At 44.4% G+C, this 141220-nt stretch overlaps 6 protein-coding genes across 11 annotated transcripts; 3 read left to right on the forward strand and 3 right to left on the reverse strand.

Annotated features, from left to right (window-relative positions):
• Positions 1–1516: 1516 nt before the first annotated feature.
• Positions 1517–30897, reverse strand: USF3 (upstream transcription factor family member 3). Of its 3 annotated transcripts, none has more exons than XM_066341031.1 (7): positions 30723–30897; positions 18699–18771; positions 16655–16719; positions 14666–14694; positions 12567–12649; positions 11415–11511; positions 1517–10330 (listed from the first exon to the last, which is right to left on the reverse strand). In XM_066341031.1, the coding sequence occupies exons 2-7, from the start codon at positions 18711–18713 to the stop codon at positions 3870–3872; spliced, it is 6750 nt and encodes a 2249-aa protein (XP_066197128.1). In that variant the 5' UTR covers positions 18714–18771; positions 30723–30897; the 3' UTR covers positions 1517–3869. The 3 variants fall into 3 exon arrangements, with proteins under 3 accessions (XP_066197128.1, XP_066197130.1, XP_066197129.1); XM_066341033.1 differs by having other exon boundaries at positions 18695–18771; XM_066341032.1 differs by lacking the exon at positions 30723–30897 and having other exon boundaries at positions 18699–18878.
• A 3629-nt stretch (positions 30898–34526) lies between these two features.
• On the reverse strand, positions 34527–55234 carry NAA50 (N-alpha-acetyltransferase 50, NatE catalytic subunit). Of its 3 annotated transcripts, none has more exons than XM_066341036.1 (5): positions 55011–55234; positions 42563–42696; positions 41981–42100; positions 40996–41062; positions 34527–38531 (listed from the first exon to the last, which is right to left on the reverse strand). In XM_066341036.1, the coding sequence occupies exons 1-5, from the start codon at positions 55016–55018 to the stop codon at positions 38351–38353; spliced, it is 510 nt and encodes a 169-aa protein (XP_066197133.1). In that variant the 5' UTR covers positions 55019–55234; the 3' UTR covers positions 34527–38350. The 3 variants fall into 3 exon arrangements, with proteins under 3 accessions (XP_066197133.1, XP_066197132.1, XP_066197131.1); XM_066341035.1 differs by having other exon boundaries at positions 42563–42699; XM_066341034.1 differs by lacking the exon at positions 55011–55234 and having other exon boundaries at positions 42563–43064.
• A 273-nt stretch (positions 55235–55507) lies between these two features.
• Positions 55508–85224, forward strand: ATP6V1A (ATPase H+ transporting V1 subunit A). 2 transcript variants are annotated; one of them, XM_066341038.1, is made up of 16 exons: positions 55533–55617; positions 64380–64512; positions 67880–67974; positions 69617–69745; positions 71260–71474; positions 72172–72309; positions 72806–72957; positions 73765–73927; positions 74347–74455; positions 75261–75383; positions 75472–75586; positions 76714–76777; positions 77531–77734; positions 79622–79716; positions 80868–81039; positions 82951–85224. In XM_066341038.1, exons 3-16 carry the CDS (start codon positions 67893–67895, stop codon positions 83041–83043), a joined length of 1854 nt encoding a protein of 617 aa, XP_066197135.1. In that variant the 5' UTR covers positions 55533–55617; positions 64380–64512; positions 67880–67892; the 3' UTR covers positions 83044–85224. The 2 variants fall into 2 exon arrangements, with proteins under 2 accessions (XP_066197134.1, XP_066197135.1); XM_066341037.1 differs by lacking the exon at positions 64380–64512 and having other exon boundaries at positions 55508–55617.
• DUSP12 (dual specificity phosphatase 12) lies at positions 85210–89433 on the reverse strand. The gene is made up of 6 exons (XM_066341039.1): positions 89165–89433; positions 88975–89088; positions 88161–88279; positions 87148–87244; positions 86534–86720; positions 85210–86029 (listed from the first exon to the last, which is right to left on the reverse strand). The coding sequence occupies exons 1-6, from the start codon at positions 89431–89433 to the stop codon at positions 85868–85870; spliced, it is 948 nt and encodes a 315-aa protein (XP_066197136.1). The 3' UTR covers positions 85210–85867.
• Positions 89434–99664: 10231 nt separating this feature from the next.
• LOC136375498 (terminal nucleotidyltransferase 5C) lies at positions 99665–105826 on the forward strand. Its single transcript, XM_066341040.1, has one exon. It carries the CDS (start codon positions 99887–99889, stop codon positions 101060–101062), a length of 1176 nt encoding a protein of 391 aa, XP_066197137.1. The 5' UTR covers positions 99665–99886; the 3' UTR covers positions 101063–105826.
• A 26754-nt stretch (positions 105827–132580) lies between these two features.
• Positions 132581–136637, forward strand: LOC136373863 (C-type lectin domain family 4 member E-like). Its single transcript, XM_066338880.1, has 6 exons — positions 132581–132716; positions 133621–133716; positions 134165–134257; positions 135296–135447; positions 135671–135801; positions 136072–136637. Exons 1-6 carry the CDS (start codon positions 132677–132679, stop codon positions 136229–136231), a joined length of 672 nt encoding a protein of 223 aa, XP_066194977.1. The 5' UTR covers positions 132581–132676; the 3' UTR covers positions 136232–136637.
• Positions 136638–141220: the final 4583 nt, after the last annotated feature.

Raw genomic sequence — 141220 nt, forward strand, 5'->3', positions numbered from 1 at the left:
CCTTAGTGCTCCTTTGAGCCATTTCCATGTGTCCTGTCAGTGGATCCCAGGGAAAAGAGATCAGCACCTCCCTCTGCACTTCCCCTGTCAGGGAGCCGCAGAGAGCAAGGAGGCTGACTGTCTATATCCAGATCCCTCTCCAAAGCATCTGTCAACAGCATCTCCAAGTTTGGTATCATCAGCAAATTTGCCGTGATGTGTTCAGCTCCTGTATCCAGATCAGTGATAAATGCATCAGATAGAACTGGCCCTGGAACTGAGCCCCAAGCAACACTGCTGGTGACCAGGTGCCAGCCAGACATAGCCCCATTAACTCAGAGACCTCTGCCCCTCAGCCAGTTCTTCACCCAGCACACCATGAACTTGTTAATCCCACAGCTGAACAGCTTGTCCAGATGGATGCTGTAAGGGACAGTATCCAAAGCAATACTAAAATGCAGAAAAATTACATCCACTGCCTTCCCTTCACCCACTAGGTGGGTGACCTTATCACAGAGAAGTATCAAATTACAGGACTTTAACTTTGTGAACCCATGATGCCCGTGTCTGACGGCTGCATTATTCCTTAAACTCCTTTCAACAGTACCCAGTGTAATATCCACAAATTTTCCAAGAACCCAGACTCTCACAGTCTGTAGCTCCCTGTGTTCTTCCCTCATGCCTTTTCTGTAGATTTGGACAACATTGGCTACCTTCCTGTCAGCAGGAACCTGTCCAGACTCCCAGGTCTTTTGTAGATGATCAAGCAGTGTCCTGCTGTATGTCCTGCATGCTCCTTCAGTACTCTGGGATGAGTCTTATCTGGCCAAGTGGACCTGTAGACATTCAAGCATTGCAACAGCTTTAAGTTTGTAAGCTCTGGAGAGTTTTCATAGACATCATAAAGTAGTGCCATTTTCCCAGCAGAGGAAACTAATGGTTTTCTGTGAACGTCTGGAATGATGAGCAGGATTATCATCTTTTATATAAAGTCCTAGAAGCCAGGGCTTATTTTTTTCACTAGTTTGTCTTGAAAGCCAAGCCCATTGCCACACACACAATCCCATTCAAAGAGAGCAAGAATGGAGGCGTTTGCTTCCCCTCCTCAAAGACCAGAAAAGTGTGTAATGCAGAGTGGCTGCTGCTTCAATCCCCATCCTTTCCATCCAGAACCCATGGAACAGTCACTGTTACGGAACTCACCTCATCACCTGCAGCAGACCCTTTGAGACTTACTGCACTACAGACACCCTCAGGTCACACCCAGACCTGCAGTTGGCTTAGTTGGTTTGAGGCTGAGAACTGACTCATTCCTGACCCCAGCATGTGGTGACTGCACTGTGGCAGAGAGAAACTGCCTTGCTGTGAACTGAAATACACAATTACTTACAAGGAACAGAGAACTGATGCATCACTTAGATTCAGTGTCTTAAGATAAGCTCCACCTGAATTAAATCATGATGCCAGGCAGAAAGGGACCTGGGGGTACTAGTGACAGCTGACTGAACATGAGCCAGTAGTGTGCCCAGGTGGCCAAGAAGGCAAACAGCATCCTGGCCTGTATCAGGAATGGTGTGGCCATCAGGAGCAGGGAGGTCATTCTTCCCCTGTCCTGGGCACTGGTGAGGCCACACCTCAAGTGCTGTGTCCAGCTCTGGCCCCTCAGTTTAAGGAGGATGTTGAGACGTTTAAACAATTCCAGAGGAGGCAACGAGGCTGGTGAGGGGCTGGGAACACAAACCCTGTGAGGAATGACTGGAGGAGCTGGGGTTGTTTGGCCTGGAGAAAAGGAGACTCAGTGGTGACCTTATCACTCTCTACAAGTTCCTGAAAGGTGGGGGTCACTCTCTTCTCCCAAGCAACCACTGGCAAAATGAGAGGACAGAGTCTTAAGCTGCTCCAAGGGAAGTTCAGGTTAGATGTCAGAAAAAGTTATTCACTGAAAGACTGATGGGGCAATGGAATTGTCTGCCCAAGGAGGTGGTTTGAGTCACCATCCCTGGACGTGTTTAAAAAAAGAGTGGACGTGGCACTCAGTGCCATGGTTTAGTTGATGAGGTGTTGGGTTAGGTCATAGGCTGGACTTGATGATCTCCAAGGTTTTTTGAGAACTGTTTTACTTCCCTTGCAGGAAAACACCAGACCACAGGTTACAAGAGCAAAGACATCGTGATGACAGACTACAGACACAGTCCGATTATTTTTCATGTTAAAGCTGCCTTACTTTCCTGGATCAGTGTAAAAGGGCTTAGGAAAACCAAAGTCTGGGCCGTCATGCTGTGGAAAACTGTTCTAGGTCCCCCTAGGTCCTGTTCTTGGACATGGAGGAATACCTTCCTTCCCCCCTTTCAAAGAAAAAGAAACAAAATAAAATAAAAAAATCCCAGGGAGCCTGCTCCTGCCCATGCCCTCACCAGGAGCCTCTGACAGGTCCCAGGAGCAACATGCAAGCAGAGGAGAACTGAATCCATGGGAACCTAAAGTTATGTTGTTTTAAGAATCAAACTTGGAATGGTACTTCCAAACACATAAAAGACAAGTATTTCTGCTCTGTTAGAAAAAAAGCACACTGCAGAGACATTAAATAAATAAAATTTACCTAGTTCTTCCTTTTCCTTAAAAAATTAGGACCAAAATTTGTGAAAGTACTGGAGACTCAGCCAGCACACACACATTCACTCCATCTCTCATGCATCTATAAACACGTCATCCTTCCTCAAATCCCAATGTCTTCCTGTGTGTTTCACCTTCAACTCTTCCATGTTCACCCATGTTCCTCCTTCAGCCACAATCACACAGGTTTAGATAAAAGGTGCATTCAAGTGCAGAGTACTGATATTAACTCAGGCTCAATCCTATCAGCAATATCAAGTAAAAACTGTGCCCCCAGAAATCTCCATTCCTTTTGTGGGATGCAACAGGCTCAGTCCTCCTCCCATGAGCTGTCTGGTACAACAAAGGGCTATCACTCACAGAAAGCAGAAAGCTGGTGTTAGAGCATGGGCCAAAGAAAAGCAGAGAGGGGAAAAATAAAAAGACATTAAGAAGGTGCTAAACAAGGTACAAACCTCACCCTGAGGTAACTTGCAGCAATCAACAATGAAATGACAACAAACACGGCTGCTGTCTCCACTGACTGCACCAGGAGTCATGAGCTACACTGAAACACTGAGTTCAGCAATAACTGAAACCACTGTTGAAACAGATCCAAACAAGATTCTAAGAGACAGAAAGTCATGGGTTAAAGAAATCTAAATTTTCTGAAACCGTATTTTTAATTGCTGACCATGGGAGCACACAGTAATTTTCACCAGGTAAAGTCAGCCTTAAGTCAAGTGTATGAGACAAGCTTGAGACAGACAAAAACTGCACAACAAATGCCTTTTCCAATTAGCACAGGGTTAACACAGACTTGACTTGTGTTGAAGCTCCTGAAGATATTTTACAAAGGCAAAACAGAAACCCAAACCATTCCTATGCAGTTTCAGGTAAACAGATCAGGAACAAACCGACACCTGTAGCACTTGTTTCCTATCTCTCATATGGATGCTCTCATTCCATGGATTACTGAGGGCGGCCCTTACCTTGGGACAACTGGACATCAAACTTGATTGTTGGAAAATCAACAACCAATATTTGCACAGCTCTCAATGTTGCATCCTTACCATTTTCCTAGTAAGTAAGCATTGCTATAGGCACTGGTGCTTTAGAGTTAGTAAGGTGGGTGGAAATACGATGTATATTTAAAATATGGAAAATACCATATACATACATTTATGCAAATAAACAGTGATGCTGTGAATGGTCTCTCCAGGGGTGCCACTAAGATCCGCTTCCTTCTTCTTAAATATATAAACAACACATCACACCAGAAGTCAGTCTGCCAGTTTTCATACAGCTGAGCTGCAGTCATGACCTAAAATATGGCTTATATTGTGGGCAGGGCGGTTTGAGGGCTGCTTGGAAGAATCTGAGGCAGATGTGTTTGCAATGGAAAGCAAAGGCGACATCGCTGAGCCATCTGGAGGAAGAGCTGTGGCTATTTCTGGAAACAAAGAAGTTAAGTTAAAATTGGATAAGTGAGATGTGTTGGTCATGTGCATTGGTGGCATATCTGGAAGCAAAGGAAAACTTGGCTGAGCAAAACCAACAGGCCTGGGGGGAGACAAAATGGATCCAAATCGATTATTTAAACCTCCACCGCTCGGCTTCTCCGTGCTTGGGTTTGGAAACATCTGATTGGGAAAGTAAGGGATAGAAATGTCATTGGAGAGGGTAGGGTGGGCAGGAGAATAAGGTGGATAGAAGGATGGCAGGGTATTCTGAGGATCAACTGGGATTAGAGCTGGTGTCCGAGTGGCACTAGGCTGAGTGACTGGTGGGATGAAAGAAGCATTAGCATTTATTGGTGGATTCATGCCACCCTCCGGAATAAAAGGGAATCCAAAATTCTGGGAGAGAGTATGTTGGTCAGGGGCCGCATTATCATTGGACACTTGAGGGCCATCAGACATGAATCGGACAATGCTTCCTCTTTTTTCTATTGTGGACTGTTGGCGCCCAAGGATCATGCTGCCACTGGTGGACAGAGGAAGATGGGGAAGACTGGGGTCAAAGACATTTCCATGTCTCTGATTTCCCGATCGATTCCTTTCGGGCTGACGTATTTTAGAACCTCCATTGTCTTGCAGAGGATGCCTTGAGCGCTGAGTGACCGAAGAATTTGGCTGACGAACAGAAGGCTGCCCTTGCTCGCCGTTTCCATGGGAAACTGCAGGGTGAGGGTGAGTTGGCCTCACAACTCCATGCATATTGCTGGAAACAGGTGTATTCATATGGTTCTTAGTTCCATGACTGTCGGTCATCCTCATGGGGTTGGACTTCTGCACAGAGATGTTTGGGCTTGTATTGCGACCCTGAATGTCTCCTGAGGAAGAAGAACTCGAAAAAGGAATAGTCAATGAAGTGTTCCTTGTGTTAATTGCTCCAATGGACATGTCGCAGCTTTCCCTGCTCTGGCCGTCACCATCCCTTCGGATGTGGACGCTCTCCCGTGCCGGGGGACAGTTGTACTCAATTGTGGAAGAGGCACCACACTGTGCGTTCCTCTGATGTTCTGGGATTGATCTTTGGCTTCCACTGACTTGATCTCCAAGGTGAGGGGCGAGCAAACTCTGCATGAAACTTTGGTGGCAGGTGTTTTCATTTTCCCTTGATGGCAGGGTATTTCCTGTTGGAATACCCTGTAATGGCTGGTAGGGCAGTCTCTTCTGCCTCTCTATGGGTGGCGCAGCATTCTGACCGATTCGGAATGCTTGTGACTGCATGCCCCGGAGAGATGACACAGAATTGCCAATTTCACTGTTTCTTGAAGCCTGCACATCGAAATTGCCGGCTGGTTGTTGATTTGGCCCAGAGGGCTTAAATGTTTGGCAATCAGAAAGACGCTGCACATCTGAGCCAACTGTGTGGTCGACTGACAAGCGGCCCTGCATATTATGAATCGCCAACCCTTTACTTCTAGAAACATCAAGATAGCTTCTCATTTCAAGCTGGTCAGAAACCCTAGGGCCTTGAAGAGATATCCCTATTCTCTGCTCTGAATTAGATGGTGTCTTCCCAATGAGAGCCTCAGCAGAGTAGCTGGAAACTCTGTTTCTTTCCTGCCTGTGAGAGGTGCATGTCATATCTGATGGTCTGGTTACGATACTGGCCTGGGACACCATTTGCTGCTCTAAGCCCCTCGAGGTCATAAGTCTTTGCATCTGATTGTGCCCTGACACGTGCTCTGAAGAGGAACCTTGCTGTCTGCTGCCAACATCCTGTTGCTGTTGATGCAAAATATCCTGATTGATATGGCTCTGTGAGTGGTTATGGTGGTTTCTGCTTGTTGCAGGATTTTCACAGTTCTTTTCAGGCTGGGAGGCTCCAAAGTGCTGCTGCATCTGCTGCTGCATTTGTTGGTGGTGAGGATGGGGCTGACCACCTTTCTGCCGTGTTTGATCACTTCCGTGGTGTTTTTGCTGTAGAGAAAGCTGTGTGGCTTGAGTTCCCTGGATGAGATTTCGTTTCTTTTGCATCTGCACCTCCTGCTGTATCGTTCGCTGTTGGTGAACACTGTGGGGTTGAGAGTGGACTGAGTTTTCCCCGTGAGTGACGTGGTGCTGCAGCTGGTACAAGTGGTGCCTCTCTCTCAACTGCCCAGCCTGCTGCTGCTTTAAGTACGGGTGATTACTGTGAAGGTGAGAGATGCCTTGGGCAGGGACATGTTGAATTGGCTGCAAGTGCTGCCCTGCCTGCTCTGAGAGTGGTGGCTGAGAACCACACTGAACTTCAGTTTGCCTCAAAGCCGGCGTTACAAAATTGCTGTTGGGTGGGAATAACCTATTGAGGCCATCAGCATGCCCTTGATTGCTCACTGGAGCCACAGAATTGGATGAATTAGGAGGAATCTGATTAACCAACATCTGTGTTTGATCAGCAATACCCTCTGTAGTTCGGTTCATCAGCGCCATCCCCTCAAGCCTTATGGGTGCTGTCTGGCACTGCTTTTGCCTCTTTGCTGTGGAAAGCAGAAGGTCATCCTGAACAGCTCTCTTGGCAGAGTCTTTGCGACCTTCATGGTTTTGCTGCTTTAAGTGTGATTCCTGCAGCTGGGGAGCCTGCATGCTGCTTGCCCTGATAGCATTCAGCTGTTCCTGAGCATATTCACTCATCAGAGCAGGTCCTGGAGTCGGATTGATGTATGTGCTGGATGGAAGGGAGAGGCTCACAGTTGCAGGGACACTTGCAGGCTCTGAAGACTGGGATAAACCCGAGCAGCTCACCAGGGGATGGACAATGCGGCTCTGGTGTATCAGATTATTCACACTTAGACTGGTTATGCTGGGTGTCTGGGAAGTGGAAATCTGCAAAGGAGTGTTTGATGTTTCCACACCTCCTACAGAGCAGCTTGGCTTCTCAACCTGCCTGTCAACATTTGTCTGTACTGCTTCACGAGCACTGAATTTGTTCGGTGCTGCTTCCAGCGGCACTGCGTTGTTTTCTTTTACTGACTGAGGCTTAAAAGGCTGTTGCTCTCTCTCCAAAGGTGCAACCTCAGACTTAGAGATGACATCCCTCGTGTTAACCTGTATTCCCCCTCCACCTTTCTCAAGGCTTTCCTGGTCAAAAATAGCTCTCGCTGCAAGAGCTACAATGTCGGTCTGTTCTGAAAATGTGCAGCTGTTACAGGTGCTGGTTGAGGTGCTGCTTGTGATGTCTTCTCTGGTGGTATCTGGCAACATAGATGCAACTGAGAAGCCTCGACTGCTGCCAGAGCTGGTTGACATGGGAGAGTCTGCCTGCCTGCTAGTGATAAGGGAAGCACTGACTACTTCCTGATCAGAGATGCAGGAGTGAGGCTGGGAGAGAGTGTCACTTTCTGTGTTCATCAGTAAGAGTTCCTGCTTCTCAGGCAAATCAACATTTGATTCTGCTGATTTAGAATTTTCCATAGGAAAATTAGAATGCTCCCCCTGAACAGTAAATGAAGAGTTTTTTTCCACAGCTGTTCTTTCTTTTGTGAGATCAGACAGCATTTTGGTTAGGCCCTGTCCTTCTAACAAGTCCGCGTCTTGCATTACCACTGAGGAATCCTGCGCAACGTTGCAGGATTCCGAAATCATTGCTGCCTTGGAAGTATGACCTGCTGAGTTGCTCTGTACTGCTGAAGTCCCATTTACAACCTGCAAATGTGCCACCTGTGCTTCTTTACGAGAGGATGTTACGGTGTCAGGGGGTTCGCAGGGTTTGGGAGACTCTGACAAGACAGAGGCAGTTGGTGGGTGGCTCTGAGATCCCTGGGCCTGCTGGCGAGGGGCAGCGTCTTTGGCTGGTGGTGGAGCGAGCAGCAGCTGCTCTGACACTGCAGGCTCCAGGGGTGAGGAAGCAGGCACCTCTGCTGAGCTGGGCTCTGGAGCAGAGGGAGTTTTCACTGCCTGCTCAGAGCTCACAGTCTCTTTGGAAGGAGAGTCAGAAATGCTGACAGTGCTCGGTGCAGCTGTGCCGCCCTCCTGCGATGTGCTTACAGCCTGTGATGCTGCCGGGGTGTTTTCCAGCAGCCCTTCACCATTTGAAGGCTTTGCCACCGTTTCCACAGGAGCACAGTCCATCTTCCCTGCATCTTTGCAAGGAACTGCTGGGCAGGACACTTTATTATTGACTGCTTGGTGCTTCTTTGTGCTTGGCTTTTTGTTTGTCCGTTTTGATTTCGCACTGGATGGCAAGCTAGCAGCTGCTTTTTGCGGAGAAGCATTTATGGAACTAGACGCAGTGGTTAATACTGAAACCTCTGCAGGCACTGAAGATGCCACAGAAGTTGGCAATGACACACAGTTGACTGTGGCAATCTGGTTATTGACAGTTGCAGGATTGGTGGGGTGGCTGAGAGACAAGTGCAAGCAGCTCTGTCCAGCCATTTGCGATATGCTTTGATTGAGGTTAGCTAAAGCACCAAATGTATTGAGGGCAACGTTGGTATTTGGATCTTCGCTGGTGGTGGGCTGAATAATTTGCATAGGGGCTTGGTTTGAAGCTCCAGATGAAGACATCACAGGTTGCAATGCAAAAAGCTGCCCATTTAATGAGATAGTCTGAGGGTGCTGTTGATTGGACATTGTCACTGAAAATGTCTGTGTGGAGCTAGAAGATGGCAAAGAAGATGGCCTTGGTAATATATGGACAAGGTGTTTCCCTCCAAAAGTCTGTGGAAGAGAGGCATTTTGCATGGAGCCATTGGAGTTGGCGACTGCAGTTGGCCCATTCACAGGAACTCTTACGGAGGCAGAAGGCTGAGCAGAGAGGAGGGGAAGAGGATTCTGATTTGCAGCTTGTATAATTACAATTTGCTGACTAACATTTTGGCTGGGAACTTCCGCTCTCACAATGGGCGGGCATGGAGCAGGGTTTGGAGGCTGGAGAATGATGACATTCTGGTTAGCTGGTGCTCCTGTCACAGCTGAGGCAACTGGCTGAGCCATCTGAATCACCTGCATAGCTGAGTTTAATGGAAGGATATTTCCTGTAGCCTGAGCTTTAACCTGTGGCTGGCTGATTAAAGGCTGTATAGATACGGGTGGGCACGAGGGCAAGGTAACTACAATCTGTTCAGCTGCCTGGCCATCCGCAGGCAAAGAAGCATGCAAACTGATACTTGTAGTCAAAGGCCTGCTGTGGGCAGAAGACACAGTGCCAGCACCATTGACTGGCTCGTTGATGAGGGCAGTCATTATCCCAGATGGCGTCTGGCTCAGCGGCTGAACAGTGTTTCCTGCCAGCTGCAAAGTCGTCCACGTGGTCTGTGTGTTCCCAGCTGAAGGCATCCGGGTAAGGCTACTCATGTTTTTCAAGTCTGAAGTGCCAACACCTGAAGAGCCTGTAAAGGACCAGCAGTTCTCCAGGGGGCTGGCAGCCAGAGTGCTTATTGCTGTCACAGCCTTAACTCCTTCTGCTGCAGATGCTGCAGGTGTCCCAGCACTGCTGACCACATCTGTACTTTTGAGGACATTTGGAGAAGAGCAGCTCTCTGCAGTAGACAGTCTTACAGGTGGCACACAAGCTGTGGCCATGCTTGAAACAGGACAGCTCTCCTGGAGGTCACTCCTGGAATTTTGTGTGTTTGAGCAAGTTGCATTCACCTGTTGAACTTGGGAGGCTTCCACGGAGGCACTGGAAGGAAGGCTGGTTCCCTGCGGCAGTGTTTTCTTTGTTGATTTAGTGCCCTCCTCATCATTTTTACTTTGGGTGGGATTTTGCTCATTCTGTGGTGCATTACTTGAAGAACACTGTAGTTCCTGTTCTGCTGCAAGTCGAGGTGTGCTCTGTGAGCTGGCAGGAGCAGTGGTGGGCACACCTCGCTCGTTCTCTGGTGTGGGGAGCTCAAGAACATTCCCTGCTGGAGCTGTCTGAGCGGATGCCAGTGGAGAAACTGTAGGTTGTGACCATGGCTTATTTTCTGTGGGATAAATACCAGCAATTGTCACAGGAGTCACTAGGTTGCAAGTTCTCTGAACTGGCACAACATTGGCTGTTTGCTTTTGCAAATTATGACCAACATTAAACGTTATTCCCTGCACAGATGCTCCCTGGTTATTTCCATTGGGTTGAGTCCCATTTGAATAGACAATGATGTTCTTTTGAACCTGATCATTTGGAATAACAACTGAGACCTTGGCGTTTTTGAGGTTTCCTTTCCAGTGGATTGTAGGGTCATCATACAAGCAAATATCATTTGCTTTCAGTAGCTCGATGTATCTCCCGTTTTCCTTTTGCAGTTCGTCCAGCTGTTTCCGGAGCTTTTTTATCTCTTCAGCTACAAAAAGTGAGAGCCCTCCATTACATCAGCACCAGAACAAATAATGAAATAATGTTACCACCTGATTTAGAGAGTAAACACTGTGTAGCAATGAAATAATTTGTAGAAATTGAACAAATGAATGTATGTCCTTTTCAAATGGTTAGCACAACCTGTGTGCTCTTATCCTGGTAAGTCTCTCTACTGAATGGGAAATTGAATGAATTTTACAGACTATTCCATTACCAATAGCAGGATATATCAAATTACTTAGGAAAAAACATTAGGACTAACTCAGATGAAACTGAATTAATCAAAATTGTTTAATTCCTGAAGGAAAGAGAAGCACATTTATCTTTTTCTTTTCCCTGCTCTTTTGCAAACAAGGAAATTGTTTTAATTGATAATTTTACAGCTTTCCAGAAGAATTAAGTTTCATTACTTCTAAAAATTACAGGCAAAATGAAATACAAAGCACTCATGTAAAGCCACAAAAATTGGCAATGCACTTGGGAGATACCTCACCAAACTGGGAAAATCACAATAAAGCAGAAATAAAAATCACATACCACAACATTAGCTCTGAGATTATTTCTGTCCCACCTCCATCACTCTTCTTCTACACATCTATTCCAGTAAATTTTAGATTTTTTAATATGATACATTATAGTTTTATAAAATGAGCTGTTGTAACATTTACTGCTTTTCAAAGAAAAAAAAAAGGCTTTATGAATGAAGAAAACTTCATCTTTTTGATAAAAAAAAAATCTAACTGAAGTTTGTCAGAAATCATTCTGGTCACTACAGTAGAATAAACTAGGGAAGAATTTACCAGATGACGCCACATCACCTATAACCTCTGTAATTACTTTAAATCACAATGCAATTGCTTCATTATCTCATAGCTACCTGCCAGAACACTCACTTGGGCATTCTGTTGGCTTTTTGTTTCAAGATATTCTAAGCAGCTGTATTTTTCCCATATGTGCGTAATTTTTTGGGATTCCCATTTGTGGTTCCAGGCTTTGTGGTTAGTCAGTACAGAGCCACAGCAGAAGTGAGGGACAGAAACTCCAGAGCCCCCAGCAGCATCTGTACTTACCCTGCTCATTGTTCCCTCCATTTAACAGAAGTTCATCATTCTGTCTTTTCATTTCTGTTATATACTTAAAGGCCTGATCCAGGATCATGTTTTTGCTCTGTAAAAGAAAACACATATATAAAATTAGCAGAAAGGTCTAGAATTTATAAATCCATTAGTGATGAGGCTGCATTTACTCCAAGAGGTCTTTACTTTAAAAATATGCTCTGAATATCACTGGGTAGGATTTGTTTTCTTTTGGTTCGGGTTGGGTTTTTTGGAGGTCGTTTTTGGGTTTGGTTGCTTTTTTAAGATGAAATGACAGGTTTTGTGAGTGATACTGATCCTAAAATACTGTGAGATTTTACAGAATAACATTTTCAGTGCTGGAGGTGACACTTTCTGATGCTCGGGGTAGATACTAAGGCCACACATCCTGAACAGCCAGCATCCTTTCTTGCTGATCAGCTAAAATTCATGTTCACTAATAAACATACACATATACATCACATGAAATTTCCAGGATACTGCCTTGTAAATATTTTATTAGAAAGGAAATAAACATGGAACAACTATCCAGGGAGATACATGCATAATTCTAAAAGCAGTATACTAGGGAATATGGGAAAATAATCCATTCACAATCATCTTTTTATGAAACTATGCTTATTCTGCCTGCAAAACCTTTGTTCACTTCTTAGTGTTCTACTGTTCAGTAGGAACAGTCTCTGTTAGGAATCCCTAACAGAATCTGATAGTGATTCCTCTATCTTGGAAAAGGTGCTTCTGTGCATCAACCTCAGAGCATTTGTCTTGCTTCATCTTTTGCAAGGAGCATGTCTTAAATTACTATTATTATAATTTCAGTTTCTGAATTGCTTTCAAGCCACTATATGAAGGATGACAAAAATAAGCAGTCAGCTGAAACGCTTTCAGATAAAATGCTCAAAATCTATGTAACTACATTCATGTGACCCTGCACTTCCAAATAGGATTCTATTGCAAGTAGTTTTAAAAATACTAATAACTAGTGATATTTTCGAGTATATTAATTCAGACAGTTTTGCCTTCTTGCTAATACAAATAGTAAAACAAGCATTTACACTTCCACAGACAAAGGAACAATTGAACATTTGACAGAAAACTTGTATGCACCTCTGGATGGACACTCACCTGCTTAAGTGCTGGAGAGCAGGGAATAAGTTCTCCAATTCTGTTTATCCCAGCATTAATCTTCTTCTTTCGATGTCTCTCCACTAAGCAAAAGTAATATTTACTGTGTCATCTGGTTGGGCAAGTCAGCACAACAGCAGCACAACTAGGGCAGTGTAATGGTTCATAAATGCATTATTTCATTACACACTGGAACCTGGAGTAACTTGAGTGGGGAAAAAAATTCCTCTAAAGTAAACCTCAGTTATCAAATTAATACTCAGTGGAATCGAAGAGCCGTAATGCAAGTAGCTATACCTTTAAAAGGTGGGGTTATTTTGGACCCCTTCATGAAAAAGTAAAGTTCCTACAACTCAAAATTCAGGTTTTGAAACTGTTTTCTAACACAGTTTTATGACACTCTCTTCATAAGAGAGATTGATTAAATTTAGGCATACAGAAAGCAAATGAACAAAGACTACGGAAAGAATCAATTTCACATTTGGAAAGCAAACCCATGCCTCTTAAATTCCAATGTCAAATTTAGCACGAAAAGATAAATAATGTAGATTTTATCAGTCTTCAGGCTTAATTTTAAATTTATACTAACAGGGCAGGCAGCCAACAATGAACATAGCTGAAACTCTAGGTACATGGACTAACAATTACTCTTCCAAAGTTTAACTGTTCCATAAGGTCTAACCGGCTGGAAGTAAAGAATATATTGAATGGAGAGTAGTTCCAGTGCATTTACCTGTTTTAGAGAAGGTCAGAAAGTGTTTTATTTATACTCTTCTAGTGATAGCATCTACCTCTTAAGTAGGCCTGAATATTGGCAGAAAGGGTCTACCCTATAAGTCTAGGAGTGTAAATATCTCTGGGCATGTTTTTTACAGACAGTATCTCTGTTTTCCATCCACTACAATCAGCTTCTTTCAAATACAGTGAATTCTCATGTAGCTATTTTTTTTTACTGAATTATGTTCATGTTCTACGCAAACTTAAAACTATTAGACGTCTTATAAAAGAAATGGAACAAGTTCTGTCATGGCTTTGTCAGGATTCAAACCATTGTGTTGTTTGTTCATGGTGCTGAATGAAACCTTTGATTTGTGCAGTCGCTCTGCTTTTAGTGGCACACAGAAACAAACTGTGACCTGCAGGTGAGCTACTCTTTTGTTTTGGTAGTATCTGCACTCTCCTCAGCTTTCCCAGATATTAATGACTAAGAAAGTATAGACTTGGAAGGAGCTGGTTCCACATACTGCAAAGTTCAGCCCAGGTGATAAGGATTTTGGAAAGCTATCAACAAGTGAAACAGGAACTGGGAATTCAAATTAGGCCAGTAATCATAGAATTAAACTTGATAAGATTGTTTCCTGATTCTTCTCATTTCTTAAGAAATTGGGCACACCCTAAATGCACTCAACAAGCACAACACTGCACATGCTTCACATGGAAACTGCTCAGTGTTTTCCAGCTGAGTTTGTGAAGACCATGTGATAAACTGCTGTTCAGTAAAAGAAATGCAATCAGTTTCTTTGGATAAATCAGGCCAAAGCCTGCCAGACTCTTCCCCGGTCCCTCTTTCTGTTCCTACTTGTAGAAAGTGCCATTGGCACTAGACACTGACTGGGTGCTGCCCAAGGGATGTGACTCCTGCAACACAGAGCCAACATTTGCAGAGAAGTTCTGGGGTGTCAGCATCCAACTGGGCGCCCTAGGAATAGGCTAGAGGAACATTTCTAATCCAGGAAGCCTCTAAAGCTCTCAGGTAGGACACCTGTCCCTGTTTTGACAGAGGTGGATATTAGTTGCATGTGAATGCCTGTCCAGTTGTTTTCCTATGGAATTGAACACAGAAATTATTTACTTCTTAATTTACTAGTTTTGGAAAGGCAGGGGCACAGTGCCCTTTCATACTTGAACTTTGTACTGTGGAAAACTGCAAACTAGAAACAATCTGCACAGATACTTTTTGCAAGGACACAGAAAGCTGTTTGATAGAGTGAGGCTTTTTCAGTGAACTAAGAGGAGCCTTCTCCATGCAAAGTATGTTTTACTACTCCAAAGTATCTGTGCTTATTTCCAGACCAAACAGCAAAGCATGATGTTCCTACCTGCATTATGTGTCTCCCGGTTTTTCTTTCTGTGAAACATAAAGGGAAAAGACTCATGTGAAACTGAAGGCTAAAGATCTGCATACAAAAAAATATTTCTTTTATTATTTCTGTTACAGCTAAAAATACTAATTATAGTCCTCTCTGTGAACTAGAACAGAAGTCGCCATAATCAGGTGTTCTTAGACATTGGTATGAAACAGTTTCTAACAAAAATTTGTTCCTGTTCAGACTTAAATCAATTGCAATATAACAAGACACAGTGTAATATTCCACATGATTATTGGTACATATTTAAAGTGGAGAGATGGGGTTTGATGTTCCTGTTACACTACGCAGTGTTAATAAAGGCCAAAGATTAAAAAACTAGTTTTGTTTCTGAGGAACAAGACAGTTAAGTATTTGTCTGAAATGTTGCTTTGACATTCACTGGATCACTGAAACAGGAGAAAACTTTACCATGTAAGTTGATTTTCCAGCCACATTGCCTTCAAACATCATAGCTTCTGGTGTCAAAGAGGCTTCCTTTGTGAGAAAAACTAAAAATACTGATCCTCTGCAGCTGCTGTTCTTTAATGTCTCAAAATTCTGAATAGGTGTGATTTGGGCATGTGAGGGTTGTGTTTGGTTTCAGGTGTTCACCTGGGACTACTGGACTGATGGCAGCAGTCACTGTGCAATGCCCCAAACTGCTTTATTGGCAGTCAATAAATTTCAAATATATACTCTACATATGTAAATAAGATGCACTATACACATGCACTAAGACAAATACTTCCAAGAAGTACAGTAAAGCAAAGCAAAGCAAAACACATGTTTTCTGGAAAAGCAAAATTCCAGAAAAAAAACAATTTCAAAAAACTTTTGTCCAACAGCACACTCTCAGTCTAGATGTCTGCTAGGGTATGCAAAACGCAGAGTAGAATCTTCTGCTGTCCTTTTCATCTGTTACAGAACAGTCCAGATATAACAAGGAATCTGAGGTAAGAATGCAGGATACATGTGGAAGAGGTGTGATTACTATGAGGCACAGTACATCCTTTATGCTTTAAGTTATTCCTTATTTCTGGTAACTCACTAAAGACAGTGTGCACCCAGAGTAACGTAGACAAGGATTAAGAGACAGTAATGTAATGTTACAGGTTAGACCCAGAGACATCTGCTAAGAAATAATGCTTAAAGATGATCATTAATACTAAATATGCACAAGAATATAAAGACTGGAGACCTAAGGACCTAGCTGTCCTTAGGTTGACATTACCATTACAGAACACAAAATACTCTATTAGTCAGGTAAGAAAGAGTCGTGAAATCCATGAAGACTGAAAAACTTTCTGAGGACAATGTTCAATGTTCTCTCTGAGCTTCTCTTGATCATAAATCATATCCTACATGGTTACCTAGTGCAAGATGAATGCTGCATTTAACTAAGGACTGAAGAACTCCCCTACCAGACAGGTATTGGATCACCCATGTTAATACAGAGACACAAAACTCTGGAAAAATTCTAGTGAGTGCTGAGACACTTTGTTACAAATTTTGGTCATAGTGTTGCTGTACAACCTCAAGGTGTACTTTTGAGTTCCAGCAGAGATTTGAGATGTAAGATTCAGATTCCACTGGGAGGTGAGGAAGAGATCTAAACTACCCTGTGAAAATTACTATAGTTACCCCCCAATATCTACAAGGAGCCTGCACAAAAATAGAGGCTGTGCTCTCACCAAGGCAGCAATGCAGTTTTACACACATCAGAACAGTCAGTGAAGTAATTAAAGATTTTCTTTTGCCTAAGTGACCCTGGCAGATACATCTTTAACAAATAGTTTGGCATAGACAGGGCAAGAGAGAAACTTCTGGATCAACCCAGATGAGCACACATAACTTCTTGTCCATACCTTTATTGCCAAACTTTTAGTTAGAAACTTCATAACTGCAACATGACCGCAGACCACAGAACTATGAAATAGTCATTTTCTCACAGAAACTCACCGATGTTGCTTCTTAGTAGGTGTCTCATTCTCTGTCATCTCTGGCATGGTTTCGGAGAAGAGAGCCTGAGGAAAAATCATGGAAGGAATTAAAAACTCCTGCACTTTTCTGAATTCTTTGCCCACGACATATACATGGCTTTGTCTTGGACCACAAGGATGGGGCCCTGCTACAGTGTAGGCACAAGTCCATCCCCTTGACTCAGAGTAGTTGATTTTGTGACTTTAATTAAAAATTAAGCATGTTACCTATCAAGATGTTTTGCAAAACCTGTCTGTAATGAACAGGTTTCTATTTCCTCGATTACTTTAAATATAAAAACTATTACAATCCCAACCACTTTAAGCAAACAAGAAGAGAAGAGTATATGACTGCTTTTCAAATGGGAGGAGGAACAGCTGAATTCTCTCTTACCAGCCCTTCCTCACTGAATCTGCACTCAATTCCCTGTTTGAAATAAAGCATGAATGCAATGAGGACATTTCATAAACTACAAATTTAGAGTGCTCTTAATGCAGCAGATTATAAAATTTACTTGCTATTAAATCACTGTACTGATTAAAATGACACCTCTATGTTCTCAGATACGTAAAATTCAGTTAAAATTAAAGTTATGAAATGAAGTTATACATAACAGCCTAATAAATTGAATCTAACTTGTCCTCATCTTGAAGAGATTGGTAGCCTGCATTTAGACAAACAAAAAACATTATAAAATACACAAAAGATGAGATTAAGTCAATGATGATTGAGCATCTATCTACAAGAGAAATAAATTTTAGAGAGCAAATGATGTAAGTATACTGCAAATGACAATGGGAAAAGATAGATCTACTTTTTGATCTGTCTGAGCTCCTTATTTACTTTCACAGTTTCCTTCACTCTCTCACCAACCAGCCTGTTACTGCAACTCTTCCCATGGGCCCTCAAAACTCCTTGTGGCTTCACCTTTTCCTGGCTTCTCCTGGAAAGCTCCCTGGCTTCTTTTAACAGGCTTCATGTCCTAAGGGTATTTTTTTGTCTTTTTGGACTGGAACGAAGTGGGAGTGGTTTATAAGGTAACTTAAAACACAGAGCAGTTCTTAATGTAAACTGAGTCTACCACTACTGGCACTGACATCAAAAACAAAGCCCCAAAATAATATCCTTATAAACCAGAAAGGCAGGCACCTATGGAGCTCCCAAAGCACTGAATTACACACTTCACAAAGTGCTCTGTGCACTCTACACCTGTGTGTATGTGTGTGTGTCAAACTAACAGAAATAATCTGAATTGTACCAGAACGGAGTTCAGATACTGCTTTTTGGCATTTATACTCTAGAAGTTAATTGAATATCAGTAAAGATTAGAGGAGGAGAAAAGAAACATTAGGGCTCATGCTGTTTACCACTCTAATCTTGAAGTACTTTCTTTATTCCAGGGAAGACTAGGGAGATGTTGGCAAACCATAACATAAAACCAAAAAACAACCCAAGAATAGATCCAACTCAGGGAACTCCAAGTGTCTGAAGATTCCACCTACACGACAGTGTTCACACCATCACAGAACTGGACACAATCCTCTCTGGGTTACAGCATTCCATTGCCTCACAGGGTGATACACACAGCCTACCTAAACGCAGCCACCACAGCCCTCTCCAGCCCACCAAAGGGAGCACATCACTTTCTATTTATATCCCTCCACACACTTTACTTTCTCTGTGCTCACTGACCATCCCCTGCATAAATTATGAAAACACCTGACAGAGTTAAAGAGTTTTTTACTGTGGGAGAAAGCGTTGGTGCAACTTCAGTGCTTCCATACATGCTGCTACAAATTATCTCATCTTCAAACAGAATTTCTTCTCCTTTGAATCCAATTAGCTTACTTCACTAAGAAATTTATTTCAATTTATATGTAGTAAGATTAACCCAGTTGCTATCCCAGGTTATCCAAGTTTGTAAAAACTCACAACTCTGAAAGCCAGGAAAGCCAGTTTCCCACCCAAGGCATCTGTAACTTGTCCCTCCTGTGTACAGCTGGTGATGGTCAGTAGTACTTACTGATTTTAGCTGCATTCACTGTACCAGCTGATGTTGAAGGGGTTAGCTGGGAGACTTTAGCAGATGAGCGATTCTGATTATAAAAAAGAAATAAAACCTGGTTAGAGCCCAGCCATCTTGGACGCTGTTGGCAACCAGAGAGATGTCCACATGTACACAGAGTGACTGAGGCCAGCACACCCCCTTTCAGCAGAGTTTCCAGTGGGCCAAAGCAGCCCAGAAGAATCTGTATGTTAAGACTACCAGTAGAGACAGGAGAAGCAGAGCAGCTGCCTGGTGACACTACACTCATAGATCCATCACTGAGGCAGCACCTTGTGTAGCAGGTGAAATAACTCCTCAAGGGGGCAAGGAAGCCATTTAATTTAGTGTACAGTAATTTAGTACAGTACTGTTTCTGTTCAGTGAGGAAGGGGGCAAGGAAGCCATTTAATTTAGTGTACAGTAATTTAGTACAGTACTGTTTCTGTTCAGTGAGGATGTGAGCACATGGGTGTAGTTCTGGTAAAGCAAAGCTCTCAAACATGCTTAGTAGAAGGAAGATGCTGGACTGTTATCATGTGGCAGTCACACACCCTGTTTCTTGATTTCTGCACCACCTATAAAGACAGAGCTGCTGTGTCTGTTATTGGGCATTATGAGACCATAGCAAATATGCTGGATATCAGAGCAAAAAGACGGAAGAGGTCTTAGTTTTGGTGAACTTAACATTTTTTTTTTGAAAGACTAATGTATTCACCAAGCAACCATATTTTTTAACCTTGCAAATTCATACAGCCTGAGAACCAAAGGGCTATTTCTGTATTGCAGTGTATTTAAGATAGAAAGCATTAATGCAGATTTAGATGGCCAGCTACCATGCAGGGCTATAGATAAAGCACAACTGTGTGAAGGTAAGGGTGTAAAAAAGCACCCATCCACAAATCCCCTTCCCCAGAAGAGACACGGCTGTTCTGACTCCAGCTGCACAGTCCAGAACACACTCACAACCCCATCCTCACCCTGCCCTAAGTCAGAGCACCCACTTCTCCCTCCTGACATGTCTTCTCCATATTCCTATATTTTGGCTTCTTCTGTGTCCACTCAGCAAAGTTCTTTTTCTTAACAGCAGTCATCCCTATCTCCCAAAGTCATGCTATATACAATATTCCAATGGCCTTATTTCTTCATGCTGTGCAGATGCCGAAATGATTCAGCATTTCATTGTATATAGCATTCTGGAAGATAGATAAACAATGTCTTAGAGAAAATCTGTGCTGCAATTTATTAAAACAGTTTCTAACAATTTTTTGATCCTCAAAAAGAACAGAAAATCTTTATGTCAAAGACCCCACTCCTTTCTTCCTCCTCTGCCCTTTTTAAAAATTATGTCAGGAAGCTTCTTCCAAGTGATGCTGTTCCCTGCATATTTCAAGCCATTTGCTGCCCCACTGAGTGTATGAGCCTCACAAATGTAAACCTAAAGTTTGTACTTGATATGCTTCAGTTCCACTGGGATCTGCAGCCCATTTCATATCGGAGACTATATGAAATGGCACAGGAATGCTGTGACTGTTACCCCAATTTCCCTTTACTGTGGAATGATAAACTTCAGATGAAGTTTAGCAGTTTACCACGCAACCAATGCTCCCACTTTCATGCTCCCAATAAGAAAAAGCAAGGCTGTACACTATCTAACTAACCAACTAGCTCATTTTGAGCTCCACTGAAAAGAGGTGGTTAAATGTGTTAAACAACACTTGTATAAAACTCTAGGCTTTCTACTGATAGATTGTACCATTGAAATACAGTGAGCTGAAGTTGATTTTTCCTGTTCTTATCCTGTAAGGACAAAAACCTTTTCATTTTACTTGATACTCCATGAAACAGCTCAAGCTGGCAATACCAGGGAGGAGGTTTTCTTAAGGGCTACTGAAAATATGGGCTTTGTGGATTAAAAAAAGAAATAAAAATACTGCCTAGGTGGAGATTTCTGAGGGCTTATGAATACGTACACTGTCTCTATTTCTCCCCCTCAGCTGTTGTATGAACAGAGATTTGACAGTGGATTTCCCTTTACTTCTTCCACATCAAGTATTGCTTCTTCATGGCAAGACCCCTTTAACAGATTCTCTAAAGCAGAAGACATCTATTTGCCTCATAAGCTCAGAGACAAATGTATTTTAAGTTCACTCATAAAATATGCTCACTTAACTCCGCTGAATGTCATCTGCAGAGAAAATGTAGCAAAATCCAAATTCTTAAAACAGGTGAAGAAGCAGCAACTCATCATTTATGTTTATTTAGTACCAAGCTTCCCTCAAGCTTTATGTAGTTAACAGCTTTCACAATGTAACCTAAAACATTGCTATTAATTTAAATGCAATGTCATCCTCAGAAATTAAAGGATACTTTGTGTTCTGAAGATTTAACATCATTTAATTTCTTCTATAGTTCTGAAACAGAGAGTTTCTGAAACAGAGAAACTTAAAACCAATTTATTTAAATGTTTTCTTGTCTACCACCCATCTTTCCAGGTACTATTCAGCAAATTTTACGAAATCTCTTCTTCAAAACATGCACTCAGCAAATATAGGAAAAAGGTAATTTAGATTATTTTATTTGGTATTATATTTTTCACTCCTTATTTAGGAATTGTTTCCAAACCTAATATTAATTTTCAAAAAGAAAATAATTATTCCAATCTGTTATCTTTGGCTGTACAAGACAATCTTCCTCAAATCAGTAAAGCCATTCTATTCTTCTGCATCAGGTAAAAAGAATCATTTTTATATGCAATGACACATATTCAGCAAAGCTACATCAGTCCAAATCTTTCTTCCTCTTAATATCCTTCAGCAAGCTTATGCTGTTGCACTGGCTGCAATCTCACAGTTCTTACTGGTTTTGTATACCTCATGTAGTTAGCCTTAATGTAAAGCCAAGATCAACTCCAAGGCATAGATAAGAACTTCTCAAGTGCTTTTTTCCTGAGACAGAGTGTCCTCTTCATCCAAGCAACAGCTGGAGCTCACTTCTCCCATCTTCCATGCACGTTTTAGAACAAGGCTTAATCAGGGACTTAATCCAAGCTTTTAATGACAAGCAAGGTGCCCTTGAGATCAAGAGACACACTTTACTGCCCTTTCTTTATTCCCCCTTGGAATGGTTCTATTCTAATTTTGTATTTACCTAATAAAATGTCTGCAGGAAACGTAACTCAAAGCTTACCTTTGTGATTGTTACCTGTGTGTATTACCTGCTGTGGCCTATCAAAGCAACCTGGTAAGACTATCATACAGGAAAATGAAAAAGGCCATTTTTCCTGATAGGAGGGAAAAAAAAATCTATCAGTTAGGTTTCAGAAGAAATCAAGATTTCCCCGTTACTGCGTCCCTTAATCCACTCTCTCACAACAGCTGGGCCCACTGACTGATCTAACTGCACCCTCTCAAAGAGATGAAGTTCCAAGATGGTTACAAAAACCTGGGAGTGAGCAGAGGAGGAGTGAGGTCAGGTAAGGGACTGGACACAGCCGGGTCTGTGACCAGCTCTGCAGCACAGAGGTGCTGCCTGACCAGCTGGCTCAGAGTGGGCACTGCCACCTTGTGCTGATACTCCTGATGCAAACCACCTGAGAGTTTCCCAGGCCAACAAAACCAGAGCTTATGCAAAAGTTCAGGAAAGAAAACCAAAGCAAATTAGCTAAAACTTGTTACATCGGGCACTTTTTTTTATTTTTTTTTCTTAAAGGTGTTTGCAAATATCAGATAGAAAGAAAACTTCACTGCTTTTAGGAATTTTTACTCTGCCTCTTTTGTTTGCAGTACCTAAACTCAAATACATTAGCATTATTCCTCCTGCTGACTTAATGCAATAAAGTTTTAGTAAGGTTATATGAGAACATGCAAGACAACTAGAAAGATTTTTTTTTTTAATAGCATTGGAGGAAGAGAAAGGGTAATTAATCAAGTGATATTCCCTTATACATTAGTTTTGTTTTCATTTGTAATTTTCAAAATATCAGTGGCAAATGCACTGATCATTTTGTAACATGCAGTTTCAGGACAGCATAGGTATAGGGTCATTCTGAAAAATCCTGACCAGATCCACTTAAAAATACTTCATTAAAAAAAACCAACAAAAAAACCTCCAAAAAAAACTTTCCTGTTAATTACCTGAAGATCCATTGCTCATATTTATTCTTCTTTGTCTACTGTTGCTTTCTCCCAAGTCTACCTAAGTACAGCATCATTCCTTGTTACACCTCAGAGGAGGGGCAGAGAGAGAGCTCACATCTACAGAACCAAGTCTCTTACTCCCGGCAAAATATTTAAGGAGAGCTACCTCTGGACTTTTTGCACCCAGATGAGACTGCCACCCTCACACATTGTGCAGATGAGCTTGGTACTGCAAACAAACCGAAGTGAACACAGTGCAACTAAAGGAAGATGCCTGTGGGAGCTATCTCCTGTGGTCTGGAGCAAATGCTACAGGGAAGCAGGCATTTGGGAGCTAAAGAGCTGTAATTATGGAACCCGTGCACAAGCCAGGATCACAAAGACCAGAGCTCTCACCTTAAAGCATATCTTCAGCTACTTTAGAACAAAATAAGGGGAGCATCACTCTTTTCTTTAGGAAATCAAAAAGAAATTACCAGAGAAATCCTCCTGATCCCCTGTTCTCCATGTATTGTGCTGAGATTCACAAGTTACCACACACCAATTTCAGTAAGCGAAGAAGTGTGAGAAACGTCTCCATGCTGCAAGACAGTGCTCCTTTCCCTGGCTTACAATGCCCAATGATCCGTGGTACACTTCAAAACAGAAAATTATATTTAAAGAGAAGACAGACATTTAATTATGCCGTGCTGGATAAAGCAGCCACAAGTGTGTTTTGATGGTGAAAGCTAAGTGGCTACAAAGTGAACTGCAGGCAAGTTCCTCCTCCCACAGGTCATCACCTCTGTGTGGGTTAGGGTCAGGTTACCTGTATCAGATGTCAAAGATTGCCTGCACCAGGCAGAGGCTGAGAGTGCTCTCCCACTCACTCCCGTGCAAGAGCAGCTCTTGGTGAGCCTAAACTTGCAGCAGCATGTTGCCTAAAGAATAAGTAATTATTTTTTTGATCACTTTTCAAGGAGTCATCATAGTCTCCAAATACTGTGACCAAGACAGTTATTTATAACTCAGGAATCCATCTGTATACGAAACCTGTATTTGAAATACTGAAGACTGACTGGACAAACATAGAAGCTGTAAGTCATAGAATCACAAAATGGTTTGGGTTGGAAGAAACCTTAAAAACCGTCTCATTCCACACCCCTGCCGTGGGCAGGACACCTCCCACTAGACCAGGTTGCTGAGAACCTCATCCAGCCTGGCCTTGAACACTTCCAGGGATGGAGTATGTGCAGCTTCCCTGGGCAACCTGTGCCAGCGGGAGTCAATTCTGCTTTCTCATGTGACCTTATCTACAAATGAAATCTCTATCCAAAGAGCAGTACCTTGTCACAGAGCCTGATAACCAATTTAGAATTACAACATTAAAACATTCAGTTTGGCTACAGTGATTTAGCCAGAGCAGTATTCTTTGCTTCACTGCTTTGGTTTTAAGCTGTGTTCTTTTTGTTCTGCAGCTACAAAGGATCCTCACATACTCTGTTTATAAAACCACATACAGTCTCGAGGAGGTATCAAGGCATTTTCTGACACTTGCCAAACTGCTTTGCTGCTCTCTCTCGAGGACCCTAACTAGCAGTGCAAAATATCCTAGAACCGAAATGTTCAGGCTATCCAGAGAGTTTAAGTGTCAAATTTTTTAATTCATCTTTGCAGATATGAGTCATTCAGTACAAAGGATTACACAGACAAGTTCTTAAATATTTTATAGGCTTGGGGGGCTGAGAAATCTGACACAAACTAAAAACTCATCAAGGGTTCATAATATAGGAAGCAATATTCTATGGGCCTGCACTACAAAGTTCCACTACAACATGCACAAGAGATCAATCCTGAGATTCTGTTACAAACACTTCCCTTCCAGAGCTAAGGGATTTCCCTATGAATCTTAATGGGGCCACAGGCAAAAACAGCTGAGGTACAAGGTACCATAAAACAGAATTTCAGTTTTAATGTATAAGCTCATCAAACAAACTCACTAATTACACTTCAATGAGCTTTCAAAAACAAGCACACGCACACCCTGCCTCCAAACCCAAGAAAACCAAACAAAACCTCCACAGCTTTGCAATGTACATTTTATAGGCAGACCACTCACAAAAGGTTTTACTGGACAGAAGGCAACTCATTCTCCTTCACAATCTCAATGCAACTACACCTTTGCTTTTCAGAGGTTTTTTTCTTGGACCCATGAAGTGGGTTCACTGGGCAATTACTTCAGTTCCAGGAATAAAGGACTTATCTTGCAATCTGCATGTTTGACAGTTTTGAATAATACTGGCAGGGATAAAGCTGCATATTATTTTAATTATATTTAGCAGAGAGATCCAAACTAAAGTTATCTGAGCCCAGATGACCAGAGAAAGCAAGCACACTTTGTTAACACTTTCAAAGAGGAAATTTAAAATCAAGATCAACACATGTTAGACACAAGAAAATGCAACTACTAGGTGCAAATCCATAGAAAACCTGAATCCAATGATTCCACCATTTTAGGAACTACTTATTTAGCTTAGGAGAATTACTATACATGAGCTATCTGGGGTGAATAAGTAGTTCTGAAAGCATTAGGAAAAGCAAATAAGACAACAGTAGAAATTTAATGCTGGCAGTGGAGAAGAAACTAAAACCAGACTCCCAAGTTACTACTTTGCACAGGTCTGAAAGGAATGGATAATAAAAGGGACAAACTGATACCATGATCCTGCAAGTTTTACTTCATAAAAGAATTATTCCATAAAGTGAAGATGCCTTACCTCTAGCTTCTTCTGCAAAGAACTGTGTGAAATCACCTCCCTATTGCCACCTAAGACTGACATGGCAAAAAGACCTTTAAGTGAAACTAGGAGTGGGAGCACTCTATTGAATTCCTTAGCAAGGGATAGCTCACACACTTACTATTTCCAAGCTAGGAAACACAGGCTCTTCCCATTCATGCCCAGAGTGAAAGAGAAAAATCACTAACTAAAGCCTCTTGAGACAATTTACAAGTGGGATTCTCCCTGAGCCTTCTATTCTCCAGGTTGAACAATCACAGCTCCCTTGGCCTCTCAAGACAAGAGATGCTCCTGTACCTTAACTATCTTTGTGGCCTTTCAATGGACTCTGTGTGGAACATCCATGTCTTTCTTGAACTGGGGAACCTAAAACACAACACAAGATGCCAGCAGTGGCCTCCCCAGTGCCAAGGGCAGCGGAAGGATCCCCTCCCTCAGCTCGCTGGCACTCCTGTATCAAATGGAACCCATTTGCTACCTTTGCCACAAGGACTCTTTGTTGGTTCATGTTCAACTGGGTGTCCACCACGCCCTTTCCTGCCAAGGTGCTTTCCAGCTGCGTGGCCCCCACTATATATTGGTGGATTGAACTGTTCTTCCCCAAGCACAGGATTTTGCCCTTGTTGAATGAACTGCAGGAAATTCCTGCCAGCCCGTTTCTCCTAGCAATAATGGGAAAATCCTTGAGATGATTATCTTCCCCTACTGTCCCAACTCCTTCAAAATAACACTGAGAAATATAGCCTCTCCCCTGGTTCACTGGCACTCCTCGCCCAAGAGGCCAGATGAGAACACTACTTGAGCTTAAAATTTACTTTGCAAAAGGATCACAGAGACACCCCACATTCCCAAATAAGTACACTGAAACAACAAGATTGCTTCTCATGGTGGCAGTGCTGGCTTAATACTTGTGAAACTATGACCCAAGATGATGCCAAAACTAGTTAAGCTTCTCCAATTACACAAGAAGTCCCAGAATTTCCAGCAGGTGAGAGACTTATGGGAAAGAAGGAGGGATTTAGGCTATAGATGCATAATATTTCACGTTTCTGAATTAAAGCATCTCTGAATATTGGGGATGTTCCAATAGTGAAAAAATTATGTTCCTTGTTGCTGATTTAGAGCACCATTTTACTACTGGAGTAAATAAGCAAGAAGAGGTGTAGCATGAAGCTTTGTACAAGAACTGTATTCAATTTCCAGCCAACAGCTTCACTGATGCATGAAAGCAAAGCAGAGTTCAGCTTCAAAGGTTGAAGGCTGGCATGAATTAAGTGTCCCTGAAGCCAACCACATCACAGACTACAGATGCAGGCAGACACCCCAAATGGACAATATTATTTTCACTTGAACTTCAGTTACTTGAAGAATAAACAAATCTTTAAGCTTTCCTCCCCCCATAAAAGCCTTACACTGCTACTGAGTGTGTTAGCAGGCTAATGGACAATGTTTTCTATCATCTTTTCATGGCACTGCCCACCATACCAAAAGCTGGAAAAATGGATCACAGGTTCTGAGGAACCTAGATTTAGACCAGAAGTTAACAGCTCCATACTTGGATCATTCCAGCCCCACTAGAGATGGACCACAAAGAACCCATTCAGCTATCAGAATACTGGCATGACTGAGATGTGTTTTTAGATGGAGCTGATTTCAATTCATGGTTTTCACGTTGGTCAGTTAATCCAACAGAAAATCAGGTAACCAAGTGAGAAAAGCACTTGTTACCAGGAAGCATGGAACATTTTTAGCAGCCTAGTAGTTTCTTCTTATCTGAATCACAATGGCACCCAGCGTGGCTGATGTAAGAGATTGTTATCATAAGTTGTGGTTGCAAAAGTAACTCATTCACCTTAGAGGACTAAAGCCATAGCTTTTCATACAGGAAACAAACCCAGTTTACACACAATTTGTCAATCTTGTGCATACAGCAGAACCACTTACTCTCAGTGGTTCGTTTTGTCTTTGTACTTTGCTTTGCTACCTTACCAGTGTAGGGCTTACACTAAGCATGACAACAGCCCTACACTGGTAAGGTAGCAAAGCAAAGTACACTTTGAACACAATATATCCACACATAAAAGCTGGAATTGTATTTTAAACAGCAAGTTAGGTCAGCATTACATAAACCGGGCACTCACAACATTTCCTAATGAAGGAGTTGAGACCTTTACATGTTTTACTGTAATCTGAAATAATTTGAACACTGCTTGAACATTCCCCCCGCTTAAAACTGAATACATATCACAGCCCAGAGTTTCAGATGACACAGTTTTCAATAAAATAACACTGCTGAGCCATGTCCCTGATGAAAATGCCAGTGAAGCTGTGCATACAACCCAGGTTTTTAAATGAAAATGGATGTGTAAATGTGTGCATGCACACCATCTAACAGCTTTAACATTCCTGATCTTTTCATAACAACTCCAGTTATAAATCTCAGGGCTCTGAAGAAGTTGTCCATCCACAGTATTGCCAGTCATTTTATAACTCCTCATCTCAGATGTGTTTGTGATTCCTTTAATCAAATTAAATCCCCTAGGAACATGTTTTCCTATTTTGAAAGGTATCACTGTCCTTCAAAGTGGCACAGACTTTGTGGTATTTTTTATAAGTTCTCATGACACAGCCAACCCTGACTCATTGGGAAACCCTTCATACCAAATGCTATGCTTCTTATACCTCCCCCAGCCAGATGTCACACACAAAGTTATTTTTAAGACCTTAAAATGCACTATTACAAAAAGTTAAACTACAGAATGGCTCTGGTCAAATCCAGCACGTCCCAGCCCCTGACTTCCTCGCATATCTATTCCTTTCTACAGCATCCAGCTTCAACTCATACACTGTATTAATTCACATCAAAGTGGGACATGCTTGGTTAAAATGTCACACTTTGTATCAAGGCATTTTGCAAATTAAAAGCATGCTTAAATATTTGGAATGCACCATCCCCAATCTCTCCGTAGCCTACTTTATTATACTTCAATATGTGGAAGCCAAAGGTGTTCTTACAACGTGGGGAGAAACCATCAACAACCAAACAATGCTCAAAAAAGTACATACTGCCTAAAGAGTCAGGAGCATTCCCTACATTCACCTAAGAGCTGAGATGAAAAACAGCTGGAGCAGCTCAGCCAGCAGAACACATTCACAGTCTCTTTGCCTTTTTGTTCTCAAGATGTCTTTGACATTTCAGAATACAGCTAAACTTCAGCTGCAAACGGAGTCCGCAATGCACACAGCAGGCGTGGGCCAGGCATATGTCACAGAGCCACTCGAGTGACAGTCACTTCAGTCTGTCCCCGGCCAGCTCCTCAGAACACTACTGGAAACACCAGGCACCAAAGCAGCAAAGCCACTATCAAAAACTTACATCCTAATTATCTTTTTGCAGCTGTCAGACTCCTCCAGGATCCACCACCACTTTTCATCTACTCCGTTAAAATCTTCCCGTGTATCCATAACCTAAGGGAATAAGTAAGTCTCTAAGGGAATAAGTAATTTCCAAACACTTCAAAATTTGCAATGTTCTTGTACTGTTTCACATACCTGACACGGTATTTTGAATACAAGCACCTTAAAAATCATGCTTATTACACGATCCTTTTTCTAAGCTTATTTCCCATTAAGTGGCAAACAAATTTTCAGTTGTCAAATGTATTTAACCCCAAAATGTACCTATGATTTATTGCTACGGCACTAATTGAAAATCAAAAATTGAAAGTTCTAAATCTTTATAACAATAAGTATTTACTCATAGGAAGTTTCTTTCTTTCCATTTGTCTGATTACTGCACAGAATTCACGAGCAACAAACTAAGCTCTGCAGTTGGATAAAGTGCTATGTAACACCATATCAGTAAGATGGTCCCAATGACTTGTATATTAAAAGTAAAGCTAAAATCATGCCTCTAAAACAAGCTGTTACATTACCTGACTTCTGGATGCTTAACTGTGCCATCATTATCTCTGCTACAAGTACTTAATAATTGCATGTCTAAATGAAGTCTAATAGAAGTCCAAGCTATTTATGTGAAAAGCAAAAATACAGTTTTGTGATTTTTGTACTTATGGGCAGAAATTCAACACATCGCTATTCCCTTTTCCTTCGCCTTACTTCCAATTTTCCCCTACAGACTTCCCTGGACAATGGGCATCATGTGCCACAGCTATGTCTAACTATAACTATGTCAATGGACTCAGTTCATTTGTGCTGTCACAGGGAGCTGCACTTTGGGTGCCCTGCCCTCAGTGTGAGCAGAAACTGCGAGTTACAAACCCTTCTGTGTTTGTCAATGTTGATTTCCAGGAAGCTGAAGCCTTCCGACTCTTTAAAGCCTCTGCTGCTGGCAAATTCGACTGAAATTGGCCAGAGAGCTAAAATTAGCAGGAATAGAAGGAACAGACCCACACATCCATCAGACTTAGGAGACCAAGGTTATAAACACGCCCAACGAGAAACGTTAGCTGCGAGAGACCGAGCCCTAATTTAAGAAGCCGTCCCCGCCGCACATCACCCTCTGAAGCGGACCGAACACACCCGCCGGGGTGTCACTCGGCACGGGCACGCCGCCGCCACGCACGGAGGACCGCGGGCCGCGCCGCCGAGACGCCAGGCTGAGGCGCAGTGCCCACCTCTCGCTGCCTCCGCAGCAAACTCCCCGAACGGCGCCTCACGCTCAATTGTCTCCCAGCACCACGTCCACGAAGCGGTCCAAACACGCCGCTCTCCGAGCCTTCACCGCTGCTGCCCCGACTTTCCCTCAGCCCGGCCCTGGCACGGGCAGCCCCGCAGCCGCACAGCTCCTGCGGAGCAGAGCCCGGGCACCGCCAGCCAGACACGACCGCCCGAGGGGCGCACCGCCAAGGGCCGCCCGCGCTCCGCAGCTGCGCCCCGGCCCCGGAACCCCTGCCCGGGCCGGGCCGGGCACACCTGGGCCGGACAAAGGGGCACCGGCCCCGCCGGCATCCCGGGGTGAACGCGGCCCCGGCCCAGCGCGACGCCCCGGCCCCGGCGCCGCAGCCGCGGCGGGTCCCTCTCCTCCCGCTGCCGCCCCCGTCCCCGGTCCCGCCGCCGGCACTCACGGTCTGGCCGGGCGCGCTGCGCGGCGGCCCCAGCGCCGGGACCATCCTCCGCCGGGCGGACACCCCGCGCCTGCCCCGCCGCCGCCTCCGCGCCAATGCCCGCCCGCGCAGCCCACCCTGCTGTTCGCGCCGCAGCCAATCGCCGCGCGCGGGGCGAACCCTCGCCACCAATCAGCAAGGGCCAGGCCGGAGAGGGAGTCGCTCGCCCTCAACTGGGCGGGGCGGAACGGGCGCGGGCCAATCGCCGCCACAAACATTGGCGGTACGGGCCAATCAGAGGGCAGGAAGGCAGAGACTGGCGTCAACAAGGTAAGGTGGCCGAAACAGGAACTGGCGGGGAGTGGCGTCCCGGGCGGCCAATGAGCGCAGCGGGAAGAGGCGCGCGGAGGGGCGGGCGGCGACTCTTAAAGGGGCAGCGGCCGCCCTGGGACGGGGAGGAATGTGGTTTTGAGTCGGTTCTGCGCGGCATCATCCTAAAGGTGATGGGGAAAGGAGCGTGTGTTATTTTGTGTGTGTTGCTGTCAGATGAAACAATCCCGTCCTGCCAGGGCGAGAATCACCCGGGCGCTGCCCTTCGCCGACCTGACCCGCGGGGCACAGCAGAGACCTCACCAGTACAGAACAGCGTTCATGCGCTGAACCGCTGCTCTGCGTCCTCGGCGGTCAGCGTTCTGGAACGGAATGGAGAGCAAACAGAAAGGCTGGCTAAAGATTGGCCACATGGAGCTGTTCACGGAGCCCAGCCAGGTCCTGTGACTCTTCTGTGCTGTGACTGATCTTTAATAGACATTTTTCCTTAACTTTGTCACACGCTGCGCCCAGGCTTAGTTCTGGGGAAGAAGGCACTCCATCCATCTTCCTCATGAGTTAAACAGTTTAGGAAAAGTGTTGTTTTATCCACGAAGTGAGGGGCTGTGGATCATTAAGAACTCCCCACTACCTTACTTTTTACCTCCTGCTAATGCCTAATTCAGTTATCCTCCATAATAAGCCAGTTCCCGGTTCCAGCCTCGACTGCTTCCCCGGGAAAGCATCTTGTATCCATATGCCTTCTTACAATATAATAGAGCAGGGACAAGCTTCTGAAGCAGTGTCCAAGAACGCTTCTGCTGCTCAAATGAGTCAGAGCAGCAATCAGATGTTAAATAACCCAGACTTTTTTATTTTGAGTAGCTGCCAATTGCAAAATAACCTTGCAGCTGACATTAAGTGAAAAGCCCATTTGCGAGCTGTGAAGAAAATTGAGGCCCTAGCTGGTTTTGCAGAGGAATTCTAACGTTACTATAAATACCAGCTTGAAAGTGTAAAGTAGGAATGTAAATGCACTTTTTCGCTTTTCATCATCTTTTGTTCTGATATGACACAACCAAACTGGAAGACAAGCGAAATCCGAAATCCCACTGCTCCATCATTTTATTCCAGTATAAACCGAGGAAGGTTTCTCTTCTAAAGGGTAGTGTGCTTTTTTTGCTGAAGATTTTCACTAAACAGGCACACCCCCATCCAAAGCAGCAAAACCAAGTTTACCTTCTGACACTCTTGTGCTCTATACTGTGTTTGAGTTCATAAATGGTCAATACCAGTGCTGGGTGAAATATCTGAAATACTGTGGCAAAAAATCCGGCAGCAGGCAAAAAGCCACAGCTGCTATCACATACAACAGGAACCTGCTATGTAGCAGTAGCCTCTTTCTCTTGGAGAATACAAATTTACAATTATATGGCAAGATGGTGAAAAGAAAACAAATACAAAGTACAAAGTATTTTGTACAAATACTTTGAAGAAAAGAAAGCCTTACATTGAATAACTTGCTGTTCTTGTGACAAGTGGAGAAGTTTTGCAGCTTTATTGCATATAGTCTTAACCGAGAACTTGAGTGCAATTTTTTGAACTTTTTTTTTTTTTTTTAAATTCTTGGCTGTAGCGCAGATTTGGGTTCAATAATTCCGTGAACGGGACTGGCCTAGGTCTGTATGATGTGACAGAGCAGCCGACAAGAAATCAGAACACAGGTCAGTGCATCTTTCCCAGTGCAGGAGATTCTTGGACTACGGGTCACATACATTCAAGGGAGTGAAAGAAAGCTGGCAAGTCAGCAGTTTAGAGAGCTTCAGCTGGTGGTGCCACAATGCCTTCAGGCAGAATGGTAGCAAAGCTGAATGCTTTTACAGTGTCAAAGCACTGGGAAGGAGGAAAGAAGGCAGAATTAAGAGAGGGATAGAGTAACCTTTCCATTATCTGTTTGAATTGATGCCTCTTTAGGGGCAAGAGAAAAGAACATAAGGCAAGTAATTTGTCCCTTACAAAGCATCTGGATTAGATGGGCTGAATAGATTTTGAGAACCCCTATGGAAAGGAAAGTAATATTGCCAGAAACAGATCACAATGCTCACCGGACAAGATTGGTTTGGTAGATTCTCAAAGGCACTTCACGTAAGAGCTTTTGGACAGGGATTTTTTTAAAGTAATCTAAGATACTGCAGGATCAGAGGATAATGTCCTCATGGGCAGAGCGCTGATTAAATGACAGAGCAATCCCAGTGTTCCATATGAAGTAAATGACTGACCATTCGCTCACTAGATGCTGGTGTGGTAACTGTCTTTAAGCATTAACAAGTAAGAGGTAACAGCACACCTTGATTGATTACAGAGGCGCCATAAATACCCAAGTTTTGAATGCAGTGAGGAGAATGGGCATGCCTGTAAAACCAGCACAGCTTTGCGAAAGGGCAACATAAATGCTCAGGAGTAGTTTCCATGTAAAGGACAACTCAGTTATCTAATATTGGACAGGTTGTTCTAAGAGGCAATTGGAATGGGGAAGGAGAAGGAAAGAAACACAAAACAATAAAAGCCGAATGGTTTGGAGAACAGCCACAACAATTTAAGCACAGCCAAGGTTTTCCAGCCTCTGCAGCTGCTGGTGAGGCTGGAGTGATGAAGGCTGCACGTCTGGTAGCAGTTCACTTCCAGCTGTGCCTTCCAGGCCCTCTAGCAGAGGTCAGGGAAGATGGCTGGAAGCAGCCACTCAAGACTACAGACAAGCTTCAGAGCCTGAGCTTTGCTTTTGCATGTTATTCTAATGAATGCAGCAACTCCATCTGTTGATAAAGCACTTTCCAGAGGAACTTACTTTAGTGAATAGAATACACTAAAGAAAATTTAGGGAAGCATCTCTTTTCCTCCAGAACCTGGGCCAGAGTGCAACTTCATCACTTCATAAATGGAACTTCAAAGCAAGAGAGCAGCACAGTAAAATTACAGACAAAAATGGCTTTAATGAAAGAGACTGGAATTAAGAGAGTTGAGTTTTACTTAAATACCTTCCTGAGAAGTCAGTATGGAAGAGTATATGCTGCATGTTAAGAGCAGTCACTTTTACAAGTATGGACACAGTTTTTCAAAGACTGTGGTCAAGATTTGCAATAACTAGCAGCTAATTTGAATACTTTAAACTTTTTAACCTATAAAGCCCAAACCAGAGTTCTTGACACCTGGTCTGCTTTCCAGACATGCTCACTAATCAGTGCAAAAATGTTACAGAACAGTTCCTTTTCCTCTCCTTCCTCCTACACCAGGCGACAGAGGATTTCTGAGGAAAGACTCACAACTTTAGGGAAAACAAACGGACCTCACTCTGCATGGCTGTCAGACACCCTTGGCATTCATCACAGCAGTCCAACACACAGTTCATGTTAGAAATCTTCTGAGTTACAGATTATGAAACATCTGAGGAATAGTCTATATCTGATTTCAGAAGGAAACAGCTGGACAGCAAAAAAAAAGCACAGGACAAGTTGTAAATGACGTAACTCAAATAGTGCACGTTTATTCTGAACGGTATTTCTAAAGAGTTTGAGAAAAACAAAAACATGCTCCTGATGTACAACAAGGGCAATGATATAGATTAAAAATGGACCATCTTATTGTAAAGAATTTGCTCCCCCTGCAACTTAACTTGTAACATTGAGAATGCATCTGTAAACTGCATACAGCATACCTTTCACTAAATCTTAACTCAAGAGACCAGGGGTGGTCTTAGCCAAATTAATCAGGAAGCAGTTGCAGATTCAAAAGAAACATCCAAGTCAGCAAACACTTTACAAAACACAGACATTGTGCATAGCAGCTGACCCTGGATTACAACATGGGGGAGAATAAAACAATTTGGGGGATCAAATTTTTACTAGACACAGGGCACCATCAAGATTTAACAGAATATCGCGTAAGTTTGTTTCAATTATAAAAGTATGTCATATTTAGTTGGCAGGTTTAACCATTAGCTGCATCATGTAAACTCAGCCTGTGTACACTAAATACATTCTCTCCGTTCCCCCTCCCAAAAATGAGGGATCTCTCTTCTGGATGACTTTTTTTTCTCCTGTACCAGGGTTTCCTCAAGCAGGAGTCTTTTTGTATGTACTATCTTCATACTTAAACCAATGTATGACAAAGCCAGTTGGAGAGATTCAGGAATAACTTGTATATACACAATTTACACTCTAAAGCTGTTAGTCACATACATTTTTCTTGCTAGATCTTCATCCAGAACAGGAGGTGCTGGTGGTTTTTTTTTTCCCCCCACTGAAACTCCCAACTTTGGAAAAATTTAGTTGTTCCCAAGCTGTTATTTTCAAGCTAGAAGGATGTCCTCCTGCAGCAACCATCAAAGTAACTGAAGTTCTCTGCAGTAAGCCCATACTTCATACAGTGTCAGTGTCTCTGGGGAACAGCACTAAGATACAGCACTCTCCTCCCTCACTCAACACAACTGATAGACTAAGAAAATACAACTGTTTGTCATCCAGAACTACTGAGCTTCACTTGCCCGTACCCATGTACTGGGAAGTTTTCTTAAGATTCAGATTAAACCTTGTATTCAAGATTCAACAACTGTTTTCCAGGATTAATAGCCTGGGAAAAGGAGTCTTAGATTTATTCTCTCTTCCACCTCCTATGAAACATTTTATCAGAAGTTACAATGAGGCAGGTCTGCTGTGGAATAGGAGCTTTAAGAATTGTTCTCATGGATACATTCATAGAATGATGGCAGCCCAAAGCAAAAGGAGACAGAAACAAAGGTTAATCCAAGTAAGTTCAGACATCAGACTTGTACTTTTAAACCTGAAGAGAAACTGTCTGTGAAACACACTGATTTGTGGAAGCCTACGACAACAGCAAATCCTAAGAGTTCATATCCCCACACCCATCTACCGAACCCGAACACTTACCACTTAGTTCTAGAAGAATGAAGAGCACTTTGCTTGGCACCAGAGGCAGCTATGGTCTGAGTTACAGCTGTGCTGCACGAACATCCTCAAATAGAATACTATCTGTCTCTCTCCCTCCACATACTTCTCTTGGTTTGGTCTACAGATGGCCAGGGAAACTATGTTGGCATATGACAAGCTAATTGTGCTTCGATACATCCTCTTCTGGAAAGATGCTGAACTGCCAACATAACCACCACGAGCAGCTCCTAGCTGTACTGAAAATAAGCTTTTGTCAAAATAAGGCTGCCTCTGGCCAAGGGAACCGTTTGCATCTTTCTAGCCAGAGTCTGCCACCGAGTGTTGCAAACACAGGTGCTCGGCCCATGCAGACGGGCTGGTGGTGGCCACCTGCCCATCTCCAAGACTCCATTAGTGCAAACTCAGCAAATTAAGTAGCCGTTTTCCAGCGGAGGTCTGTCGAGATGCACTCCAACAAATGCTACACACCTCTGTCAAAGCAGGAGTAATTGTGTAGCAGCTCCTATAGTCACCCCTGGAGTATCAAAGACCACTTAACATGCAGCGAGGGGTGCCATTCCTTGCCTCACCACAATTCCCGGTTTGGAATCCGTGGTTCCCAAGTCACCCTCTAATGACTGGACAGCACCTACTAACCAGATGTATGCTGCAATGCACACTACAGGTTGGAGGCTTTCAGAGAGGAAGAATTCAAGATGCAGATCTAAACTTTAAAAAACAAACAGGAAAGGAATACAGTTCAGCATCTACATGGGCAATGGGGCAGGTTGGTGTTGTCTCAGCTCAGTGCACTTTCCCAGATGCTTGGAGAAGAGTCCAAGCTCAAGTTGGTATTTATATTGGCATACATAAAATTGCTGGCAACAGTGCCTAGAAAGGAGCACTGGTATTCACGCAAACAAAGCATGAAAGGATGCAAAGCAGAGCTTAGTACAGCTTACTGTAGCCTCAAAGTTACAGTACTAGGAAGAAGCCAGCCAGCCTATTTTCCGAACCCATAAAATGCTCTAATATACGCTGCTTTCTCCGGTGCTCCACCAACACCCTCTCACCAGAGGAGAACTGCATTATTACTACTGAACGGGGGAAGGGGAAAAGAATCTTCAAAGGAGCAAAACCGCGCAGTTCTTCACCACCTCCTTCCAAAGGAGCTCATAAACACAGCAAGTCAAGCCAATCCCAAGCAAATCCAGGAGACCCTGCAAAGCTATGTGATTAGGGTCAGATTCATGTCTGCCTTCTTACCCTTGCTGCCTGGTTTCCTCAACCCTTACGTCTGTCACCACAGATTCAGTAGCTGTAACAAAGTTATCTGGAGACAGGTGCTTGCCTTATGTCGTCAAAGCTGGTCAGGTGGTCACAGTCACTTTTTCCATCCCAACAACACAGATAAAACTAACTCTCAATGAGCCCTGCAGAATTTCACCCATTTTTAAAGCAAGAGTGTTGCCTCAGGATTTGTATGTTTACAAGGTTATTCTTACCAACACCACATCTAGCTCTTACTCTGGCAAAACTCTGCTGGGAGTTGGGTAAATGAAAATAAAGAGAAAACTAAGACCACTCTAAATCCTCCTCTCAGTCAGTTAAGTGTAGCACCAGCTTGGGTGAGGAGTATTTAAAAAAAGCATTCAAAAAGATCAGCTCAGGCAGAACGAAAAGGTATGGTAAAGTAGCCCAACCTTCTCAGCAAAAGATGGAGGAAAAAGCCATACTCAAAAATATTGGGAAGAACTAAATATACTTTTTTGAGGTGGGGGGATTAAAAGGAAGAGTGGGAAGTACTGAAGTAACATTCAAAGGTTGGGGGAGAGTAAAGTACCCTGTAGGTTATAAAAAACACAATAATGTAGGAGTCAAAGGACAAGATATTGCTATGCCTTTTCCCCCCCCATTGGGTTTACATTCTGCTTACTGAAAGAATAATTCTGAAGGAAACTTGTCATCAGGATAACCTGCTCAAGCCCTCCACATCTCAAAAGAGATCTGCACACCTTTTCCCACCTCAACACAAAAAAAAAAAAAAAAAAAAAAAAAGCCCCCCCCACCCTGAAAAAAACCCAAAAAACAAAAATAAAAACAACCAAACCAAAAAACAAACCCACCAGAAATGAGAGCTCAAAAAAAAAAAAAATCCAAAACCAACCCCAAATGTGATTGGACAATCCTTGGAAGAAGCATTAGATTTTGTTGGAGAGAGGTCAAGAAAAAAAAAATTAAGATGAAGGGGTGTAGTAAAACAAAACAAAAAATCAGCCAACCAAAAAAAAAAAAAAAAAAACCCAAAACAAAACCAAAACAAACAAACAAAAGAGAGGCCTCTCTTTCCTTATTTGGCGACAAGCAAGTGCAAGAAAGTGTCCGCTGGGGTTTTGTTCAGTTGTCGGTCTTTTGCACGTCTGCGTTCTGGCCAAGACAAGGGGCTTTGAGGTTTTTCTGCAGCACGTGAGCATCTGCGGGCTCTATCCTCTTGTAGTAGTTCTTCTTCGTCTCGATGATCTCAAAGCCAAACTTTCTATAGAAGTCAATTGCAGATTCGTTGCTGATCTGCACATGCCTGGGACAGAGAAGGGCATAGAGAGACAGGGGTCAGTATTCTGCCTCCATACTCAGCATGGTCAAAGACAAAAAAACCAGCTGTCTATATAAAGACAGGAACAGCAGTGAAAATCCAATGCTGGAAGAGCTGGTCTCCCCAATTCAGTTCTGGGCTAACACTCAGCTCCTGGATGGCCCATGGTTTTCAGTAGTAGTAGTACATGTTTTCCCCCAGTAAAACTCTTTCAAGGAACACAAAATAGCAGAGAGATTCTGAAGCATTACTACCTCAGTAATTTCAATTTTTCTTCATCTCAGTAAAGCAATATGGCAGATATTTAGTGGAAAAATATTTAACAGAGTTTCATTGTAAAGCCAACTTTAATTTCCTGTAGTAATACCTTGCAGGTGACCAGAGGGGTTGTCTCAGCAATGATCCCAACACACTGTAACACACAACTGGCAATGGTGTTTGATATGATTTTAACACCTTGCTCTACTCTAACTACTCCTCTCTCCTCACAAAAAGCTGTAATACAAAAAAGTCCCATGGATTTATGATGTCCTTTTCCCTTGTATATACTTCCCCTAGAGTTTTACAGACTTTGCTAGTGTGCTTCAAGGTCTCCAAAACAAATAGCCATCAGTTCTTTATCCTAAGTGACTAGGACACTTATTTGCACAAGTTTCATTAAAAAAAAAAAAAAAAAAAAAAAAAAAGGAAAGAAAGAAAAAATGTTTAGCTCAACAAAAGACATTCATTAGACATCCCCAAAATTCAGTGGACACTGCACAAGTTCATGAACCACTTTGTCATGACAACACACTGCATAACCATAGAACCAAAGTGACTGTGGAAGCAACAGCAGAACCAAAAGATCTTAGTGTTAAGCTAAATAAGCACCAAAAAGCTAAAAGGGAACTTTATAATAATGACAAATTTAGGCACTGATATCAAATTTGGCCCTAAACTGCATAATACATTCAGAGAGAAGATGGACAAGCAATAGACAATGTAATAAAATCAATGGGCCACTAAAAGAACTTGAGCCCAGTTTTGGGGGCTATTTATGGTCAAGCCAGAATCCTTAGTCTGGGAAATGTAAAGAAGGATTATGAAGGATTTGGGGTTTTTTTGCGTTAGAACCAGGAAACAGTTCCTTCACTGTGCACAAAGTAACATGCAAAAGGAAAAAAGAAAGCCCCTGTCCCATTAGCAGGCATCTCAGAGTCCATTACTACTTCTTCTGAGGCAGGAGAGCAGGAATAATGAGCTAAAAGCAGTTTTACTCAGACACCTCTTTAAACACGTTCCTCTTACAGAGATGGCACAAAGCCACAACAGTAGAGGACGTGGAAGAGTCTGCACCTCCATGCCAGAAGTGGACTAAGTTTGAGGAGAAAGTCACTCCATTTACAGTAATATCAGGGTATGAAACACTCCTCACAAAGCATCTTCCACACAGTCCTTGCAAGTACTCAGGGTGTAGTTCTGTGGCAGTGTACGTTCATCCAAGCTGTACCTGCTGTGGGCCTGTCTCTGGCAGTGCATCGTGCTGCCCTGGTGTGATGGCCAAGGCAGTGAGGGACAAAAAGGAATTGGCTCAGAGAAGCAGTCAGGCCAAAAACTTCATCAGCCCACTTGCTAACCACACAGACTCCAAAGCACAGGAAAAAGCACAAGTGTGAAACCAGCAGCAAAGGAAAAACATAGTTTTGGCATTTATGGATTTCAGACTCTGATTCCAAAGGGACTATTGGGGTGACTGTCCTCTACCCCAGTGCTTGTTCTCTTGTCGCATCACGCCAAGTGCTTATGCAGATATGCAGCTGATTTTTAAAAAAAAATCCAACAAAATAAAGCACAAGAAAACCACTCCCAAAACCCAGAAACACACTAAAACAAAAAAACAACACCCAGAAACAAAACTGAAAACAGCTTCCCCAGCTGGGTCAGGGCACTGATCTAGTTTATTGTGTTGCTGCACAAATAGCTGACCTGGCAGTGTGCAAGAATGGGAACAGCAGTTGGGTCTTATTACTGAATGTAAACTTCGAGTGTTTGTAAACATCTCTGATATTCTAACCCACAGAGTGCTGTCATAAAAGACAGAAACCAAATGCATCAAAACTTGCAGTATTTTCCATTCTGAAGATGACCTTGTATGATAAAAATAAAATCCTTTCTAAAATTTTTTTGTCTTAAAGTGGAATTTTGCTCTTGAACATCATTTTGTCCCTAAACTATTTTCAAGTTCAGCAAATTTGCAGAACTCTTCCTAAAGCAAGGACACTTTTAGTTTTCTCAGCATTACAACAACAAACCCAGAAAATTACTCCTGGCTTTCCTGCTAGTACTTACAAGATGTTCCATGATCCCACTCAAATATACACTAAATCCACACTTAGATCTCCATCCCTTTGCTCCCATATCTACCTCTATCATCCATCAGAAAATGCACGAATGTAACTCATTTACTTACAGATAGATGTTGTCAAAAGTGCCATCTTTTTCACAGATGTTTAAGACATGATTCAACATTTTAGTTCCTGCCAAAAGATAAAGAGATAGTTAAGAAAACTAGAAGGGCACAATTAAATCTGTACATAGCCAAATGCTTCCCCGAGGAGAGGCAGGTTAACTGTAGTAGACTAAAATGACAGAGTGTGAAAACTAGGAAAGGCAAATAAATTCATTGTTCCTTTGAAGAAGAAATAAAAATCACAACAGCCCAGAAACATATGTATAAATCAGCTTATTTTAATACTAGTTTCAAGGTCTCAAACTCAGCTCAAAGTACAGTCAAAATATTGCATAAAGCAGCGAAAGCACTGGTAAGCTTTTCTACTAAAGACCTAGTGAAATAATTTAAGATAAAGTTATCTTTTCAAACCAGTTTGTCAAAGCAAACAGATTACTTACTATAGTTCTTGATTAATCTGTCCTGTGGGTTTGCAATGTGGAACAGACAACTAAATGCAGTATAGACAAAAAGCAGGTACTACACCTGAGCAGCAATATTCAGTAGTGATAAAGACAAAATAAATAGAAACCCCCTATATTTAGAAGAGTGAAGGGAGGAACCAATGAAGGATTGAAGAATTGTTGTGTTCTACTTACATATGACTTGCATACCAGCTACATATCTCTGACAAATTATTTCATCTTTCTCTGCAACAATTTTCACATCCATAGAAGCAGAGTATTTACATCACAGTATGATACTATGATTAAGATTAGAGTGATCTGAAATTCTAAATTAAAAATTTCTACAAAAGGTTCTCTTCTGAAAGGCAAAAAAGAATGAGCACATGATAAATCATACTCTTTCTCCCAGAAGAGGAAAGAAGAAGAAATCTTTAGGGTCAAGTGCACTAACTTGGTTAAAAATCTGAAAGAGCATTTAGAAAGCTGGGCAGCAATCTGGTTTCTTTGATGCCTCAGAAACAAAGGAAAACCCTCCTTACCTATTCCTAGCCTTCTGTAGGGTGCCAGGCATCCAAGTGTCATGATGTACAGTCTCTTCTGGTTCTGGGAGTGATCCACCCTACAGCACACTGCTCCCACTGCAATATCATTGAAATAGGCTGCCAGGGAGAGAAACAAAGGCTCATCAGTAACAAGTCTCAAACTACACATACAGCTCTTCCATTACACCCTGTATCTTCCTTCTTCCCTCCTTCCCCTCTTGCTTATTCTCCTGTCCAGACAAAATGACATATATGGGGGACCCACACTTGGAATGAAGTCACCAGTGCTGCTTTGACACAGTGGTTGCTTATCACTGTTCACACCAACCAGCAATGACATCAATGAGGTAAACTGGCAATGCACAGCTGTTTTCTTCTGGAACAGAAAACATGCCTATTCCCAGTGGGATGTCATCTACTTAGGACACAGACCCTCTGTGGCTTTGAGGTTCTTAAACAGTTACTTTTCATGATGTAAAACAACTAAATAGAAGGAGCTGCTATTCAAAACCATTATGGATAGCAATGATGACCACTTCTGCCACCACAGCCCACAATTACTGGCAAGAACATCTGTACCTAGTTTGGCAAGCTCGCCAACCTCCAGTACATCCTTGTAGAACTTGTCATTGTAGCTGACAGGAAAAATGACCTGGTTTAGCCTCTTCAGCTGCTTAATGTTGTGTGGCGTCACATCTCCCAGCTCGATCCGGCTACTGGAACAAATCAAAACATGCTTAACATCTGACATACTGCAACAGTGTAAAGGACACCCAAGATTAGTTATTTTGCTTATGCTTTTATGGTTTTACTGCGTGGGAGACAGAAGGACATGGATCTCTGTAGAAGTATTAGCTTTAACATTATCCCAACCATTTCTCTTCTAATCATCAAGATCACAAGAAAAAAAAATTAAAAACCCTGAAGAAAATATGGGAGAAACAGGAAGCTAGAACAGAGACCAAGGAAATTGAAGCCCTTATCCATGCTTCAAAGCCAGCCTTGATTTTACCACCTATCAATATAAAGCTTTTGCTTAGACAAAGTCATTACTAGACATCTGTCTCTAAAAACCAACAGTACTGCCTTCAACAAAAATATTAAGCCTGTTAATATGCAAGTGTGCCCTTCTCAAGGTGGTATCTGCATCTACTCTGATCATCACTGAAATCTTTCTTCCTGCTGAGAGCAGAACCACAACCTTAAAGTACACTGAATTATACCGAGAAGAAACAGAACAAGCTTCTCTCTTTTCTAAGACTAACTTCCTGACAGAAACACTATACACACAGAATTAAAAAAAAAACACCAAACCAAAAAAACCCCAAAACAAAACAAACAAAAAAACCCCAACCAACCAAACAAAAAACCCCAACAAACAAACAAAAAACCACAAACAAAAAAAACCCCACCACCTTAAAAAATTGAAAAAGAAAAGTTAAGTTACCCTTGGATGAGTGCAAGCAGTTTTAACAAGGATTACAAGAATGAAAAATAAAAAGACCAAGATAATCAAAGTCTTTTCCCAAATGGTCACCAGAATATGTAGCCAGGTACAAAGTCAATGCACACGGAATTAGAAAAGCACACAATTCTAGGTTCATATCAGCCCTGTTTTACTGAATAGATATGGGCAGCCAGATTTCTTTCTGCCCAAACAGCAGTAAAGACACTGTTTGCTCTCAAGATTCCTTTCTTCATGTATGGCCATTTGCACAAGTCTCTTTGAGAATTATATTCCAACACAAATTAAGTCCTGAGCTAAGAAGGATGATGTTCTCCCATTACAGAAGTAGTCGCAGTGTAAACAAGCATGCAATCACAGTTATTAGATGGTGGAGAAACCGTAGTACTTGTTTTATGATCAGCTTGGCACAACTGCTCAGCCTAGCACAGCAGAGCTTCTTCAGGCTCACAGAAGGCAAGTTCTGATTCCAGCCAGCAGTGCTGCTGCCTTTTCCTCACAAAGGGCAGGAATAAAACTCTGAGTTCCTGGGTGTATCTGTATCTGTAAAAGAGTTTTGCTAGAGTAGGGCACCTCAGTATCTTGTACTAGGAGGGAAAAGAAGACTGAAGAGCCCCTTTTGCTGCAGTCTGCATGAGAATAGAAACCAAAGGGAGCAGGTCTCAACTGCCCAGCTAGGTCAGATGAGCTGCAGTGCAGGAGGTCAGTAAGGGAAGAAACCTCACATTCATACTCAGTTACTGAAAGTCCAGACCTCTTGTCCAAATAACACTATACTTATTAACCTTGTGATACAAAAAAGTATCAGTAGTTCCAAGCTTCAGTATTGCTGAAGTCACAACAAACTTGCTATACATCACCTCTTCTTTAGAGCAAAAATTCCTGACACAGACTATTACCAGGTAGTGTTTTCTAATATTATTTTAAGATTGATTAGTTACTAATCAAACAAACCAGGCATTAGAAGACATTAACTATGAAATATTTATGGTGACAGTGAAACAGAACAAAGATACACTACCACAGGCAGCCAAGACAAGATGGCTAAGAAAGGGACCATGGCCAGAAAATGGATCTTCACCAAGGTTTCAGAGAATAAATAAATAAATGCAGAAGCAGAGTCTAAGGCTGGGAGCTGCTGAGCCAAGACATCACCTCTGAGGCTGGCATCAGGCCAGAGAAATGAGCTCTGTCAGTACATGGCTAAAAGGCACTTGCTGACACATTTCCTCAAGCCCCTGGACTTCCCCCCCCTCTATCTCTCACCACTTGCCACATTCACTGCTGCCTCCTGCCATCTCCTGCTGCTTGTCTCCTGTGCTCTGTCACTATCTGCTTTGTCCTCCCAAGAACTGCACCAGGGACAGTATCTTATCCTGGAGAATAATATGAAAGAGGTGTGAGAAACACTGCAGGAAGCATAAATCAATGCACTAAATAGATCTATTTAAATAGCGTGTACTCAAGCCATAAGTTACTTTAATGTACAGCACTGGCTGATTCAATCAGCACCACATCTATTATGCACAAAACCATTTAATACATAAATTAAATAAAAACATGGAAAGGAAGAGCCACAGAATGAGAATTCATCATTTTTCCTGAGGACAGTGTGGCAAAAGAGCCTTGAGTAAAAGCATGGGAAAGCTTTCAACAGCAGTCTTGCTGTCCCCAAGCCACTCATTTCCATCCTCTTGCTGGCACAAACGTTTGTGCAACAATGTGGTGAACCAGCACCCATTAAATCTAATCTGGACAAAAAAAGGAAAGTTTAGTTTTAACCCACATCAGTCCCCTGACTGGGTTCACCACACAAGTCCTCTGCCAGCATAGAGAAGAGAAAAAAGGTTGTCATAGGTAGAACTAATTTGGCTCTTGAGCAGAAGTGCCAGCTCACCTCAGTTTAAACTGGAAGCACTGTTCAAGAGGAGGACAGGGATGCAGATTATCCAGTACATCTGTGAACACAGTCCAGAGATATTCCGCTACACTTTATCATTCATGGAACAACGTGCACTTTGATCCTAAGGACTTTAAAAAACTACTCCAAATAACCAAGAAAAAGCACCTGTAACAAAGGACTTAAAATTATCACTCCCTTTTCACCAGAGTAAAGCAAGCAGCTTTGTGGAGTCCTTGTCGTTGTTAGCTTGTTTGTTTTTATCAGCTATTTACAACTAGACCTGCTTTTTCAAGTGAAGTCTCAGCCAATTCAGTAACTTAAGTAAGTTTACTTTGTCAGCTAAGATCTGACTAGGCCAGTCCTGTGCATTCCAGCTTAGTAGAAGATGTACCAGAAACACTTATCTTCTGCTGTTGTGAAGAAAAAAAATAAATTACAAGCTCAAATAAGCATATGGGAGAACATAAAGATGTGTAAAGAACCTGAAGTGCCCAGAAGGGACAGGCCCTTCCATAACAAATTATTTGACTCTGTGATGCCGCTAATATTCCCAAGAAGATCCACACTTACTGTTGGCACCCTACAGCTCAAATGGCACTCCATGGAGGATGCAATAGTCAGCTGTACTCCATTGTAGATGTCAAAGCTTCTGAGACAAGCCAATCACCCCGTCCCAAGCAATTGTTTTTAGCATAGAGGAATGAGAGACTCCCAGCTTATCAGGTCAGCTCTTACTACTACAGTGTTCTACAGACCCATACACTTTCTTCAGTGAAATACCAACCATTTAAACACCTTCCATTGTAAGGCTGTTCCCAAGCTACTGTTATTCTCAGTTAATTATTCCAGTGTACTCAAATGTACCTCTATGCTGTCTGGAGATGATGGGTACCACTGCACAGGCCTTTTCAGAGAGTTAATCATGATCTTTCCATACCTTTCTTCTAACTAAAGCCAACTCCTGGTCTCTTCCTGTAAGACTGGCTCTTAATTCCTACTATTGTCATACTAGCTCTTCCTTACATTTCTTCTGATTAAAGGTGACTTTCCTTAAACATGGCTAACCAAAACTGCTTACAGCAGCCCAAACACTGTCTTGTCCAATGGCAGTAAGTTTTCCCTGTCAGTACTGGAAGCATTTTCCTGACACGTTCTAGGACTACATGTGCGTTTTTCACAATTGCTACATTCCATGACTTGGTGACTGGGGAAAAAAACACTTGGAGAATTCACTAGTAAAGGGAATTGGTTCCTGGAACATAGGCTGCTATCTGTTCAAAGGGCACAGCAACACTGCCCAGCAATGTAAGAGCGGAAGTGAAGAGTGAGCCACCAAATCTGAACAGAAGTGTGACTTCAGTGAGGTGACAGGCACCACTTCCTGGAACTGGATGTGTGCCCAGAACATTGGCATTAACACTCCTGCTCTTGCATGCCAGTGTCCTAAGACCCTCCAGGCATTGGCTAGAAAAAGCCTCACACGTTTTGTAGGACTAAATGCAATCTCACTAGTCCTGCTGCAGTTGCATTGCTCCACCTGCAGCTTACAGGGCTGTGACTGGAAGAGTCTGTTTTTCCTACAATGTCTTACACTGATACTGGTAGAAGTAACACAGGCTACACAGACATTAGTGTTACTTATGATAGGACCGCCTTTCACTGCTCAACATATATCAAAGGAGACCTGCTGTCCAGAATGACTGCTCAAGAGGCAGCCAAATTCCAGCTACAGTTTAAGAGGAAACACAAATTCACTCCCTGGGAATGCCAAGTGCTAAACACTAGTTTAGAGCCAACATCAGGGAGAAAAAGGGTGAATTTCGAGTTTCTTAATGCTGTAAGAATCTCAGTCTCATTCAACTTTAAACAGTGCAAGTCTCTCTCCAGGGGGATGTGCCTGACTGGAACAGTTCTCCACGTAACCGATAGCTGGGCTCAGGCTTATTGAAGGCATCTGGCGGGCTAAATTTAGCAGAGCTGTATCTGACACTTGCAAAACTTACTGAGGAGTAAATCAGGAGAGGCAGCACAGAGAAATGGGCCCTAACAAATTAAGAGGACTTCAGAGAAGGTTTGTCACCTGCTAAGTGGCCAGCTAGCTTTATTGCTTCTATTTTGGCTTCCAAGTCAAAGCAGGAGTCTAGACAGGATAATCCACTCATAAAATAAAACCAAACCAGAACTAGGAAGGCCTTGGACCTGAAGGGTGTGGCTCTGCTTAGATACTACTCTAAGGCCAAAAGAGCCTCTCTAGTGTTTGGGGGTCTGGAGTTGTTGGGATTTTTGTGGGGTTTTTTGATTGGGTTTGTTTGGGGTTTTTTGTTTGTTTGTTTGTTTGTTTTTTTAATAGATGAGCTGCCTTGCTACACACATAAGTTAGTCTAGTTCTTGTGGGCAGACCAGAATGTTTTCAATTATCTCAAAGATGTGGGCTGCATATCTACTCTGCTTCACTTGTCAGAAAACAGAAGGATAAGTACAAACCTAGCATGCAAAAAGTCTTACCAATTTGCTCTGAGACCCCTGATCTTCTTTAGTCCTGCTTACTGCTGAAAACATGTATTGCATGACACTCGATACCCTGCTGGAGGTACGAAGCAATTTTAGAATCAGATTTTAGAATCAGATTTAACAAAAGACTTCATTCAAGACCTGCAAGTCTGCTGGATCTCACTGTGAATAGGTTTCGTGCATCACAATTCCCCAAGACACACATCAGACCCTAGCTGCCTCTCCTTTCATCACAAAAAAAAGGGGGGAAAAAAAAATCACAGCACATTACAGCCACGTTTTTTTCATTATATCTGGATATCATATAATTTGTTCTGCTTCAATTTAGAAAACCTGACCACATACAAAAGACTGGCCAGAAGAAGCAAACTTATGCTACAACAGCCTCATAGTTTTTCCAGCTGAAACATGTCTAGGTCTCAAATCTTCAAGTGAAAAATAAACTTTCCCAAGAAAATTGTAAGCTATCCCATTCTGCAGATGGATACAAAGAGCGGGAATCACTATGCCCAGCTGACAGAATTTTCAAACTCTAAAACAGCAAAAATAAATGTAGCTGATCTAGAACAGAAAAGCAGACATCACTTAGCTGTCCAGAAAATTCTGCTGCTCCAGAGCACCTCACAAGGTTAAGGCCTAAATATTTCATCAGCCTATCCCAGGTACATCAATATCAGATGAAACAACTTGTCTGCAATCATACAGCAGATAAAGAGCTGCCAGAAATCCCAACTCTTTGTTGTTGCTCTAACCACTTTTCCTTACTAGTCAAGTAAGCTTACAAGAACATTGATTTTGATCCACGATTGCTAGGCAGATGTACTTCACTATTTTGAAACAGGTTCCCTCAAAATTAGTTTTGTGCCTCCACTAATTATATCCTGAGACACCTTATAGATAACTGCTCCTTTCCACACCCTCAGTGTCCCCAGATCTCACAATCACTTGCCTCCCAGAAGATCATAACCCTTTGCTAATTAGTGCTCATGAAGTACCTGATGATCATCAGGTAAGAACAGAGGCTTGCCTTCAAATTCAAAACAGAAGTTATGCTTACAAAGTACCTGATTTACCTAAACACAGCTTGAGGGCACTCCTTGTATGTACACAGGTAAGAAACTACAGAATTGATATATCAGGAGAAAATAAATTTTCTGCTTCACACAAACTATTTCTATAGGTCACTGAAAATTTCTTTACAAATGTCTTTGTCCATTAGAAAAGCGGAAAAAAAATGTCAGTTTATTGTGGGTTTCCTACCTATACTTTGGATTTCAGTCCCAGAATTGGGTTTTGCCAGGTGTTCAAATCACACACTGTATTAATAACATACTGTGCAAAATTAACTGAATGTGCTATCAGTTTTATGTGCCTACCTTAAAAACACTTCTAAGGCAACAATCATTTTCCTCCCTGTCCCTTTCCTAATTTTCACTAAAAATGAATTGTTCTCAAATAAAAATTTGTGCCAAAGATCTAAAACCAAATAAATCTCCTTTAACTGCAATTTTTAACCTAATTTGTGATTTTTCCTGGAAATTCCAAGTGCCATGTAGAGAAAACTTTCACAAGCCCTCAGCTGCTGCCTGGGGCTCATCACATACTCTCAAGAGAACATAAATACAGTGCTCAGATGGTGGAAATCAGAATTTTTTTTCAGGGTTATTGATTCTAGTCTGCTAAGGGCCAAAAATCACATGGAGCCTGGAAAACAACAGGGAGAGGGAGAAGAAAGGCCAAGTGAGCTCAGGAAGTACTTCATGCATGAAGCTCTTACTATCAAGCACAGTATTATCAATTAATTAAAGAAAGAAATACTCTGTCCCCAGGAGAAGCCAAATATCTTAATCTTAGTCACCTAGTGACAGTGGAAATGGTTCTGGCTCTATTTTCAATAAACCCTAACGTATAATTTCATTCTTATAATGAATTAATTCAAGACACTTTGACACAAATACATAGTTACCCCATTTCAGTGCTGTGCCTCTCTGCTCCAGGTCTTCAAGGCCAAGAGTCTCCTTGGGATTCTTCTGTACACAGACCCTCTCTTACCCCTCCCTGGCTTCCCTGCCTCAAACTCCCTCCTGACAAACTTCTGCTGCTTTACAACTAACTCCCGCATGGGTCACTTCTTCCCTTTCCCTTTTCCAGCCAGGAGTAGAAAGTAATCCTGACATTGCTTGCCTCACAGCAAGAGGGATGCAAGGAAGTAGTGCACTTCTCTCTTATCAATTCCCAAACAAACATAAAGATCCAACTTCTTATGTTCTTTCTGCTTCTGGATAAAAATATTTAGCACCTTCTCATATTATTGGTCTGGATACTTCTAATGCTTGCCAAGTGGGCAGGCTCTTCAAGTTCTGAAAGATTTCCACTTCGATTAAAGTGCTTTTCTGGCTGAACCATCACCCATTATTCCCCATTTTAAAAGAGATTTAGTGTGGCAAAGGAAGATGCATCATTTCTTGTCCTCAGGAGATGGCAGCAGAGTCTGTGGCATTTGGTGATTAACTAATGCTACAACATTTTTCACAGAAATGTCCTAAACTACCAAGCCACATCTACATGCAGAAAGAACCAAATGGTCAAACAGTACTCAAAACACAAGACTGGGTTCCAAAGTGCTTCAGTAAAATGGCTACAACCCCTCTGCTACCTTCCTACCCTCCCAATCCTTCCTACTTCGTGGAATGTCTTAATCTGGTTATGGAATTAAACTCAGAGTGGTCAGAGTTATAAATCAGGTTGAAGTACCTATAATAAACTGCACTGAGTTTTTTATAAACTCATTTAGAAGCTGTTAAGCCATTTGCAAGCTTGCATATAGGCAAGGTCTGAATTTACCATCCATGAAAATAAATGTGGACTACAGTTCACACTTGGACATCTCTAGGTTCAGAAAAGGTCTAAAAATAGTGATTTTCAAGCTCAATTACCTTTTTTGTCCTGCCTCCACTGCATATGACCATTCAGCAGTTTTCTCATAAACTTGGAACTTCCTCCCATGTATGTTAAGCTTAGCACTGTGCCGAGCAAACGGAAACGATTCAGCAGCTCGGCACAAACTCTGTCGCACTAACTCAGGACAGAACAATCCCTCCCTGCTCTCCTCAGAAACATGACCATCTTCAGGACCTGGAAAGGTTTACTCCTTGAATCTGCGCAAAAACAAGCAGAGGTATCAGAGCTTACCCATCATGACTCCCCACGCTTCAGAAACAATATAGTTATTTTTCTGCTATGTTCAGTACCCCCCAGTTTTGATGTCTCTCCTACAGAGGCAGCCAGAGCAGCACAAGCCTGCAAAGTCTCAGGGTTGGAAGTTCTCTGGGGCACCTGTTGTGGAGGATGGAGCCTGTAAGACTCTTCCACAGCAAGTCAGGAGGACCCTGAGGAACTACAAAACCTTAGACTCAGCTGCAAACATGACAAAGTTGAGAGGCAACCTCCTAGGAGTGTCTTATCCAAAAGTAGTGCACGCTTCTTTCTAAGGGTGGTTTAACACACAGCATTCTACTTACTCCCTGTTTCAACCAGTTTTCCACCATATGGCTCCAGGTGTGCTGCTGCATGCCAATCTCCCAAGTGTTTCCCATCAAAACTGGAGAGGGATTTGGTCAATGTCACAAAATAACACATGCACAGGATCACAGGCGCTGGGCCCTGCTTGTAACATGCACCACCGGCTCCATGGATGTGACAGTCCTGGTCACAGCAGGTACAAGCACACAAAGGAGCACACAGGTCCTGCAATAGCCTCATGTAATGTGATTTTTAGGGAAGGCCATCAGGGAAAGGCTGGATGCCTTATTTTCATAGGTTTCCTCTGAACTGAAACAAGTCAGAAGTGCACTCTTGCTTTAAGATACCAAATGTCACAGACAGCAATCAGCAAATGCTTAAGAATCAATGAAAGACTTTCAGTTTTCCCTCCTTAAAACCAGCAGCATCACAACTGTAATGAAAACACAAAACCACTGGGCAACAAGTGAATCAACACCATGAAAACGGCAAAGTGCAGGGAGTATTATTAACATCTGCTCTATAAAAAAAGCCAGATTACGATAGACAGTGGAACTTGAGTCCCTTCCACTGGTATTTTTCCTCATGCAAACACAGTTCTAAAACAGATTTTCAAATTCAAGAACTAACAATAATAATATGTAAGAAATGAAAATTTATTGTCTAGAGAACCACAAGGATCACTAATAGAACAGTGAATAACCTCAGTTTTTCAAGTCACATTTAAGAAAAAAGGGAAACATGAGACTCTAACCTATTAAAATTATTCAAAAGGTGAGGATAGAGCGAACATAAAGCCAAGTCTCACAAAACCAGGTGGAAACTAATAACAGTTCCCAGTTCAGAAGAGGGTGTTTAACATCAAGTAAGAGATAACCCACAAAATTGCAAGCAACTGAGAAAGCACAAAAATCTGCTATTTCTGAAACCAGACACCCTAGGTAGAAGAGGCCACAGAACCTCAAATACCCTGATGACAGAGACACTACAACCTGCTATGCATTGTGAACACACATCTATGTGCTATTTCGAATTCACAGAGCTAAGAAAGAAGGCTGCAGCAACATACGTTGACTACACAGTCTTTTAGATCTGAAATTTCATGCCAATGAACTGGATCGTTTCTTTTTTAATTCTTTCTCTGCCAAAGTGGACTCTTCATAATGACAGCTGATAAAACATCAGCTGCTCTAAGCGCTTCCAAAATCATCTCTGCATTTTGCGGTGTGTGTTACAATGCAGCACATACGTTCCCAGAAAAAACAGTCAGATGGAGTCAGTTCGTTCAGAAGGACTTGTCCACAGTTTTGGACTCAATACTGAAGACAAACCAAATCCCTTCAAGCCCATCAGTTTCTGTATCCTGGGAGTTGAGGCTTTAGATCTATTTTTGGACCCATCTTTTGACACTACTTGTACTTTACGGATCTTCACCGATCTTTGTAACTTAAAAAACAATTTGGATTTGTTCCAAAGTACTCCTGTGTAATTTACACACTCCTTTTGAACTATTCCCTAGTCCTTTGAGTCTCATTGTATCTAAATGGAGTTATTTTTCAATTTGAGCTCTGTTAACATATTTGTCTCTCTCTGAATTTCTAGAGAACACCTGGATTCAATATGAGAATCTGCACAGGAATATGAATTTATTCTGCACCAGAACTTGCTGTGTGGTGCTAACAGTGTTTTTGGCAAGACAGGACTACGCTCCTCTTCAAAGAGATGAAAGAGTACCAGAAGAGCAGAAATACCAAGTACAGAACCCAAAGCAGTAAGCCCCGAAGTTGAACCAGAAATAAAGCTGCCTGTAAGAAAAAGCAAAGTAACAGAAATGAAGTTTGGTGCTCTAGAAGCACAAGAGTGGTATGCAGGTTTTTTCTCCATAGCTTTTGATTTTTTAAAAAAAAAAGTTACACGAAGTAAAAAAAGCCCATGAAATTAAAAGTCCTGATCAGTGCAAGCAAAGCCTGTTCAGTCCCCCGGGGAGCACTGAGCACTGAGACAGTTCTGGCCATGCCTTGCCAGGAGATCCCCACAGCTCCAGCCCGGCACTCCTGGGCCGCTTTCCCGTTCACACATCCAGGTCCCAGTAACCCCATCCCACACCTGACACACAACCAAAGCACAGCTGAGCTGGAGCAAACAGCAAAGAGGTCAACAAAGGATAAAAGGAAACCCAGTTCTGTCGGGAACACTGTGGAACGAGGATCCCGTCAACTGCTACCTCATCCTAGCTGATCCTTCTGCTGCTCTTCCCGCAAACTCCACCATCCTCATTCCAGGGTGACTAAGAGTGGGGGGGGGCCTGTTTTATGTAGGCTGCTGCAGCTGGAAAAAGGGTGGTCCAGTACCCCAAACACACCTGTTTTATGTCACCTGAGAGTTTGTTCATTTGCAATCATCCCTGAACCTCTTTCTACAGACACCTGCAAGCCCCTCATCCCTGAAGCTGCTTACACGCTGTAAGAACCAGCTAAGAGTCTGTTATCAGGCAGTCTTGTATGACCTCGCCCCTATTGCTAATAAGCTAAACCCCTTACCATTTCTTAGTAAAAGCTTAAGTGATTCAGCTTCCATTCACCCTGCCTTAAGCTGCCAAACTGGAATAATAATACCCATCATTGCATAACACCAGTTCCAAGGGGACTGGTTTAATACTCTTTTGAGAAACAGCTGGGGAAAGCTTCCTTTGTGCCTATGAAGAAACTGAGGCACAGAACTGGAACAAGCACGTTTTGTGGAGCACAAATGATGCTGAAATGAATAAACATAAGGTGGTTTAGCCAACACTGAAAAACCTGTCCCAAAGTGACCTGGACAAGGTCAGGGAGGTGATCTGACACCAAAGCACAACTGTGAGTGTCAAGGCCTCCACTCTCCTGTGCAAAACCGGCACCTCATCGCCCCCACTGAGAAGGAAATCAGTGTTTGCAGCCAACCAGATTTGAAATCTCTGGTTTTCAGGAGACAGAGAGAAGCGATGTCAGGCCCAAAGCAGCGGGTGTGCTAGAGAAACATGACACAGAACACAGCTCGTCTGTCATCCATCCACGCTGTACAGCCTCCGCGTAGCAATTAAAGACTTAGAAAAACCAACAAAAGTGCTAAGAGGATGTTACACACAATAGCACTGCAAAACCACACACATCCGAGGCTGGCAGATTTTTCGCCCAGAGTGAGCGGCGCTTCTTTGCTACCGCCAGACAAGGACCAGACAGCTCGGCCGGCGTCCCCGCCCGCTCTGCAGATCGCCAGACCCCGCAGGGCGGGATCGCCCCGAGCACGAGCGGCCGCCGCGTCCCGCCCGCTCCAGCGCGGGGCTGAGCGCGGACAATCCTCGCTCCGGCGGCGGCACCATCGAGACGGGCGGGAGCCCCGCGGGCAGCTCCTGCTCAGCGCAAAGGGCGCCAGCGGCGGCACCGCCGGCTCTTCTCTCCCGGAGGGACTCCCCGGCACCCGCCCGCCTTTCCCAGAGGGCGGGAGGGACGCAGCAACACCCCCCGGGCTCTGAGGCGGCGGCACCGCTCGGCCCTCTCCGCCTCCCGCGCCTCCCGCGCCTCCCGGGCCCGCCCCGCTGCCCGCTCCCCTCCCGGGCGGCCCCGGGCCGGGCCGAGCCCCGCACTCACCCCTTCATGGTGCGTCCGCGGCCTGCCCGGCGTCCGCGCTGGCTGCGTCCAGGGCCCGGCGGTGCGGGTGCGGCTCCGGCCTCTCCGTGCTCAGCGCGGGCGGCTCAGTCTCCTCCTGATCCCGATCCCAATCCTGATCCCGATCCCGATCTTGATCTTGATCCCACTCCCGCTCCACATGGGCCTCCGCCCGCCCCGCCCCGCCCCGTGACCCCTCACCTCACGCCGCGCGCGCGCCCCCGCCCCGCCCGCCATGACCCGCCCGCCCCGCCCCGCCCCTCCCGCGCGCCCCCGCCGCGCACGCGCCGCGCCCCGCTGGGCGGGGGAGGATGGGGAGGCCCCGCGTGTCTCGGGGGCGGGGCGCGGATGCCGTCACGTGACGCAGAACGACCAATCAGCGCACCCCGCCGCGCCCGGCGCGCTCCTGCGCGGAAGCGGCCCGGGCCGAACGGGACAAGCTCCGCCCGGAGTTGGGCACGGCTCGCGCCCGGCGCTTCCGGTGTGCGGCGCGGCGCATGCGCGCGGGGCCCGGCGTCAGCTGATCCAGCGCCTCCTTTGCCGCCGCCGGAGCGACTCGGGCGGATTCGGGCGCGCCGGGCCGGCCCAGGTGAGACGCGCTGCCCCCTCTCCCCCTGCCGCGCACCGCTGCCTCCGCCTCTCCCGAGCTGCGCCCGGGGGTCGCCCTCCTCTGCGGTGAAGGAGGGCTCGGCTCTCGCCTCATCCCGCCCCGCTTGGACCCTGCCCGGGAAGGACGCGGTCTCCCCGTGGAGCCGCTCCCGGAGGAAGCGCGGCCCCCGGCTCTGCGGAGCGGGTGTCGCCGGGGCCCTGGGCAGCTGACCTTCATGGAGCCGTGTCCCGGCAGGACGGCCCGCTGGAGGCGGCCATGCGCCTCCTCGCTCCGCTTCGCAGGGAAAAGAGACCTGGAAAGCGAAGCAGCCCCTGAATGAAAAACCTGCTGAGCGCTCGTCGAAGACGCCCAGTGAGATGCTTTAGCGTTACGCCAGAATTCCTTACAGAAAAGGAATGGGGTGATAGCGGCTGGGTTCCAGTGCCAGGTCATCCCACCATCTTGAGTGGGTGGATCTGAATCTTTCAGTGCCTTGACCGCAGCCCAGCTGAGAGCGAGCAGCAGGGTTATGGAACAGGAATGTTGCTGCGGGCTTCTCACTGCAGCCCATCCGTGGCTGAAGAGCCCCGCGGTTGTCTTGCAGTTGAATATCCTGATGGCACACCAAATGCGCTTCCTATTCCTGTAGGCAGTGACAAAATTCTACCTTAGATGGGGTGTTCCAGTCATCACCCTTGGCGTTCACTTAAAGGCAAGAAAGAAATCTTGCATGACTGGATTCTGGATGATATTGTTCGTGTTACAGGTAGCTGTGAGATTGGAGTATGTGACACATATGTGTCAAGATCCATTCATTCCATGCAGTTGCCCAAAGTGATAGACTTTCTTAGGAAGAAAGTAAAGTCTTTCTTCCTAAGATTTTACTGTCTTCCCTTAGAGAATTTGCATAAAAGCAATTTGGTGATCGTTTTATTCATTGTAATGCAATACTTCAGCTAAGTACACTGGCTATTTGATCTAGCATGGTATTTCAAATGCTAATTCCACTTGGTGAAGTGGAGAGGGGGTGGAAAAATAGGAAAACCTGCTGATAGACTGCTAGAAGTGATTTATTAGCAAGAACATGCCAGATACAAACTGGCATTTGCAAGTGTAAGTTTGAGTAACTGAGGAAGATCTTCAGTATGTTGTAAGTTGTGCTGTATTTTGCTGACTTCTGCACTGTGCAGATCTGCAGCAGCTGAATGTTTGCCTTCTCTGTGTGGTACTTTCAAAGGCCTTTTCAATGACCAGCAAATATAAACATTTAATAATACCTACGTTTTATCATTTTCTATGTAAGAATATGTGAAGTGAGACCAGAATCTACAGGTCTCTGAACTACCAGAAGTACTGCAGATTATTTTTGCTGTGCCTGTCAGTCTGTAATGCAAAGGCCTCTGGGAAAGCTTTATGCTTTTATGTGGGGAAAAAATTAGTCTTAATTTTGTGATCAGGTGGCAAAGTCTGACATTCAGAAATACTAAATCACCATGGACATCAGCTTGAGAGAACAGGGAAGGAGAAATGAAGGCAACTGGAAAATGGTTGCTGGCATCAGCTGACTGTTCAAAGGGGGGGTTGTAGTCTTGTGTTGCAATAGTAACACAAGATCTCTGTTTCCTGTAAATGCTGCCTTGTCATTTTCCAAATCAAGAATTATTTTCTGCAGGTAGTGCTACTAGAGGTTGAGCTTCTATCGACTGATTACTGTTGCTTCATTTTAATAGAACATTAGCTTGAATTCAGCTTTTATTTTGGTCTGAGTATATATTGACCATTTTATTCCTCACTGACCCTGATTTACAAAGTCTGTGGGCATGAAGTGACCTTGTTGCCTAAATGTTTCACCCAGTATGACTTCATGCGTTTATCTTCCAGACTTGCATGGATGCTGGTGTTACACATTGTCATCCAAAGCTGCTAGAGACCAGCAGGTTACCAGATGATTCCCCTGAAGATCCTTTTAGAGGCACTGTGCATTCTTTCTTGTGTTTCCATGCCATAATGGTTTGTCTTTGGGTTCTCAAGCTCTGAAAGTTTCTACTGATGGGTTTCCCATCATGCTTTTAAATTGCATGTTTGTGAGCTATGGTTGTGCTCCTAATTACTCCTCTAGACAGAGTAAAAGGATTGCAGGATAACCTAGCTGGAGTCTTTGGTTACTTTGATGTTGACCATAAAATGTTGAAAGCCACTGATAACCAAGTAGTAATCCCTCTTTTTTTTTTTTTTTTTTCCCTCTGTTTTCTTAAGAAAACTCTACAAACACAAATCATGCATCAACCCAGTGCTACATTGCCTGAAGTATATTATTTTCTCCATGCTTGTTTCATTGGTTAAAAAGTGGGGGATTTCAGACTTGGAAATATTGAGGCATTGTTGAACAATTGTATCCACATGATTTATTTTTTTTTAGGCTGGAATTTTAACAAGGAAAACAGACCATGTAGTCAACTGGAATATCATGCTCATTCATTCTTACTTGATATTTTAAATCACGTGTCTTCTTTGTCCTTCCAGCTGAGCAGAGAGAAACAGAGTCCTACTCCAGCAGAAGAAGCAGAATTAATTTAAACTTTTCAGCCTTTTTTTTTCCTGCACAGGATAAGCCAATAATGACTTAAATATCCAACATGCAAAACCAGTTTTGACTGGATCTTCTGTTTGTCACTGCTGTATCTTCTTTTATGATATAAAAAGCTTTTTGCTTGTCTTTGATGTGCTCACTCCATTCCTCCCTTTGGGAGTGGACAGCTAAGCTTTTACCAAGTTCTTGGATTTGGCCCTCTCTCAAGGTGTTGAGTTCTGCACTCTCATAAATATTCTTTGGTTTTGCTTTATTTCATTCAAGCATTTATTTCTATGTTTGTCAAGCTCTCAAGTTCAACACCCTCGTATCTCAGAAACACCGACCGTTTGGTGCCATCTTTTTAGGTGGCCATATAGATATATTATATGGCAGTTCTAACAGACTTTGTCTTCCAAGCCCTGGCTTTACTGAAATCATACACCTTGAAAACCAGTAAGATGTATACAGATAGATCCTAAAAGTCTAACAAATCTTGTTATTACCTCTTAACCAAATGGCAGATAAAGACCAGTTTTAGCTGCTGAATTTATTTGCTTGCTTCATCAGCTTGGCTACTCCTCTGAGCTTGTGTAATGGTAAAATTCAATTTTGCTGCTCACTCTGTTCAGAAATAATTTGTCTGACAGCAGCCCCTCTTAATTTTGTCATAGTTGACAACATTTTGGGGAGTCTGTTATGTTCAAATCAAAAGTAATCAGCAAGGACCAAAACTAGTATGGAAAGCTGCCCCAGGTAATTGAGACTCATTGTGCTGAACAGGTAAATGAACTAAAAAGCCTGCTGAAAATAGACTTGTTGAGGATACAAATGCTTGAGAAAAGTGGTGTTCTAGAGGGTCTCTGTAATATAAAAGCCTTATGTTTGTCCTTCCTAATCAACTGAAAAGTGCTCGCATTGTAAGCATTCTTGTAGCCAAGTTGAGATGTTGGTGCTCTGGTGAGTTTCAGATGACCAGTCTGCCCAGCTGTGTTTCTACCAGACAGCATCCCCTGAAAAATGCCAGAATGTGTGCTCTGAAGATGCTGTGTCCCATCTTAAGGCTGCTGTAAGCTATGCTTGCCTACTGAAGTGGTTTGTGGTGGCTCATGTAAGAGAGGTGGTTTGGATGTCTGTGATCCTGGTCTGTGTTCTGTGCCCTAAGCAAGAGGAGCAGTCCTGTTGTGGTTGGGATGGTTGGATGTGAGGAAGTGTAGAAAGGAAATGGGAAAAGCCATGGACTTCATAGAGAGAGAGAGAGCTTTTATGTGCCTTTTTTGTGTAATAGCCTGAAGAATGACTTGACAGTTTTTTAATATCCCAGCAAAGAAATTGGGTCTTTCAGGAGCTTCAGTTAGGGCGACAAACATTTGGTCCTTCTTCTTGTTACACTGTATCATTACTTTATTTCCACTCTGAAAGTAAGACCTTGAAAAGCAGCTCTTCAGAGAGAACCCTGCGAGAGTATTTCAGACTAACTGCAGACTATATTGATAAAGATGTCTAAATAGGCAATTCTATTATGTGAATTGCCTATAGATCCTTGACATTTTGAGGGTTTTGTTATCATGAGATAAGTTTGCATGAGCTGGTAGATTTTCAGACAACCACCACAATATGTCGTTCAAACGATGTTAAAATTTAATATGTTGGAAAGCCTCTGGCTGTTCTAAAGAAGCTTGTAAATACTTCAGGTAATTGAACATAAAATTTCCAAATGTAGCTCAGCTTGCTTTAAAACATAAAGGTGCAATTTTCCATTACAGGGAAAGTTAACCTCAACTTAATTTTCTTTTACTGGAATCCAGTGCCAGTAGGTGTGCTGTGGTTCCAACCATGTGTTTGATTATACCAAAGGTGCTGTAAAAGAGTACTTCTATCTGCTAGGGATGTTGGGTCTTTCTCATGCAAGACTTTCATGCAGACTCACTCCTGGTTCAGCTCTTCAAACTAGCTGTCGAATACTTTGCATAATAAACTGAAGATTGCGTAATATCCTAACTTTAAAGTTGATCTGAAAGTTAAGTGTAGTGATGAAATGCTTATTCCAAACTCATGCTCAGTATTTTAGCCATTACACGTGGGGAGAGTTAGAGGAGACATGCGTTCTAATGAGCCCAAACAACTCCTGTGATTCAGCATGTAAAACTGAGCCTGACTTAAAAATCTAGCAACAGTTGCTTTGTAAAATTGCACACCTTTTGTCTGTTGAGGTAAGATCGTCAACTCTTCTGAAGTGACTTCACTAAACTGCAGTAAAGTTTGCTAGTATAGTGGCTTACAGCTGTTTATTCATTTCATTTTAATGTTTGTCATCTTAAAGGTTAGAGCAACAAAAAGTATTTCAAGTAACAGTGCCAAATACACCTGATAATGGAGTGACTTTTACTTAATAAAAGCTAGGATGGGTTTTAGTCTGGCAGTAATGTTAGTGAGGTTAATGAAAACTGTTCATCTAGAGGAAAGGACTGAGCATTGCACTGAGCAGATGGCTGCAGTACTTTTCAGCCCTCGCAGCTAGATGACAGGATCAGGATAAGAAAAGAAGGTCACTGTAAAACATAGAAATGAATTTTGTATTAGTGTTCTGTATTATGGTTTGGATTTCAGTTGCATTAGATCTTTCTTTTGTGTGAAAGTCTGTCAAGCCAAAAAAAGGGCAGAATGTGTAGCAGGCTGAAAGGCATGTCAGATTTTTCACAGTAATAAAATTGTGAAGCAGTGTAGCAAGTAAGAACTAAGGAGAGGCTCATCAATTTCCTCCTCTGGAGAAGCCTCAGCTGAGAGGAAAGAATTGGTATAGGAAACCCTATTATGGAAAACTAGCATATGAGTCTGTTGATGAACAATGTTTCACATGGACAATGTGGTTTTCTCTAGTAACAGGAGTATTTTAATGGATTTAGGTAGGATCTTTCTCAACTCTAGATATAGCATAATAGCTGTGTTTGATGTTTGAAGGCCGCTTATCTGCTGAGCCGATCGTATCTTCAGTGGGTCAAAGCAGTTATGCAGTGAACACCTTGCCAGCCTTTCTACCTAGTTTTATTTTTGCTGCTGACTTCTTGGTCATGTTCAAACAGCTTTGTTCTAGTATTGTTCTGGGCTAACTGAAGGAATTTGCCAAGCTGCTGAATAAAAGCTTGGGTGCTTGAGTAACAACTTGTGATGGTGGTACATCTTTGAGGAAGAGGCTTCACACCCCTTGCTTTAGGAATATGTATTTTTTGTATAGATGTATCAAATATAAATGTTTTGTTATGCCTTTAGCTTGGATGCAAGGCATGATGTTTGTTTGAAGTATTAGACTTGTATTGGCATGCCCACAGTTAAGTCCCCATGTGTTTTTAGGAAGAGGACAGTAGGAACTTGTGGTGGACTTAAAGAATTCAGTGTTGTGTGGTCTCACTTTGTAGCCTTTATGCTGCAATGACAGTGGCAGCATAATTCCCTTTCCGTCTCTGTCCTTGAATACACATGGATTTACATGTACATGTGCTAAGCAAAGCAAGCTTCATGTGAGAGAAAGGGGCTTACAGGAACCCAAGGAAGAAGTTATGTGAAAGATAAATGGTCTTGTAGGGTTGCAGATGGGTCCACAGTATGTAGCTGATCATCACTTAAGCAGGTTCTGGATTTATCTAGAGCAGAGGTGGCCTCAAAGTGCCCTGTGACAACCGAAATTGTGTGAATAACTAAATGGAAAAATGTCCATATTGTTGAGTTGAGAAGAAATCTTTCTAGCTCAGAGCTTACAGCAGGAAGGTTGGTGCTGTTCGCTTCACAATGTCTGTGTCATGAGTCACATGGTTGTGTTGAGCACAGGATGTGACCCTGCCTGGTTTCATTAGAGTGCAGATGACACAGTTGGAAGGTGTGGGATATAGCAGAGGGCTGTGCTGCCATGCAGAGGGACTTGGACAGACTGGAAAAATTGGCAGACAGGAATCCCATGAAGTTCGACAGAGGGAAATGCCCAGTCCTGCGCCTGAGGTGCAATAACCACATACCCTGCTGCAGCTGAGGACTGAGTGAGTGCTGAGAAGAACTGGGGGTCCCCAAGCTGAATGTCAGCTGGCAGTGTGCCCTTGTGGCAAAGGCAGCCAGCACCATCCTGGGTTGTGTTTGGAGGAATCCCACCAACAGGTTCAGAGAGGTGTTTTTTCACCTTGGTTAAACTTAAAGGAAACCACATCTCTAGTGCTGTGTCTGGTTTGGGTTCTCTGGTGGAAGAAAGATGTGGCTTAATGGTGTGCATCCAGAAAAGGGCCACAAAGACTAAGCGTTTGGAGGTAGGAAAAGCAGATGGGAGAGCTGGGATTATGTAGTCTCAGGAAGAGAAGGCTCTGAGAACCTTATTGTAAAGTATATAAACACCTGATTGGGGGAGCAAAGAGGATGGAGCCAGACTCTTCTTATGGTACCTGCTGAAGTAACATGACACAATGGGGACAAACTGAAATACAGGGAATTCCCTTTAAACATAAGAAAACATTTCTTACTGCAAGGGTGTCTGAACACTGGAACAGGTTGCCCAGAGAGTTGTGGTGTCTTCATCCTTGGAGGTAATCAAAATGCATCTGGCTGTGGCCCTGAGCAGCCTACATCAGCTGGTGTGGAACAGAGTGTTGGAATAATTGCCAAAGATGCCTCCCAACCTCAGCAATTCATTGTTTAGTGACTGAGAAACTTGGAGTAATTTTCCCTGCTGTGTTACAGTAAAATTGTAACTGCAGAGTAGGAAGGAGTGAGGTTCCTGAGAATACTATTTGGCTTCCTTTCTCAGTGACCTGTGGTAGAGTTCTGGGTGTGTTGTTATTTGTGGGACAATATCCCAAATTCTAGATATGAAAATGCCGCCAAACTTCTGCATTTGTCTAGTAATTCAGGCACTGTATTTTTTTTTTTTTGATACTTCCTCTTAAAGATATCATCTGTTAGAAGGGGAAGTATAAACTGTCCTTGTTACAGGAAATCTGTGGCAGTGATTATCCTGTTGTTTATGAGGCCCTTGCAACAGATATTCAGGCAGCTGGACACTGGGATTTATGCACTGTGCCAGAGTCTGCTCAGGTGAACACAGTAAATGTTGGCAGTCTTGAATCTGAAGCATCACTCCAGTGTGACACTAAGCTGATTGTCCGGTGTGGGTGGTGATCTTTACTATCCGGCAATGTCCAGGTTTTTACTGAGGAGAGGAAGGTTATTTCCTTTGGCTACACTTCACTGTTCATGCCTATTAAGCTTTCCTGGATATCATATGTAAGGGCTTATATTCTGACTCCATTTTTTTACCCTTGGAAATCAAAAGACATTAGTCTGTTTCAGATATACTAAAATCTATGACCTTCAAGTTCAAAGTTATTCCAGCAGAATGAATCTTAGCGCTGGTGACTTACTGATGTAATGTTGCTGCTTCCAAATTACTGATACAACATCTGAAGTGTTGGTAATCGTAGAACTTGAACAAGTCCAAGAAGATGGACTTGAGAAGTTGTGAAGACTGCAGGGAACTCTTCAGCTTCATGCAGGTTTTTAGGGAGGGTTCGCACAACTGCTGTGATCTGGTCAGCATACAGGGCAGTTCCTGTCATTCTCAGACAACAGATTCCAGCGGCTGTCACTCAGGGTGACACAGCTCTGCTTTGCTGAGATGCTGGATGTCTCGCAATGGCCTTGGTGCTTCTGCCGGCCAGGGGAAGGGCTTCTGAGCATAGGGAAGCCCCACAAGACTCCTGGAGGCAATCAATATTGTTCAACATGCTCAAGCAATTAGTATTGCAGTGCGTTCAGCGCCTCCCTGTGCAGTCTGTTGTTAAACAGTCGTTCTGTTAAGCTCTTCCAGAGCACAGCACACACTGACATGGCTGTGTTACACCGAGGGGCTGACAGGTGAACGGATTCCAGCAGAAAACAAGCACCTCTTTCAGGGATTTTCCAGTAGTTGTATGCACCACTCGGGACACTGGAATTCCTGGCTTTGTAGGAGGCCCTTAAGGCCAAATGGATTTCTTCTGCTCGGTGCTGTGCAGTAGGGAGGGCACAGATGGGAGTTCAGCTGGGCTCGAGGTGGCTGGAATTGCTATTGCGGCATTCCTCGGCGCTGGTGGGAGAGAGAGGGAGAGACTGATGACTCATCAAGTCAGGTGGTTGTGCCTCTGCTGTGTGTCAGAAATCTCTTTCCCCTCTGCAGCAGCCTTTCTCATCCCTCTGTGGAGGGGCACTGGAAGGACGATTATTTCGCGAGCAGTGATGCTTCACTGCTGAATCCTAGCTTTGGAATTTGGCCTGTGGGTTTTTAGTGCTCCCTGCTTCTGCAAAATAAGGTAAGGAGCTGTGTTTATGTGACAAAATTGTTGTGGATTTTCTTCCTTGCTGCAAGAAGGCTCCTTCTAAAAATCTCACCAGAGTCTGTATTTCTAAAAGATCTTTGTGTTAAGGCAGTTCATCATGTAAATTCTGTGTCTGATCAAATGTTAGATGCAAAACCCAGGAGCAGTGAAGGAAAATGGGTTTCTCCAACATTGAGAGCAGGGCAGTTACATTTTTGGGGCTACTGTGTAACCAGCTTACTGTGCTGGGGAGAAACCAAGATAGAAAGCTGAGGTTATAGGCTCTTTGTCGTTTAATTAGGACTTTAAAAACAGTGTAATAAATCACCTTTTAGTCAGAGAAGGTTCTGCTGCTAGTAATACTCTGATTTCTGGCACTATTAGAATATGACTGCTAGAGCTTAAGAGCACGTTTGAAATCAGTTGGTGAACGGTTTTAGACAAGGAAGATATAAATTGTAAGGGATACAAGATGCATTTTACTCATAAGGGAATTAAAATTAAGCTAATATCCTATGTAGGTGTGCTAGTGGAGTTTTGTAGGAGGGAATTGCATATAGTGCCTAATATCCTGTGTTGGCAAGAGGCCTTTCCAAGGCCTCAGGGGCTCTGAAGATTTATGAAATGGTCAGCTACCATGGCTTCTGGGGTACATACATGCTTTAGGGAATTTCATTTTCTTTGAGTATTGGCAATGAAAACATCAAACAGGGTAGGAAGGTAAGGCAGCATTTTGATCCTTGAGGACTTTTCCATATAAATTGAAAATCTGTAGTGCTAGTACAGAAGCACAAGAAAATGATGCAGAGATAAATAACAGCTTTTTTTCCCCCCCTTTATTTGTGTTCAGTTTTAAGAGACTGTAGCCCCTTAAAAAAGGTCAGCTTGGCTTTGTGTAGACTGTAGACTTTGGGGGTATAGTGGAGGTGAAACAAAAGTGAGAAAGAATTTACACCTTCTACACTTGAAATAGTTATAGGTATGTGTTTAAAAGCTTTTGGTGCAGATGCTAGAGATCATGGTAAATGCAGGGTTTATTAGTGTGTTGCTGGGTGGTCTAGTGGAGGAATGCCCTGCTCTTTTACTTGGCTTGGCCAGTAATTTGGAAAGGTGGCTGTAGGAAGAGAGAGGGAGCAGAGCAGCCACAGGAACAAGAGAGGCAGGTGCTGGCTGTCAGGATGTTGCCATTTAAGTGCAGAATGGCTGTTCTGAGGTTCTTACTTGCCTCCCTAAAAGATAAACAGTCTCTTCAAGCAGGTTTTGATTATGGAGAAAAGTTAATTTGAATTGAAACTGGCCCAGTGTTACTGCTTTTCCTTGCCTTTGTAATTTGACTCTTTCATAAGAGACATCTAATTGCCAAGGTGTGTTACTAATTCACTTATGAGAATGTGGTTTAATTCTCTACAGTGCTTTTAGAGAAGATGTTGGTAGTTGGACACTGGACATTGTTCTGTATGGTATATTGAAGTAAATGTTTAATTTGGATTTATAAGACCAGCTGCTTCTTTTGGTGTGAAAAACAATTGTGCTTGCCTGAGTTTTGCAATGTTTTTAGTTGTCAAAAGCAAAAAAGATGAGATAGTTGTGTTAGTCAGATCAAAACCAGCTCATACCAGCTGCTCAGGAACTGCAGATTGCTTTGCGAGGACCTCCCCTCTGCCATTTGTCAGAGGAGACATTTGACAAAAAAGCAATGAAATAAAAATTGTCTCCTAGGTCTAAACACCAGGAAGTGTGAAAGATAACCTATGGCTGAGGAAGCTAGAGGGATCTAATGGATATCTGGCTTAGCCATTGGGCTCAAGCAAGATAGACCCATTAGCAAGTCTGCTCCAAGCTGGTGGTGACTGAGCCATGATGCACTGTTGTGGTGGCTGCTGTGGAATAAATCAGTGGCAGCCATGATAGACAGTACAGTCCACAGACACATGGAGCCTGGAAGAAGCTATTCCTTCAGGATGAGCAGGGGTTTGGAATCGTGGGAGATCTTTTTCTTACAGAGCAGTGCCACCAATTTAAAACTTACAGATGAGTAAAGAGGCCGAGGGGCAGAGGACATGTATTGTTGTATTAAAAAGCTGGAAAAGAGCTGTATGATTTCCAGAACAGCAGAAGTCAGTTACTGCTCCCAAAGAATAGGCAAAAATGTATCCTTCGATTGTGCTGGAAAGGGTGGCAATGGAGTTGTCTTGCTTATTGTACCTGGGGCAGGTTTTTAAGCCCGAGTATGCCTTTGTATTTGCTGCCTTGTGGAAGATGCTGGGTTAGATTAGGCTCCTCTCAAAGGCTGAGTGTGCATGTCAACAGATGCCTCCCAGTTCATGCCACCAAACCAGGGGCCTTGCTGTTGATCAGCACAGGAGCACTGTGTGCTGGGGCTGCCATAGTGCACCTTTCCCCAGTGCTGTGTCCTAAGCGTGTCTGTGCAGGAGAAGTGGGAAGAGTGTGGACTCACAGTTCTCTAACACCCCTCAGTTTCCAAGGTAACACACAGCACGATAAGGGCTCACAAAGCAAAACCATTAAATCCTCTGATCTGCGCTGGAAGCAGGACAGCCCCACTGGCAGGCCATAGGACAAACATGGATGGAGGAAGTCTGGTGATAAAACAGCTTTTCCAGTGCCAGTTGTTTAAATTTGCTAAAGTTACTGGCAAGAGATGACAGCCTGTTGTTTAACTGTTGCAAATTGGGGGTTTTGGCCATTATTCAGCACAATTCCTCTGTAATGCTCTGTGGGTTTCACTGAGAGCAAAGACTGTGTAATATGTAGCTGTGAGACATAGAAAAGACTCATGTGTTTGTGTGCTGGTGCTTCTGAAAATCTGTGTTTCTTCCTCTAAATACTGTGATTCAGCATCTTAAGATAGCAGAAGTTGAATTTGCACAATTAATATTTGTAGTATTACATTTTAGAGACTGGTGGCAGTAAAGCAGACCTAGATCATTCTCTTGCTCACTCACAGTCATGGAAAACTCCATGTTTTGAAGGAGGGTAGCGAGATGTGGAATGCAAAAGAGATTTTCTGTTGTTTAAATGTCCTATTACCAAGCTTTAAAACAATAAAACAGTGTGAGGGCATTGTTGCACTGCGTCTTTTTCATTCAGTGGCGTTCTGTGGAGCATATTATGGAGTGGTGTTCTACCCCAGTGTTTCTGCAGTAAGGAATCTCAGACCGTTTGTTTAAATCAATTTTTCACTTTTTACAGCTTTAAAATCATCGTGGTTAAGGTGCTTCAGGCTATGAGCTCAGAATTCTTTATAACTGGAAATAAGAAGAGAGCAGAGGGAAGAGAAGGAACTTACTACATTTGTGTGTTCTTCAGGACTGACTCTTATTTTTTTTCTTTTGCTCAGTTGAACAGGCAAAATGGACTTCTCCAAACTACCCAAAATCCGCGATGAGGACAGAGAGGCTTTTGTTGGCTATGTTTATGGAGTTTCAGGACCTGGTAGGTATTACTTTGTAAAGGAAGTAATAAATTTTGTTTTATCTAGGATCTTGTTAATCTTCACTTGAAAGCAGAGAAGTATAAAAGAGCTCTGGGTGGTGGTTTTTGGTTTTTTTTGGTTTGTGGGGTGTTGGGGTTTTTTTGGGTGAAGGACTTCAAAGAAGGATTACTGTCTTATAGTCTGATAAACTATTAAAAAAGATGTTTTTATTAATTAACCTCTTTTAAAAATGTGATGAGCAGAAGCAGGCAGTTGAATAAAAACAACAATAATAATAACAAGAGGTAAGATTTCTGTGTGAGATAAAGCCCCTTGGTTAGAAATCTGCAGGGCCCAGTGTGCTAAGCTTCTCTAAAAGGTTATGAAATACATAGTCCATTCCCGCTGAAAGTTTGCCCCTGTGCTTTCTGAGATCCTCTGTCCCTGTCAGTGTCAGGCTGTTCTGTTTACTGCACCATGGGCTGGGGGAGCTCAGCAAGGAGCCACAGGAGTCAGGGAAGGTGATAGAATGTGATGGTAGTGCAGCTGGGAGAAGGACTCTTCCTTCATCTTTATCAGCTGAAATAGTTTAGGCTCTGATAGCAACAGCTTTTGAATGCATGCAGTCTCTACTGGCTTTTCTGTGCCCTCTTGCATTCTCTTCAAGAGCTCAAGGAAAGGATGGGAATGTGAGAACAGCAGATTAGCAAGTATTTTTGTTAATGCAATGTATTTGATGAATAAAAAAATCCCTACCTAAACAAGCAAAAGTTTTTTAATGCAAATTCTGTAACTGCAGAAGTGGTTCTTAGAAACAATTTTCAACTGACACAGCTTTCTTTCCCAAGAACTGGAAAATGTATTTTTGTGTAAATATGTGAATCCTGTGTGCATTTCTGTGATCATAACATACAAGATGTAATAAATTTTCTTCTAAAGCAGCCAGGACTCCATATGTGACCTGCTGAAATCTTAACTCAAAGCAGCAGGAAGTTTCAGGCCCAAAACATGCTGCACAACAGTCTTCATCTGTTGAAAGTTAATTTAAATGCCCTAGGATGGAGCTCACTTTTCTACAAAATAAAGCAAAAATAGTGTTTTCTTAAAAGCTTTCTAGGCATCACAAGGGTATTTAGCAGGTGCCTTGGCTTGATGCATCAATGTTTGTGTCAGCATCCAGATGCTACCAAGGTAAACAGAAGTTTAAGTGACTTGAAAATGCTGGCTGCCAACCACAGCTTAATGTAACTATTTGCCATTTTCTTGTGTGTGTTAATTTAGTCAGATGAGAATGTGACCCAGGTCATTGCAAGGGAGAAGTGCCTACGGAACTTGTTTGTCAAAGTCCACAGCATCTCACACCCTCAACGTTTTGCAATATGTCAAGAAAGATAAGAGAAATTATGGCCTGAATTATCCTTTGAATGACTACATTCTCATAGTGTCCTCTTATTCTGGATAAAGGACAGAGTGAAAACTGTAGGAAACTTATTCTTTTGCCTTTTAAACTAGAAACACCAGGAGTTGTGGCATCCCAGGAGTGTGTTTTCTGGTATGGGTGAAAACCAGGTGTATGCTGTGCAGTCCTTCCTGGCTTGTGATGGTTCAATTTCCTGAGCTGCAGGAAAAATAACTCACCTGTGTGTGCCTGTCTTTTTGCAGTGGTGACAGCCTGCAACATGGCAGGTGCTGCCATGTACGAGCTGGTGCGAGTAGGACACAGTGAGCTGGTGGGGGAGATCATCCGCCTGGAAGGTGATCTGGCAACTGTGCAGGTGTATGAAGAAACATGTATCCTTTTCACTGCTCCCTCTGGGCTGCCAGACCACAGGGTCCAGTCTGCTGGTGGTTAGGGTAAAGAGGATGGAAATGAACCCTTGATACTTTGGGCTCTGGCCGGACAACTGTTCTGCACTTGGTAAATGTTGATGGTTTTGAGGTGAATCTTACCTTGTGTGGCTGTGTAGAGAGGCGATTTTTTTTTTAACTGGAAATCAAAGTGTACCTTAGAATTCAAGTGCATTTTAATGCCTCTTTGTTAAGGCACTTGACAAGTGTCAATCATAAATGGCAAAACTAAGCAATATTTGTTGCATCTTTTTCTTTGCCTCTGATAACTGTGCTTGTATAATGCTTAAATAAGAAATGTAAGGTGGGCAGAATGCCTTCTTCTGGACAGAGTATTTTGCCAAACGTAATAGATTATGCTTTCTCTTCTGCAGTGGGCTTACAGTATCTTGGTCTGGCTATGATGCAGCATTTATTCTAAAATCTAGGCAACTTAAAATATATTTTTGTTACATATATATGTATATATAAGAGAGAATGTCAGAAAAGAAGTCCTAAAACTTGAAGCCAGGCTTCTTTGCTGCTTCCAAGAGGGCGGTGTATATCTGTAGAGCCTAGGAAAAAGGCTGTGCTGGCTCCCAAACCTTGGTTCTGAGGAGCTTTCTGGTAAACTGCTGACTAGGTTCTGTCTCTGCCTAATAATTTATAATTTTAGATGGCATCATTGTTACAGTGTCAAGTAGCTTTCCATCAGTTCATGGAACCAGTTTGAATATAGTTTACTTTTAATTTCCCGTTGAGCAGAAACTCAGTCATAGGCCTCTCTGATGTCAACTTGAATTTAATCTCTTGAGTTTTGTATAAGTTTTGGAGGTTTCTTTTGTGTTCTGGCAGGCCTTTCTGCCAAGGTGCTGGCCATTTGCAGAGAAAAGGCCATTGTGCATCTTTGGAGCTTAGGTAGTGCAGAGATCTGACAATTTGATACAAGATGGGAGGGCAATAGTGCTGGCCTTAGACAAACGCCTTTTAAAATTAGGCTGCTGTTGAAAAAAGCTGTGCAGGGTTCAAGATCAAAACAGTTGTGTTCTCTAAACAAATTCTGAAGTGAAAAATCCCATATTTCATAGCATTATCTGACTTAAACAGCCTAATCTGTTTTCTAGGTTTGAAGAAGTAAGAAATGTGCAGTGTTTTGTCATCCCACTGCCTGGCACTCCAGTGAACTCATCCATATTATTTGACATTAGTTGCCAACAACAGTTGACTTGAACAAATGATTGTAAAGCAGAATATTTGTCACTACTTTGCCTCTCTAGAGGATGGTGAACTTCGCTGTTTGATCAAATTCAAAATTTAGAGTAAAGCCTACATGCTTCTCAAGTGGTGATGTGTAACACAGGAATAGTATTACTCTGAAGTCAGAAAAGGGATTTGGGAGTATGATGTTATGAACCCGATGAATTCTGCCTGGTTTCTTTCCCTCGTTCTGGATGAACTTTTCCTCAGCAAATCTTTAGCTGGTGTCTCTGTAGGAGATCCTGTGCTCCGTACTGGGAAGCCCCTGTCAGTGGAACTGGGGCCTGGCATTATGGGAGCCATTTTTGATGGTATCCAGAGACCCCTCTCGGACATCAGCACTCTGACCAAAAGTATCTATATCCCTAGAGGTGTCAACGTGTCAGCTTTGAGCCGAGATATCAAATGGGACTTCACACCTTCCAAAAATCTGCGGGTAGGTGCTGACAATTCTGTGTTCCCCTCTTGCTCCTCCACCCCCAGAGCTTAGAGCTGGAGCAGTGTGGGACCTGTGGTTAATGCAGTATTTATTGAAGTTTGCAAAAAGGAGTGCTAGGAGCTGTTATTGATGTATGAGACTGGATGGGGATCACCAAAACTTTCTTGATATGACTTACGGTGTGTTGCTGCTGCATATGAGAAATTTACAGAGTTTTAATGAATTTACCAAACCACAGAGAAACTCGTGCAGTTGCAGTAAGTATCAGCAGAAGCAGGTGTTACCTGAGCAAAAAAGAATGACTGCAGCACACATTTTGCAAATGGTAAAGGTAGCCTTAGAGATGGAAAATGTCATGGCTTTAGGCCTTTGCAGCATCTTTTTTCCAACCCTGCAGCTTAGCATATGCTATCCTTTCTCTTAGCACATTAGATTGAGAGGTGGAAAAGAAAGGAGGAAGATTCCTTTTGTCTGTCAGTAATTGCTCCTGTTTGAGCCTTGAAAGGCACTTGAGCACAGGTAGTGTTGCTAGTAATGCTGTTGGAGTAATGAGTTATTTAAATGAGCTACTGTGCTGTAACAAGGAATTTTTAAAAGGGGTAATCACAGTACTAGACTTAATAGCTGTAGTATTTTTTAGTTTGTCAAGATTCTTTTTTAAAAGTTATGACTAATAGACCTGTTCTGATTTTAGGTTGGCAGCCACATCACTGGTGGAGATATTTATGGTGTAGTGAATGAAAACTCCCTGATCAAACACAAAATCATGCTGCCCCCACGGAATAGGGGTACAGTTACATACATTGCTCCTCCAGGAAACTATGACACTTCAGTAAGTCTCCCAAACAGCAGTTGCTGGTATTTTCCATGTCTCTTTTATAAGGTTGATGTACTCTTTCTGTTCTGCATGAGGCCAGCTAAAGTGTTTCATGCAACAAGGTGTCTGAGTTAATGATCACTTCTGCTACCCTGCCTGCAGGGGTTGCATTGTTATTTTGTGCAGCTACTTTCTATGTATATGGCTTCCCAATGGCATTTCACTGTGCCATGTTTGATGACCTCTGTGGGGATCTACAGTATCTTATGAATATGTAAAATGGTCTTCAAAAGCATATTTTTAATGTATGCTGTATCTTGCACTGTTTTCCCTCAGTGGCCCTGTAAATATGGGAAAGAGCCTTCCCTTGGGAGGTGATAATTGCTTGTTGAGGTTCTAAGAGTTCTGTGGTGTTAGCAAAAGCCTGTGCAGAGTAGTTAAAATGGGAATTTGTATGCTGGTGCAGCATGCAGCTGTTTGCTTACTTCACCTGTCTGGTGCTGTCACTTAGGATGTTGTGTTAGAGCTGGAGTTTGAAGGTGTGAAGGAGAAGTTCACCATGGTGCAGGTGTGGCCTGTACGTCAAGTCCGTCCTGTCACTGAGAAGTTACCAGCCAATCATCCCTTATTAACTGGCCAACGAGTCCTGGATGCCCTCTTCCCGTGAGTACTTCCTTTATTTTCTACTGTGTAAGAAATCTCTCTTAGGGGGAAGCAGCGGCGGGAGACCATAGAGCCTTGGGGTTTTTTTTTTAAGGGTAAACTTTCACCATGTGTCACAGTGTAATCTTAAAAAATATTTAGGCTGAACTTCTCATATTTATTTGGCAGGTGAATCCACTGGGGGAAAAAGGAAGTTTAACAAAACTGTTCCCATCTATTGATTTTTAAGACTGGACATGCATAAACTTAACATAACCATGTCACACGTGCAGAAAGGCTAGAGCTTTCAAGCTTGCTATCTTCATTTGAATGTATGAGTAGGGTATCTTTCCATGGTCTTGAGGATGTGTAGTTTCCAATGATTTTGAGGTTGCTACGTAGGAAAACTGCTGCACTTAGCTGTAACACAAACTGCTCATTTAAGCAGCTAACTTCTAAGACACTGAATTCAGCTATTTTGGTCCTAAAACATTACTCTATAATGCACAGCTAAGTACAGTTGTTCTTTTCTTAGCATTTGCATTCCATTGCTGCTTCCAGCTGTGAAAACTGCTATGTTTCAAGCCCAAAAGTCATGCTGTTGTATCAGCATAAGTCACACACCTCAAGGACAGGAGAAGAAAAGGATGGTTTAATCCCTCAATGCTTTAATTTAGTGAAATACATCTGTGTTTCTCACCCAGAACATTGAATTTAACTCCTGTCATTCTGCTTTTGATGAGAGTGTTCTAGTGGAAAATATATTCTAAGATGGGAAAGAGCTGTTTTTTAGTTCCTTGCAAATCAGAGTCCTTTTTCTTTACTCAGGTGTGTACAAGGGGGTACAACAGCGATTCCTGGGGCATTTGGTTGTGGAAAGACCGTCATCTCACAGTCTCTTTCAAAGTACTCCAACAGTGATGTCATCATTTATGTAGGCTGTGGAGAAAGAGGAAATGAAATGTCTGAAGTGCTGAGAGATTTCCCTGAGGTTAGTGTGGAGATTTCATGGAGAGTAAACCTTCTCCTGGGAAGACTTGCTATGATACTGGTGTGGTAACCAAGTAAAATAGTATGTTGGTAGAATGACTTGAAAAGATCATCTTGCCTACCTCAAAGCCCTGGCTTTTGCTTGTTTTGGCTTGTTCAAGAATTATTTCAGTGACCCCTCAGTTGCAGAAGATGAGGTGAGGCAGAAGCATGTGCATTAAAAAGTTAAGCTGTGTGCAGTCTGAAAGACAAACCACCATATCCTAAAATTTTGAATCTCATCTCTGCTCTTAGTAGAATAGCTGTGAGGAAAGTATCCTGAAACAAGGCAAGTAAAACAGTAAAAAAAAAAAAAACAAGCAGCAAAAAATAAACAAAAACTATTACAGTTTGGATGTTTTCCCTTTTCTTGAATTTTAGTTAACAATGGAAGTTGATGGCAAGGTAGAAAGCATCATGAAGAGAACAGCTCTGGTAGCAAATACTTCCAACATGCCTGTGGCTGCCAGAGAAGCCTCCATCTATACTGGTAAGATTTACAAGAGGATAGAGAAACTTGTGTGCATAAAGCAAGCTGTCATGCTCTAGTATTTTCGGTTCCTGAGATGGCCATATCAAAAAGCCTGTCTAGTTTCAGAAGTAAACCCTTTCAGACCTTGCCTGCATCAAGTCTTAGGATCTTAATTGAGTCTGACTTGCTTGCATATAATTGCCATTTCTGAATATTAAGTAAATTTTGTTTATAAGGTGAAATTACTGTGCCAGGACTTGTGTAGATTTTCTGCATGTTTTAATTCTGTAAGCTTTAGGTTTTGACTAGCTTTTTGCTGACAAGTACAGCCACTTAATGGACAGGAATAGTATTCTCCGAGTTGGCAGACTAATCTTTCCTTTGCAGTTTCTTAAAGGCTTTTTTAAAATTCTTTTTTATAAACAGTTGTCAGATAATTCAGATAAAACATGACCTTTTCTCACTCCTGTATTCTGGTGCTTTGAAAGGGAAGGAGACATTTTACAGTAAGAAGAGTCTTTGTTCACAGTTTCAGTGAGGGAAAGAGTAGCATCACTGACATTACAGTGTCTCTTCAAAGAAATACACCTGAATGTAAGATGAGTCTGTGTGGCTCATAAACAAAAATGAGGAGAGTGAGAAGAAATAAACAGCAACAGCAAAAAAAGAAAAAGACAGCGGGAAGAAAGAACAACTTTCATTGTCCGTTTCCATCAAAATGTAAACACAAATATTTTGGTTTATTTGTATCTTTCTGGCAACATATGAGCACAGAATTCCTTTCTGAACTGTATCCTGCAGCACGCTGTTGTCTTTGTTACAGGAATCACCCTGTCTGAGTATTTCCGGGATATGGGCTACCATGTCAGTATGATGGCAGACTCTACCTCCCGATGGGCTGAGGCCCTCAGGGAAATCTCAGGGCGACTGGCTGAGATGCCAGCTGGTGAGTAGCCTTTCCTCAGCCCAGTCTTGTAAGTGCAGCCCTTAAACTCTGAGCCTTTGACTGAATCTCTGTGTGTTGGTGTTTGCAGACAGCGGTTATCCAGCCTACCTCGGTGCCCGTCTGGCCTCTTTCTATGAGCGAGCCGGGAGGGTGAAGTGTCTGGGGAATCCTGAGAGGGAAGGCAGCGTCAGCATTGTTGGAGCGTGAGTGTTGCCTTGCTTTGCCTCTGCACTGGCTGCAGTTCTTCTCGCTCTTTTTGTATGACACAGTAACTTTTTTTTGCCCGAGGAGAAGGTCTCATTGCTCTGTGCAGCTGCAGAATGTAAAAATACTGGAATGAGTAGGTAGATACTTAGTGTCTGTTTACCCAGAACTGCTGCTAAATTGTGAGTAGGGGCAGAAGGAATCAATGTGGATAGGTAGCTCTGTGAGGTGTGGAATCATAGGCACAGCAATCGGATCAAGTGGCTCAGGAAAGAATGTCCTTAGAGCTCTCTGAAAAGTGTGTCAAACCACGCTCAGGGCAGGAAAGAAGGGGCAGCTAGAGCAACAGTGTGTGCACTTGGGGGCACAATAAATCATGACTCTCATGCTTAAATAGAATAGGATTCCATGGAGTAGCATATCTCAGTGAAAAGCACACTACTTTTCACATGGAGTGCTGTGAAAAGCATGCTGTCCACAGGCATTCTCCTAGGTGATACTGGTTTATGTATCATAACCTGGGAAAAGTGGATTCCCTGTGTTTTCATGAGGGCCTCTGGCATCTGCAACAACACCCAGAGCGGATTTTTTTGTTCTGCTTAGTTCTGCTCTTCACAACATGCATATATAAGGGCTTTCTGCTTTTGAGGTTGGAAGCCTATTTTTTTTATATCTCTGGGAAGGTGTGTATTGGAGTGTCAAGCACAAATGAAGTAGTTACTGTATAGGTGAATATCAAAAACAATTTCAAATTGGGATATTGTTTCCTGTAAAATCACTGCACTGTGTATTCATGATGTTCTATCAGCACTTCTGCTGAATCTGTTCCAATTGAGAGAGGTTTGATGATCCAACCTGGAGTTACTACCTGGAGCTAACGTGACTGAAATTACACCTTAATACTGTCCATCAGTCACTGATGTAACTATTTTTTGGTATGCTTGATATTACCTGTGTGGGTAATCAAGCACTTTCTGCAAACATATTGCAACCTGTTATTTACTTGAAATCACCTTGATTCTTCTGGTTTCTCTGCACTGAGCTGTGCTGTCAATCATATGTTCAGTACTTCAGTTTGAACTGTGAAAACAACTCTGATAACCTTTTCCTGTCTCTTCCTGCTCAGTGTCTCTCCCCCAGGTGGCGACTTCTCTGATCCTGTCACATCTGCTACCCTCGGCATTGTTCAGGTATGTCCCATAAAATTGCAGCTCTTCTGTCCCCTTTGTTAAGACTCCAGATGGTTGTACTTCAGCACATTTGTGCCAGTGGCTGAGGTGAGAGCTTGGATAGAGACAGTGTTGTAGATGTTTTGGAAAACGTTCTAACACTGTAAAAAAGGTGACCTTGTGAGATGGTCTCCAACTGATGTGTCTGAGATCCCTTTGGGAGGGGGAGAGAAGGCAGCAATTCCTTCCAACCTGCCTGCTCAGGGATATCTGCCATTCCTTCCTGCCTGCTCAGGGATATCTGTGTGCTTTCTGTGTGCTGCCCATTGAGCTGCACTGCAAATGTAGCTGTTCCAGCTGAGATGGAAAGCAGACCACTCCTTAAACAGGTGCATTAAAACCACAAAAAAATCCTCAGAGAAGCTGACTGGGAGTGTCTTGCAAGTGTTTGCAGTTTTGGGAAAAGCAGTTACATCTATTGGGTTTCCACTTAGACTTGAGTATTGAATTGCTTGACTGACTGCTCATGTGGGAGCAGTCTCAAGCTGAATAAATCTGAACTCAGCTTAGAAGTTGCATAATTTTTTGGGAAGTGTTATTTGAATGTCACTGCTATAGTTAACAGGCTCCCAGGCTTCCATTTGTGAAGCCTTTGCCATGCTGCATTAACTCCAACTTGCTCGACTTGCTCTCTGCATTTTTTTTAAATAACCTTCAATTATTTTAGTTCACTTTTGATTTGGAGAACTGATTGACCTTTCTGGCTTCTGGCAGGTTTTCTGGGGCCTGGACAAGAAGCTGGCACAGCGCAAGCACTTCCCATCTGTGAACTGGCTGATCAGCTACAGCAAATACACACGAGCCCTGGACGAGTACTATGACAAGCATTTCACAGAATTTGTCCCTCTCAGGACAAAGGCCAAAGAGATCCTGCAGGAGGAAGAGGACCTTGCAGAGATTGTGCAGCTTGTGGGGAAGGTGAGTGACCAGATGTGGTGTTGTTGAGCCATCCTCCATTTCCTTGTGGTAAGTGCAGGCTTTTGACCATGTCTTAGAGCAAACTCGATGGATACTGCATTGCACACAAAAGATCACTGGGAGATGTCAGACTCTCTCACCTCAAATTGGGTTTTATTCCAACTTTCCTACATGATGTTTGACTTCTCATGACAAATGCTTTTTCAGATCTGCTAAACCTTGGCTTGGTGCTACTTTTCTCATGTAAATGAGATTGTGGGACATCTGCTTGCTTTAAAGTTCACTTGCTTCACTGTTCTAGTATTGCTGAAATGCCCTTTGCTGCAACTTAAAGTACTGTTCCATTGGAAGCAGTCTTTGTAGAGAAATTATGCAAACGCCTATTTGCTGTTGAAGTAATCTGAAGGGTTACAGTTTGTTAGAAACCATGTTGCCAGCTGCAGGACAGAGGTGTTGGCATTTACAAGTTGCCTATAGAAACAAAGTGAAGTATGCTTTTCAAAAAATTTGTGATTATCTGTTTTTTCTTTGGAAACCTGTGACATATGGCTCCATTTTGCAGGCATTCTTTAATTTCCTTTTTTCACTTCAATGTTTTGAAGAGAAAGCTAAACTTGGACAGGAAAATTTCCATTGAAAGCTCTCAGAAAGGACCCAGTGAAAACTTTTTCAGCTTAGCACTGTAAATATGATAATTGGCAGGTTCCTGGCATATACTTGACAGTAGTTTAATTCCTTGATGTTCAGATGAGCTATTTTGATATACAGAGCTGCAGTAGTGTGTAGTAACATGTATTAAATACAGTTACTTGAAGGAAGTTTGCTCATGGTGCTCTGTCTCTTTGCTGACATTCTAGTCCAACCAAGACAAGACCTTTCATCAGATTTTGCCCAGTAGAACTCTCTTCTCTTGATGTGTCTTTGAAGAAAAGGAAATGGGGTCATATGATGTTTTGCAGTTGTCTGTTTACCAGACCATCTTCTAAAAGACTGGTTTGCAAAGCAGGGTGGGATTGGCTCCTTGGAGTGGAAGGGATATTGATGAGTCAATACTTGTGACTAAGCATTGTTCTCATGATAGAAGTACTGGAACTGGTGATTTTTTTTCTCAGGTGTTATCTTTGACAGTTCCTTTCTGACTGGGCTTGGCTAACAACTGCATCAAACCTTTAGAAAGGAGGAACTGTGGAAGTACAGTCAGTGTATGTTTTTCTTTTTAGCTCTGAATTCTGTTAGTCACCTCATGAAAGAAGGTCCAAACTTCCTGTCTAGAAAGCTACTTAAAGCTCAATCAGGCCCCTTTGGCAAAAGGATGATGAAGGTGGAAAAGAGCTACTTGTGCTGCCAAGAGCAGCAGTGTGCAGCAGGGTTGTGGCTGTCCTGTGGAGTATGACAGGCATTGTCATCAACTCCTTTTCTTGGATCTAGGTGGGAAAAGGACATTGGTAACAGTGCAGACAGTACCAAATCCTTTACTTGCTTCTTGGTCTAGCATGCTGAGATCTAGTCTTTCTTCCATAAGGATTGAGGAAGGTAAAAATTAATTTCTCTTTATGTAGGAAGGGGACATTTCAATGTATCTCATAGCAAAGCCTTGTGCATTTTCAGCATCTGGTGGCTTTTCCATGCTCTTAAACAGTGGGAAGGAAGTTCCCTTTTTCATCAGATAGACTTAAAGCAGACTTACTGTTTGGCCCATCTTAATCTGGCAATCAGTTAAATTGGCTGTTCTATAGCAGGGAGTGAGAAATACCCCGAAGACAGTTCTGCTTGGTGCTGTCTTAGGAGAGTAGGAAGAAGACAGGTACTGAAAGACAGTTGTTCTTGACCAGGATGCACTGTGTCTTCATGGACTTGAGTACTAAACTGTTTACCTTACTTTTCTAGGCTTCCTTGGCAGAAACAGATAAAATTACCTTGGAGGTTGCCAAGCTGATAAAAGATGACTTCTTGCAGCAGAATGGTTACACGCCTTATGACAGGTGAGATCTGACTGGCCACTCTGCCCTTTTGGTCCTGTGCAGTCTGGATTAATAGTTATTCTACATGGAAGCTGACCAGTGCAGAAATTAATGTTATTGTCCCTAAAGAAGTGGAAGAACTGTGCTTAGGTAGCCCATTTAACAGTGCATTCACATTGTCTTACCCAAGGCATGCAGACTCCTCCTGGAAACAGAACCCTTTGGGCTTCCCAGGTCTTCCTCTATTGTTCTGTTAGCCAATGTTTCTGCAGTAGCATGTCTAAAGAGACAGGACTGCTTTATTTTCATAGACAACATCCCAAGTCTTCCTGTTTATTCCGTCAATACACAGGGGACTGCAAGAATCTACTTTCAGTTACTATTGCAGAATTCTTGTGTAAGTTTGATCCATCAAAAACACCCTTACTCTCTCTTTCTCCCTAGTGAACTCTGCTTTTCTTCTTTCCTTGCTATTCTTGTGTTTTAACAGCCTGACAAGGGGCCTTTTTGTACTTCATCCCACTCCCCAGCCCAGGCAGATGAGGAAGTCTCAAGTACTTTATCATTAAAAATATAGACATCCATCATTTTGTAACAGTGTGTGCCTTTGATCAGGTTACTAGGGCAGCTATGTGTGTATGCTGTAGGAAGCCCAAGAAGTAGCACATAAATAATAATGAGGTGCCTTTTATGGCACACAACTAACCATTAAAAATTGAACTGTATGAAGTGTTCTTGTCATAGAGTAACTCCCTTTCCTGTGAGCAAAGAAACTTACAGAGCTGTCATCCCGGGCTGTTAGGAGGAAACCTGCTCCCTTGATGAACAAAACAGGAAGGAGGAATTCTGTTGGCTGCTCATTGTTTTCCTTCACTTGTTAACATTGGCACAGACTGAAACGTGAGACTTGCAGAGCAGCAGTTCCTGTTCACTCCTGTTTTGCCTGAATGTTTGGGTACTGCTTCAGAAACCTCAACTTCAATCAGCTTCAGGATGATTGTCTTGGTCTGCAGTCTGACTTCAAAAATGTGGGACCTGTTTGAGGCAGCCCCTCTCCTTTGGCAGTATACTATAACAATCCCTGGAGTTAAGCAGGCTGGCACTCTTTCTGTCAGGGGAGAATGCTGTTAACTGTTCCAAGATGCCTGACAGGTCCTCTTCTGTTCCATCAGGTTCTGCCCTTTTTATAAAACAGTGGGAATGCTTTCCAACATGATTGCATTTTATGACATGGCACGGCGTGCTGTAGAAACCACAGCTCAGAGTGACAATAAGATCACATGGTCCATCATCCGAGAGAACATGAGTGAAATCCTCTACAGACTTACCTCCATGAAGTTCAAGGTATGTTTGTAAGGAAGGGGGTTTTCCTGCTTCCTGTGAGCTTCCAGGGCCTCTGAAAGACTGACTCAGTGGTGTGACCAAAGACCTTTGATGAAGGTCTGTGAACAGAGACTCTTTGCCATCATTTTGAAGACAGTAAAGAGTTGGTTTGTGAGCACAGGAATGGTCAGTGCAGAAATCCAGTCAGGTGATGCTGACTGCACAGCATCTGTGTGACTGCCCTGCAGCCCTGCCTTCAGCAGTCTCTTTTGTTACATATAGTCATGGTAACAGTACACACACCTTTTCCTGTTTGCTTTGGGAGGTTTATGATAAAATTCTGTAAAAATATTATAACATATTCTAACAAGACTATTATCAGAGAGAAGCAGCCTGAAGTTAAACATGGGACACATCATATATTATTAAAGGAGCGTTTCTTTCCTTAACTTCTATTGAAAATAGCTCAGTTAACATTTCTATCATTCAGTTTTTCCTGGATTTAAACTTCAGGCTGCTTATACCTGTCTCTTAATATAAAACAGACTGCTGGAAGTGGGGAGAGGAAGGGAGGAGTAGCTTTAACATATAGGCTTAAAACAAAACAAGTGGATTGGAGCACCTGCTCTGGGTTTACTTCACAGTAGCTGTCATTTTAGGGTACAGCTTTACTAAGACTCATCCAGAGCATGCTGGGTTAGCAGTTACTGGTAGGACAGTAGTAACCTATGATACTGACTGATATCCTCTATGAAATATAAAGCTTACTCTGTTAAAACTCATGTAAGTCAGTACTGCAAATCTTCAGAAAACAAGTAGCATTGGATTAAATATGTTTAGAATTTAATGTTCTGCCATGCCAATGTATTCTGTTCCTGCAGGGTACTGGGATGTTTCTGCAGTAAGTGGGTTCCTGGTACATATTCTCAAAGCATCAAGAACATAACAAGATGCCTTTGGGGACATGAGCTTCTTTGAGAACTGGTTAGGTAGAGACAGGATAATTAAAACACTGCCTACAAACCCTGGCCCACCAGCAGGCACCTGCAATATTGCAGAGCAGTGGATGGCATGGCTGAAAAAGAGAATCCAGTGAGTGAATATATGTTAAGTGGAGCTGGACCTCTAATAGTTATGAAAGGAAAATTGTATTCCCCAGATAGCAGTCTGACAGGTGATAGGATTCAGATATCCTACATCCTGCAGTTTGAGTACTTTGGAAAGACAATGTAAGAAGTGCATCCACACATGTAAGGCCTCTGTGTTTACCAAGAGTTGCACTGACCCAGAGGATCTTAGCATTTAGAGGAGAATGATGAAAACCTTGAACAGATTTCACAGCCTGACAGTTAATGCTTCTTGCAGAGAAAACCTTGCAGCCTTAGAACAAAGCTGACAGTTGCATTTTTTGCCTTTCTTTCATGAAAAGTATTCTGAGAAAATGAAGCTGTACCAAGATATTTTTGAGATTTTTATGATTACACAATGCATTTAAATTTGAACCAAATAACCTCTGAGTAATGGCAGAGTAACTCTTCCATTACTTAGTGGAGATGCACTGCATTTGGTGTCAAGATAGCAGCTGGTATTAATCACTGCAACTCTTAAACCACAGCATTAACCAAGACCCTCAGTATTTTTGATTGCTTTCCAGATCAGTTGCTTTTCAGTGCAGTAACCACTGCTCATGAAAAAAGAAATCTCTTTCCAGTACTCATTCTGCCTGCTCTACTAATGTGGGAAGAGAAAGAGATTTAAACCCTCTGGCTGTTGGTGAGACAGACAGGATGCAAAGACAGAGCTACAATGCCTGCTCTGCAGCTGGCAAGTGTTAATCCTCAGGTCAGGAGGTTACGGCAGTGGCAAACCAGGGCTGACTTATGTACCATGGGCTTTTCCTGATGGATCTGTTTACTTGCTGTGTTCTTTCAGGACCCAGTCAAAGATGGGGAAACAAAAATCAAGGCGGACTATGCTCAGCTGTTTGAGGATATGCAGAATGCATTTCGCAGTCTGGAAGACTAGATTTGACCTCTGTGACCACTCCAGTTTGTCCTCTCAGTTCCTCATCTCAGCTCCTCTGCTTCCCTACCTTACAAGAATGATGCAACAGTACTTGAGTTGATAAATAACCGTATGTTTCCCCTGTTCATACTCAGAGAGTGTCTTTACAAAAAACATTCCTCTTAGTTTGTATTTGGCATTGCTTTGTGGGTCTGAAGTGGTGAGTGATGTGTGAATGGGCCTGGCTGAGTGAGGAAATGCTGTTGTACACTTCTAGGGTGGGAAAAATTTTACCTTTCCTCTCCCAGCTCTCCTGGTAACCAGTCTTTCACCTCGGGATGTAACCAGTTGAGCTGCACTGGCAGAGGAGGTGTAGGTCTTCATGCAGTCATGCGGTACATTGCGAACTTGCAGTGGGAAGGGCATTTACACCTGGCACTTTGCTAAGTGACTATCAGACATAGAACTCCCTGTTCTCAAACAGAATTTTTGACCATATTCTGATGACATGTTGATACAACCAAAAATTCTTCACTACTCTGTCATTCCTGAGTCTCTCAGCTGAGTCTTTTGGTATTGAAATGTGGTAGTTCTGGTCCTCTCCAAGCTGGGACTAACTAGAAGATAAGCATATACAAGCGACTGGTATAATTTTGTACACTGGAGAAACACAATTTTATCTTCCTGTTTAATACAGATAGGACTGTTGGACTCAGCATCAGCTAAAATCAAAGCCATAGGTGCTCAGCTTCCAGCAGAATTTTACCTTCTTGGCTCCTATTCGTCCCATAAAATTTCCTGACACTCAGCTGCTTTACTTTGCGAAGCTTGTGACTGCTGCCATGTACTGCAGGGCATGGTTGGCAAGGTACAGTGATGCCACATGTGCTGACCACAGCGTGGTCCTTCCTTGGTGGTGCTCTGCCAGTGCAGTTGCCCCCAGTGCAATGCCCAGGTTATGCCAAGGAAAGGAAAGCACGTGCTTAGCCTCCTTCCTCCACCTGTGCTCACGTGGCCTGTTGGGTGGTGGCACAGAAGGTCCCCAGTTCCTGTCTAAGAGGAATGTATGATGCTCAGCTGGGAGCAGGGGATGAATGGGGGAAGGCAGATGAGTACAAAATGTATTTACCCCTGCTTTGTTGATTACGATGCAAGAGAAACCAGTGGCTCTGGCATTTTGCTCTGTGCTCTGGAAGCACTCTTGTCAAGCAGCTGAAACTGCTGTCTCTTGGGTTTTTTTATTGGTAAAACTAGACTGAGATGAGGAATGAGCAGAATGCAGCCTTTCTGTCAAAATCCCTGAGACCAGCACTCATCCCATTGCTCCAGAGTGCAAGAGAGAGAGATGCTGGCATCCTCTCCAGTCTCTCCCTCTTGATTGTGACAGGTGGCATCCTGTGCCCAGCTGGGTTCCAGCTGCCTTCTCCTGCTTTATTAGTCCTGAGACAGCACCTGTTGTTGGTGACACCGTGCCTACGTGAGCGTTAATTCTGCACTGAAGTATTTCCACCGGCGCCAGCTTTGAACAGTAGTGATGCAAAGGGATCTTGTGCTACGGACCAAATGCTGCCACTTCCATTATGGTATCAACCCACTGTTTGTCAGGGGAGAGCCCAGCTGAAACTTAGAGGGATTGACTATTTTTGGTTCTCCCGAAAAGAGAAACTGCTCCTCCAGCTGATATTCTGGTAGTGAACGCTTAAGTTTACAGCTCACTAAACTTTTGGTGTATGCTGCTTATTTTATCAACGAGCATGTGTGAATGAGTAGTCACCATCCAAGCCCTTGCTGGGCTCATCATTTGTACCCTTCACCACTGTACAATGTAGCATTTCATGCTAGAAACCAGATGTTCTTATCTCTTTAAATAGAGGATGTTATAAACTTTACAGAAGATGTCTAAGATAATGCAGTTCTAATATTTATTGTGCTGTACCTGGCCCTGAAGTGTGACCAGTTCAAAGTTTCATATATATTTTTGTCCTTTTTGTTTTGTGTCTGTTTTCAGTGTTGAGATTCTGATGTTCACTGTGTCCTGCAAGTCTTCCTTCCACAGCTGTGGGAGGAATTACAACATGGGCAGAACCCCACCACCTACTTTATCTTGTATATTTCATAATGTATGTTGCTGGAAATTGTGTAAAAAAAGATAAATTAAAAAAATTGTTCGAGTCAATGAAAATAAAATTGATTTAAATTAAATTTTATCCGTCCTATTTTCTTATGTCAAACCAAACCTATGCCACCAGCCCATCACAAAAGGTCACAACTTGCTTTAAAAAAATTGCTTCTTCACTTTAGCAATTTTTTTAAAACTGTAAGCAGTACTTTGGCTGGGCTCTACTTCAGTTCTCCTATTCCATTACAGCTTGCACAGTCTCCTCACACATTATGTGAAAGAGTTCCAAAGTACTAAATAGTCTTAGGGCAGGTATTTTTAGGATTACTTTTAATACAATAAAAGTGGAACTGTACGTTTGCCTCTCACTACCATGCATGCAAAACAACTGTACTTGTACCATTTTAGGGCACTTGGCACTTTGGACTAGAAGCTGAGCAGCACTGCTGGCCACAGCAACTCCTTTTGAATAGAGTTGAGACCTTCTGTAAACAGCAACACATAAGAATACACCAAAAACATCATGTTTGGCCCATCTTGTAGATTTGACCACTCTGTAACACCTCTTTGAAGAAAGTGTTCTGATATTTCATAGAATATATAAAGAGATACAGCAAGCTGAAGATGTTCAAATAATTCCACCACCTCACAAAGGTCATAAGCTCCTTTCCATGGTCTAGTAGTTCTCGGTAGATGTTAAGAAATCCATCAAGTGAAGCGATGAGTTCAGGTTTTGGCAGTTTGGGAGTTCCCAATTGGCAGTGTCCTCACTTCATCCACTCGACTTTTGTGGAGCTGGAAGGCCGGCGTCACCCAGCGGCCACAGGAGCACTGGTCCCCCCTCCAGCTGAAGGAGCCCAGCTTTGATGTGCATTTGGGACACAGAAGCTGCAAGAAAAGCCCAGGACTCAGTCTAAGACACGTGTTCATGTGGATCTAGTTAAAAACAGGCAAAAAAGCTAAACTGGAAGGGCTCTTTAGCCCTGGGCTGTAGCAGGCAGCTGTGCTGGCTGAAAGGAGTGTGTGAAAATGCAGCTGCCAGGACCTGGTGGGATTCCAAGACAGTTTTACCAGGGCTCAAAAGACTCGGTCAGCCTGAGACCACAACAGGCTTCTGAAGTCCCACAAATCTTTCTAGTAATAGAAACAAACAGCAAATAAACCGTGTCCAACATTCTGGCTGCCACTGTCAGCTAAAGCACAGCACCAGCTCCTTTACTTGTGAAAGACTATTTTACATTTAAGAATCTGCCCACAGCTGCAAAATTCATGCCAGAAAGGTTGGGAGTACCTTGCATGAGGGTTTTTCCCTTCAGGAAAGAAACACAGTTCTGCCTTTGCCAAAAAAACCCCCAAAACACCAAACCAAAAATTCCAAGAATAAAGCTTCACCTGTCCTTCCATTACTCCAAGCAATGCTGGCTCCATCCACTGCACGGGCTCGATGAAGTAGGAGGTGCACTTTTCCTGGCCATTCCCAGAGAGCCGTGCACAGTCTGTTATCCTCTTGTGGGCAAAGGCTGTCGGGCCCATTCCTTCCGTGTGGGACAAAATGCTGGAGCTACGGAACAGAGCACGTCTGCCCCCCGGGACATGGGGAAAAAGAAGAAAAACTTTTTAACTGGGCATACCTACAGACAACAGAAAATTGGGGTCTCCTGACTCTAAATAAAGGAAAGTACAAATGCTACATTTTTTAATTAGTCTAGAAGGTTCACAAGAAGGTTCACAAGCACCACTCCAGGGAAGGAAAAGGGGTTTTTTTGGGTTTTGTGTGGGTTTTGTTTGGTTGTTTTTGTTTGGTTGTTTGGTTTGTTGTTGGGTTTTCTTGCAAACACAGTGTGGAAACTTAGGCAACAGCTCATCCCTCACCTGATCAGTGACAAGCCCATTGATTTACACTGGATATTATTCTCTTGAGTGGATTTCACAATGATGTTTTAAGGAGAAACATGAAGTATTTTATAAATATGTAAAAATACATATTTTTAATATATATAAAGTACCTGCATTTCCTGCATCTGTAGAGAACCTCTGTGTTCACAGTTTGACATACAGTGGTAGGATCAACTGCAAAAACTTCTCGGGGCAAGTCTTGAGGTTCTGCAGAGGGTCAGGACCATGTTGTGAATCAGACCAGCTCAGCCACACTGCATTCCTGGGAATGAGACAGGACTGCGCCTCTGCCCCAGCCACTGCCTGCAGGAGCCACCTTCTTTCCTTTCATTTGTTCTCTCACCAATTCCAACAGATTAAGCTAAAAACAAAAGAGCCTCATCCTGCCATGCTTAAGACTGGGATTTGCTTCATGCAAGGAACTGGGATCTAGACTATGCCCTCAACCATGGTAAAATGGTATTTTGCTTTATGTTCCTACTTCAACAGAAAGTAAACGCAGAGGAGGTTTCTGAGTAGTTCTGCCAATGTTTTAGTGCCCAAAATACAGAAAGTCAGCCTGCAAAAGGGAACTGCTAAGGACAATGACACATAAAGGGCAACAGCACTGTCACGCTGACTACGCAACACTGGGATCTTGCAAGAAAAGCTACAGATTATTAATTTATTATAAAATTACACTGATGCACATATATCTTTTGTGAATTAAAGTACAAAAGTTTACTTCATTACCTGAATTTCAACTTTGTCTAAGTTTTGCATGTTATTTTTTTCATCACACTGACATATTTTCTCAGGATGCTGTTTGCTTTGCCAGGGATGTAAAAATCACAAGAAGTATCAAATTGACCTTTACCATTTTTTGCACTCTGCTAAAGAGCGCAGCTCCTTACAGATCTTATTTACCACGCATCTCTCAAAGGCACATTTTTGCCCCCACTGATGAACTGGGATTCTCCAGGGCTGGCATAACGCGAATGCTTGCCCTGGCCAAGCCCAGGCTCGGCTGCTTTGAGGGCAATACTCGTGGTCAGCCCCCTGTGCTCATTCCGGGACAGCCCGTTCTCCTCCCTGGGAGACTGCCCCGCGCCTCGCTCCGCGAACCCGCGATGCTCCCACTCACCGGAGAACCTCTCGCTGAGCATCTCCAGCCGGTACCGCTTGTAGAGGACGCTGCTGGTATCCACGGCGCAGCCCATCGCCTCGTAGAGCTTCAGCTGCCGCTGGAAGCCCGAGTTTACCCTGCGGCGGGGACGAGAGGACAGCGGGCTGAGGGCATCGGGCTGAGGGCATCGGGCTGAGGACAGCGGGCTGAGGACAGCGAGCGGGCTGAGGACAGCGGGCTGAGGACAGCGGGCTGAGGGCAGCGGGCTGAGAGCAGCGGGCTGAGAGCAGTGGGCTGAGGACACCGGGCTGAGGGCATCGGGCTGAGAGCAGCGGGCTGAGGGCAGCGGGCTGAGAGCAGCGGGCTGAGGGCAGCGGGCTGAGAGCAGCCGGCTGAGAGCAGCGGGCTGAGGACAGCGGGCTGAGGACAGCGGGCTGAGGACAGCGAGCGGGCTGAGGGCAGCGGGCTGAGGGCATCGGGCTGAGGACAGCGGGCTGAGGACAGCGGGCTGAGGGCAGCGGGCTGAGGGCATCGGGCTGAGGACACCGGGCTGAGCAGCGGGCTGAGGGCAGTGGGCTGAGGGCAGCGGGCTGAGGACAGCGGGCTGAGGACAGCGGGCTGAGAGCAGCGGGCTGAGGGCAGCGGGCTGAGGACAGCGGGCTGAGAGCAGCCGGCTGAGAGCAGCGGGCTGAGGGCAGCGGGCTGAGAGCAGCGGGCTGAGGGCAGCGGGCTGAGAGCAGCCGGCTGAGGGCAGCGGGCTGAGGACAGCGGGCTGAGGACAGCGGGCTGAGAGCAGCGGGCGCGACCCCGGGGGCGCGGGGCGGGCACTCACTGCGCGTCCGGCTTGGCGGCCCTGACGGCGGCCAGCGCCTCCTCCCAGCCCAGCCCCTGCGTCTTCATCAGGTAGGCGGCGACCACGGCCACGCTGCGGCTCACCCCGGCGTGGCTGCAAGGCAAGGGCGGCCCGTCAGCGGCAGGGCGGCCGCGGGGAGCGCCGCGCCCCGCCACAGCCCCGGGCTCACCAGCGGACGAGCGCGGCGCCGCCGCCCGCCCGGGCCGCGCCCAGGAACGCCGCGCACTCATCCAGGCGGCTCAGCAGGTCCGCGCCGGGCTCGTCCAGCGCCCGGACGTGCATGGCCCGCACCCCCGGCACGGCCGGCGGCTCCTCCGCGTCCACCGTCAGCACCGCCACCACCCCCGCCGCCGACAGCGCCTCCGGGGACGAGCAGGACTCCGCACCGCCCACGTAGAGCCCCGCCAGCACCGGCACCATCCCGGCGGGAGCCGCCATGGCTGCGGGAAGCGGGAGGGAAGCGCCGCCCCCGGCACGGCCGCGCTTTCCGTTTCCCTTGGCAGCGGGGAAGGAAGGGTTTCCGTAGAGGTCGTCACGCCGCTGTGCGTGCCCGTGCGCCCACGAGTGTCTGTCTTAATTCGTCCTGTGTTATCCCCACCCCTCTGTCTCTGTACAAATGCTCAGCAGACAAATATCACAGGATCGGTCAGGTTGGAAGGGACCACAGTGGGCCATTTGGTCCCATCTCCTTGCTCAAGCTGAGTCGTCCAGGAGCACATGGTTCAGGATTGTGTCCAGACCGTTCTGGAGTATCTCCAGTGAGGGAGACTCCTGACAGACAACACAGAGAATAGAAATTTTCAGCTCCCCTCGAAGCTGCTAAATAGAGCTTAAATACTAACTAGCAAAATAGATAAAAGAGTATAAAAGTAGACACACAGCATGCTAAATGTAGCTGCAACCGGTGGATAAACAGATTATGAGGAATATAGCGGCTTTTGTGGCAAAGCCATGTAAGAAGCAGCAGCAGCGCATGCCGTAAGAGAAGTTCAAGCCAAGGTCATCTGCAACATTGAGGGTGTCAGAAAAATCCACAAATGCCAGAGGTTTACTTCCACATAGGAGACAGGAGTCCTGCAACTTTATTCGAATAAAGAGAGAGTCCTCTGGGGCACACTCCCGCGGGGTTTTCTCCCTCGAAGTTTCAGAGAGCGCAGCCTCCTTTTATCCTCTACTCCCAGGCGCACGTTTCCCTCTTCCCTTCCATTTCTCAGGTACTGGGAAGGTACAGCTTTCCCGAACCGTCTACCGTACATTCCCCCCTTAAACCTACTATTTTACCCCAAAGTTTAGAAGTTCAGGTTTGTGTAGACCCACTTGTTTGTTTCAGGAGCCTGTCTGGGCTCTGCAACAAACCTGCTGCCCCAGGTTAGCAGAGACATTAAGACTCTTTTCAAAGACAGTAACACTCACACCTTCACCCATCAAATTGTTTGTGAACACATAAGCTTTCCTCTCAGGGGCACTCAGTGAGTATGACCACCAGAGACCCCTTTAGATGACCCTCTAGGACCATAAAGGATTTCCAGTAGGAGGTGGATGCATGCAAATCGGTTCTAGGAAACGTGATGTTTCTGTATTTATTAGCTAGGAAGTACAATGCAATGAATATGTATGGACATGATAGAATTTTACTCTGGACACACCTAAATCAGAGAAGATACCTTCTGGGTGTCCAGCACGCTCATAATAAAGAATCCCTGCTTTCTAATACTTTAAATTGTGTTAGAAAGTTTGTTTGGCAGCTGTTTTCTGTCTCACTCCACAAGCTCTCTGGACAGCTTGTTCCAGTGCATGGTTACCCTCGCAGTAAAGTTTTTCCTCATGTTCAGAAGGAACTTCTGTGCATCAGTTTCTGCCTGTGTCCTAGTGGCTGGGCACCAGTGAGAAGAGCTGGGCTCCATGCTCTTGGTCCCCTCTCCTTCCCCGCCCCCCCTTTTTTTTTTAATTATGCCAGATTTCATTATAAAAACCTGTGCTAAGGCTCTCTCCATGGCTGCGACAAAGAACCTTACCCTGTCTCTACTATACGGGATAGAAGAGCCTAAAGGCCCTAATTATTGTCACTGGGAGAATTGTTCTAGTTTGGCTCAGTGTGAGACAGTCGTAGGCAAAACTGTTGCAAAAACATCTGCGGGGGCCTCTGGGATCCCTGCAGGATGCTGACTAGGCATGGAGGAGGTGAGACTGGCAGTCACCTCAGGCCTGATAAGGTGAGACTGAACCCGGGGGTGAAGGGAGGTTGTTATCCCTTTCCCACAGGAGAGGCGGATGGAGCTGCAGCTGTCGTGCTGCAGGAGAGATGGGCCACCACAGAGATGCTGCTGAGGTTGCTGCCCATGAGACACCTCCTCACCAGTGCAGCAGACAGCATGCATCACTTGCCAGTCCTGCTGGGAGATGGGCAGTGTGACAGCAGCTTCCAGAGCTGTGGAGTTTCCATGTGCTGCTGTGGCCCACTGAGCAGACTGAGACCACACTTTGTAGTTGAGATGGACCCCAGGGTTTCGGAGGCCACAAGGCCACTGCTTAAAGTTTGCTGCCATCCTGCCTCTCCTCCCGTGCTTACCCTGGTGTCTGTGTGATTGTGCAGCAGTCCAGCTGGCAAGCTGCCCCAGGGAAAGGCAGATCCCCTCTTTGGATGGATCAGTTCTAAATCACATAAACGTGACCCAGAGAGTGTGCCTGTGTATCTGAGTATGGTGAGTCTCTGACAGCTCTCATTTAGATTATTTTAAGCTACATAAATGTGCAAAATGTCCTCTTCCAGTAGCCACTGCCACCAGCTCGAAACAAAATGTTTACTGAAAAAGCGTTTAAAAGTGTAGACAACTTTCCAGTAACAGCAGGGGGGAAAAAGCATACTGAAAAGAGAGACAGGTGCAAATTAAAACTAGATAAAACTGTGTATGGACCTTTACTTGAGAAAGCAGATAACAATTGTAGCAAACTATCATGGGGGAAAACCAGATTATTCATTTCTTGAGTGATCTGAAAAACGTCTGCAGGCAACTGCAAGTTACTGAAGGGGCTATGAATTTTACAGCAGGGTTATATTATCCAGGTATTATGTGAATACTAAGGGGTGGCTAATAATCTCTGTTAGCCTTCAAATCTGTGAATATGCAGAGGCAAACAGTACTGTCTGCAACTAAAACCAGGCAGGGCTTGATGCAGGATCCTAAGAGATTGGTCTAGTGGTAGTGTTAGCACTGCAGTCCTCCACGCTGCTTTCTAAAGCCGTGGCTAATGAGGGAATATGAAAAAGATGTGATTTCAAACTGAAAAGCTGTAGTGGGGTAAGTACAAATCCTTGGGGCAGAGCCCACTGACAGCTCGGTACCTAATGGCTTCACACAACAGAAAATGCACTCCCTAAACCTCACTGTTTCTCTGCGCCCCCCTTTGCTGTGTTTGCCACCTGCAGCCTGAGGCGATGTGTCCTGAATTTGCTCATGACTCCCAAATTAAATATTTTCTTTCAGTCTGATTTGCAAACCCTTTTTCTCCCCCCACCTCCACCTCCCCCCATCATCTTCTCCTCTACCACCGAAAATTGTGATATTCTCCCCCAGGTTGCAGGAAACCATGTGACTAATTAAGCAGTTGGGGTGAGCTTGGGTGTAAAGAAGAAGCTGGTCAGATGATGGGCTGCTGCCCACTCTCTCCAGTAAGTGCATTCCATCTCTGCATGTGTCTGCCCTGCTGCTTCCTAAGGGAAAGGAAAATGCCAGGCTTCTCTGGGCTGCCTGTTCTCCATCCTCACCACAACCAGACTGGCAAAACCGGTTTTCCTGCTGTGGGAGCAAAAGGCTGAGGCCTGAGCAGAGGTCTAACACCCTCTTCCCTCCTAGAACAATTTGTCTGCATCTGTCCTAACACAGTGGGGTGGCTCTGTTCCTTCAGGCTTTTGGGTAGTTTGGGTACATTAGAGGATTTGTGAGAAGAGTCTGCAGCCCACAGCCTGGGCTGGCAGAGGTGGCACACAGCAAAGTAGCGGGGACGTCTTCAAAAAGCTATATGTGAGAGAGAGCAGCCCTGGATTTCTGTGTCTTCATCACATATAAATGCAGTGTGAACTTACTTTGTACAGGTCCTGCTAGTGAAGGGGCCTGGTACCATTTCTTGCCTCTTGGAGAAAGGGTGTTTTGCTGAGCTCAGAACTCTGTGGGAGTTGAGATGTCTTTGGTAGCATCCCATCCCTTAGAGCAGGGCCTTTACAGCAGTCACAGTTCTTCTAGCAGCAAATTTAACTTCTTATTTTTGAAAGGCTGCTGTTGCCTGCATAACTACACTCTGTGTGTCTATTATATTCACGTGTTTACCTTTATCCATGCATCAGGAGGAAAAATTGCTTCATCTCCCAACAGAAAACCTCAGACTTGCAGAGGTAGCTAGAGAAAGAAACAGAGAAAGAGGCTGACTTGATACTCTGCAGGAGGATTTCATCATAGCCCTGCGTGGGTGGGATGTTCCTACCTGTCTCCACTCTCTCGGCATCTGCAGACATGCAGTTACGCCACATGTCAGACAAAAAAGAAGAGTTTTCCAACTGCAGATCTGATGCTCAATTACAGAATGAAGCCTGACAGATACTACTACTGGGTATTAATAACTCTGCTTCATTTTATGGCTTTAACAGCTGTAGCAACCAAGATTTATGATGACACATTACGTTCAGCAATGCATCACATAAGGAAACTAATCTGACAGTGCCAGGTCACTGAGCTGACTTAAAGGCTTTTAAGTGAGTTTCTTCTGCCAGATTTGCTGCCCTATTTACTGGATAAAAATGAACAACTTGCACTGTTTTCATATAACTTCATACTTGCTGCTGTTTTGGCAGCTTGCAGACTCTTTTCCCGTTGTCACATTGCCTTCCCAGGAGCCGGCTGATCCTTCTTCATTCCCCATCCTCTGTCTGAAAACCCTTTGAAACGCATCCAGTGCTGTGTATCCCGAAGAAGGGTACACCCCAGGAGAGGGGAGGAGGGAGGACGCTGGGAGGAAACACTGGAGCAACAGGCGGAGATGAGAGATGGAGCAGTTGTGGGAGAAGGGGTAATGACAATTGTCCAAAAGCAGAGGGGTAAGGTGGCTGCCAGCACTCACTGTCTTGTGGCAGGATTTTATCTGTATCTCAGTCACTCTTGGAGAAAGTATGTCTTGCAAAGATTGGGATCACCCATTACTTCTCCCTAGACTCAGAATTAGAGCTGGCAGCAGGAGAGTCCTAAATATCTGCTAGACATTAAGATTGTACCCTGGAGCTGTGTCTGGGCCTGTGTCAGCTACGTCAGCAGCCACAGCACCTGAGCAGTAGCCCACGATTTTTGATCTCTTGTCTCAGCAGTGGGCTGTATATTTCCATGTTTTCTATCCTCATGTCACCATAATCCACTGCACAGACCCAGGTGGATGGATAGCAGAAGGCAGCTTCTCCTCGGGGGTAAATGGGCTCTCATTACTCAAAGATGCATTCGTCATTATTCTTGCAATTTACTTAGGAGCCTGGTCCGGCTGGCTTTAATGGCATTTCCAATTCCCATCCCAAGGACCCTTTGTGTGGCACCCCAGAAAAGCAATTAAAAAGAACGAGTTTATTGTCAGGAGGTCTAAGTTCACTGCAGAGAGTACTGTGCAGTGTACTGTTTCCCTGACAAATACTCAATGTCTGCGAGTCAGAGGATAAAGAAAACATCTCAAAACAGAGTTGAGATACCTCTTTGTGTTTACAAATGTTTTTGTGAAACAAGAACTTACAAACAAATAATGTAAAGTATGAACCTTTGATTAATACTTTAAGATCTGTAATAGCAGTATGTGCTGCAGCTTATCTTTGTTTATATTGGTATCTAATAAATATTCCCAATAGAAAATATTTCTTAAGTACTTTACTTGCTTCCCATGTGGCAACAGAAAATATACTGCCCAAAATAATCAGTTATTGTCAAAAGGCAGAAATTATTTGAGGCAGAAATCTTGCTGAAGAAATATTCTTAGGAGGTGAGATCATTCACTGATCATTTAATCTCCAAGTGAGACATTTCCTTACAAGTGGTTATGCTTCTCTCATTTGTGCTACTGCTTCTCTTTGAGTTCCCTATTTCTAAGTTTAAAACATAGGGAAAAAGTGTTGAGGGAGACCTGGATCCTTATGTCCAGCTCCATACCACCACAGGCAATCATATTACTTATTTTCTGTTCTAGCTTCATCTTAAACCTAGTTTTATTCCCTTCCCTCCTGCAAGGCTCTGAAATCACAATTATCTCGTTGGACAACAAGATGGTAGCTTGCCTCAAATCTCATTCTTGTGTCAATGTTAGCCTATAATTTACACAGGTTATTTTGTTACCTGTTATTTATCCCAGTGGGGCAATATTGGAGTAAAATAAATAATTATCTAACCCTATTCCTGCTCATCTTTGGCTTTGTTGGTGAAACAAGGCAGGTCTGTTGTGTTTGCTAGGCAAAAAGGAGCTTTCCAGTTTCCTCATTCAAGGCCAGCTCTTCTCCATATTTGTGCAGGTTTAAATTCATCTTTCTTGACTGTGTATGGCCAAACAGTATAACAGATGTAGTGGTGATTTTTTTCCAATGCTTTTACGTACTTTTTTTACCTCTACTAGGATTATGTCAGCTGGCCTGTCCTAGGTTGTGTTGATTTCCCCTGCCCCCTTCTATTGAGTCCTGATTATCCTAACAGAAGGCAGGTATCCCCGTATTTGATGAAATGTTGTGTTCTCAGCAGGAACTGTAACTTTTGTCCCCAGAACCCATGATGTCTCACCCTGCACTATTACCCACCAGCTGATTTTTAAGACACTGCATCTCCAAGTTGATTCCTGTCCAGTCATTCCATCGTCCTTGTCCGTGTGCGCAGAGTCTCCCACAGCCCATCAGCCACAGTTTCCAGTAGTATGCTGTTTCAACCCTGCTGTAACATCCTTGTGAGCCCATCCTTGTAGGTTCTGGATGACAGCCTGCTTGGCTGTTTGCACTCGAGCACCACAGAGAACTCTTTGGCAGAGCTGGATGTCTGGGATCTCTGCTGACAGCTGCTCTGTCTGGAACAAGGTGTCTTCAGAAAAGCCCTGTTGTATTTCAGTCAGCTCTTCATCATAGCCCACGGAGTCACAGAACCACAGAACAAATTAGGCTGGAAAAGATTTTTGGGATCATTGAGTCCAACCTATGACCAAACACGATCATGTCAACTAGATAATGGCACTGAGTGCCACATCCAGTCTTCCTTTAAACAACTCCAGAGACTGTGACTCCATCATCTCCTTGGGCAGTCCATTCCAGTGTCTGATCTCCCTTTCAGCAAAGAATTTCTTCCTAATGTCCAACCTGAACCTGCCACAGCTTAAGACTGTGTCGTCTCTTGTCACTTGTTGCCTGGGAGTAGAGACTGATCACCACCTGGCTACATTCAGACAGCTGTAGAGAGCACTAAGGGATCCTCCCTGAGGAACGACTGAGGGGGTTGGGGTTGTCTAGCCTGGAGAAACGGAGACTCAGAGGTGACCTTATCACTCTCTCCAGCTTCCTGAAAGGTGGCTGTAGTCAGGTGTGGGTTGGTCGCTTTCTTCAGGCAGCATCTGACAGAACGAGAGGACACAATCTCAAGCTGGGCCAAGGGAAATATGGGCTGGACATCACGTAAAAGTTTTTTACAGAAAGGGTAATAAAGTATTTGAATGATCTAGCTGGGGAGGCGGTGGATTCACCATCTCTGGATGTGTTTAAGAAAAGACGAGATGTGGCACTTGCTGCCATGGTTTAGTTGAGGTTAGGGTTGGGTTGGACTTGATGATCCTGGAGGTCTCCTCCAAACTAATGATTCTGATTCTGATTCTGAGCCTCCTTTTCTCCAAACTAAACAACCCCAGCTCCTTCAGCCGCTCATCATGGGACTTCTACTCCAGATCCTTCACCAACTTCGTTGCTCTTCATTGGAATCGCTCCAGCCCCTTCCCGAACTGAGGGGCCCTCTGAAAAGTTTGTATTTATACGGGCGGGAGGAGCGGGCAGTGGGGTTCTCGGGGCGAGCCCCGAGGCGGCGGCCGAGGGTTCGGGGGCCCATGGCCGCCCCGCCCGCCCCGGCCCCGAGCACGGCGGGGCTCCCGGGACAGCGCTCCCCGGGCAGCGCTCCCGGCGGCCAGAGCCGCCCCCGCCGCGGCGGGAGGGCCGGGCCGGGGCTGGCGGGGCGGGCCGGGGCGGGGCGGCCGTGGAGGGCCATAAAGGGCGGCCGCGGGCCCTAGCGGAGCTGGCGCGGTTGCTCGGGGTGAGCGGCGGGGCTGAGGTGAGCGGTGTGGGCCGGGGCTCCTCTCCCCTGTCCGGGGCTGAGCTGGCGGGGCGGGCGGGCTCTCCCTCCTGGGGGCAGCGCTCCTCTCAGGGCTGTGGGTGTCGAGGGCGGCGGAACGCGGGCTCCCCGCTCGCTGAGGCGATGAGCGTCCCGCTAAGCGAGCCGGACCTCCCGCCCTCAGCGCCGCGGGGACAGGCCTGGGGAGCTTTCTGAGTGCTGTGTCAAATTATACGTCTTATAGGAGAAAGTTGCCGCTGCAGGGTAACCCACCTTTTCCTGACCGAGGTGAAGGTGTGTAATCCTCGCTCTTTTTTGCCTCTGGTTTCAGTGTTGCATTCAATGCTCTTTGCGCCCGGTATTAAAGATAGGTAATGTCTCCTGCCTCCGTAATGGTTTATTTCCCAAGGAGTGAGCAACTTCAGGTGTCAGATCTTGTGAAGGGAATGGCTGGCAGTGAAACAAGAGGCATGTGAACTGTTAGCATCCCAAATACACCGGAGTCGCTAGGAGTCTGTTGTCATTGACATAAACCTTGCCGAGTAGGCAAACACAAGTGTTTTGGGGGTGGGAGGCTTTGGAGGTTGGCAGCCTGAGAATTAAGCTCTCCACTGAACTGGAAATTAAATACTCCGTCTTCCTCCCTCCAAGGGCAGCAATGTGCATTATTCTCCTAGGTGAGGGTCACCAAGCAGAACCAAGTGTGTGTGGTGGGGTTGGAAGCACTGGTCCAAGTCCTTTCTGGTCACTGGGTGAGTGAGCTGTGTGTGTTGTCTTGGCTGCAAGAGAGGGTTGCAAATGGGAAGCAGGAGAGGGAATAGTTTCAGAGATAGTAGCTGAAAGCACTTGCAGCTTCAGTTAGAGTTCACAGGTAAACTTCTGTTCTTTAGTGATCTGAAGGATTTAATGGAAATACGGTGAGTTTACAAAGGAAATATACTTTAATGTGCTTGAAGTACCTGAGAGCAACTGCTAGCTTGATGCTTTTCTGTTTTTGCTGTGCTGGAGCATTAAGGATTGAGCTTGAAGAACCTCTTGATTTGTACTAGATTGATCATCTTGCCAATCACAGGTTTGTTTCATGCCTGCTGGTGCTGATGTGATCCATGCAGCACAGTTTGTCATGCAGCACTTCATGCTCAAGGACAGAAGCTACTTCCCCAGACACATTTTAACCTCGCTGTGTACTTGCGCTAGGATTTGGCTCTCTTCAGCCGAAGAGGTGGCAGGTCAAATAAGTTGCTCAAAGAGAAAAAGCTGGAAAAGGGGAGGTCTGAGATGGCAATAGTTGTTCTTTGAAACTTGCTTAAAAATGTTCTATGCACTGTGCTGTTGCATGCTAGGAAACTATAGGGTTTGTTTTTTCATTCTTGGTAGGCAAGAGTTAATTTGCTTAAGTTTGACTAGTCTGACCTTGGCAGCTGCAGTCTTCAGGAGCACTTGGGGCAGAAGAAGGTGAGGCCTCAATTAGTCTGTAGCTGTCAGGAAGCACCTGGCTACACAGAAACCTGGAACACTTAAAAAAAGAAAAGGGTATTAACATCAGTTTGAGTTGCCTGGCTGTAGAACATCTGTATCTACATGCTACAAAGATAAGTGACTTAAGAAGTCTTGTCACAGCTAATCAGATCATTCTCTTGTGCTTAAAATGTTCAGAAAAGGCAGTGACCAAGTCTGGTTAGTGAGATTCTGGGCGTTAAAAGAGTAACATGAACTTGATACACATCATCTGAATTTATCCCAGATCTTACGAGCTTGTTTGCCCTTCACAAATGAGCAGAACTTGGGGTAAGTATGAATATTTCCAGAGAGGTAGTTTGGTTAGGCAGTGCCTCTGAAGAAGGGTAAAGAGTTGCTTACAAAGACTGTAGTGCCCATTGAATGCTGTTACCTGACTTTGCAGTTGAAATTCTGTTCAGGATGTTGAAGAGCTGCAGCTTTTTGCAGGAGCAAGATGTACTTGGCCTTTATCCTGCAAGTGATAGATGCTGGATCATTCAGAAAGGAAAAAGTTCTATGAAAATGAAGAAATCTTGTATCCCTGGCATAATTTAACAACTATTAGTGGGCTGGATGTCTAAGCCCTGAAACTAACACCTGAGGGTCTTCGGTGGTTGTGTTAGTTGGAGACAACAGATTGCAGTTTGAGCTTTATATGCATCATGAAACAACTTCAAAGCCTAACTTTCAGCTCATCTCACTTCAGCTGGTGCTGCTGATGAATTTAGCCTTAGGTAAACCTTGTGCCATCTTTGGTAATTTCCATTTGACACAAACTACTTTCCTGAAATAACTCTATCTCACAAAAAAAAAAAAAACCAACAAAAAACCAAAAAAAAACCAACAATGACAGCTTTTTTTTTTTTTTTTTTCCCCTGCACCATTAGAAAAGCTGTGTCTCATTTCAGGTGAAAGGATTGCTGAAAACCTAGAGGTGTTTCTTTCTAGTTTATGTCTCTGTTAATGGACAGAAGAACAGAGCCTAGGGATAGATCTAGGAAGCACAAACAGAAGCTCTGACTTGTCTTTTTCTTGTTCTATTCTACCTCCATACAGTTTCTTTGGAGAAGAGAAGCCCTGAGATGGCAGGCAAAGGAAGTACCAGAGCAGACTCCATGTCCTGCAGCGTACTGAACTGGGAGCAGGTCAGCCGTCTGCACGAGGTTCTTACGGAGGTGGTTCCCATCCATGGGCGCGGGAACTTCCCCACACTGAAGATAACTCTGAAGGACATTGTCCAGACAGTTCGCAGCCGCCTGAGTGAAGCGGGCATTGTGGTCCACGATGTCCGTCTGAATGGTTCTGCAGCTGGTCATGTCCTGGTCAAGGATAACGGGCTGGGATGCAAAGACCTGGATCTCATTTTCCAAGTTTCTCTTTTAAGTGAAGCAGAGTTTCAGTTAGTTCGAGACGTGGTCTTGCGATCCCTCTTGAATTTCCTGCCGGAAGGAGTCAGCAAGCTGAAAATCAGTCCCGTAACACTGAAGGAAGCCTACATCCAGAAGCTGGTCAAAGTGTACACGGAGACTGACCGTTGGAGCTTGATATCGCTTTCCAACAAGCACGGCAAAAACGTGGAGCTGAAGTTTGTAGACTGCATACGGCGGCAGTTTGAGTTCAGTGTGGACTCGTTCCAGATCATTCTGGACTCCCTGCTCTTCTACTATGACTACTCAGAAACCCCCATGTCGGAGCACTTCCATCCAACTGTGATTGGAGAGAGCATGTATGGAGACTTTGAAGCAGCTTTTGATCACCTCCAGAACAAGCTGATAGCTACCAAAAACCCTGAAGAGATCCGAGGTGGCGGGCTACTGAAGTACAGTAACCTCTTAGTACGAGACTTCAGGCCCATGGATAAGGACGAGATCAAAACTTTGGAGCGCTACATGTGCTCCCGATTCTTCATAGACTTCCCAGACATCCTGGATCAGCAGCGCAAGCTGGAGACCTACCTCCAGAACCACTTCTCCAAAGAAGAGAGGAGCAAGTATGACTACCTCATGATCCTGCGCAGGGTGGTGAATGAGAGCACCGTCTGCCTCATGGGACATGAGCGAAGGCAGACTCTCAATTTGATTTCTCTGCTGGCGCTCAAGGTGCTGGCAGAACAGAATGTCATCCCTAATGCCACTAATGTAACCTGTTACTACCAGCCAGCACCTTATGTCAGTGATGCAAACTTCAGCAACTACTACCTTGCAAGTGCCCCTGTGCTGTACAGCCAGTCCTACCCCACTTGGTTGCCTTGCAATTGATCGCTTCCGTCCTGTGCTCCGGGGTGGAGGCTACTGAGAGCCATGATGCTGAGTGTAGAGACAAGTAATAACTGTCAGTTGGGTGTTCTCTAATGGAAATGTGACTGTATCAGACTGTCCATTCCCTGGTGTGCCACGGGATTATGCAGCAGGGTGACCTGCTATGAACCTTTCAGTGTATCTCTACAAATGCCAAAAAGCCTTATTACCTCTTCGTTGGGAGAAGAGAACCAGCAGCCAAACGTTAAGAGGACCAGTTAAGAAGCTTTGTACTAGTTTTGGAAGGGGCTGTTAATAGGTGGTTGAATGGAGTATTCAGTAAACTGGCTTGGTTAATTGACTGTAAAATGCCTTAAGCAAAAGCTGCTCCTGGAACAGCAGCAAAACTTTGCTTTCTATTCCCTAACCTCATTACTCTTCCTCAGTCCAAGTTCTGGCCAAATTTCTCATGAATTAATTGTGCCAAGACTGGGCTCATGTTATGCTTGGGTCTCTTACTTTGTGTCTGTGTAGAGCTGGTATGGATACTGTCTGTCTTATAGAGGACATAAATGTTTCCTGTATGCCTATGGATATGTGGTCCTGCCTTGAGTTCAAGATTAATTTCTTGGAAGTTAAGGATAGTTTAGTAAGTCTATTCATAAAGCATAAACTGGTTAAATTTTTCTTGATGACAAAAACTTGGAAGGTGATATTTCTAAAAGTACACCAAAACACAATCAAAAACTTGGTAATGTGAAAAGCTCTTGAAATGAGGAATTGAACCTTTAAATAGAATTGGAGCCACAGTTTGAATACTTAACTTGGAAAAATATTCTTGAGTCCAGCATCAAGCAAAAGCCTTTCTGGCTGTCTTTCAGAAAAATTTTGGCACAGTTGGGAAGTAGCACTAGCTCTTACTTGGGGGTTTGACCAGATTTTCTTCCTCACAGGCCCACAGCAAGACCAACAAAAACCCTAAACAAAAATCCCAAGCCACTGTAAATTGCAGGATTACGTGCACTCCTGCCACAGTACTGAGATTCTGAAAGTGCCTCCTAAAATTAATTTCTTACTCTACAACTTCAGGCAGGTCCTGAAGGTTTGCCTTTCTGTCACCACTGGAGGGTTGAGCTTACTGGGTAATCACTATCACCTGGTCACTGCATAAGACAGCATTTTGAGTGGTTAGGATAAAATTCTTCCTTTTTACCGCTCTTAACCCTCACTTGAAGAAACGTACAAGCCCTAAGCAGAGCTCTCCTCTCTCTTCTCTCACAGAAGCTGTATGAGTTGAAAGTCTGGGCCTGCGTTCAGAATAGTCTCTGGAAGAGTATGCACTCCCTTGGAGGTACAGGGGGCTGAACTTGCTGCTTTGAGACTCCTAGGCTTTGTAAGGAAGGTAGAAAATTCCTCAGTTATTTATATAGTGGTGTTATTAACCAGATGATTTTCACTGAATTATCATACATATAGCAATGATCTTGAGTTCCTTTTGTTTAACCAGAGATGTAGACTAGAAAAGCAAATCTTAGAGCTATTTATTATGTGCTGGTGCAATGTTCAAGAATGCTTGTTCACTGAATCTTTTTTATTACTTCTATAACTATTTATTGCTGTTTCTGCAAGCTTGTAAGACCAACGTGCCTGATCCAACAAATGATTAAAGCTTAGAAGGTAAAGCAGAAAGCAGGTGGAACACCAATATTTGGTTGCTATTCAAGGTGGAAAACAGCAGCAATGCTGTGCTTAAATTACAGTAAAAGTTGCCTGCTCCTCCTAAGACCAACGAGTCCTTTCCACTTTTCATAACTGCTTCATAAAGACTTTCTCAACAGAGCAGTTCTCTCTTCAGGCTACTTCTCTCTTCAGACTGCATTTAGTGTAGGAAGGCAGGAAGAGATGCAATTTACAAAGTGGACTGTGTGTAGCCAAGCAGGCTTTAGCTTAATTTCCTGAGCAGTTTTGATAGTAACGTTGGTAGCAAAACACACAAATAATTTGGTGGATTATATTGTGGGTTTTTTTTCATTAAAGGCTTCCTGATTCATCAGCCAAAGGGGCTGGAGTTGAAAGCAAACCCAGCCTTTTTTATTAACTGTGGCTTGGACTTGGTGTGGTTTACAGACAAGACATCTGTCATCCAAGACTTTGACTTTTTAAAGACTAACATGATGCCAGTGTTGTCATATGTGTTAAACTTAGTGCAAGCTCACTGCTGGAATGCTATCGTAGGCAAGAATAACTCCTGCATGCAAAGCAATACTTGGCCTAGTATAGAGTGTCACTAGAAAGAAGACTCAAGAGTTTGTAATTGCTGTCATCTCTTGCATAGATGTGCTTGAAGCCAGCCTATGCTATAGCCATTGCAGAAGCTAACCATTGCCTAGAGGGGCTAAGGTTCAGGTATCTGCCTTCTGTGATGTCATGGCTGAACCTTAGGAACTGTTTTTGTGAAGTGGTGAGGTGCTTGGGAGGAGTCCTCACAAGCAGGAAACACAGGCTTGTTTTCCTAGTCTTTAGTGCCTTGGCTGCTGAACGTCAGGCCAGGTGGAAAAGGAAATGCTAGAGAAGGAAAAAAAGGCTGAATTGGATTCCTAGTGAGAGCTATGGGGAGGGTAAGTTTCCTCCCATAAGTATTGTGCTTTTGCTGATATAACTTGATGCTGAGGCCTCTGAGGAAGCTGCACATTGAATTGTTGCTCTCTGAACAGCTGGGTGCCTGGGTTTGAGCTTTGCAGGATTCTTGTGTTCCCTGTCTGGTGAAGATGCTCTGGCAGGTGGGAAATACTGATGCTTTGTAATCTGGCTCATAGATACTAAACTCTGGAATGTTCAAATTGTATCCTGAAGCTGCACACTATCTGCTGCATTGACCCTGGAGTGCCAGGGATTGCTGGGACACTGCTTGTCCTGTTGCTTGTGAAATAATCCTGGCTTGGCAGGTAAAGCTGGGGTACTTGGTAGCTTTTCATCACTGTGCTGCAAGCAGGCTACTCTTTGCTTTTCTGGATTGTCCTGGCAAATTGATGGTTCAGGTGGCAGTGGCTTAAATTGCTGTGGGTTAACTGGTTTGAGTTCAGGTTTATGGTGACCCGTATAGCAAGGGGTAATTTGAGAAGGAGCACCAGGTAAAAGTGATGACCCTAGGCCAAGTCTAGGATGCCTGCTTGATTCAGTCACCCCTCAGCACTAATAATGCCTCTGCAAACCTATTCTAACCTCTTGTGGGCCATGTGGAGGTTAGAGAGAGACTACTGTACTTCACACTTACCTGATACATTCCCTCTGGGTTGTGGCATTAAAACAAAGCTGGAGGAACACTCAGTGCATCATTCCTCAGGATCAAGCTTCTACTAATGGGGCTATGGTACAAAATAGCTGTTTTCTTTGTGTAGCTTGTAACCACTGCTGGACAAAGCCAGTCTGAGGTTAAGCACCTACTGACAATATTTACTGCCAAGTTCCCCTTGACTTGCAGTTTATTGTTGTGACTTCCTCACTGTAAGATAGACTTTTTTATTTTATAGAGATGCTACCAAGGAGACCTGGTAGAAGACTGTGTTTTAGTCACTTTGGTAAAATCCCTGTGCTGATCCATGGTCACTGTGACAAGTTGTAAGCTAAAGTTTAGTTCATGCTTACTCTGCTAAAGATTTAATTATTGCTCTGTTTGTCCTCAGCTCAGTCAGTCAATCACTAAGCTGGGGGTTTAAGACTACTGCTTGCTTCTGAGTAACCATTTTTCTAGAGATCCTTATGCTTTCACATTAATCACCTCCTTTACAAAGCAGTAAGGTAATATTGAAATCTAGTCCAAATACCTAAAGCTTTTTATTGAAACTTCAAGATCCATATTTTGGACTTGAGTTCTGGCATTAAGCATTTGATATGTGCCTAGGCTTTGTGGGTTCCTGATCCCTAGAATAACCACTGATGTTGGTAGTGATCTCTGCTTGTCACTAGATGAGTAGTTGGGAAAAGTCCTCTTAGAAGAGAACCTGGACAAATTGCCTTAATTCTAAACTGTCAGTGTAGTACTGATGGTACTTGTTTCCTAGTACTCTCACTCAGCTGTCAGGATTCTGTAATTGTTAGGCATGGGAATAAGAAGTAAGTTGACCACAACCATTGGCAGCTTGGTCTAATTTGGTCATTGGGAGAGCCAAATGAATAATAAAACTTCTTGCCCTCACATCGAAGTCTTACTCAATTGTTTCTTGAATACAGTTAAGTGTATTTCATAAATGTTCTTTATTTTCAGTGAAGCTAGATATAGAGTAGGATGCTGGTCTATAGCAGAGACTTTGAGGGGAATGTTTGGAGCACTCTGGTTTTTCTCACTTAAATGTCTGGATTGGGCTTGTCTCTCTGAATAAAACTGCACTTCCCACTGAAATTTAAAAGGCCTTTTTTCCTATGTTTATCTTATTTTTTACTATTAAAAGAAGTCAGCTCTTGAAAAACTGGTCTCTCTTCTCTTTGAAAGAAGTGAGTTGTTGTTTTTGTTGTTGTTGTTTTTGGTTGGGTTTTTTTTTCCCCCCTCCCCCTCCCTCTTCTTTTAGCTGGCAAAACAGGGAACTAGAAATATTTGAATTTGTGATGAGCCCAAATGTGAGATTGGTCACAGTAACTTTGTCTACTGTTCTGCACTGTGGTATTCACTTGTCATCCTTGGAAGTTGGGGTTTGGACCTTAATGATGCTAAAATTCTTGTGCAAATAAACTTATGCTAAACAACCCTTGCCTCAAGCTATTTTTGCATCTAAATAATGCTTGCAAAGTATCTGTTGTCCAATGGGTGTGCAAGTACAATTGTGAGGCTCCTAGCAGTGTGGGGTACACAGTAATGCTTGCTTTAGATGTTATTCAAGGTACAATTTTTAGATCTGCCTCAACTTATTAAAGATTAGTCAGTTAAGTGAGACATAGTTAATATCTCTCTTTCAGTATAGAGTCAGCTTCCAGAGAACCATTTTAGCCTGTCTGACCATCATCTGGCCTTGACTTTAAGACATGGTGAAGCATAGACCTGGACCTGTTAGGTGGGATCTGGTCTGCACTAGAGCCTGCCAGTCTGTTCTGTGACACACTCCATTTTATGTGCTACTGTGAACTTCAACCCACAACCCAAGGGGGTAAGAAATCAAGTCAGCAATTGTTCTTCAGGTTATTTACAGTTGAAAGCCTTTGCTTTCACACTGTCCTAAATGCTGATGCTATTTACCAATGGTCAGTGGGAGTAGAACAGGTCAAAGGTAAGTACAAGATAGGGTTGTGTGGCAGTCCACTTGCTGCTTCTGCTCTAGAATAAAGAATAAATGATCTTAAAAATTGTGCTTGCTTCTAATTCCCTCCAGAGCTCCAAACTCTAGCCTCAGTTAAGTATTTCTGGAGAAATTCCAGTCTCCAGGACCTTGTAACACCTGCAGTGGAAACTTCTGTGGAATTTAGAGGCGGTGTGATCCCATGGAAGCAATAATGAGCATTGTGCAGTCCCTTTTCCAGCTCTAATTGCTTCCTTATGAACTTAAGTAGAGAACTGATAATGCAGCTAGACAGCACAAACCATCTGCTTGTCACCTGAAACTCTCTTACCTTAACTCCTGTTTGTCACACCATGAAAGCTTCTGAGTTATTTTGGGTACCACCCTTATGTTTCTGGAATACCAAGCTCAGCTTCTCAGGGTTAGATAGTGAAACAACCAAATAGCTATGCATAGGCAAGTGGTGCCAGAGTACTCTGTACGTTCCATGCAGAGCTTATATAATGGCAAACATTCAGAGGAACTAAAGAAAGATGGTTTTGCTCTATTGCAGTTGTATTGTTAATGAAAATAAATATCCTGTTCTGGTGTATCTGCTAGAACTCTGCCTTCTCCATGATGTGCAAGGTGAGCTCAGTGTTGTCATGGGCAGTGAGACATTAAACACATGGTATTCCATATTATTGTCATTATTCTGTCAGGTGTACTGATTTTCTCCTTCTTTCTCTGATTGAATACTCTAATTTCAAAAACATACTAATTATTCCAAGTGCCCTTACAGAGACAGAATAATTGGTCCTATGAGAGGGGAAAAAAACCCCTGTTCATTCCTGTATATTTAATATTGCATGTTCTATATGAATGTATTTAGCTCATCAATATAGTGAGTACCTGCAGCTGCCATTTTCAGCAGTAAAATAACATTTTTATTCATCCAGCACATATCACTTGGATGTGGGTACAAAACATAGCAGTCATGTTCTGCTGCAGTAGCAGTGCTGAGATCTGTTCTGCTTCATCTCAATGAGCTCCATATCCTATAGGCAAGACTGCCCAGCCAAGGGAGTATTTAGCCTGCCAAACCTTAGTGATTTTCCTCTTAGGAAAGGGTTGAGTCATCGTGCTGGAAAAAGTGAGTCTTGACAAAAACCGTGCAAAGCAGCTGCTAGAGCCTAAGCTGGTAGTTTGTGTGTACATTAAGGAATCCTATAAATTTGTTAGTGTTATCCCATTGACTCTTGGCTAAGTGGTTTAATTAACCAGCAGGAACAAGTTGCCTGGGCTGTGCTGCAAAATGCTAGGGGCTGTTTTTGTCACTAGAGGACATCCATATCATCCCACTGCTTGGAGAATGGAGTAGTGGAAACCCAGGGAGAAGCCTGGTCAAGACACAGGACTGGCTGGTCTAGTCTGTGTCAATAACCTTTTGTCACTGAGAAACCTCTGTAGGAGCTCCTGAATACTTCAGGAGACTCCCAAGGCTTGACTGCACCTCAAGCAAAGGGAAAAGAAGAAAGAGAAGGGTTGAAGGGTGAGAATTCTAGTTTAGTCACTCCCCCCATGCAGTCAGGCAAACCTGAGTGTGCCAGATAAGTGGAATGTGAATTACACCCACAGACTGGTGCCTTTGTGGGTGCCTTTCTTGCTTCAGAACTGGCTCTCCACCTGCAACAATTCCCTTCCCCCTTCTCCCCACCTCCCCCATTGCTTATCTGAAAAAGCTACCCTGAGAGCTGTATCTGAATGTTCCCCCCTGAAAGTTAGTGCCCTAAGCTTGCCCTTAAAGATAGTGGCAATTCATTGTGTACTGGGAGAACCTGTTCTAATATTTGGTTGTGGTCATTACTGAGAATTTCAATTGCATTTTTGCATTGAGCTTTGAACTTCATCTTTGGCCTGTGGGTTACTGCATCCTTATCAACTAGTTTGAGAAGTCCCAGACAGTCTCCTGCTATCCACTAATCTCTTCAGTTCTTGGATGAACTGCAGGAAATGGGCACTTGAAGCTTTATGTTGTATACATTGGAGTCAGGAGTTGGGAACATTTTCTTCTGTGACTTTGTTGTTCCTGTTTCTTGTGACCCAGCACCAGCTGTTAGCTCAAAAAATGGTGCTCAGATTGCTTCTCAACCTCTTGATGTTTGTGTCCACAACTTCTGCCTGCCATTTTTACCATGGCATTATGGTGTGCCAAGTTAGTTTTCCACAGTGATTTCAAATTCCATCTGCTGCTGTCTGAGGCAGCCTCTACCATCTGCTATCAACAACATCTGTGCTCCTGGTTTCCAGATGTAGTACTTTGTACTTGGGAGTATTAGAAAAACATTTTTTCTGAATTCTGTGGGCAAATTCTCACAAAGCAGATGGACAGATTAGTTAATCTTCATTGTTTACTACCATGCTGTCTTCAGTGTTGTGTGTTCTCACAGTTTTGCATTGTTCTTGCACACTGAAGGGTACATGATGTGGCTGTGGGCACTTTGAAACCTGCAGGTGGTTTAAAACCAGTGTCAGCACGAAGTCCACAGAGGTACTGAACACAGGTTATTTTGGGAGTTTTTATTTGTTCTGCAAATATAGAGTAGAGACAGCAAAGAAACTTTATATTGTCAGTGTTTAATAACTCCTCAGTCCTTTCCTCTTGCACCCCTATATCTACAACTCTGCAGTTACAAGTGTCCTTGGGGCTTTCAATCTAATTACTGATTTTACTTGCTGTTAATAAGGAATAGATGTGTAGTCAAAGGGTCTTTGGTTTGGCACAACTGAAGTGAAGAGCTCCATGTTTCTGCTCTTGCCATCACATCTGTAACTCATCGCAGTCATCTGCCTGCCTTGCTGCTCATGTGGGGCTCCCCAAATGTTGCACAGCCCTGACTAATTGCCAGGACTGATGTAAATCTCTTAACCCCCATGAGTTCCCTTCCATTTTGTCCTCCTGGGCAGCTTTTCTTAAGGCTGGGACAAAGTAAATTATTTTGGGGCTAAGAGGCTGCCATAGGCACTGTCCAAATTCCCTGTGACACCGGTGGGAGTTTTTCCAGTGCTGAGGGATTTGCTAACAGCCTGGCAGACCTGAGTGACATGGGCTCCTGTGTTACAGCTGTCCTGAAGCCCAGCTGTACAGGGCTGTGCTTCTCCAGCCCTGTTTGATCAGTGGGAGCAACATGTGCAGATGGAGCTCAGCCTCCGGCATGAAATTCATGGAGTTACTCCAGAGAAATTCTGCTTGCAGGAAAAAATACCCCCAGTGTCTGCTTTGGAGCAGAGGAAAATTTGAATGTGGAGTAATGTTCCAGCTAAAGATGTGCATGCCTCAAATTGGTGGTTAGCCTCCCTCCTTGCAGCACTTCTCTGGTAGAAGGAGGATTCTTATTTAGTACTGTTTCCCAGACCATGGACCCTGAAGAGAGGAAAAAGCACATTTTACATCTGGTGACAGAGGAACCTGCTGGCAGGGCCAGGAGTGGATATTTTGGAAGGCCTGCCTGTTGATAGGGTGGGGAGGGCAAGAGAGGATGGATGGTATTGGGACATTTCAGGAATCAAATAGAAGGATTCAGGTTTTTAAAAAACCCACATGGATGAACCAGGAATATGACAGAGAGGTGTTCCATCTTCTTACAAGCTGGTCTGACTTCAAAGTGAAGCAGTGTGCCATCAGAACTTGCAGTGGGGCTGTGTTATGCCCATGCTTAGATGCTCTACAAGTATAATTTGTAACTTTTTGCAATACTCAATTGCAACATGAACCGTGCTCTTCTCTTATCATGGGCTACATGTGGCTCTCCTCAGCACTTTTGGTGTGAATTGTGGCCTTCAGAATGCTCAGCCAGATTTTTGTTGACTAGTTAGAAATAAAAGATTTCTGTATGGGTATAATTGCAACTAGAGTTTCAATTGACCAGGACTTGAATTTTTGTTTAAATTGAAGTACCAGGTGAGAACATTTAGTTTTTTATAAAAAAGGAAATTTCTTTCATGAGTAAGAGTTAATTTACTAGCAATGTGATACTTGATGTGTCTTGCTGTTAAACTGCTTGTGAAGTTTTGACTTTTAAGTCCAAACCAGCAGTATTTAGTTTGAAAAGTGTTTGCTGGTGTTTGCTACCTGATTGCTGATTTTACTTACTGCTAATAAAGAATAGATAAATAGTGAAAGGGTCTCGAGATCACCTCAGGGAAAATTTGATTGATTTGTAGTATTATAATACCAGATCATCATCATCATCAGAGAGTTTATGTCCAGTACAGCCAAAAGGTCCAGATCCCATGGAAAAGTGCTGTTACAATGCACTATAGTGGCCTAGACTTAAATAAGAGAAAAACTGCAGAAAAAAAAAAACCAATTTAAACCTTTTTTGTTTTGGTTTTTTGTTTTTTTATGATGACTGTTCTTCAGGCTGTTGCAGGCATGCTTGATAGATTGCAAGCCATGTTTTATTTGTGAGAGGGCCCATCTCAGATGAGGAGGTTCATTTCTATACACATTGCATTGTAATTCATCACAAATAGGCTGTAGTGTAATAGCACTGGCTCATGGCACTGCTTGAAAGAGTCTGACAGCCTGAGTGGCTGAATTTTACATCCATTGAAATGACATGACTTCTAAAAATTGTCTCAAAGGACTGAGATACTGCAGAAAGGTGTTTAATGGTCATGTGGCCAGAGCTGTCTGAAAGGCAGTGGTACCCACAGTCCCTCTTGAGAAGAGGATTTCTGTGCATGGGGCATTTTAGACAGGGCCTGGGTGCTACTGAGCAGCAGCACAGGGGCCTTCAGTGCCCTGCTACAGTCACCATATAATGATGTGAAGTAAGTGTCAATTAAACTTTATCTCCAAATGACATGAATTAAGTGGCAAGTTAAACCTTGTCCCCAAATTCTATCAGGCTCCATAGAAACCTAACATACTTTTTAAATTTCTCCTGTGGTTTAATTTCCTTTTTATTTCCGTAGCAATGGATTCTTGAGAATCCAGACATGCCAGAGTGCTGGCAGTTTACCTAGATTTTAACCAAATCTTTATTCTTACAGTATTGAGTGAACAGAGAACACAGGCACTGAGTAAACAAGGTGTAACTGCTCTATAAATGTTGTCAACAAATATTTAAAGAGTAGGTTTTAATGTATAGAGGACCCTTATTAGTGCTTTTATTTTTTGTTGGGCAATTATTTTATCTTCAAAGAGCTAAAATCTTACTTTCATTAAATAGTTGCCATTTTAATTTTTCTTCAGGTAGGTGCTGGTTGTAGCTTGGCTCCCAGATATCACATGGAGATTCCTGTCACAGGTGATAGGAACAGCAAAATGTAGATATGACTGTTATTCAGGCTAATGTTTTACTTCTTATGCTCCAAAGTGAGGATAATTTAAAAAAAACTCTTGAAATATTGCACAGACTCACAACAATATTTTTCTTTCACTAAAGAGTATTTATATAAATTCTTTTCTTTAAAAAGATGCATTCAAGGGTGCCTAGGGGTTTATTTTGGCTGAGGGTTCCTGACTTACAGCCACCTAAAATAATCTGGTTTGGCATTTCACAGAGTGTTGTGTCCTGTGTCAGGGGTTCCTGTAAGGCGAGGCAGCCCCTGGTGTCAGTGCCTGGCTGCAAAACCTGTCTGGAGCTTTTCTGCTCCTTGGCACTTTGGCTTTGGGTTATCTGGGACCTGAACTCAGCCTCTGGTTAACCTTTACAGCGTTTCTTCTTATCCCAAACTGCTAGAAATATGATGAAAATACCAGGAATTTTCTTTAAAGACGAGTGGAGACATGTTAACCTTTCTTGTGGCTCTGTGATAATGATGTGGGTCCGTTCTTGCAGACTGCACTGCTCCGTGTCAGGCTGAGTGTTAGCGATTCTTTCAGCCAAAGGTCTGCAGGGGTCAGGAGTCTTTGCATCTTCTGTCTCCCACTCTCACATGAAGCTGAGTGACCCACTTGTCCTAGTTTTTGTTTTCTCTGTGTCTGAATGTGGCAGGAAGTGCTGCTGCCATGGCAGGAGCAGAGGAGTTCAGGGGGAAAGTCTGGCTCAGAGGCCAGAGCTCTATCACAGAACAATTCACATCTTTAAAGCACATTCGGTCCATGGTCTTAACCATTTTTCTCCAGTTATCTTTGGTTGGGTAAAGTTACTGTCAGCCCCATGAACTCCAAGGACTCCCTCATTTTCAAATGAAAATTACTCCAAACCATTTAGGAGCCAGAATTAGAAAACCAGTCAGTTTTGAATCTATGCTGATGACCATACACCTGAGACTGGTTCAGCCAGGAGACATTCAGTGGTCTGGAAGCTGGTTTTGGAGTATCCAAATGAGAACCTTTAGGATATGAAGCAGAGTATTCCTGCCAGTGGTTTGGTGTATTGTGGTATGTCTCTAAAGGCCTAATGTCTCAACAGGAAGAAGTTCTGAGGAGGACGGACAGGAAAAAAAGCTTTGTGGAGAAAAAATACATTTTCAAATGGGAAAAGTTCTTTAGGAGGACTATGTTAGACAGACAAAGAACTGTGTGTGCAAGAGAGATGATAGCTTCAGCTAAATGCCACCATTATGAGCTCAATGAGATTGGAAGATGATGATACCCCTGAACTGGTAGGGAGCAGAGAAAGACATGCATCAAACTCATTTTCCAATGTTAAATGCCAATGTAGGGTTTCAATTTTTTTTTTTTCTTTGTTGTTGGCTGGTTGGGTTTTTTCCCGTCACCCAGCAGCAGACACGTCCCTGTGGCGCCCCGCGCAGCAGCGCGGAGCGCTCAGCACCGCGGACAGCGCCCGGAGCCGCCCGGCGCCCGGCGGACACAGCCCGGGACACCGGCAGGGCCCCCGGAGGCTGCCGCGGTCACACGGGCGAGTCTGGGAGGTGTGTGTGTGTGTGTGTAGGATGTCTGGGTGTTGCACAAAACCTTTAATTAAGAGAGCTCGTTAGCTCTTTTAGGAGCTCCCTCATTTGATGGAGAAATCTCCAAAAAAATGAGGCAAAGATGCTGCAGGAGAGGTTAAGGGGCAAGGAGATGGGAAGGGATGTTCCATGTGATCCTGGTCTGAATGGAAGGCTGTTTTCCAGGAGCTATTCCTACCAGTCTTTCAGAAGCCAGCCTCTTTCTTCAGCTCCAGATGGAGCCTCATGTCCAGTCTTCTCAGGGATTTTCTTGTACCTGTCACCTGTACAAATACTGTGCATCCTCAATGCAAAGCTACTCAATGATCCTTGTGGCTTCTTACCAACTCAGCATATTCCATGTTGCTCGCAGCTATGGCACATGTGTAGCAGTTCCATAGCCACAAATCGTTAATTCCATTTTATGTAATCCTTTCACTCTGAGGGTCTCATAAGGGCCAATTCATTTGCCTTTCAGCACAAGAGGAGAAACTATTTTAAACTGAGTTTTATTTGACAGAGACCTGGAAAGAGAAGGAAGGAGGAGAAAATTGAAATAGTTACACAGGAAATTCCCTTTTTTTTTTTTTGGAACTTGCTATTCTGTGTCCATTCAGGGTCACCTCTACACTTCCTGTAAAGCAGTTTTTCTTGCAGCATGGGCTTACAAGGGTTTCTTTGCTACTTCTTCAAAAAGCACAGACAAGCAGTCTCCAGGCAAATCCTCTTTAGTAGACAGCTGCACAGACCTATAGGTCTAGGACTATAATAGAACAAATGTGAGAAGAGCTTTCCCACTTCAGGTCCCACCTTACACGCAGTGGATGCTGATCAAACCCCATGAGGGACTTGTTTCCAGCCAGCTGAGAGCCCTCAGAAGGCAGCAGATGTTGAGTTTTGAATTGTTAAGTTACTTAGATGTTGGTTTTGAACAGTAGATTCCCCCTTTTTCTTCTATGTTGCGGTCTGAGGTCTTTACCTTGCTTCAGACTGTTTGCTCTGGGGCCTGAGACCACATTATGAATTTTACAGCACAGTTTGGGCAGTATTTTAACTTGTAACTTCTAATCCCCTTAACACTTGGTTGAAAAGAAATGGGTAGGCCATGCTGTATGTGTTTCTCTGTAGATGTTTGCATAGAAGAACGTGATACCAATGTGTGAAAGAAAACATCAGGAGGAGAGTGTCTAAGTAAGAAGAGGGAGGTCATGGCTGGATCAGCCTGACTAGGGAAACACCAGTGGAAGGAAAGAGCTGGAATACACAGATGGCTTTTCTTGGTCTGCCTGTGAAAGCTCTGACTGGGGTACGTGCCCTTCTGTGCTGGTGCCCCCAGTCACAGAGCTGCCTCCTTCCAGTGATGCCTCCCTGGCTGAGGAGAAGAAGGGCAAAGAGTTTTGGGGGTTGGCTTGAAAGCCTCAGTTGTTTTGAGTGGTCTTTGACTCTCAGGAGAATGAAAGGTCCCTCCAATAGTAGAAAAAGAGATGGGGAGGAAAAGCTGCCATGGGATGGGATTGAAGGGAAGAGGGGTCATGCTGTGGAACAGTGTGGCCCAGCCTGGCAGCTCTCCTTGAGTGGAAGGACCATTATCATCACTCTGAGGAATAAAAAGGTCCCCATCCTCTCCCTCTTTAAAGGCAGACCCCCATGTCTGTGGCAGCTGTCCTGGCAGGCCCACACCCAGCCTGGGCTCTCAGCAGCTCCCCTCTGGTTTCCCACGTGCAGATGGCCTTGGGAACAGCATTTCCATCCTCCTCAGGAGCCCGTGTCCCTGTGGTGGAGGAGGGGAGCCCCAGCCAGCTGCGAGTGCTCCTTGGCAGCCGGAGGGTGGCACGTTGTGTACACAAGAGTGTGTGAACTCAGTCAAACTTCACAAACAAGGATAAGAGCAGAGCTGGGACGTAATCTGTGCTCAAATATAGCAACCCAAGGTCTCCCGAGAGTGACACAAGCGAAACAGTGAGGCAGAACAGGTGTCACAGCCCCTGTGGCTTTCACTTCCCCTTACCTTGGCTTCTCAGCAGTGAAGCTAGTGCTTGCCACAGAGCCAAATTTAGACTTCAGACAGCAAACCAGCCTGTCACAGGCAGCCTTGTTGCTATGCAGGGCAGGAGTGCCCTGCATAGCAGCATGTCCAGTGCCATGCAAGTCCCTCACCTCTGGCAGAGCCCTCACCTCCTCCCCATCTCCACTGCTGCCTCTGCTGCTGCTACAGAAACAGCCAAGCATGATCCCAGCTAGCAGTTCAGAACAGCCTTGGAGCTGGCTCAAGACCCAAGAGTTGAGGGGCTCTACTCCTCTTCTTGGACCTTCTCTCTGACAGGTCTGGCCACAGCTTTCACAGGGGGAAAAGGTTGGGTTGGCGAGGCATGACATGGGCCAGGGTGGCTCCTATCTCTCTCAGTCACTGGAAGAAGTTATGGGGAAGGTTGCCACTGCCCAGCAGTGTTTCTTCACCTTTCCCCAGAGACAAGACCTGCACTATGGCAAAGTGAAGCAGAGAAATAAATCCCCTTCTGGATGGGGTTTGGCTTTCTGAGCTAACATGGGGTCAATAAGGGGTTATGCTTGTGTTTCCCACTAATACATTTTTGCTTCTCTGAGCCCCAGGGAGCTTCTGGAAGAGATGAGCTGGTGCTCCTGGGCTGTCCCAGACATGACTCTGCATGAGAAGAGCCACCTGTAGCTCTCTGTGGGCTTGGGCATGGCTTGGGATGAGTTGCCTGTGTGTCACACATGGCCTGAGAAAATGGAAAAGGAAAACTTTGAACCCAGGGTCAGGCTTAGAGCTCTCCTAGGGCTGGATCTAGGGAAAAGCTATCATGTGCTCAAGTAGGGACCACCAGAATATCAACAGTCCCAGGACAAGACCCTTTCTGTTGAAGACATTGCACATGCTTGGCTTCACAACAGCAGCATGGGTGGTGGGTTCCATGGAGGAGAGGTCAGGTTTCCTGGGGAGTTAGAGCCACAAGGGAAAGGTTATGGTAAAGCCAGGACACCTGGGGGCTGTCAGCATCCTGTGAAGCTGGAGCATCCTCTCTTGACCTGCTCCATCATCTGGGCTGGTTGCTTTTGACCCTGGTAGAGGTGCAGCAGGGCTTGTGGCTGGAAAGAGCTGCTCTCTCAATGGGCTTTTCTGACTCAAAACAAAAGCTTTGTGAGAGGGCGCAGCAGCTAAAATGGGATGAGGTTAGAGGGCCAGATGCAGCATGAAGGCTTTCATAGAGTCCCAGGTGCTGGTAATGATAATAAAAGGAGAGAGAAACCTTCTGCATCCTCCTGCCCATGCACTTGGACTTTCAGCCAAATGCCTAAAGCAGGTTTTTCCTGGGTGTGTGAGTGAGTGCGCCCTGTGGATACCCCCTTTCTGCAAGATGCTTTGGTCCCCATCTTCCTCTTCTTCTCCCCTCATGCCAGTAGGCAGCATGGCAACTGAAGCTTCCTCTCTGCACCCAAGAAAAGGAATTTGTCCCTCTGCTTTCCTGTACTCCTACACCCCACAGAGCCACTCCTGCTCAGATCTGAGCACTAGTAGGTAGGTGGAGGCCATGGCCAGCATGGAGCCCATAGCAGAGGACTCTGCTCCACCTCTATCCATCCCTGTGAGTGTGGTGACCTGCAGGGCTTGACACAGGCATATTGATCCACACTCAGGCAGCCTGGGTAAGTTGGGTGAGGTGTTGTATGATGCCTTCAAACCCCCCAGCTCTTGGTGAAGCTGGGTGGTGACTTGCAAGCAAAATGCCACACACCAACAAAATCCTGTATGTGCTGCTGTTTCCCTGGCCCAGCCCATTGATGGACCAGGTCTCCAGCACCAGCTGAGCACCTGGCACTGGGGTGGTGCCCTCCAGTGAGGTCTGTGGCTCCTGCAGCACCTGCTCCCTGCATGGCTCTTTAGTGCTGCTCCCCAGGCCTGCGCCCAGTCCTATGGGTGCCCAGTGCCACCCACGGCATGAGCTGCTGTGCTCCTCCCCATTCCATCCTGGAGAGCCTTGGGCTGCTGACTGTCAGGGTGGGGATGTTCCCATTCACCCTGGAGGAGCAATGTGTAGGTAAACCTGGTTACCAGCTTAGGAAGGTTCTGAGCTGTTCATAGTCCACCTCAGTAACCGATCTGAAAAATCAGTGTGTGGTCCCCAGAGGTGTTTGCTCCTTTGGGAATGTGGTATAGCCCAATGTGTGATCCCTACCGAAACGTCCCTGGGATGCCAGGAGGGTTTGTGCTCCCATGTCTGAGTGACAGAGCACAAGGGATAGAATGAATGACTTGTTCCTTGGCCAACACCTGTGTTTTGCAACAGGAAAGCACTCTTTGAAGGTAGGTCAGAGCTTTTCTTGGAGTGCAGCAGCTGTGGATGGCAGATGGTGCATCCGATGGAGTTCATGGTGCTGGCTGAACTTCTTGACTGCTTTGTCCCATCTTGGGTCCAATACTCCAGTGTTCCTGGCTGGACCAGCATTTGGGATGCCAGGAGCTGCCCCTCAGCTTTGCAGGGGAAGCAGCACTGGTGCTGAGGTGCTGCTGTAACCCCGCTGCTGAGTCGCTCCCTGAGAGCTCTGCAGTGCAAAATGCCTGAGAGCCAGCGATCCCTGCGAGGCAGCAGCACACTGGAGACACCACAGCGAGGTCAGACTAAACATCAGCTCTGCGCCAGGTTGTTGACGTTTTGTCCTGCAGGAAAAGGTCCTGAAAGGGCCTTGAGGAAGCAGTGAGGTGAGGCTCTGTGCCAACATGGGACCCTTGCCCCAGCCACAGCCCTTCTGGAGAGGCCCTGGGTGGGAGCTTCCAGCTGCTTGCAGTGCTCGCTGCCCTGCTGTGCACCCCCAGGCTTGTGTGACTTGGGCATTTATCCCAGAAAGGGGAAAAAAATCCCTGAGGTTGTGCTGCAGCTTCAGAGTCACAGCATGTTTTGGGATGCTGCAGAAGCTGTGTCCCAGGGAGGCAGGGATGGCACTGAGCCCTCTCCTGGCACTGGCATCCCAGGCTGTGCCTGCACTTCTCGGGATGGACACCTGGCTCTGCTGGTGTCATCAGGCATCGCTCCTGTGGCAGAGCCTGCTGGGGAGGCTGCTGGGGCAGGTGCTGCTGACCCCAACATATAGGATCATCAGTTAAAGTGGGTCAAAACCAATAAAGAATAGGGTTTAGTGAGCTGCTGTTGGCCTTTCCCAGGCAGGAAGGGGTTAGCCCAGTTGTGGAAGCATGGGAGAATGTGGTGTGGAAGACAAACTGCATGTGGTGCTTTCAGAGAAGTGTCCCTCCAGCCACACTCATTGCCAGCCTCAACCCCAATCAACCTCATCTTTAGGCTCCCTAATCTCAGTCACTGCCCTGGAAACCTGATCAAATATTCGTGTCCATTTCTACCCCTTTGCCTGGTTTCCATGGCAGAACTTCTCCCCTTTTACCACAGCAGGCAGGACTCTGGTTTTCACTCCTTCTTAAACATACAGCACAGGAACCAACAACTCCATATGTCCTGGCACTAGCAGAGGAGGTTCTAATATCTCTTTTAATAATCTTTAAGCTAAATAGCACAAGGCAGAATGGATAGAAAGAAAAAGATACCTACAAGCCTATATCCATACACTGTGTCTGCAGATTACCTCAGAAAAGACCTTGTTAAAACCTCCAGAAGTCCAAATCAGTTTTTGTGAGGGTTTTTTTTAGTCACTTTGTGTCTGATTCAGATGACCATTCTGTTGGGTTTGTGAGATGATGGCATTTGCTCTGCAGCAGGTGTTCCAGGCTGCAGTCAGTGGGTTTATGAATTTTCTAAATGTGTCTTTTCTTAATCCTTTATTTTTGCCTTTGGAGGTTTGCCAGGTAATGGTTTCAGCCCTATGGTTCTATGGTTCTGTAAGCTGGTGGGCAAGCTTTTGGAAGTCTCAGCACAAATTGCTGGTATAAATCAGCCCATTCTGTCTCCAACTTGGCAACTTCTTTTCTCTTGGAAAAGTGACATTAAACCAGAAAAGAGAGTTGAAGTTCTAGCCCATCATGTGAGAGGAAGGAGGGAGGACAGTTGCTGTGTTTGGGGATGGCTTTGAATATTTGTTTCTTTAGAAATAGATACAAATACCTGCAACTTTGGCAAACTTGGGGTTATTTTTTCTTAAATTTTATTATATTTAGGAAATTAGATCTTGATTGTTCTCTTTTTCCTGGAAGACTTTTGACACAATTCAAGCAAGGGCAAAAAACAAGAACAACCAAGAGGCTCAAAAATATTTTAGTCAAACAAACAATTCAAAATATCTATGTTTTATGTTGGTTCCTTTTAGCAGCTGTTTGTCTTCAGATGTCTGGCAAGTGGTCACAAGAAGCACTTTATGTGAAAATTCAAAGAGTGGTCACTGCTTCAGCTAGCAACTGACAAGGTTTCCATCTCTGTTTATCTGAGCATCTTCCTGAGGGAAACAGAAGTGAGACAGGAGATCTTAGGAAAAGCATATTATGCAAGGAGAACTCAATTCAGGATTAAACAACAAATACATATTTTAAAATCCCTATTAAAAAACCCCAACCCAAACCCAAGCCTCTTTTTGTCTGCTGTGGGAGTTTTGTATACCAGAAAGGAAAAGCTCTACAACACCTCAAACTCACCAGAGCCACAAATTGTCTGTGACCTTTTGGAAATCACAAGAGACTGTCACCCACTCCTTGACTTTATCTGGCTAGCAATGTTGCAAAGGGCTGACTCACTCCACAAGGAAGAGCCCTTTTCCTACCTGGGGAGGACACTTCAGCTTAGCCAACATGGATTGTTTCTTGGGAAGGATTGAAATTTTCTTTGAAAAACCTTGTGCCTGTTGGATCACTGGCTTTTCCCAGCTGACAGACTTTTGCAAAATATGAATGAAGCTTTTGTTGCTAAAACTTTGTGGGGGGAAAAGGGAGACAGCTGCATTGCTGCTATTGGTCTTGGAAAAAAGAGGCAATTGCAATTGCATGCTTTTGTGTGCAGCTGGGCTCAGGGCTGCCTCTATAATTTTATTTACAATTTTGTTTTCCAGAAGAAAAAGTTAATTACTCATTATGTGGCTTGGAAAGTAGTAAGAGTAGGATGGATGGAAGTTAAATGGATGTGACCTTTCAAAAAATGGTCTGCCAGCAGGAAAGCAAGTGCTGAAGGAAAAATAAGGAGGTTTAAAAAAGGGAAATATTAAAAAAAATTTTAAAAGGGGAAATCCCCATTAGTAACACAGTTTGGGCCATCAAATAATATCTTCAAAGTTCATTCTTTGGTTGAATGCAACCCTGTTCTTTCTGCCTCTTTTTCTGGGCAGTCACAGGGTGCCCAGGAACTGTGGTATGCCTGGCCACGCTGTGTATCTGTCCTGGGGCAATCGGCATGCATGAACCTGAGCTGAGCCCAGGTTAAAAAACAACAGCTCTTTTGGCCTTGAAAAACAGAGCACCTCATTCCCCTGAGCCCCTCCTGCATCTTGCCAAAGGACCTGAGAGGCTTCTGTGGGCTGTGCACATCGTTGCATTGCCTGATCCTTGGGAGAGCAGCTCCAACACTGCCCCCATGCTCCCTGCCAGTCCTCCCCATGTGAGGTTACTCCACTGTGCATATGAAAACAACTCATATGTCCCAGTTTATTATTTCTCCCGAGCAGATGAGAGGGTTGGAGGCTGATCAGAGCAGAGGAGTCTCCTGGTGAGTTCATTCTTCAAAAGCTTGTGACGGCTGCTTCTCGTTAGGGCTTGCTGTAGTGCCAGGAGAGAAGAATAATTCTCTCTGGATTCATGTGCACCTCCCTTTACCGCTGTCCTGGAGTGGCTGCAGCTGCTCTGCTCTTGGGATTTTTCAGACACAGCAAGCTCTGTGCTGTTTAGACTGCATGGGGTGCTGGCAGCTGGAGATGGAGGGCTGGGAGCAGCACGAGCTGCCAGCTGTGCAGAGCAGCCCCGGGCACGGCACTGACCTCCCCAGCAGTGCCTAGGTGCAGGCACAAGCTCCAGTCACAGGTGCTGTAATGCATCAAAGGACAAATGGAGCATCCAGGGGGCTCCTAAACACCTTTGTTCTTTCTCACCCCAAAAACCCCAGCTGAGAGCCCCTCAAGAAGTATCTGGAGTCAGCATGTTTGATTCAACATTGGTGATTTAAAACTGCAGTGAGCTGTGGGTGGGAGGACACAAGAACTGCTTGCTGCCCCTGTCATCCTTGCTGGTTGCTCCAGGGTTGTGGTGAATTCCCTCAGGCTGGCTGAGGAGCATTGCAGAGCCAGCCTAAGGAAGCAACCCTGCATCAAAAAAACTTTGCTGCTGGCTGCAGTGTGTTTTCCACAGGTATTAAGGACTATTTCTGGTTGTATGACTTGCTGCCACTCTGAATCAATAAAATAACTTACATCCATCAGCAAACAATGTCAGGCCTTTTCAAACCAGGTGCTGAAAAGGTGCTGCATTTTGAGCCCCTTGGAAATGGGCCACTGGGAGATGGGACAGGAGGGAGCAATGGGTTTTGCAGGGGAGCAGCCCCAACATATATATTTTAGTAATCCACTTTGAAAGTTCATTGCTGATTGTGAATTATTTCTGTGCTGTGGCTTCTGTAATGACTGTATAACCAGTTTTGCTGGCTAATGGTAGCAGTGATGATCACAATGCACAGAGTGAGACATTTAAATGTGATGCAGCAGAAGAGAATTTGCCTAACTGCACCAGTGGCTCTGAAAATGTCTAAAAGGGCATCTTTATTTATGGTCACTCCATCTGCAAAAACTCCACCTGCTCCACCAACATCTTTGGGTCTCAGTATGCTCTGGTGGGCAAAGCACCCATCCCACGCCCCTGGGCTCTGCTGAGTTGGCACATTAGCAGGTCCCACTGATGGCTGCTACTGCACCAGCCAGGCTGCAGAACATTTCTGCATTTTCTTCTTCGTGGTTGTGAGTTCTGAAGGTTTAATATTTTATTATTATTATTTTCTAAATTGTTGGATCAGCCCCTCAAAAATGTTTTGGTGTATGGCTGTAACAGAGTCCAGTTCAAAGAGATGCTCAAGTGTAAACAAAGGCACCACAACAGGACATGGAGCATTTCCCATCAATGCAACTACTTCATTGGGATCTGCCAAAAGAAGCTATCCCACCATTACCATAAAATATGTTTGCATTTTTCAGATGCTCCTGTCTGGTCTCATAAAGAGTAGCTCTTCTGCTTAGTGCTCTCTCCTTTATGGCTCTGGCCTTAGAAAAATTCTTGTTCAATGTTATCATTCAGACCATGATATTGACCATTAACTGGTCTCTGCTCAGTAGCCTCTTACCAGGTTCCAATTTCCTAATGTGCAAGTATGTGCAAGCTGCTGCACGTGTTTTCCTAACAAATCAGAGAGGCTCACCTTACTGAAATGTACTCTTCAGCACCTTTGGAAGAACCCTCTGAAGTCCACTGGGACTAGAAGAGAAGATTGCTCCTGGCCTGCAATGCAGAGCACAGTCACGGAGAGTTTCTCTCAGTTTTCTCTCAGTTTTCCCCTTGCTGGCAGACTCCAGGGGTTGGATTGATGAGGCTTTACCTCAGTTTCAAGTGACCTCAGGATCTGCAGTTTCTTACTTACTTACTCTTCTGTGCTCAGGCGAGCACTTGCCAGGCTGGGTCATTGACTCTCTTTTGGGATCTCCCATTACTAGTTCACCTCTGGGGCCTTGCAGCTTCCTGAGGAGGTAGCCCAAAAACTTTTAGGAACTCCTAAATCCACATAGGATGTATACTCCTCTGAGGGTAGTTCTGTTATTCTTCATTATTGCTGCTGGCTGCTACTGAAGAGAACAGGTTTCCAGTGCTGTGGATTCACCTGCCCCAAGCTGCACGATTTGCATCCCACAAAGAGGATGCCAGTGGATCAAGGTAGACGTCAGTTTGTGAAGAGTGTCGTGCTAGAAACCAAACCTATGAGCAAGACTCAATTGTGAATGCTCCTGTTGATGAAGTAGCTCTACAGCCACATTTGAAACTTGATCTCCTGCCCTTTCTTCAAGCAGAAGGCCACTGACCATGCAGTATCTGTGTGCTGTGCCAGGCCAGGGCTGCAGCTCGGACAGCAGCTCAGGTTTGTGGCAATCATGAAGACCCTCTCACCCAAACCAGAATCCCCTTCCTGAAGGTAACAGGTACACAAGAGATTTTTGGGAGAAGATGGACAACAGAGGACCCCTACTGCTCTGTGACAGGTCACACAGTTGGTCCCAGCAAAGGTGTTGAGTACATCACTCCAGTGCTTCATTAAAATGTCAACAATTAAATAATTTTTCTTATCAACTACTTAAAAATTGCTTTTGCTTTCTGAAAAATAACAATGGAACAAGAGCAAATCATCATGCTGAGCTTTTCCTTTGTTTGCATTCATGTCAGTTCTCAGTAAGTTACAGGACCTTCCCAATGGACTGAGGTTAAGCCCATCACGTTTGCCCGCAGCTTCCTTAGTGGATGGATCCAAAAATCACATGTGCAGGCAGCAAATGAGCTTCCAGTACCAGGCTGAGATGTGTCAGGACCACAGTGACTGACACAGTGCAGAACTGGTTCTAGTCCAGGAGCAGTCTATCCTGAGCATTTCTGCAGGACCTGGTGCAGGATACTCCTGCCATTACTGGCTACCTGGATATAAAGCCAGATCCTGCTCCAAAAACCAGTTCCCCTGAGCAGCATCAGTATTAGAGGACATTGAACTGTTTTTGACACCTTCCACAGCACAAGGTTAGGAATTTAAGAACCTTCCTTGCTGCCCCCCTCAAGAATAGGAGAGGAATAAACTATGGTAGATGGGAGGAATGAAGGAGAAGAGGCTCTGGTGCCTACATCTTCCCTGGAGCAAGGACTTCTCCTAACAGCTTGGTGAAAGTGTTGAGCACACAGTAACATTTGGAGTTTTGCTGCTCTTGTGCTAACCACACTGTAATGGCAAGCAGTCCTGCCACATCTGGATGAGGAATCTGGTTTTCAAGGGAAGCACAGCTGAGAAAGGCTTCAAACAGGATCTGATGGAGTGATTAAAAACAGATGCTGTGCTGGCAGACAGGCTGCTGTGGATCATCTGATACAGTCCCCTTCCCCTCGTTTCTGTACATAATGTCCTTCCAAGCAAAGCCACCTCCTCCATAGCTATGTCTAAATTGCATTAGGAATCTTGGCATTTTTTCAGTTATACATATTGAGAGTGGTTTTGCTGTTTAAAACATTTCAGGGGGATTGTAGAATGAAGTAGTAGACTGCTTATCAGAAATCCACCTGGTGCTCCAAGAGGCAGAGGCCCTGCTGCAGAGAGCTCAGGGCTGCATTTTAATCTCTGCAATCCTTAACCTTTACACAGCACTCTTTCCCCTTCTCCTGGAGGAGGGAGCTGTATCAGCTCTGGAACCAGAGAGGAGTACCCTCCTCACCACCTCACACACTGCTTTAATTTTAAGCATATGAGCAAAGGCAGCACTGTATTGCTTTACTGAGTCATGAAACATCTTCCTCTCATTTCACTTTGGAAGGAAACAGCACCTTGCCACAGGTTTGCTTGCCTCTACCTGCTCCAGTATGTCCAGTATGGCTCAGGGCTGCTTTAGCTCACCCACATCCTCACCTTGGCCTAGCACAGAGACTGGACACTGCACATTGCTGGTCTCTGTACTCACTTGTTCATCCCTCTAATTTGGGGATTATTATTTCCTGGGGAGGCTGAAGATAATCCAGTGGGCCAGTTGCAGTAGGACTACTAGCTGTATATTGGTGTTAGTCCTCCCTGGCACTGGAGGATCTCAAATTGAATTGTTCCAGGTAGTTTTCTTCTTGTCCTCTTCCTCAAATACAGCTGAAACAATTCCCTGGCTCTCCCAAGACTGCACTTGGTAACAGAAGGCACTGGGATCAGTTCCTATTTAGCCAGGATCAACATAGTCAGGAATTCCTGTATTACACTTAGAGGTGCAAACAAGTTTCAGACCAGGACTAGCTGGTTGCTTGGTCACAAATGTAATAAGAGATTTATCCCAGAGGGGCCAAGGAAAGGGGATAACTCCTTTTGCTCTTGTTTTTCAGTTTGACAGGGGAGAAGGGCTGGTATCAGCTTGCTGAATAGCAGAACCATCTAAATTAATTTCACATGGAGTGTCTGTTCTCAGCAGCAGGATGCTAATCCTGTGCAGCACTGCAGCCACAGGGGTGCTCAGGGACAGGCTGGGGAGAAGGCCTTGTTCACTGCAAAGCTGAGGCAACAGAGGCCTCTGCAGTAGGAAAAATAGGGAACCACTGGGGAAGAGTTGTCCATGAAACTTAGCAGCTCTGGTTTCATCCTAAGATTTTATGAGCAGGAGAGCACAGGAAAAAAAACAGGAAAAAGTTCAGGTTCATGTGTACATGGCAAACAAGGCACGACGACAGGCTGTCCAGAGAATCTGTGGATGCCCCATCACTGAAAGTGTACAAGGCCAGGGTAGATGGGGCTCGAACAGCCTGATCTAGTGAAAGGTGTCCCTGCCCATGGCAGGGGAGATGGAACTGGATGACTTTTGAGGTCTGTCCCAAACCATTCTGTGACTGTATCAGTTCACCCTGGCTCAAAGGCCTGTAGACATTCTGACTTCATTCACAACTTCTTGCCACTTCCCATCAGCATCCAGTTGGGAAATCAGCACAACACACAACCAGAGCAGCAGCCACCAGGAGATTCATCTGTCACTGCCTTGGCAATTCCTCCAAACAGCCTGGGCAAATGAGAACAGGGAAGCCCAGACACTGTGAGTCCATGGTCAGATTTAAGACATCTGATGGCAGTGGCACTGAGAGAACACAGGGTCTGTCAGAGCAGGAGTGGCCAAGAAGTGCCTGAGCACCACAGCTCAGTTTTACTGACAGCAATGCTACCACTGTAGTGCCCTGGGCCATGCTGAGGTGAATAATGACCCCCATAATTACACTAAGACACTTCTCTAAGGAGACTCCCCTTTTTGAGCTGCAGATGGTGTGAGATGGCTTAAAGCAAGACAACAAACTCTTTATCAGAACTTTTAATTCTGCAGTGGGGAGGGATGATAAAATGCAGAGTTATGACATGCACAGACTGCCTCCCTGGCCACCTTCCAGAGGAAAGCATTGTGTCCACCCTTAACTAGGGCAGGCCAGTGTTTATCACTGCCTAAACCAAATGCAGCTCAGCTGGTTTAATGCAGTTTTTTGCATCTTAGAATTAAGCAAGAAAACATCTTAATGGCAGTGAGTATCCTGAGCATTTCAGTGATTTGGGTTTTTTTCACTGTCACATTAGATTTTCACGTCTCCATTAAAAACATAAAACTGGTAAAGTGTCAGAACTCCAGACTCATTGGAAAATGCAGGATCTGTGCAGAACAATGCAAGCTGTCTCTTGCCACTGAGATTTGCAAGACTTGGGTAAAAAAATATATATATTTAAAGCAAAGTCTTTCAAGGGAAAAATATACACAATAAGATGGACAGTGCCAAAATCTTCTTTCTGCTTTGCAAGTGCTCTGGAGGCACATTCACACTTCACTGAGCCAAGTAATTTCTGAAAATGACTGCACGTTTGGAAAACGTGCAGACTGAGTCCTAACAAGAGCTGTTTAGGTTTTATGACTCTGAGTCATGCGTGAGCTGAAGGGACAGAAACCATCTAAAAACTGTCAAGCTGAGGGTTTGGTTTCCACAATAAGCTCGGAATCACCTTTAATCCGCCCATTAAGTGCAAAGAGCCCCGCTGGAAATGCCGCGGGTGTGAAAAACAGCAGATGGTTAACGGGGGTGGGAAGCTGCAGCGATCGTTAGAGAAGCATGGAAAATTCAGTGCTGGCTAGAAAAGTCACTAGACAAGGGCAGCTGTGAACAGCCAGGTGAAAAGAGCGGGAGGGACACGTGGGAGCTGCTCTGTACAAATTGCTGCTCTTTCCTTCTCCAAAGGCATCAGAAAAGTGCTGAATCAGTCCCGTGTGAACGCACCATAAGGTGCGCCGCTCCCACCCGTTAGCACTAAGGGAGTTTTCCATTGTGCCGGAGTTTCCAGGTTTTAGCAGCACCTTGAGTGTGATTATGGGATCGCTTCAGGACCCTGAGGGACACTTAGAAAGCAAACCCATTTGCTTTTTCTATGTTGTATATACACAACTGTCACAGGCAGGCAAGGGGTTACTGTGAGCTGTGACTGACATAGCAACAGACATCCCAATGTGCTGAGGATAAACACCACACTACGCCAGGAAGAAAAGATAGGGAGGAAAGGGAACTCAATTTATTCTGTTATTAATGCATATTATAATGTTGGCTTTTGGCAAATATTGAAATGAATGCTATATGTATAGTGGGAGAAGTTGGTATTTTTCTCTCTCTCTAGTTTCTTTTTCACAGGGTTTAGAAATTGATGTGATGAATATGTATATTTTTGGGTTTGTAACATAGTGTTAAAAGTAAAGGCCAGAGCAGAAAGTAGAGGGGATCCTCCAACATTCCTGAATTAACCAGATGAAGACAGGGGTGAACCAAAGTTATGAGAAGGAATTTATTGATCTCCTGGTATCAGAAGAATGAGACATAGGACAACCAAAAGGTGCCAACAAGAACTTTATCTACAAGGAGTAATAAAATGTGAATTTGGTGAAATAGGACAGGTTACGGGGGCCAAACCCAAGAGAACATCTGAACTCAGAGGAATGTTTGAATACTTCATTAGGGTCTATTGAATATGTAATATACTGATCCTTAAACACAAGGCATCTGAAGGGGCAAGATGTGCCTTCTGGTTGAATGTCAGGCCCCCTTGGCTGAGAACTTTTTGCTTTATTTCTGTCTCCTAATTGTCTTTTAATTTTTTTATTTTATTGAGCTTAAAATTTTTTTCTAAGAGAGTGAATGTCGTTTTTCACAATTCAATGAAATTTAGAAATTTCTGCAAGTCTGCCTGAAGGTCCCTCAATGAGCCTGCAGTTTTTCTGGCTAAAGCTCCCTCAGCACCTCTTCACCGGGCTTGTATTCCACATCCTTCCCCAGCTCCCTTGTCCTTCCCTGTACACAATCCAGCCCCTCCAGGGCTTTCTGCTTCCCAGTGCCAGAGCAGAGTTCCCTCTGCAAAGCAGAGCTTTGAGTTCCTGACAGCTCTGCCATGGAAAAGTAGCACATAGCCAGCAAGGCCTTTGCTCTTGCTTCTGTAGATATGGACAACTCAAATTGTAGCAGAATCTGATCCAGTGCTGGAGAAGGCGGCAGAGTTGGTGCAGCGGCCGCTTTGCTTGCGGGGAAAAGAGAGAACGGATCGGGCTCGGGCACCGAGCACAGCCTCAGCGCAGGCACAGACAGACAGACAGACACAGAGAGCGGCGAGTGCTGCTACCTGCTGGAGGACTGCGGCACTGCGCTGAGCAAGGGCAGGGAAACAGCCCCGGGGTGGGGAATGCACGGAATAGACTGCGAATGAACTGGGAGGGACTGGGAGTTACGGGGAGGGAACTGGGAGTTACTGGGACCTACTGGGACTGAACGGGGAGTTACTGGGAGCTACTGAGAGAGAAATGGGAGTACTGGGAGTAACTCCCAGTAACTCCCAGTAGCTCCCAGTTCCCTCCCAGTAACTCCCAGTTCCCTCCCAGTAACTCCCAGTCCCCTCCAAATTCCCTCCCAGTAAGTCCCAGTTCCCTCTCAGTAACTCCCTGTAAGTCCTAGTTCCCTCTCAGTAACTCCCTGTAAGTCCTAGTTCCCCCTCAGTACATCCTAGTAACTCCCAGTTCATTCCCAGTAAGTCCCAGTTCCCTCTCAGTAACTGCCAGTTCCTCTCCCAGTAATTCCCAGTTCACTCCCAGTAACTCCCAGTTCCCTCCCAGTAAGTCCCAGGAATTTCAAGTTCCCTTCCAGTAACTCCCAGTTCATTCCCAGTAACTACCGGTTCCCTCCCAGTAATTCCCAGGTGTGAAAGGTTCAGCCGGTGCATGAGAGGGGCTGTCACCATTGTGAGAGATTGTTTCCTTGTGAGAGATCAAAGATACAGCAGCACAGGGCTGTGTAGGACACCAGGTTCACATGGCCCCATCTCTGCTGGTTATTGCTTATGAATTCACTACCTGAGACTTGGAAGTCAGTGCTGGAGGCACAGAAAAAGCTTCAACTTGGTGATTGCAAGAACCCTTCAGAACCCTGATGAGCAGCCTAGCCTGACCTCCATTCACTGCACTTGTATGCACAAAATGGCCTCTGCTGAAATGCAGGGAAGGAGATGGGGCACAGGGGGAGAGCACCAGGACTGTCCTTGCTGTGTCTTCTTCTGGAGAACAAACTTGCCCTGGGGGCCAACACGGGCCTCTGCTGGGTGTGAGGTGCATGGGTGAGTGGTGATGATCAGTTCCCCACAGGATGGAGCAGGGCCCTGTTGTGCTGGAGGGCTGTAGGAGGGAGGCAGGTTTCCATGTGACACTGGTGCCAATGGGATGTGGAGTGGGAGCAGGGGCATTGCTTCTGTCCATGGATCAGCAGTGGGAATTTCTGTCTCTTCCCTTCAATTCAATCCCACTGTGGCCTTTTCCAGCAGTGGTATATGGGAGATGCTGGGGAGTAACAAGCCTGTCTCTGTCCCAGGTTCTGGTGAGAAGGAGAACCAAGTTATTCCACTGGTGAGAACTGCACTGTAATCCATGCATTCAAACAAACTCCTAAAAACTGGAATGATGTCAAATTAGATTTGTGGCATCACCGGATTTGTGAAGCTGCAGCAGTAACTGTGTGATGGAAATATCCCTGTCCTGAGTCAAGCTGGGAGCTGAGCACTGAGCTGGGAACAGGGCTGGCTGTGCTGGGAGGGGTGGGGAGCCCTGACACATCTTCACTGTGTGGGGTGGCACCATGTGTGTGGAAGTGAAATGAGCTTTGTCCAGCATCCCCAGTGCATGTGGTGGCTCAGGGAACACAGGAAGGCTCAGATTCATCAAACAAAGGTCCCGTGTTCTTGTGTCCTCTTCTCTCTGCCTGGGTCCAGGAGCCTCTGGCTGAAAAGAGATGGACTTGTCCAGGAGGAAGACACAGGAATGGAAGACAGATATCCAGAGATTCAATGTCCTTTTTCTCCTTGAGCAGAGCTGTTTGCTTGTTGTTGAGTCACACACAAAATATCCTCTAGCTGTATTAGTTTTGCTGAACAAATTCTGAAAACTTAGACAAGAGAAAATGCAGTATCACACCAATGGAAAAAAGACCTGCGCTCTGGGTGCATATCTCTCTTTCCTTTTCCACCCCTAAGCTGTGGAGGTATAACCTGCAAATCATTGACTGGAAGGGACTTTGAAGGATAATCTAGTTTCAAGCCCCCTATGTCATGGGCAGGGACACCTTCCACTAGACCAGGCTGTTCACATCCCCATCCAGACAGGCCTTGGACGTTTCAGGGATGGCACACGGCTCCTATGGGCAACTGGTTCCAATGCCTCGCCTACCTCACAGTAATGTATTCCTTCCTAATATTTAATCAAAACCTGCCCTCTGTCAGTTTTACCCTTGGTCCTATTCTTGTCTCTACATTCTTGTCTAAGAAATCCCTCTCAATATGGCTATTTCCGCTGCTGTAGTATTGACCCTTGTAGGGAATTGACTCCACTGCACAGGATACAGTCAATAACACAAGCAGATGTGAGGAAGTGTCCTAGGCAGCTGTGAGAAAGCAGTGGTCAGCAGAGACTTGTGGTGGTATCAGGGAACTGGAGCTGTGCAGTGCTGCAAACATCCTCCCTTCTCTTTCCTGGTGTCCCGGTCCACCGGAGCTTCACAGCACAGATGTGCATCTGATAGAGAACTAACTCCTTCTCTGAGTTAATGTTCCTTGGTGTCCTGGCGTGGAAACAGGACCACCTTGCTCTTCCCAGCCTCTTTGGGGTTGAGATGCTTCTCCCCTCTTTCAGTGGCCTGGACAGCAGCAAGTGATAAAATAGGAGTGTGAATGCAAACAGCCGTGTGACTTCAATACCTGCAACTATTTGAGGGGGCATTTTCCCCCAAAACACTGCTGTTAAAGAAGAACATGAGCACCAGCTTAAGAGTAAGCAGGGCATTAGGAAAAGGCTTCTGAGGCACAGAAGAAACTGTCTGAAAGCAAAGTTTAGAAGAAGCAAGAAGAGAGAGAGGAGTGGGAAGTGGCCATCGAGCTCAGGGTGCTCTGCAGCTTGGCCACCTGTGTCTGTAAGAAGCTCCCTGGCAGCTGAGTGCTGTGGGTGACCTCGTTCAAGGCACTGAGGGGTGCAGCAGACACAGAGCCACAGCTCTGCAGTGTGACAGTGTCACCCTGTGCTTTCACCTGTGTTTCACAGGCTGCCGGGAGAGGTGTGCATACACACGAACCCCACATCTCCAGCGGGAAGTGTGTGGGACCCAGGGAATCCCTGTTTCCACAAAGGGGATGTGTTCTTGCAGCTGCACTTCCTGGGGGGCTTGTGGGAGGCTGGAGGTTGCACAAGTCCTGTGAATGTGTTTTTATGTGGGCTGAGAACTTGTGAACATTAGTTCCACAAAGATGTTTAGAAAAGTAGGGTCTGACCCTGCCTGCAGCCTGTTGTGCACCAAATGACAGAATGAGAGGATCTCTTCTAACCTGAGCTTAGCCTTGTCCTCACTTGTAGATAGTTCTGTGCCCTGATCTTCTGCTGCTTCAGCTGCAATGCCTGTGCTATTGCTATGATATCTCCTGTTCCTGTGACACTGCATTCATGCATTCCTCTCCACAGGGAGGAGCCATACGATGGAACAAGAGCAAAGGCTGTGTTCCCATCTCTGTTCCACCTGTGTCTGCAGCTTTTGAAGTCACAAGCGACATTTCATGATCTGTCCTGCACACAGACTCTGGCACTGCCCAGTGATCCTTCTGCCCCACAATGTCAGGTCGTATTGAACCCCTTTGCTCAAAGCCCCAGCCTCCCTTCCAATGGAATTCAATCAAAACAATGTTAGCAAGTTCTCTGTTCTGCTCTGGATTTCTGGGCTCAGGATGCACATGGGCACTGCCCAGACTGAGTCACACATCTGCTTTCCTGTCAATTTTGGTTCCCTTCCGCAAGCTCTGCTCAGTGGCTTTTGCCCTTTGCTGGCAAATGCCAAATAGACCTGCCTGTGTATGAATTTTCACACACATGGACCCTCAGCAGGGAAGAGCAGGCACTAGAGAGGGAAGGCCATGGATGACCTGTGAAACTGCCTCAGGCTGTGCAAACGGGAGACTGTTTGAGTTGCAGTGATGTTCCCCTTCATCTGTTTTTGTTTGCCTCAATGAATTTGTGTTGCAATGAGCATCTTGTGAAATGTCCTGGCAGGGACATGATGAAAATTCCCCAATCTTCATTTGCTATGTGTTATACCCAGGATATGGCTATTTCAGCCTATCACATTAGAGCCACCAGTGTGGGAGGTGCCCTGTGCAGGAGGAAGGCTGTGTCTGTGTGTCTGTGACCACACTGGTAACAGGGACCCTTGGAGAAGAGTGATCCTCTTGTAGAGATGATGAATGAGCAAGGGAGAGTCAGTCCTGGAACTGCAGGTAACCCCCAAACCTTCCTTCCTTTCTGTCCTCCTGTCCAAGGAGTTGGGGGAAAGACAGGGCTGGCATGGATCCTGGGAATGGTGTGGTGGCCTCCTACCAAGACATGGGGATTAGGACAAGAGCAAAGCTACAGATGAGGGAAGTGGGCAGTGCCCAGGCTGGCAGAATGACCTTTTTCCTAGAGCCAGGGGAATGGAAGTGCAGACAGACTGTGCCCTGCTATTCCCTGCAGTGGTTTGTCTGTAAACAGTGGGGATGAAGGTTGCTGTCCTTCTGTCATTCCCCTGGTGACGCTCTGCATCACACTGAGCACAAGGCCCTGCTCCCATCTCTGGTGTCTGCAAGGACAACCCAGCCTGGGCTCTCCCAAGAGCTCCCAAGTGCCTTTTCCCCCTGTGGAAACAATCCCCTCTGTGTGTCTGGCTGTGCACAGCCTGAGCTGGGCAGTCACTGCTTAGTGAGCCATTGCAGAAAGGGGCTCATGGTACAGAGGCAAAATACAGGCAGTGAGAGAAAGAAGCTCTGAAGAGGGAGGAAGAGGAGGGAGATCCAGAAATAGCATTCAGTGACAGACAGGGGAAATGGAAGGCAACGAGGAAGGTATGTTGAGGAGAAAGGAGGCCTGACAGGATAAAGAGGGAAGGAGGTTTGGGCAGAAGACAGGCAGGTCTTGGGGTAAACAGGAAAGTAAGAAGTAGCCTCAGGGCAGCCACAGTGTTACTGTACTCTGTGGGTATGAGCCACTGCAAGTGACAGGCAGCAGGACCTGCTTCCAGCACCTGTGGGGATCCCCAGTCCTTGGAACAAGGGACCAGCAGAGTGTTGGGGTACAGAGCCCCCTGGGTTATCCTGCCCCCTACTCTGGGCTGGGATATACTCACCCTTGCTTTGTGGGTTTCAGTCCCAGCAGAAGAGAGAAGCTGCCCCCGGCTGAACATCTGCCTCTTCCTCGGTTTTGCCCTTGCAATCAAAGCTGTCTTTGTGACTGTCTGCCTTGGTGAGTTCCAGGGTGTCTGAATTCCTTTGGCATGAAGGGCTCAGGTGACCACCTTTTGTCAGGTGGAAAACCCATATCCTGGTCCCTCTGCCAGCAGCCAAATGCCCTTCACCAAAACAGGCCTCTCCTCTCTTACCAGTGTGTCCCATGACTTCTTTGTCCCTTTCCTCACCCCATCCTCAGAGGATTTCTAATCCAGTCTGTCAGCTGGGAAAGGGACTCGCTCAGCCAGCAGAGGTGAAAGAAGCTCATCTGAGGGAAGGAATGACTGGCTGTGGGAGAAGTGATCTGCTTTCTCCCCTCCTTGCTCAATCCAGATTTCATAGCTTGTTAACAGAGCAAAGTCTCTGTTAGGGGTCCAAAGCAGAAGGTAGAGGATAGCACAGGTTGCTTGTGCATGAGGTGGAAAGGACGATCATAGGACTTTTCTTTGCTCTTCTCTCCTCAGTGGCTTTACTCAATGGAAGCTACAGCCAGTACAAGATTCTCCTCCAGAACTCTACAGAGTGGTACTGTGTCCCCAGCAGTTCTGCAGAAAAAAGTGAGTGATGCTGAGAGGCTCATAAGCAACAGAAAGAACTTCACCAAAATTTAGTCTGGTTTCCCCTCAAGCTTTGAAGTGGGGAATGTCATTTTTGGTGACAAGTGGATTGTTTCAAGGAAGGAATCTGGGGAATTGAGGGAAGGAGACACTGTATTGTACATTTTTGCTTAGGATGGTGTGAAAAGACGCTCCAGGCCAGTGAAACGGGGTGCGTCATTCATACCTGCATTGGACCAACCTTTCTACTCTTCCTCTCACACAACTCCTTCAATGCAAGTCCAGTCTATTAATCTAGATGAAAGTGCTTTTACACTCGCTGGTTCAATCCAGCTGCACTCCCTGTGCTGGCTCACTGCCTGTCCACACAAGCATGATGGTCACTGTGAGGGACAGAAGAGGGAGGATAATGTTTAGGAATAGCTGGTGAGCTGAGCTGCAGTCACACATGAAGTGATGGTAATGTGGAGTGCTGGAATGCCAGTAGTGCAAATTCCCAAACTCCCATCCTTCTGATGCAGCCTCATGTTTTGTGAGAATATATCTGTAGCTTTTAATGCACCATTTGAATCTCTGGGCATAAGGCAGATCTCTTGGCTAGGCTGGCTGTGGAAGGAGCTGCCTGTGGTGGAAGCAAGGCTGTCAGAGCAGTTTGCTCTGGGTCTCTCAGTGTGCATGAGCTGAGAGCTTGGACAGCACTGCTCTGATGGAAGTGTTTCTAGAAAAGCGCAAGCCAAATACTTCCCATCTTGTTTCCTCACAAAGGGTAAGGCAGAAACCATGTCTCTCACCAAAGAGAGGTTGCACAGACATGGCAGGACAGAGAGACAAAGGGAAGGGGTCCCTTCAGGCAGGGGTGTGTGACAGGAGCCTGCCAGGCTTCTGACAGCTTTACTTGTGCAGAGCAGAAGACAGCACTTACCTCTGTCCAGACTAAAGAGTTCAAACCCCACTCCTAACACCTGGCACCCTACAATGAACTCACAGTCATGAAGGACAGCACATCTTGTTCAAATGCAGGATTTTTTCTCCCCACAGTGGATGGCTGGACGTGCTGCCCGAAGGGATGGAGATTCTTTCAAGCAAGCTGCTATTTCCTGTCCCCTGACACGATGTCATGGGCTGAGAGTGAGCAGAACTGCACTGGGATGGGCTCCCAGCTGGTGGTGATCAACAGCAAGGCAGAGCAGGTAGGTGATCAGGGCTGAGAGAGGGAGCCAGCAGGCAGAGACACAGGGCTGGGCCCTGCAGGGGCCTCTGAGCCCCTCCTTGTCCTGCAGGGAGGGGGAATGTCCTGTCTGCACCTCTGCAGCACCAGCACCTCCCTCTGCCACCAGCCCCAGCCCACAGGGGACTCCTGATGCCTCCCTGCCCCTCAGTCCTGCCCCTCATGGACATTGTGTTATTTTCCAGGAGTTCCTCTTCAACTTGGCAAAAGAAAAAGCTACTAACATGTATGAAACAAAATTCTACATAGGCTTAGTTGCTTACGACAATCGGCAGTGGCGGTGGGTGGATCAGACTCCTTATGAAAACACAGCCACGTGAGTATCCTGGTAGAGTGAGGAGAGCCCTGTAATTCATGCCCTCAGTCCAAGTGACTCCCATTTGGGAGGCAGGTATTTGTCAGAGGGGGATTTCTGTCTTCAGCTGCTCTGCAAGTCAGAAAACTTAAATAATTTTCTGGTCAAAACTATGGCTCCTGATTTCTGTCACAGTGACTTTCCTTTTCTCTTCCATAACTGTTTGAGGCGACTCCACATCCACTCTCAGTCATGCTAGTGCATTTCCAATAAAGGAACTTTCTTTTACAGGTTCTGGAAGCCTGGGGAGCCCAATTTTCTCTTTGTAGAAAAATGTGCTGCAATTCATGTCAAGGGAAAAAGAGACCCCAACACTTACAGTAACTGGAATAATGTCCTTTGCTTCACAAATTGCTATCGAATCTGTGAACAGGCAGTCAAACTACTCTGAGGAAAGACATAAAATCTGAGCTTCAAAGTACCTCAGTTCTCAGACTGTGCCCCTTCATCCCTTTACAAGCTGGAGATTGGTCCTGGATGAAATAGCTCAGGCTGATGTCAAGGAACTACTGTGAACCTTTACACTCTCCTCATTCAGAAACAAGGATCCTAATTCTCCATCTCTTCCCTTGGTTCCTGGTCCAGCCAGTATCTCAATGATGTGGAAAAGGCCATCACCATTTCATGAAAGGATACTTGTCCTTCGTATCACTGGAGCAGAATTTGAAAGAGCATTCAGTGGAGTGTCCTTGTCCCTCGTCTGAAGGGAAAAAATATTTATGACTGTAGTGTTTCCTTCTCCTTAGCACATTGTGTGCTGATTAGTTTTTTTAAAAAATAATAAATGCTAATTCTGCTCTTTGCATGAGGATGTCTTCTGAATGGCATGTCCCAGATTCCCACAATCCAGCCTCCCAACACAGAGGTTTTAACTTTTCATTGTGTTCGGCACCTGTAGATGAGAATACTATTGAGTGTGCTGCACTGGCCGGGAGCAGGAACAAGGTAATGTTCATCTGCAGAGTGTGTGAGGAAGGTCCTGAACACTTTGGAGAATCATTTGTGAAGACAGAAACAGAGCAGGCTGTGTAGTATTCAGTGCCAGCCACAGTTTGCCCAGGATGGAGCAGAAAAAAGATGGATTTTGGAGATTCTGCGGAGATGTGGCAGGATGAGGCATGACAATGAAGGGGAGAGAAAGGAATTAAATGTGACAAGAAGGATAAAAGCCAGAGTTCCCCAAGGAGAAATTTCTAATGTGAGAGAAGAGTGATACCCCTCTCAGAGGTATCACTGCAAATCAGATACACAGAAGTCTTAAGCAATGTCCTACTTCCTTAAAATTTCCCAGTCTCCAGTCTGTATGTTCCTCCCTTTCACCAATGATATCCATATTCTTTGAGGAGCTGGGAGTTTCCCATTTGGGACTAAAAATACAACCTGAAAAATCAGTTCTGGGTGATTTTTTTCCCATCAGAAACCTGAGTACAAATTTTTTGTCATTTCTGCCTGAAGTGTATTTTCCATGTTTCTGGTTTAGCCACTGGACCAAAAGCTGGGCTCTTGGAAAGTGTTTGTCTTCTAGTTTCCAAAGTTGCAGGATACTTTCACAATGGAGAAAATTTACTTTTTGTCCAACATGACCACAAACCCAAACATTGCAATGGACTTCTCTTTTTTATTTCCCCCAGGTCAGTTCTGCAACTGACAGCAGCAGAGTTTTGAGGAAGAAAAAGAGGCAGAAAGGATACGCACAGAGTGATCAATGTTTTACAAGTGGTTTTAGGGGCTCCTGGAAGGTTGATGAGGCAGAGCAAAACTCACACAGGAGATTGGTTTGCAAGAAAATGTAACTTGCTAGAAACAGTCTCCCTGCCTCAAATTTGGAAAACAAGGGTTTTCTTGAGATGTCATGACAAAAGAGGGATCTTGGGAGATGATGCTGGGTTTGCCTACAGAAGTGCTGAAGGGAGGTTCCTGATCCCCTCTTCAGTATGGATTTGGCTGACAGATGTACCTATCTCCAACAGATAAGAATCAGTCTTTACCTCTCAAGTCTCTCTTGATTCAGGAGGCAGCAGATGCCACAGCAAGAGGCAGAGGACAACTGAAGATAGACAGTTAGGCACAGTACTGCACTTTCAGAAAGCTTCAGAAGGACATTCCTGAATGCTGAACCCAGGGGCTGGGTGGGAAGGACAAGTTTATCAGAATAGCATTCTTCATGATGATATCTGCAGTCCTTGTTTTCAGGTGGACATCTTGGCCACATCCCAGCTGCCCCTCAGACAGCTGGATGCTGGATGCTCACCACCCCTTGGCACATTAATTTTTGCTTTGGAAAGGTGCTCAGGGCTGAGGAAAGGAGACACAGTTACATTCACTTCTTAGAATACACACACCACAGAGTGCAGGTACTCTTGACTGCTGTAGCAAAATTTTCCTGTGGTTCAAACCTGAGCTAGCTTCTGTTTGTCCTCCAGAATGCTCATGATGCCCAGTCTTTGAGAGCCTGTCTTCATCTGGAAAAAACATCATTAGAGCCATGTTGGAAGGACGTCCAGTGTTGATTCTTATGGTCAGACTTATTAATTACATCTGTACACTAAGCATGCTGCTCTCTTTATTTTCAGCTCTGACAGCTGAGTCTTCCTTTATAGAACATACCTGACTTTCTCTAATAAATTATGATCCTTTCCAAGCCAAATGATGAAATAAAGTGAAATGTGTCTGTTTTTCATGGCAGACACTATCTTTTTTAAGGATTTAAATTTTCCTCCAAAGGTAGCTGTTCTTTTTTTAGACAAAGCAGATAATTACTCCTATACTCCTTCTTTTTCTGTTATATCCCACCTCAGATTCTTTCATGTTCCTTTACAACATTTATTTCTCCACGTCTTTATTTTCTTTGCACTTCTGCTGTCTCTCTCTCATACTGTTTCCCCCTTTATTCCTTTTTTTTTTCCTTTTAAATTTTGTTTCCTTTTACCTTTTCTTGCTAGACCACAAATGAAGAGCATACAGTGTTGTTTGTGAGAAATAAAAGAGAGAAATATAATTTAAAGAAGTTCTGGCACTGGACACACATCTGTTCTGTCTTTTAAAATTCAGTGTTTCTGAAACTATTTCCTAAGCAGTCTTGTGTAAGGTATTAGTAGTAACCCAGGTAGTGTTGACCTTGAAGGTTCTTGTTATCCAAGAGATTCACGGCCCCCACTTCAGTTGTCCAGTTCATGTTTGTTATCTCACATTGTCTTAGACAAATCCTATGATTTTAGCCTTTATGTCTCTACCTGGTGTTGAGATTTTTTAGATATTTGGATTGATTCCAGCCTGGGCCCTTCAGCCTGCAGAGCCTGTGAGCCCCTGAGCCCACAGGGCCTGCAGGTCACAGTGATGCAGTTAGAAATTCACAGTTGTGGCGCAGTAGACAATTCACAGTTTATATTAAGGTGTTCTGGGAAGTAGTGGGTTTTTTAATGTAGAGGTGTAGTTCTGACACTTTAGCCACCTTAAGACTTAGATAAATAAGGGTTGTTTGCATTCTTTATATAGCCTGTAACTGTGAACTATGTGGTGAACCTATATAACTCGCCACGGGCTGATAATAAACGGGAATTTCACATGGAAGCCGTATAGGTTTAGACATGTCTGTTAGTCTGATCTCCTAATAGTTTGGGACCCTTGCTACAGCCTGGTTACAAGGAAATAAAAACACTTTTTTATTTTATATGGAATCAGTTTACATACCTGAGCAAGCTTTTTCACATCCTGCTGCTTAGTTATAAATCATTTGTCTTGATAGGCTTTTGGACAATCTGCTGGTTTCCTGGAAATGCCTCAGCTGATCATGAGGTCCAGCACTTCAGCACCATCTCCTGCTCACAGCAAGTCATCTTCACTCTCTCAGTGTCACTGTGATCTACATTCATGTGATCAGGAGGAGATGCAGAGAACCTCTGACTGTCACTGCAGTCCCTTGTGGTGCATCAGTGGCTTTACAGCAAGGTAAGAATTCTGTAACATTCACTAGAAAAAGAAAACACATCCATAAGACAGGGAATTGCTTTGCTCAGGATCTCAACATGCACCATAAAAATCGGCTTGTGCTCTAGTCTGTGTTTTAACGTAGGGGAAATTCAATGTAGCGTTTAGGAACAGGACATGGATCTGGTTGTTTAGACTGGAAATCAAAACAGACGACTGTAAACACACTCCAGTGCTGTTCTTGCCATGACATTCAATCCTGCTAGGTGAGGCACCTGCTCTCTTGGATCCTCATGCAGACTGAGTTGCCACAGTTTTACATGCACAAGATTATCTGCAAATTTACTCTAGCTAAGGATCAAGGAGGTAAATTCACTGCCTGAACACTCTTTTATTTCTTACATGAGCAAAAGCAGCTGTTTCTCACTACACAGTTGCCTACTCTAAAGGCAGAGCATGAAGGCAACCTCTTTCAGAACAATTAAACACACATCAAGGCCTTTCCTGTGCTGTCCATCAAGGCTTTCCTTTAAATGATCATCCTCATTTCTCACTGTTGTAGTCATAATTTCTCCTGAGTCCTTCCATTTATTTCCAGCTTTATTATCTCCTAAGGTGTCTCTGTTTTTAAAGGTACATTTCTCCCCTCATTCCAACTCTTCTCCTAGTGATTATAATTAACACACTTTGTATACCTGAAATCAGAGCAAGTCTGGAACAGAGAACATTTTGGAGATAAGGAAACAGAAAAAGTAAAAAAATGGGAAGGGCTTGCTTGGTTTCACTGGTAATAAGAGAGCCAATGTTTCCCCTTCTGTGGTTAAAATTACTCCTGTTGGGAAAGGAAGTAGTGGGACCCACAGAGAAAAAGGCAGATTTGGAGAAAGCCAGGAACAAACTCTTCTGTCACATGTACAATGCAGAAGTGCTTCTCAGATTCATTAGAACACCACACCATTCAGACACCATTTAAAACTACTGCAGAGCACTGGCTTTATGACAGACAATCACATTTTCATGAGTCAAAACCTGCTTAGGAAATATATTGCTTCATGGAATCATCTGACCAGATGGGGAAAGAAATAGCCAGCTGCTGGGGAGGGGTCACCCAGACTGGATATCCCCAGGCCTTAAAGAAAGGAGTCAAATTCCTCCTGACCAGATATGAAAAGGTTTCTGACTTCAGATTCATTTTTGAGTCATCTTAATCTGGGAGCTCAGTCATAGTTTCATGTTCAGAAAATATCTCAGTGAAGGCTTCCTATCTAAAGGCCTCTTGCACCTATGAATCACAAGTGACACAGTAAAAAACACATTATGGAAGCTTAGAATTATTCTACCTGCATTCTTAACAAAATCTTGTATTAAATTCAGTTACTGATCTTTTCACAGGGCATTTCATTCTTTTTTTTTTAAAGTGTAGCTACCCCAAAAATTCCAAATGCCTACTGAA

The sequence above is a fragment of the Sylvia atricapilla genome, chromosome 2, assembly GCF_009819655.1.
Source record: "Sylvia atricapilla isolate bSylAtr1 chromosome 2, bSylAtr1.pri, whole genome shotgun sequence".
NCBI classification, from domain to species: domain Eukaryota; kingdom Metazoa; phylum Chordata; class Aves; order Passeriformes; family Sylviidae; genus Sylvia; species Sylvia atricapilla.

Coding starts and splice junctions, on each gene's coding strand:
- USF3 (XM_066341031.1), bottom strand. Junction 14,695..16,654: donor CCTACTAAGAAGCAACATCG/GTGAGTTTCTGT, acceptor TATGTTTCACAG/AAAGAAAAACCGGGAGACAC. Junction 10,331..11,414: donor TGGAGGGAACAATGAGCAGG/GTAAGTACAGAT, acceptor CACTTTTTGTAG/CTGAAGAGATAAAAAAGCTC.
- NAA50 (XM_066341034.1), bottom strand. CDS start 42,734: ATGTCAGATGTTAAGCATGTTTTGATTTGTTCCAGTAGCCGGATCGAG. Junction 42,101..42,562: donor TGGCGAGCTTGCCAAACTAG/GTACAGATGTTC, acceptor TCTCCCTGGCAG/CCTATTTCAATGATATTGCA. Junction 41,063..41,980: donor CTACAGAAGGCTAGGAATAG/GTAAGGAGGGTT, acceptor ATCTTTTGGCAG/GAACTAAAATGTTGAATCAT.
- ATP6V1A (XM_066341037.1), top strand. CDS start 67,893: ATGGACTTCTCCAAACTACCCAAAATCCGCGATGAGGACAGAGAGGCT. Junction 71,475..72,171: donor CACCTTCCAAAAATCTGCGG/GTAGGTGCTGAC, acceptor TTCTGATTTTAG/GTTGGCAGCCACATCACTGG. Junction 75,384..75,471: donor ACTGGCTGAGATGCCAGCTG/GTGAGTAGCCTT, acceptor TGGTGTTTGCAG/ACAGCGGTTATCCAGCCTAC.
- DUSP12 (XM_066341039.1), bottom strand. CDS start 89,433: ATGGCGGCTCCCGCCGGGATGGTGCCGGTGCTGGCGGGGCTCTACGTG. Junction 87,245..88,160: donor GCTCAGCGAGAGGTTCTCCG/GTGAGTGGGAGC, acceptor GACCCTCTGCAG/AACCTCAAGACTTGCCCCGA. Junction 86,721..87,147: donor TACAGATGCAGGAAATGCAG/GTACTTTATATA, acceptor CCCGGGGGGCAG/ACGTGCTCTGTTCCGTAGCT.
- LOC136375498 (XM_066341040.1), top strand. CDS start 99,887: ATGGCAGGCAAAGGAAGTACCAGAGCAGACTCCATGTCCTGCAGCGTA.
- LOC136373863 (XM_066338880.1), top strand. CDS start 132,677: ATGATGAATGAGCAAGGGAGAGTCAGTCCTGGAACTGCAG. Junction 133,717..134,164: donor CTTTGTGACTGTCTGCCTTG/GTGAGTTCCAGG, acceptor TTCTCTCCTCAG/TGGCTTTACTCAATGGAAGC. Junction 135,802..136,071: donor CCTTATGAAAACACAGCCAC/GTGAGTATCCTG, acceptor TTTCTTTTACAG/GTTCTGGAAGCCTGGGGAGC.